Raw genomic sequence first — 144,179 nt, 5'->3', positions numbered from 1 at the left:
TCTGTTTGTGCTAATACACTACACAGGGGGTTCTTGTCAGGTGTTGGGCTGCTGATATTGTACTGAGTTGCCTTGAATTGAGCCTTCAGATATGTCAGCTACAAGGGGCGATGGAGCTGGGGCTGATCCCACAGTTCTTGGTAGTGACGCTGCAGACACGTTTTAGGGGAATATAGCAGCAGAGGGTTCAGGTTCTGGGTGTTCATTGCCCCCCAGTTGGACCGTAGCAACGGGGGTCCAAAAAGACCCACCTTGGACCTCCTGTGCCGCTACAACCGCTTATGGTTCCTGCGGTTAATCCGCCATGGGCAGATCAACTGTCCACTCAGTTACAGCAACTGAACCAATCACTGACTAAACAGAAATCTCACCCTCGCCTGCCTAAGACCAAGGGGTCCTCTAAGCAGGCTATTACTCCTCACAATCCACCAATGTCCCAGACACCTCGTCTGATGAGGATGGCGTATATACTGACCCCACAGACACCGATACTGATAATTCTGATGGGGTCACAGGTGGATGTTCCTGACTTGTTGTAGGCTATCAGGATAATTCTTCAAATTACTGATGACCCAGAGCCTGATACTGCCCCTAAGAAACCGGACAGATTTAAATGTCAGAAAGTGGTTAAACAAGTTTTACCTCACTCTGACCATTTAGTTGACATACGTCAGGAATCCTGGGAAAATCCAGGAAAGAAATTCACGCCTCACAAGAAGATGCTGGCTCACTATCCCCTCGCGGCGGAGCTAAGTAAAAACTGGGAGACACCCCCGCCAGTGGATTCGCAAGTGGCGCGGTTGGTGGTATCCTCAGCTCTGCCTGTTACTACCATTGCGTCTCTAAAAGAACCGACGGATAAGCGTCTGGAGGGTTGTTTAAAGGCGATGGGCTGCAGAGGCTAATGAAGCGTGGGCTCAGGAGTTGGAAGCTGAGCTGCCTTCCAACGTTTCTGATCATGCTAGACAATGTCTATCGTATATTGTCACAGCTTCTCATTACATTAAGGAGGCGGCTTCTGATGTCGCTATTCTGATGGCCAAGGCTTCTACTACGTCCATTTTGACTCGCCGGATTCTCTGGTTGCGGTCCGGGTCTGTGGATCTGGACTAAAAAACCCTGGAGGTGCTCCCTTTTAAGGGAGACATTCTTTTCGGAGAAGACTTCAACAAGATTGTAGCTGACTTAGCGTCTGCTAAAACAGCTGGTCTACCTAGTACTGCTTCTTCGGTACCGAAGGCTAAGAGTACTTCCTTTCGCTCCTTTCAGGGAAAGCAAAGGGTCAGGCATACCCGAAACAGACTCGCACTTCCAAACCCACTAAGCCCAAACTTAAACGGGCCTGGGCTGCCCGTCAACCTGCTTCCAAAACTGACAAGCCTGCTGCATGATGGGGCGGGCCTCCCTCTGGGGGATCCCAGGGTGGGGGGTCGACTTCTAGGGTTTACCCAGGAATGGTTGAAGACCACATCAGATGCCTGGGTACGGGAAGTCGTCACTCGAGGTTACGCCATATCCTTCAAGAATCGCCCCCCTCATCGATTTTGCCTGACAGACGTCCCTTCGGATCAGGTGAAGGCAAAAACTCTTCATTTGGTGGTACAGTCCCTCCTGGACACAGGAGTGGTAGTACAGGTGCCTTTGGCTCAGAGAAGCAAGGGGTACTATTCACCGCTGTTCCTAGTCCCGAAACCGAATGGGTCCTCTTGGCCCATTCTCAACCTCAAGTCCTTGAACAAATTTGTGAGGGTCTCCAAGTTTTGTATTGAAACTCTTCGCTCTATTGTTCTGGCCTTTGAACCTTGGGATTATATGGTCTCCCTGGACATACAGGATGCTTACCTGCATATTCCCATTGCAATAGGACATCAGCAGTACCCAATTTGCGGGTGGCAATCTCCATTACTAGTTTTGGGCGTTACCTTTTGGTTTGTTCACGGCTCCACAAGTCTTCACCAAGGTCATGGCGGTAATGACAGCTATACTCCGCCATCAAGGGGTCAGGATCCTGCTGTATCTGGACGACTTGTTGATACTGCCAAATTCCCCAGAAATTCTCCTACTCATCTGGATCTGACATTCCGGTTTCTGAATGCCCACGGGTGGCTCATTAACTGGAAGAAATCTTCCCTGGTCCCTGCTCAGAGCATGATGCACCTGGGGGTGTTGGCGGACACTCACAACCAGCAGTTGTTCTTGTCTCAGGAGAAAGTCCTGAAGCTTCAGGACAGGATTCGATGCTTCCTATCTCATCGGCAAGTGTCGATACATTCGGCAATGCAAGTGCTAGGTCTCGTGGTGTCTGCTTTCGACATGGTGAAGTATGCTCAATTCCATTCTCGCCCTCTGCAGAAGTTAATTCTTGCCAAGTGGGACGGCCTGCCTCACCGGATCAGATCTCAAATGATTTCCTTGTCTCCGGAGGTCCGCCTGTCACTGAGCTGGTGGCTTCAGGACCATCGATTGATCAGTGGTCGTCCCTTCTGGATACCCAACTGGGTCCTGCTGACGTTGGATGCCAGTATGAGAGGTTGGGGGGCGGTGTTGGAACAACACTCCTTTCAGGGTTGGTGGACCAAGGAGGAGTCTCTACTCCCGATAAACATTCTGGAATTGCGGGCAGTGTTCAATGCACTGAACCTGGCCCAGCATTTGATACAGAACAGACCTGTGCAAGTACAATCGGACACCGCCACCACGGTGGCGTACATCAATCATCAAGTGAGCAGAACGCCATCTGCTGGCCATATCCGCAGTGTTCATTCCAGGGGTCCTAAACTGGGAAGCGGACTTTCTCAGTCATCGGGACGTACACGCCGGAGAGTGGAGCCTCCATCCAGAGGTTTTTCAACTTCGCTTGGACAAGTGGGGCCTTCCAGATGTGGACCTGGTGGCGTCTCGACACAAGGTTCCGGTCTTCGGAGCAAGGACAGGTGATCCTCAAGTAGCGTTCGTGGACGCTCCGGCAATTCCATGGAACTTTCGGCTGCCGTACGTGTTCTCTCCGGTGTCACTCCTGCCCAGAGTAATAAGGAAGTTCAAGCAAGAAGTAGGAATCCTACTTCTGATCGCTCCAGCGTGGCCCAGACGGCACTGGTTCTCTGATCTACAGGGCCTCTCGCTAGATCGTCCCCTTCTACTTCCACAACGACCAGACCTCCTCGTTCAGGGCCCTTGTGTTTACCAGGATTTGCCCGTCTGGCTTTGACGGCGTGGCTCTTGAAGCTTCCGTCTTGAGGGCCAAGGGTTTTTCTGAGGCAGTCATTCAAACTATGTTGAAGGCCCGTAAGCTGGCTTCTGCTCGGATTTAACATAGGGTCTGGAATTTGTTGGTTTGGTTTCAGAGAAAGATTGCTACCCTACCGGATGTTCATACTTTCACTCAGGGTGTGTTGCGGATTCAGCCTCCTTATGTACCACCCGTGCCCCTTGGGATCTGTCGGTGGTTCTGGAGGCCTTGCAAGAGTCTCCGTTTGAACCTCTTGTGTCTGTAGACCTTAAGTGGATTTCCCTTAAGGTTTTGTTTTTGCTGGCTATCGCGTCAGCTAGAAGGGTCTCAGACTTGGGTGCCTTATCCTGTAAGTCCTCCTATCTGATTTTTCACCGTGACCGGGCGGTTCTTAGAACGCGTCCGGGTTATCTACCCAAGGTGGTGTCTTCCTTCCACCTTAATCAGGAGATAGTGGGTTCAGGCCTTTAGTTTTCCTGAGTTGTCTTCCAAAGAGCGGTCTTTGGATGTGATACGGGCTCTCTGTATCTATGTGAAGAGAACTGCCTCCATTAGGAAGTCTGATTCTCTCTTTGTGCTGTTTGGATTTTACAAATGTGGCTGGCCTGCTAACAAGCAATCCTTGGCCAGATGGATTAGAATGGTGATTGCACATGCTTATGTACAGGCTGGTTTGTCAGCTCCTACTACCATCAAAGCCCATTCTACTCGGTCTGTTGGACCTTCTTGGGCGGCCCACCGTGGTGCGACCCTTGAACAATTGTGCAGGGTGGTTACGTGATCCTCAGTGAACACGTTCATAAGGTTCTATGCCTTCAATACTTCGGCCTCTTAGTTTGCTTCCTTTGGACGCCGGGTTCTTGTGCCTGCTGCAGTGCGTCCCCTTCCATAAGGAACTGCTTTAGGACATCCCCGATGTTAATCCTTGTGGAGCCCAGTGTACCCCGCAGCAGAAAGCGAGATTTATGGTAAGAACTTACCTTTGTTAAATCTCTTTCTGCGAGGTACACTGGGCTCCACAAGGCGCCCACCCTGACGCACTTGGCTTCTTTGGGTTGGTATGGCATTAGCCGCTGACACCCTCTCCTGTAGTGAGTGTGTGGTGTTTGGGGTTACTAATGATTGTCGTCTCTGGTACCTGCTACTGCATTGGACTGGTTAACGAAACTGAACTCCTGTGCACGGAGGCAGGGTTATAGAGGAGGCGACGCTGTGCATCTTGGGAACAGTCAAAGCTTTGAGCCCGTTGGTGCCTCGGATCAAGATCCTACTCTACACCCCAATGTTAATCCTTGTGGATCCCAGTGTACCGCGCAGAAAGAGATTTAACCATGGTAAGTTCTTACCATAAAACTATATATATAATTATGTATATGTATCCGTATAGGCCTAAAGCTGCCGAATGGTAGAACCGGCCCTGCCGATGACGACTACATTGTGGGGGTGAGTATGACCTTTTATAAATGAAATATATATCCTATAAATTGCTGTATTTAATTGTTAAAGCCTATTTTCACTTTTGCAAAATCCATATATGCCTCCACGTAGTTGAGTATGATCAGGCTGCTGCAAGTCCATATCCATGCTATGGAATGATATTTGTCCTGAATTGCTTTAACTTGTTATAGGTGCCGTATCTGAACATTAAGAGAGTTAAACACTGAGTTATATTCAGTAAAGTTCTTTAATTGTCAGCTCTATATAAAGAATACTTCAATTGTGGGACTGACACATCGGCCCTCATTCCGAGTTGTTCGCTCGCTAGCAGATTTTAGCAGGATTGCACACGCTAGGCCGCCGCCCTCTGGGAGTGTATCTTAGCATAGCAGAATTGCGAATGAAAGATTAGCAGAATTGTGAATAGAAAATTCTTAGCAGTTTCTGAGTAGCTCGAGACTTACTCCTACACTGCGATCAGCTCAGCCCATTTCGTTCCTGGTTTGTCGTCACAAACACGCCCTACGTTCGGCCAGCCACTCCCCTGTTTCTCCAGACACTCCCGCGTTTTATCCTGGCACGCCTGCGTTTTTCCGCACACTCCCTGAAAATGGTCAGTTTCCGCCCAGAAACACCCACCTCCTGTCAATCACACTCCGATCACTTCAACGATGAAAATTCTTCGTTCGGACGTGAGTAAATCTATTAAGTTTTGTGCTAAAATACTTAGCGCATGCGCACTGCGTACCATGCGCATGCGCATTTTTGCCTTAATCGCTCTGTTACGAAAATCGGCAACGAGCGAACAACTCGGAATGATCCCCATCACTCACATTTCCTGTACACATGGCTGTATGATATTTGGAGCACTGTAACAAAATCTTACTTTTCACAATTCAACTTCCCTTTTTATTCTTATATTCTTCACACAGCATTCTAACTATGGTGGTCATTCCGAGTTGTTCGCTTGCTGCCGATTTTCGCAGTGCAGCGATCAAGTGAAAAAACTGCAAAAATGCGCATGCGCATGGTACGCAGCGCGCATGCGCTAAGTACTTTCACACAAAACTTTGTAGATTTATTTTACACAAGCTCGAGCAACGTTTTTTCATCGCTCGAGTGTTCGTAGTGTGAATGACAGGAAGTGGGTGTTTCTGTGCGGAAACTGTCCGTTTTCAGGGAGTGTGCTAAAAAACGCAGGCGTGCCAGGTAAAAACGCAGGAGTGGCTGGCCGAACGCAGGTCGTGTTTGTGACGTCAAACCAGGAACTAAACGGACTGAGCTGATCGCAATCTAGGAGTAGGTCTGGAGCTACTCAGAAACTGCAGGCAATTATTTAGTAGCAGTTCTGCTAATCTTTCATTCGCTATTCTGCTAAGCTAAGATACACTCCCAGAGGGCGGCGGCCTAGCGTTCGCTATGCTGCTAAAAGCAGCTAGCGAGCGAACAACTCGGAATGAGGGTCCATATCTTGTTTTTAACTCGGAATGAGGGTCCATATCTTGTTTTTCTCCCCTATCCTATATAATAAAAGACTAACGCTACTCCTCAACTCTATGGGGGGAATTGAAGTGTTTTGCATGCCAGCAGGCACTAGATAGCACCCAACATAACAATTAAAGTGTTGCTCCGTTGGGCCACGCACTGCCGCTGGCGCTGACATTGTTATTATGTTTTTCCGTCATTTTCATGGACTGGTAACTAGTGATGAGCACCGGAAATTTTTCGGGTTTTGTGTTTTGGTTTTGGGTTCGTTTCCGCAGCCGTGTTTTGGGTTCGAACGCGTTTTGGCAAAACCTCACCGAATTTTTTTTGTCGGATTCGGGTGTGTTTTGGATTTGGGTGTTTTTTTCAAAAAACCCTAAAAAACAGCTTAAATCATAGAATTTGGGGGTCATTTTGATCCCAAAGTATTATTAACCTCAATAACCATAATTTCCACTCATTTTCAGTCTATTCTGAACACCTCACACCTCACAATATTATTTTTAGTCCTAAAATTTGCACCGAGGTCGCTGGATGACTAAGCTCAGCGACCCAAGTGGCCGACACAAACACCTGGCCCATCTAGGAGTGGCACTGCAGTGTCACGCAGAATGGCCCTTCAAAAAACTACTCCCCAAACAGCACATGACGCAAAGAAGAAAAAAAAGAGGCGCAATGAGGTAGCTGTGTGACTAAGATAAGCGACCCTAGTGGCCGACACAAACACCTGGCCCATCTAGGAGTGGTCACGCAGGATGGCCCTTCCAAAAACACCCCCCAAAAAACAAGCCCCAAAAAGAGGCACATGAGCGCGCTGAGAATAAGATAGCGACCAAGTGGCTTGCAACACTAAGCATCTAGGCGAGCCCAAGTGGCAAGACACAAACACCCTTCCAAAAAACACCCCCCAAACAGCACATGACGCAAAGAAAAAAAGAGGCGCAATGAGGTAGCTGTGTGACTAAGATAAGCGATCCAAGTGGCCGACACAAACACCTGGCCCATCTAGGAGTGGCACTGCAGTGTCACGCAGGATGGCCCTTCCAAAAAACACCCCCCAAACAGCACATGACGCAAAGAAAAAAAGAGGCGCAATGAGGTAGCTGTGTGACTAAGATAAGCGACCCAAGTGGCCGACACAAACACCTGGCCCATCTAGGAGTGGCACTGCAGTGTCACGCAGGATGGCCCTTCCAAAAAACACCCCCCAAACAGCACATGACGCAAAGAAAAAAAGAGGCGCAATGAGGTAGCTGTGTGACTAAGATAAGCGACCCAAGTGGCCGACACAAACACCTGGCCCATCTAGGAGTGGCACTGCAGTGTCACGCAGGATGGCCCTTCCAAAAACTACTCCCCAAACAGCACATGACGCAAAGAAAAATGAAAGAAAAAAGAGGTGCAAGATGGAATTGTCCTTGGGCCCTCCCACCCACCCTTATGTTGTATAAACAGGACATGCACACTTTAACCAACCCATCATTTCAGTGACAGGGTCTGCCACACGACTGTGACTGAAATGACGGGTTGGTTTGGACCCCCACCAAAAAAGAAGCAATTAATCTCTCCTTGCACAAACTGGCTCTACAGAGGCAAGATGTCCACCTCATCATCATCCTCCGATATATCACCGTATACATCCCCCTCCTCACAGATTATCAATTCGTCCCCACTGGAATCCACCATCTCAGCTCCCTGTGTACTTTGTGGAGGCAATTGCTGCTGGTCAATGTCTCCACAGAGGAATTGATTATAATTCATTTTAATGAACATCATCTTCTCCACATTTTCTGGATGTAACCTCGTACGCCGATTGCTGACAAGGTGAGCGGCGGCACTAAACACTCTTTCGGAGTACACACTTGTGGGAGGGCAACTTAGGTAGAATAAAGCCAGTTTGTGCAAGGGCCTCCAAATTGCCTCTTTTTCCTGCCAGTATAAGTACGGACTGTCTGACGTGCCTACTTGAATGCGGTCACTCATATAATCCTCCACCATTCTTTCAATGGGGAGAGAATCATATGCAGTGACAGTAGACGACATGTCCGTAATCGTTGTCAGGTCCTTCAGTCCGGACCAGATGTCAGCATCAGCAGTCGCTCCAGACTGCCCTGCATCACCGCCAGCGGGTGGGCTCGGAATTCTGAGCCTTTTCCTCTCACCCCCAGTTGCGGGAGAATGTGAAGGAGGAGATGTTGACTTGACAATTTTGTCACCAGCAGTTCTTTGAACCCCAGCAGACTTGTGTCTGCCGGAAAGAGAGATCCAAGGTAGGTTTTAAATCTAGGATCGAGCACGGTGGCCAAAATGTAGTGCTCTGATTTTAACAGATTGACCACCCGTGAATCCTTGTTAAGCGAATTAAGGGCTCCATCCACAAGTCCCACATGCCTAGCGGAATCGCTCTGTGTTAGCTCCTCCTTCAATGTCTCCAGCTTCTTCTGCAAAAGCCTGATGAGGGGAATGACCTGACTCAGGCTGGCAGTGTCTGAACTGACTTCACGTGTGGCAAGTTCAAAAGGTTGCAGAACCTTGCACAACGTTGAAATCATTCTCCACTGCGCTTGAGACAGGTGCATTCCACCTCCTATATCGTGCTCAGTTGTCAGTGGCGGATCTTGCCACGGGCAAGCAGTACTTTTGCCCGGGGCGCCGCCTTCCGGAGGGCGCTGGCGCCATCCGGAGGGCGCCGCACCGTGGCAAGATCCGCCACTGCTGCCCGCTGTGTCCCCGTCCGCCTCCACTGCCCGCTGCCGTCCCCGTCCCCGTCCGCCTCCTGAAGGTAACTAGACGCTATGCGTCTAGTTTCCCATCCTGGAGAGTAACTTTGCTGAGCGGTGCGCGATGACGTCATCGCGCACCGCACAGCAAAGGTCCTCTCTACGAAGGGAACTAGACGCATAGCGTCTAGTTTCCCTTCGTGGAGAGGACCTTTTGCTGTGCGGTGCGCGATGACGTCATCGTGCACCGCTCAGCATTCAAGCGGCGCTTTAAATGTACAGGGGGCGTAATTGACCACGCCCCCTGTATTAGGCCACGCCCCATTTCCTGCCCGGGGCGCAGAGCGCCCTTGAACCGGCCCTGTCAGTTGTATAGGCTTGAATGGCCTTTTGCTGCTCCTCCAACCTCTGAAGCATATAGAGGGTTGAATTCCACCTGGTTACCACTTCTTGCTTCAGATGATGGCAGGGCAGGTTCAGGCGTTTTTGGTGGTGCTCCAGTCTTCTGTACGTGGTGCCTGTACGCCGAAAGTGTCCCGCAATTCTTCTGGCCACCGACAGCATCTCTTGCACGCCCCTCTCGTTTTTTAAATAATTCTGCACCACCAAATTCAAGGTATGTGCAAAACATGGGACGTGCTGGAATTTGCCCAGATTTAATGCACACACAATATTGCTGGCGTTGTCCGATGCCACAAATCCACAGGAGAGTCCAATTGGGGTAAGCCATTCTGCGATGATCTTCCTCAGTTGCCGTAAGAGGTTTTTAGCTGTGTGCGTATTCTGGAAAGCGGTGATACAAAGCGTAGCCTGCCTAGGAAAGAGTTGGCGTTTGCGAGATGCTGCTACTGGTGCCGCCGCTGCTGTTCTTGCGGCGGGAGTCCATACATCTACCCAGTGGGCTGTCACAGTCATATAGTCCTGAGCCTGCCCTGCTCCACTTGTCCACATGTCCGTGGTTAAGTGGACATTGGGTACAACTGCATTTTTTAGGACACTGGTGAGTCTTTTTCTGAGGTCTGTGTACATTTTCGGTATCGCCTGCCTAGAGAAATGGAACCTAGATGGTATTTGGTACCGGGGACACAGTACCTCCAACAAGTCTCTAGTTGGCTCTGCAGTAATGATGGATACCGGAACCACGTTTCTCACCGCCCAGGATGCCAAGGCCTCAGTTATCCGCTTTGCAGCAGGATGACTGCTGTGATATTTCATCTTCCTCGCAAAGGACTGTTGGACAGTCAATTGCTTGGTGGAAGTAGTAAAAGTGGTCTTACGAGTACGACTTCCCCTCTGGGATGACCATGCATCGGAGGAATCCCAGGCAGGAGAGGACTCGTCAGAATTGCCAGTGACATGGCCTGCAGGACTATTGGCATTCCTGGGGAAGGAGGAAATTGACACTGAGGGAGTTGGTGGGGTGGTTTGCGTGAGCTTGGTTACAAGAGGAAGGGATTTACTGGTCAGTGGACTGCTTCCACTGTCGCCCAAAGTTTTTGAACTTGTCACTGACTTATGATGAATGCGCTGCAGGTGACGTATAAGGGAGGATGTTCCGAGGTGGTTAACGTCCTTACCCCTACTTATTACAGCTTGACAAAGGCAACACACGGCTTGACAAATGTTGTCCGCATTTCTGTTGAAATACTTCCACACCGAAGAGCTGATTTTTTTGGTATTTTCACCAGGCATGTCAATGGCCCTATTCCTCCCACGGACAACAGGTGTCTCCCCGGGTGCCTGACTTAAACAAACCACCTCACCATCAGAATCCTCCTGGTCAATTTCCTCCCCAGCGCCAGCAACACCCATATCCTCCTCATCCTGGTGTACTTCAACACTGACATCTTCAATCTGACTATCAGGAACTGGACTGCGGGTGCTCCTTCCAGCACTTGCAGGGGGAGTGCAAATGGTGGAAGGCGCATGCTCTTCACGTCCAGTGTTGGGAAGGTCAGGCATCGCAAACGACACAATTGGACTCTCCTTGTGGATTTGTGATTTCGAAGAACGCACAGTTCTTTGCTGTGCTTTTGCCAGCTTGAGTCTTTTCATTTTTCTAGCGAGAGGCTGAGTGCTTCCATCCTCATGTGAAGCTGAACCACTAGCCATGAACATAGGCCAGGGCCTCAGCCGTTCCTTGCCACTCCGTGTGGTAAATGGCATATTGGCAAGTTTACGCTTCTCCTCCGACAATTTTATTTTAGATTTTTGAGTCCTTTTTTTACTGATATTTGGTGTTTTGGATTTTACATGTACTGTACTATGACATTGGGCATCGGCCTTGGCAGACGACGTTGCTGGCATTTCATCGTCTCGGCCATGACTAGTGGCAGCAGCTTCAGCACGAGGTGGAAGTGGATCTTGATCTTTCCCTATTTTTGGAACCTCAACATTTTTGTTCTCCATATTTTAATAGGCACAACTAAAAGGCACCTCAGGTAAACAATGGAGATGGATGGATACTAGTATACTTATGGATGGACGAGCGACTGCCGACACAGAGGTAGATACAGCCGTGGACTACCGTACTGCGTCTGCTGCTAATATAGACTGGATGATAATGATATAAAAAATATATATATATCACTACTGCAGCCGGACAGGTATATATTATATAATGACGGACCTGCTGGACACTGTCAGCACTGCAGACTCCTAAAGTAAGCTACTAGTATCAAGAAGATAGAAAAAAAAAAAAAAACACCACAGGTAGGTGGTATACAATTATGGATGGACGAGCGACTGCCGACACAGAGGTAGCTACAGCCGTGGACTACCGTACTGCGTCTGCTGCTAATATAGACTGGATGATAATGATATAAAATATATATATATATCACTACTGCAGCCGGACAGGTATATATTATATAATGACGGACCTGCTGGACACTGTCAGCACTGCAGACTCCTAAAGTAAGCTACTAGTATCAAGAAGATAGAAAAAAAAAACACAACAGGTAGGTGGTATACAATTATGGATGGACGAGCGACTGCCGACACAGAGGTAGCTACAGCCGTGGACTACCGTACTGCGTCTGCTGCTAATATAGACTGGATGATAATGATATAAAAAATATATATATATCACTACTGCAGCCGGACAGGTATATATTATATAATGACGGACCTGCTGGACACTGTCAGCACTGCAGACTCCTAAAGTTAACTACTAGTATGAAGAAGATAGAAAAAAAAAAAAACACCACAGGTAGGTATACAATTATGGACGAGCGACTGCCGACACAGAGGTAGCTACAGCCGTGGACTACCGTACTGCGTCTGCTGCTAGTAAAGACTGGATGATAATGATATAAAAAATATATATATATCACTACTGCAGGACAGGTATATATTATATAATGACGGACCTGCTGGACACTGTCAGCAGAATGCGTTTATAGAATAAAAACACCACACGACGAGTGTTTAACTTTTTCAGGCAGACAATCACAATATACTGGTGGTCACTGGTCACTGGTCAGTCACACTGGCAGTGGCACTCTGGCAGCAAAAGTGTGCACTGTTAAATATATGTACTCCTGCTATAACTGCTCCCCAGTCTCCCCCACAATTAAGCTGTGTGAGCAGTGAGCACTCAGCACAGTCAGATATACATAGATGATGCAGCACACTGAGGCTGAGCACAGATATGGTATACTGTGTCACTGTGTATCGTTTTTTTTCAGGCAGAGAACGGATTATATTAAATAATAATAAAACTGCACTGGTGGTCACTGGTCAGTCACTAGTAAACTCTGCACTCTCTGAGTACTCCTAAGCTCCAGTAAATCAAGTGTCTCACTCTCACTATCTATTTCTATTCTAAACGGAGAGGACGCCAGCCACGTCCTCTCCCTATCAATCTCAATGCACGTGTGAAAATGGCGGCGACGCGCGGCTCCTTATATAGAATCCGAGTCTCGCGATAGAATCCGAGCCTCGCGAGAATCCGACAGCGGGATGATGACGTTCGGGCGCGCTCGGGTTAACCGAGCAAGGCGGGAAGATCCGAGTCTGCCTCGGACCCGTGTAAAAAGCGTGAAGTTCGGGGGGGGTTCGGTTTCCGAGAAACCGAACCCGCTCATCACTACTGGTAACTAGTTTTTAAAAACTTCTGATTGGCTCATGTCGCCTTTGACTGATTTATATCTGGTCCCATTCAAGTTGCAATAGTTAAAGAGCCTTCCTCATATGGGTATTTCTCTTACGACCTAGAGGATGCTGGGGTCCACGTTAGTACCATGGGGTATAGACGGGTCCACTAGAAGCCATGGGCACTTTAAGACTGATAGTGTGGGCTGGCTCCTCCCTCCATGCCCCTCCTACCAGACTCAGTTTAGAAAATGTGTCCGGTGGAGCCGGTCACAGCTAGGGGAGCTCCTAGAGCTTTTCTAGTTTTATTATTTTATTAAGATGTTAGGCACAGGGAGGCTGCTGGCAACAGCCTCCCTGCTTCGTGGGACTTGGGGGGAGTAGTGTCCAACCCTCTGAGGTCAGGGCCGGATTAATAATGGGGCTGATGGAGCTGCAGCTCCAAGCCCATGCTCCAAACAGGCCCACAGCTTCTGCCGAGCTATGTGCTGCAGTACTTAGGAAAAATTATTTCCTTCTACTGAAGCGTTCTTGGCCCTGCCTCCTCCGACCTCATTTCTCCTCCCTCCGCTCCTACCCCACTGTGGTGCCAGTGAGTGACTCACATGCCGCTGCCAGCAATGATATTTGAATATGATGGATGCCCGGCGCAGCGAAAGGCTCTCCTTGCCCTCCCTGCGCCGCAGTCACTCGCTGCCTACCCGCGCGCATGACATTGCGCCATGACGTCACGACCACTGCACACAGGCTCGTCTCATTATCAACACAGCAGCACAGGGCAGTCAAAGCACTAAGCAGTGACACCCGTTTGTGCTGCTCAATGAAAGCGGCCAGGCATCTCTTCCTCCTGATTGCAGTGAGCCAGTGACTGAGGTGAGCCGTCAGATGATATGCCTGTAAGTAATATGGTATGCTTGGCATTGGCAGCAGGGCAGACTGGGGCACTGTTTATTAAAGATGCAGTGTATATGTATATATATATATATATATATATATATATATATACACACATACCAGTGTGTATATTATAGTGTATATATATTATATATATATATGTATATAGTATAGTCATACTTGCCTACCTGACCCTCTCCATGAGGGAGAAATGCTCTGTTCCTGGACTTTCCTGGTAATGTATGATTGCCATCACCTGTGGTGAAACACCTTTCTTATCAATTAACTAGCTCACCACAGGTGATGGCAATCATACATTACCAGGAAAGTCCAGGAACAGAGCATTTTCTCCCTCATGGAGGGGGTCAGGTAGGCAAGAATGAGTATAGTCTATATTATACATGTGTGTGTGTGTGTGTGTGTGTGTGTGTGTGTGTGTGTGTGTGTGTGTATAAATATATATATATATATATATATATATATAATATGTGTGTGTGTGTGTTGAAGTGGGGCAGTGTGCATATATACAGTGACCGAAGTGAGGGAAGCAGGGGGAGTGAGCATGCTGGGGGTGAAAGAACCCCGGGTTGAGCAAGGGAGGGAGGAGAGTGGGAGAGATGCAGAAGCGGGGTGAGGGTAGCAGGGAATTAGAAATCCGGGTAGTGAGAGGGTAGAAGGGAGTGAGAGGGCCAGGGGTTGAACAAGGTATAGAGAGTGTGAGAGATGCAGAGGCTGAAGGGTCTATTCATGAAGCAGTGATAAGAGTGGAGAAGTGAGCCGATGGAGAAGTTGCCCATGGCAACCAATCAGCTGCTCTGTCTGATTTTATAGTATGCAAATTATAAATGTTACTTCAATGCTGATTGGTTCTTCTCCACTGGCTCCCTTCTCCACAGTTTTCACTGCTTCATGAATAGACCCTTAGGGTGGAATTCAAATGTTTGAAAAGTCTGTTGGGTGTCTGTTTTTTTCAGATGAGTAAAAACAGACTCCCAACTGACTTTTCAAACATTTGAATCTTCCCCTTAGAGTGAGGGAAGCAGGGAGTGAGAAATGCTGGGGGTGAGAGGTACTACACAGGTCATGAGAGGGTAGGGAGTGAGAGGATCAGGGGTTGAGCAAGGAATGGAGAGTGTGAGAGGTGCAGGGACTGAGTGAGGGAAGAATTGAGTGAGAGGGTAGCAGGTGGTGAGAGGGATGGAAGAAGTGAGAGGTGTAGGGACGGGTTGGGTATGTGTGACCGGCGTTTAGGAGGGGAACGGGCTGCATTCGCCACGCAGCGGCCACACAGCGGGTTCGCCACAGGTTCTGTTCCCAATATATGGGTGTTGTAGACACCCACGAGTGGGAATAGTCCCTGTTGGTCTGCATAGTGACCTGCAGGATTTTGAGCGGGCGGGATGTAGTGGTCGGTATTGTGACCGGCGGTCTCCTGACCACTGGTCACATAAGTACATCCCATAGGAACACAAGGAGAGCATGTGGGGATAGATAGTTACCTGGGATGAAGATACTGGCACATAAGGTGATTGACAGACAAAATAAATAGGTAAGGGAAAGAGGAAGAGACATATGGAAAACAGAGAGAGCGGTGAACAAAGGGTAGATATTAGTGATACTGTAGGAACATTTTGGAAAGATGAAAACAGCGAACAGCCTTACATCATATAATATATTTTATATATACACTACATAGTGCTAAAAAAGCATCTAAAATGAATATCGTATTTTTAAAATACCTAAGCCCCCCGCCGTTTTATTAAAATTTCCATAGCCCCACCTATATATATATATATATATATATATATATATATATATGTGTATATATGCTCTGTGATCCCGAAGGGGGGGGGGGGGGGGGGGGGGAGATTGAAATTGGTTGAAGGTAGGTGGGTAGCTATGCAATCCATGGTGCTAGCCACACCCCACAGCACATACCACACCTAGGGTTGCCACCTCGTCCCTTTAATTCTGGACACATATTAATTACACAGGTTCACCCCCACCATGCTGGTCATGCCCCTTGCGGCGGCGCACAATAGGTCCATCATAAATTTCAGCTCCAGGCCCATGAGGACCTTAATCTTTCACTGCCTGAGTTTAATGGCCACTATCTCCGCTGACAGGATATTACGCTCCTGAGGGTGATGATCGTTAGCCCCCGGGGCGGCCGCTCACTCCGCTAGCATGCCGCCACCCCGTAACAGAGCCAGAAGGTTGCGGTGGTGAGTGTGTCACCGGCGACCCGACAAGCGGGGAACTGAAGAAAATGCCGGCGCTCTGGAAGGCTCAGCGGTACACATGGTGCGTCGATGTGAGTGGCGCCCTGAGCCAGCGCAGGTAGCCTTGAAAACTGGTCATAATTGCTATCAGGGACGTTAGTTCTGCTGTTAGACACTATACCACAGGCCAGTATAATCCTACAAAGTGCGGGAAGATGCGCCATGTTTGGGGGCGGAGCTTCTCAGAGCGGACCCTGCAGCTCACCGGCGCCATATCCCTCCCTGCAGATCATCACTGAGAGACGCTGACAGGGAGCGCTGACCCTCCACACGACTCCAGCTATCCTGTGCGGTACCAAGGGGTTGTAGAAGGGGGGGGGGGGGGGGGGGGGAGTGTTCAGTCACAACTGTGTAATCTATTAAGGTTACACAGTCAGTGCCAGGCACAGATTTTGTATCTGTCTTCTGGGGCGCTGTGTGGGTGCTGGCTCCATTACTCTGTGTCTCAGATGTATCTTCTCCAGAGGAATCCATTCCATGTACACAGGAATGTAATATTTTGTCTCAGCCTTCTGAATCCGAGCCCCAGTGGGTAGCTTCTATTAAGGGAATGGTATCCCAGTTTTCTCTAACGTCCTAAGTGGATGCTGGGGACTCCGTAAGGACCATGGGGAATAGCGGCTCCGCAGGAGACTGGGCACATCTAAAGAAAGCTTTAGGACTATCTGGTGTGCACTGGCTCCTCCCCCTATGACCCTCCTCCAAGCCTCAGTTAGATCTCTGTGCCCGAACGAGAAGGGTGCACACTAGGGGCTCTCCTGAGCTTCTTAGTGAAAGTTTTAGTTTAGGTTTTTTATTTTCAGTGAGACCTGCTGGCAACAGGCTCACTGCATCGAGGGACTAAGGGGAGAAGAAGCGAACTCACCTGCGTGCAGAGTGGATTGGGCTTCTTAGGCTACTGGACATTAGCTCCAGAGGGACAATCACAGGCCCAGCTTGGATGGGTCCCAGAGCCGCGCCGCCGGCCCCCTTACAGAGCCAGAAGGTCCGGAAAATCGGCGGCAGAAGACGTCCTGTCTTCAACAAGGTAGCGCACAGCACTGCAGCTGTGCGCCATTGCTCTCAGCACACTTCACACTCCGGTCACTGAGGGTGCAGGGCGCTGGGGGGGGGGGGGCGCCCTGAGACGCAATAAAAACACCTTGGATGGCAAAAAAATGCATCACATATAGCTCCTGGGCTATATGGATGCATTTAACCCCTGCCAGAATACATAGAAAAACGGGAGATAAGGCCGCCGATAAGGGGGCGGAGCCTATCTCCTCAGCACACTGGCGCCATTTTCCCTCACAGCTCCGTTGGAGGGAAGCTCCCTGTCTCTCCCCTGCAGTCACTACACTACAGAAAGGGTTAAAAAAGAGAGGGGGGCACAAATTAGGCGCAGTATTAACTATACAGCAGCTATAAGGGGAAAAACACTTATATAAGGTTATCCCTGTATATATATAGCGCTCTGGTGTGTGCTGGCAAACTCTCCCTCTGTCTCCCCAAAGGGCTAGTGGGGTCCTGTCCTCTATCAGAGCATTCCCTGTGTGTGTGCTGTATGTCGGTACTTTTGTGTCGACATGTATGAGGAGAAAAATGATGTGGAGACGGAGCAGATTGCCTGTAATAGTGATGTCACCCCCTAGGGGGTCGACACCTGAGCGGATGAACTGTTGGAAGAAATTACGTGACAGTGTCAGCTCTGTATAAAAGACAGTGGTTGACATGAGACAGCCGGCTACTCAGCTTGTGCCTGTCCAGACGTCTCATAGGCCGTCAGGGGCTCTAAAGCGCCCGTTACCTCAGATGGCAGATATAGACGCCGACACGGATACTTACTCCAGTGTCGACGGTGAAGAGACAAATGTGACTTCCAGTAGGGCCACACGTTACATGATTGAGGCAATGAAAAATGTTTTACACATTTCTGATAATACGAGTACCACCAAAAAGGGGTATTATGTTCGGTGAGGAAAAACTACCTGTAGTTTTCCTGAATCTGAGAAATTAAATGAGGTGTGTGATGATGCGTGGGTTTCCCCCGATAACAACTGATAATTTCGAAAATGTTATTGGCATTATATCCTTTCCCGCCAGAGGTTAGGGTGCGTTGGGAAACACCCCCTAGGGTGGATAAAGCGCTCACACGCTTGTAAGGGCTCTATCCTCTCCTGAGATGGCCGCCCTTAAGGATCCTGCTGATAGAAAGCAGGAGGGTATCCTAAAATGTATTTACACACATACTGGTGTTATATTGCGACCAGCAATCGCCTCAGCCTGGATGTGCAGTGCTGGGTTGGCGTGGTCGGATTCCCTGACTGAAAATATTGATACCCTAGATAGGGACAGTATATTTTTGCCTATAGAGCATTTAAAAGATGCATTTCTATATATGCGTGATGCACAGCGGAATATTTGCCGACTGGCATCAAGTCTAAGTGCGTTGTCCATTTCTACCAGTAGAGGGTTATGGACACGTCAGTGGTCAGGTGATGCGTATTCCAAACGGCATTTGGAAGTATTGCCTTATTAAGGGGAGGAGTTATTTGGGGTCGGTCTTTCAGACCTGGTGGCCACGGCAACAGCTGGGAAATCCACGTTTGTACCCCAGGTCGCCTCTCAACATGAGAAGACGCCGTATTATCAGGCGCAGTCTTTTCGTGGATAAGCGGGCAAAAGGTTCCTCATTCTGCCCCGTGACAGAGGGAGAGGAAAAAGGCTGCAGAAATCAGCCAGTTCCCAGGAACAGAAACCCTCTCCCGCCTCTGCCAAGCCCTCAGTATACGCTGGGGCTTTACAAGCAGAATCAGGCACGGTGGGGGGCCCGTCTCAATGAATTTCAGCGCGCAGTGGGCTCACTCGCAAGTAGACCCCTGGATCCTTCAGGTGATATCTCAGGGGTACAAATTAGAATTCGAGACGTCTCCCCCTCGCCGTTTCCTAAAGTCGGCTTTACCGATGTCTCCTTCTGACAGGGAGACAGTTTTGGAAGCCATTCACAAACTGTATTCCCAGCAGGTGATAATCAAGATACCCCTCCTGCAACAGGGAACGGGGTATTATTCCACACTGTTGTGGTACCGAAGACGGACGGCTCGGTGAGACCGATTCTAAATCTAAAATCTTTGAACACTTACATACAGAGGTTCAAATTCAAGATTGAGTCACTCAGAGCAGTGATTGCGAACCTGGAAGAAGGGGACTACATGATGTCTCGGGACATCAAGGATGCTTACCTTCATGTCAAAATTTACCCTTCTCACCAAGGGTACCTCAGGTTTATGGTACAGAACTGTCACTATCAGTTCAGACGCTGCCGTATGGATGGTCCACGGCACCCCGGGTCTTTACCAAGGTAATGGCCGAAATGATGATATTCCTTCGAAGGAAGGGAATTTTAGTTATCCCTTACTTGGACAATTCCCTGATAAGGGTAAGATCCAGGGAACAGTTGGAGGTCGGTGTAGCACTATCTCAGGTAGTGTTGCTGCAGCACGGTTGGATTCTCAATATTCCAAAATCGCAGCTGGTTCCGACGACTTGTCTTCTATTCCTAGGGATGATCCTGGACACAGTCCAGAAAAAGGTGTTTCTCCCGGAGGAGAAAGCCAGGGAGTTATCCGAGCTAGTCAGGAACCTCCTAAAACCGAGCCAAGTCTCAGTGCATCAATGCACAAGGGTTCTGGGTAAAATGGTGGCTTCCTACGAAGCAATCCCATTCGGCAGTTCCACGCAAGAACTTTCCAGTGGGACCTGCTGGACAAATGGTCCGGGTCGCATCTTCAGATGCATCAGCGGATAACCCTGTCACCAAGGACAAGGGTGTCCCTCCTGTGGTGGTTGCAGAGTGCTCATCTTCTAGAGGGCCGCAGATTCGGCATTCAGGACTGGGTCCTGGTAACCACGGATGCCAGCCTGCGAGGCTGGGGAGCAGTCACACAGGGAAGGAATATCCAGGACTTATGGTCAAGCCTGGAGACATCACTTCACATAAATATCCTGAAGCTAAGGGACATTTACAATGCTCTAAGCTTAGCAAGACCTCTGCTTCAAGGTCAGCCGGTGTTGATCCAGTCGGACAACATCACGGCAGTCACCCACGTAAACAGACAGGGTGGCACAAGAAGCAGGAGGGCAATGGCAGAAGCTGCAAGGATTCTTCGCTGGGCGGAAAATCATGTGATAGCACTGTCAGCAGTATTCATTCCGGGAGTGGACAACTGGGAAGCAGACTTCCTCAGCACAACCTCCACCCGGGAGAGTGGGGACTTCACCCAGAAGTCTTCCACATGATTATAAACCGTTGGGAAAAACTCGACTGGTATTGCGCCAGGTCCAGGGACCCTCAGGCAATAGCTGTAGACGCTCTGGTAACACCGTGGGTGTACCAGTCAGGGTATGTGTTCCCTCCTCTGCCTCTCATACCCAAGGTACTGAGATTGATAAGATGGAGAGGAGTAAGCACTATATTCGTGGCTCCGGATTGGCCAAGAAGGACTTGGTAACCGGAACTTCAAGAGATGCTCACGGAGGATCCGTGGCCTCTACCTCTAAGAAGGGACCTGCTCCAGCAAGGACCCTGTCTGTTCCAAGACTTACCGCGGCTGCGTTTGACGGCATGGCGGTTGAACGCCGGATCCTGAAGGAAAAAAGGCATTCCGGATGAAGTCATCCCTATCCTGATCAAAGCCAGGAAGGATGTAACCGCAAAAACATTATCACCGCAATTGGCGAAAATATGTTGCGTGGTGCGAGGCCAGTAAGGCCCGACGGAGGAAATTCAACTGGGTCGATTCCTACATTTCCTGCAAACAGGAGTGTCTATGGGCCTGAAATTGGGGTCCATTAAGGTTCAAATTTCGGCCCTGTCAATTTTCTTCCAAAAAGAACTAGCTTCAGTCCCTGAAGTTCAGACGTTTGTAAAAGGGGTACTGCATATACAGCCTCCTTTTGTGCCTCCAGTGGCACTTTGGGATCTCAATGTAGTTTTGGGTTCCAAAAGTCACATTGGTTTGAACCACTTAAATCTGTGGAGTTAAAATATCTCACATGGAAAGTGGTCATGCTGTTGGCCCTGGCCTGGGCCAGGAGCGTGTCAGAATTGGCGGCTTTATCCTGAAAAAGCCCTTATCTGATGTTCCATTCGGACAGGGCGGAATTGAGGACTCGTCCTCAGTTTCTCCCTAAGGTGGTTTCAGCGTTTCACCTGAACCAACCTATTTGTGGTGCCTGCGGCTACTAGGGACTTGGAGGACTCCAAGTTGCTAGACGTTGTCAGGGCCCTGAAAATATATGTTTCCAGGAGGGCTGGAGTCAGGAAATCTGACTCGCTGTTTATCCTGTATGCACCCAACAAGCTGGGTGCTCCTGCTTCTAAGCAGACTATTGCTCGTTGGATTTGTAGTACAATTCAGCTTGCACATTCTGTGGCAGGCCTGCCACAGCCAAAAATCTGTAAATGCCCACTCCACAAGGAAGGTGGGCTCATCTTGGGCGGCTGCCCGAGGGGTCTCGGCTTTACAACTTTGCCGAGCAGCTACTTGGTCAGGAGCAAATACGTTTGTAAAATTCTACAAAATTGATATCCTGGCTGAGGAGGACCTGGAGTTCTCTCATTTGGTGCTACAGAGTCATCCGCACTCTCCCGCCCGTTTGGGAGCTTTGGTATAATCCCCATGGTCCTTACGGAGTCCCCAGCATCCACTTAGGACGTTAGAGAAAATAAGAATTTACTTACCGATAATTCTATTTCTCGTAGTCCGTAGTGGATGCTGGGCGCCCATCCCAAGTGCGGATTGTCTGCAATACTGGTACATAGTTATTGTTACCAAAAAATCGGGTTATTGCTGTAGTGAGCCATCTTTTCTAGAGGCTCCTCTGTTATCATGCTGTTAACTGGGTTCAGATCACAAGTTGTACGGTGTGATTGGTGTGGCTGGTATGAGTCTTACCCGGGATTCAAAATCCTTCCTTATTGTGTACGCTCGTCCGGGCACAGTATCCTAACTGAGGCTTGGAGGAGGGTCATAGGGGGAGGAGCCAGTGCACACCAGATAGTCCTAAAGCTTTCTTTAGATGTGCCCAGTCTCCTGCGGAGCCGCTATTCCCCATGGTCCTTACGGAGTCCCCAGCATCCACTACGGACTACGAGAAATAGAATTATCGGTAAGTAAATTCTTATTTTCTACTAGGATTGCGCATTATGAGTCTGAATCACAGATTTTAAAACAATCTGTGTCGTTTTTGTCTGGTTCTGTTCCCCCTACCTCAAAACCCCCTTGTATATACCCAAAGAAACGTGCGCTTGCTCAGATTATGCAAGTCGACTCTGACACGGCAGACGGTGATGCGGATATGCGGGAGGTTGAGGCTTCCCTGGCAAGAGGGGTGCAACTCATGATAGAGGCTATTAGGGATGTGTTACACATTACTGACAAAGAGGGTTCTTGTGGCTTTTCCTTTCCCTGAATTTAAGAGGAAAAAGTGGGAAACCCACCTATAGAAGACTCTTCTGTATCTAGAGTGACTGTCTAAAAAGGTGGTTTTACCGCTAAATTATGACTACGCTCAAATCCATATACACTGCTTCAGGCGTGGCGTTAAGGCCCACTATTGCCTGTGCATGGATTTCTAAAGCCATAGTGAAGGGATCCTGCACATTACTAGAGGACTTAGATTCTATGGATAGAAGTGACATTGAATTGTTTTTACGTAACATACAGGATTCTGCGGGTTTCATGGTGGAGGCCATGAAGGACCTGGGTCATCTGAATGCAAGGACATCTTCCATGGCTTTCTCAGCACGCAGGGGACTCTGGCTGCGCCAATGGTCGGCAGACGTGGAATCCAGGAGAAGTGTGGAGAACCTAACCCTCACAGGTCAGGCTCTCTTTGGGGAAGCATTGGATGCGTGGATCTCCACCTCACAGCCTGGAGATCGTGCAGGTGGGAGCGAGACTCAGACGTTTCAGTCACGTCTAGGTGTCATCCGGTCTGGATCCCTGGGTACAGAATATTGTGTCCCAGGGGTACAGACTGGAGTTTCAAGAGCTCCCACATCACAGATTCTTCATATCAGGCTTGCCGACTTTGCTGACTGAAAGGGCTATCCTTCAGGACGCCATTCAAAAATTGGAAAGGTCAGATGTCATTGTTCCAGTTCCACCTCATCTGGAACACAAGGGTTACTATTCAAACCTATGGTTCGGTCAGACAGATTTTGAACCTGAAATCGTTATACCCTTATCTGAGTGAATTCAAGTTCAAAATGGAATCTCTGAGAACGGTGATCTCAGGTCTGGAGGAGGGATAGTTTCTGCTATCCCGGGATATCAAGTATGCGTACCTCCACATTCCGATTTGGCTGCCTCACCAGGCTTATCTCAGATTTGCGCTGTTGGACTGTCACTATCAGTTCCAGGCACTACCATTCGGCCTCTCCACGGCACCGAGGATGTTCACAAGGTCATGGCAGAGATGATGGTTCTCCGCATGCATGGAGTGACTATAATTCCATACGTGGACGATCTGCTGATAAAAGTGTCCTCCAGGGAGAAGTTGTTGCAGAGCATTGCTCTCACAACTCGACTGCTCAGGGATCACAGATGGATCCTGGATCTTCCAAAGTCACATTTGGAGCCTACAAGGAGATTGTCTTTCCTAGGGATGATCCTCGACACTCAGGTGTAGAGAGTGTTTCTATCGGTGGAGAAAGCATTGGGGATACAATCGATGGTCCGGCATGTCTTGAAGCCTGCCCGGGTATCGGTCCATCAGTGCATTCGCCTTCTGGGGAAGATGGTTGCCTCCTTCGAGGCGCTACAGTACGGAAGATTTCATGCATGGCCCTTCCAACTGGACCTCCTAGACAAGTGAACAGGTTCTCACCTACACATGCACCAGAAGATACGTCTGTAGCCGAAAGCCAGGATCTCACTCCTATGGTGGCTACAACTGCCTCACCTTCTAGAGGGCCACAGGTTCTTCTGGATCCTTCTAACCATGGATGCAAGTCTCAGAGGTTGGGACACGGTCACCCAAGGGGAAACCTTCCAAGGAAGGTGGTCAAGTCTGGAATCCATTCTTCCAATAAACATCCTGGAACTAAGAGCCGTGTACAACGGTCTTCTACAGGCGGCACACCTTCTGCAAGATCAGGCCATTCAGGTGCAGTCGAACAATGTAACGACAGGGCGGAATGAAGAGCAGTGCTGTGATGTCAGAGGTGTCAAGAATTCTCCTCTGGGCAGAAAAGCACGCTTTGGTGCTGTCGGCAATCTTCATTCCGAGAGTGGACAACTGGGAAGCGGACTTCCTCAGCAGGCACGATCTCCATCCAGGAGAGCTTGGGCCTCCATCCGGAGGTGTTCACGGAGGTGACAAGTTTTTAGGGTGTACCTCAAATAGACATGATGGCTTCTCGTTTCAACAAGAAGCTTCGGAGGTACTGTTCCAGGTCACGAGACCCACAAGCAGCGGCGGTGGATGCCCTGGTAACTCCATGGGTGTTCAAGTCAGTGTAAGTGTTCCCTCCACTTCCACTCATCCCAAGGATTCTAAAACTCATAAAGAGAACAAGAGTTCAAGCAATCCCCATTGCTCCGGACAGGCCAAGAAGGGCTTGGTACGCGGATCTTCTGGAGTTACTGCTGGAAGATCTGAGGCCTCTCCCTATTCGATAGGGACCTTCTGCAACAGGGGCCATTCAAATATCAAGACTTACCACGGCTACGTTTGACGGCATGGAGGTTGAACGCCAGGTTCAGAAATGCCCTTCTGAGGTTAGCTCAGAAGGGCATTTCGAACAAGGTTATTCCTACCCTGATACAGGCTAGGAAAGGAGTAACATCTAAACATTACCATCGCATTTGGAAAAAGTATGTGTCTTGGTGTGAATCCAAGAAGCTTCCTAAGGTGGAGTTTCAACTTGGACGGTTTCTCCTCTTCCTTCCATTTTCTTCCAGAAACAACTGGCTTCCCTCCCTGAGGTTCAGACTTTCTTGAAAGGGGTTCTGCACATACAGCCTCCCTTTGTGCCGCCTACGGCACCCTGGTATCTTAACGTGGTATTGCAGTTCCTGCAATCGGTTTCGTTCGAGCCTCTACAGGAGGATGAGGTCAATTTTCTCACGTGGAAAACTGTCACATTGTTGGCCTTGGCTTCTGCTAGACTTGTGTCGGAATTGGGGGCTTTGTCTTGTAAAAGCCCCTACTTAATCTTCCATGCGGATAGAGCGGAACTCCAGACGCATCAGCACTTCCTTCCGAAGGTTGTGTCGGGTTTTAATATCAACCAACCTATTGTGGTGCCAGTGGCTACTGACACTTCAATTCCATCAATGTTGTAAGGGCTCTGAAGATCTATGTAGCGAGGACTGATCGTCACAGAAATTCGGACTCTCTGTCCTGTATGATCCCAAGAAACCTGGGTGTCCTGCTTCTAAGCAGACGATTTCTCGCTGGATCAGATTCACTATCCAGCATGCGTATTCTACTGCAGGATTGCCGTGTCCTAAATCGGTTAAGGCCCACTCTACTTGTAAGGTGGGTTCTTCCTGGGCGGCTGCCGCGGGGGGGGGGGGGGTCTCGGCTTTACAACTTTGCCGAGCGGCTACTTGATCAGGGTCGGACACGTTTGCTAAGTTCTACAAGTTCGATACTTTGGCCTCTGAGGACCTAAAGTTTATCAATCAGTTCTGCAGGAGCCACTGTGCACTCCCTCCCGTTCTGGGAGCTTTGGTACATCCCCATGGTACTAATGTGGACCCCAGCATCCTCTAGGACGTAAGAGAAAATAGGATTTTAATTATCTACCAGTAAATCCTTTTCTCGTAGTCCGTAGAGGATGCTGTGTGCCCGCCCATGGCGCTTCGTTATCCTGCTGTGGTTAATTCAGTACTGCTTGGTTCTTGGTTTAGTACTGTTGTTACTTGGTTAAGTAATGTTGTTCAGCCGTTGCTGAGTTTGGAAGCTGGTTAGCTTGGTTTGCCTTGTATGGGTGAGCTGGTGTGAATCTCACCACTATATGTGTAAATTACTTCTCTCGAAGTTGTCCGTCTCCTCGGGCACAGTTTCTAGACTGAGTCTGGTAGGAAGGGCAAAGAGGGAGGAGCCAGCCCACACTATCAAAGTCTTAAAGTGCACATGGATCCTAGTGGATCCATCTATACGCCATGGTACTAATGTGGACCCCAGCATCCTCTACGGAGTACGAGAAAAGGTTTTACCAGTAGGTAATTAAAATCCTATTTTTCCACACCAATGTCTCTTCAACCAGTAAAACTTGACACTGACAATAATTATTTCTTTCAGCGACTATTACTCACTTTAGCCATGTGGTTCCCATCTTCAGTACAATAGATTGGCCGTTCTATACAGCCGTCATTCGTAATGAGGGTTGATGCTGGTTTGCAAACCATGCAGTTTATCGATGAAAACCGATCTGAAGCTGCAATGCTGGTTTGTGGCTGTGCAATGTGTTTGCAAAACTACCCGTAAAACCGTTAGTTCAAAGGAATACATTTTAGACTCCTTATAGCAGGATTGCTCATATCGTATGTTGATTTGGGAGACTGGAACTGCATGCTCCAATATAAGTCCTGTCCAGCACAATTATTCTCTACTTTACGCTTTATGGGGGTCATTCTGAGTTGATCGCTAGCTGCCGTTGTTCACAGTGCAGCAATCAGGCTAAAAATCTGCATTTCTGTATGCGTATGAGCCGCAATGTGCACGCGCGTCGTACGGGTACAAAGCCCGTTGTGGTTGTGCACAGGTTCTAGCAAAGTTTTCAGTTGCACTGACGGCTGTAAGAAGATTGACAGGAAGGGGGCGTTTCTGGATGTCAACTGACCGTTTTCAGGGAGTGTTTGCAAAAATGCAGGCGTGTCTGAAATAACGCAGGCGTGGCTGGGTGTTCGCTGGGCGGGTGTATTACGTCAAATCCAGACACGAATAGGCTGAAGTGAGTAGGTTCAGAACTACTCAGAAACTGCACAAACTTTTTTTGCAGAGCTCAGCTGCACATTCGTTTGCACTTCTGCTAAGCTAAAATACACTCCCCAGTGGGCGGCGGCATAGCGTTTGCACAGCTGCTAAAACTAGCTAGCAAGCGATCAACTGAGAGCTGCCACGTCGGCTCAGTGGAGGGGCTGTCCGGGACGATGATGAGAGGAGGGGGCGGGGAGGAGGTGGAATGGGGCGTGGTGGAGGTGGGTCGGAGGCGGTACGAGGGCGGGGTTACAGCAACAACACATTTAAGCCACGCCCCCGCTCTGTAATGCCGCTATAACCGGCATTTTCCAGTAGGGGGCGTGACTACGATGACGCGATTCTTGTTGAATCGCGTCATCGAGTGTCCGGACCGCCCACTTTACTCTCAAAGTGGGCGGCCGGGCAGGAGGGAAGTGAAAAGTCGGGAGACTTGTCTGCTCTTCCGTGGGGCCGGGAGGGTCACCCGATTTTCGGGAGCCTCCCGGCCATTCCGGGAGAGTAGGCAAGTATGAAGTATACAGTATGTATGAGTTCAGGCAGATCTTCTGAGGGAGTTAAGTGCTTGGTTCTGGCTATGTTCTTCAAACTTTGCCTTATAAATGATGGGCGCATAAAAAATATGGGCAGGCTTGCAGGAATTCCTGTACATCCTGCACCTCTCACAGGCTATTACATATTGCCCCAAATGTTTAACTGTGAAGCTACAATCCAGGATAACACCAACATTTTGCATATCTTCAGTGCTTTGCAACTCTCAAGTTAAGTCCATTTGGTTGGCTAAACCGTAGTTTTCTCTTACATCCTAGAGGACGCTAGGGTCCATATTAGTACCATGGGGTATAGACGGGTCCACCAGGAGCCATTGGCACTTTAAGAGTTTAATAGTGTGGGCTGGCTCCTCCCTCTATGCCCCTCCTACCAGACTCAGTTTAGAAAATGTGCCCGGCTGGTCACAGCTAGGGGAGCTCTACTGAGTTCTCTTGGTAAAAGAGTTTTATTTATTTCTTTCGGGATTTTTTGTTTGACACGGAGGCTGTTGGCGACAGCCTCCCTGCAGCGTGGGACTGGGGGGGGGGGGCAGCAGTGTCCGCCCTGCGGGGTCTTGAGCCACTGCTCCCGCTGGCTGGACGTTAGCTCCGGGGGACCCGATGCCACAGGGGAACACTCGCCCCAGCAGCCGGACGCCACCCCCCCCCCCTGATGCTGAACATGGCGAGTTAGTCACTATCCCCCCTTGCAAATGGGGGGACATTGTGAAGAGGGCGGCTATTAGGGCGGGAGCGCGGCCTTGACCGCGCTCCGGGGCGGCTCAGTGTACCTTGGTGCGGCGCTGGGGGGAGCGTCCTGGGCCTGCTCCAGACCCCACACTGGTCATCTCCTGACGGGGTCTGCAGATTCGGGTCAGCCACTGTTCCTCCAGGCCAGTATAATCTCTTTACAGAGCGGGAAGCCGGCGCCATTGAAGGGGGCGGTGCTTCTCCTCAGAGCAGACCCAGCAGCGTTCAGCGCCATTTTTCCTGCCTCCAGGTCCCTCCAGAGCAATCTCCAGCTATCTGTACGGTACCAAGGGTGTTGTAGAAGGGGGGGAAGCTGTATACAGACTGTGTCACCTATTAGGGGACACAGTCAGCGCTGGTTAGGGACTCCCTATACCTTTAATTGCGCTGTGTGGGTTGGCTCCAATCTCTGTGTCTCTCTGCCCTTCTTTGGGGGGGTAACTCTGCCTTCATAATACCCTGTGTGTTTGTGGGGTGTTGTGTGTGTGTGTGTGTGTGTGTGTGTGTGTGTGTGTGTGTGTGGTAACATGTCTATTGACAATGTATCATATGCTGCAGATGATTTATCCTCACTAGAGGACTCCATTCCATGTAATCAGGATTGCACAGTTTTAGCGCAGATCCCTGCTAGAGAGCCAGAATGGTTAGTCTCTCTGAGGGGGACTATTTCACAGATTTCTGATAGAGTTGCTAGGACTGAGCACGCCACTCAGGTCCCTCCAGTCCTCTATGGTTGTTTGGTCTGATACTGCCTAGTCGGGGTCCCCTGTGATTCATTCTCAGAAACGTGCACTTGCAATGTTGCAGGATGACACGGACACCGACTCTGACACTGCAGACGGTGACGGGGATGTGTTGAGGGGAACGGCATCATTTGCCAAGGGGGTACAGTTGATGATTGCGGCTGTTAGAGATGTTTTGCACATTTCGGACACTGCACCGGATCAGGTGGAGGAGGCCTTCTTTACAAAAAGCAAGAAGCCCCTCCCCCCCCCCCCCTCACCTTCCCAGCATCCGAAGAATTAAACGCTGTCTTTGAAAAGGCTTGGGAAACTCCGGAAAATTAATTTCAGATCCCTAAGAGGGTTTTGGTTGCTTTTCCCTTCCCAGAGGAAGATAGGAAAAAATGAGAGTCCCCGCCGTTGGTCGATGCCTCTGTATCTAGTCTGTCCAAACAGGTGGTGCTGCCAGTACCAGGATCTACCGCGTTGAAACACTTGGTGGATCGCAAGGGGGATGCTACGTTAAAATCCATGTACACGGCTTCTGGGGCTATATTAAGGCCTACTATAGCCTGTGCTTGGATTGCAAAAGCTGTTGCCAGGTGGTCTATCACTATGCAGGAAGAATCGGCTACGCTGGATCAAGATGACGTTGATATGTTTTTACACCATATTCTGGATTCTGCAGGGTTCCTAGTGGATTCCATAAAGGACCTGGGCTCCATGGCTGCGGGGATCTCCACCATGTCCGTCTCGGCTCGCAGTGGTCTCTGGCTGCGCCAATGGTCTGCGGATGCGGATTCCAGGAATAGCGTGGAGGGCCTACCCTACACGGGTCAGGCTCTCTTTGGGGAGGCGCTGGATGCATGGATTGCCACGGCTACCGCGGGTAAGTCTACTTTTCTCCCCTCAGCTGCACCTTCTTCAGAGGTGGTCGTGCAAAAGGAAAGAAAGCCCGCTTCTGATGCCACTAAGCCCTCCGCATGACGGTGGATGGCTGGGCCTGGAGGACGGTCAGTTGGGGGTGAGACTCCGACAGTTCAGCCATGTCTGGGTGTCATCTGGTCTGGACCCCTGGGTCCTGGATATAGTGTCCAGGGGGTTCAGACTGGAGTTTCAAGATCCCCCGCCTCACCGTTTCTTCAAGTCAGGCTTACCAGCTCTGCTGGCGGACAAAGCGATTATTCTGGAGGCCATCAGAAAATTGGTGGTGTCGGAAGTCGTCGTTCCAGTTCTGCCTCAGCAGTGGAACAAGGGTTATTATTCAAACCTTTTCGTTATACCGAAACCGGATGGTTCGGTACGGCCTATTCTGAACTTAAAGTCTTTGAACCCTTATCTCAGGGAGTTCAAATTCAAGATAGAATCTCTGAGAGCTGTCATCTCAGGGCTAACTGAGGAGAAGTTCCTGGTGTCTCTGGACATCAAGGATGCTTACCTCCACATCCCCATTTGGTCACCGCATCAGGCATACCTCAGGTTTGCGCTGTTGGACGACCACTATCAGTTCCAGGCGCTACCGTTTGGCCTCTTCACAGCACCAAGGATTTTCACCAAGGTGATGGCGGAGATGATGGTTCTTCTCCGCAAGCAGGGGGTGAACATAATTCCTTATCTGGACGATCTCCTGATCAAGGCATCATCCAGGGAGAGGTTATTGCGATCCATTGCACTCACGACACAGCTGCTCAGGAAGCACGGTTGGATCCTGAACCTTCCAAAGTCTCATCTGGAGCCGACGCGGAGGGTGTCTTTCCTGGGAATGATCCTCGACACGGAGCTGCAGAGGGTGTTTCTCCCGGTGGAGAAGGCATTGGTGATTCAAACAATGGTCCGGGAGGTCTTACGGCCTACCCAGGAGTCGGTTCATCAATGCATCCGCCTTCTGGGGAAGATGGTTGCTGCCTACGAGGCTCAGCAGTACGGCAGGTTTCACGCTCGTCCATTTCAACTGGACCTTTTGGACCAGTGGTCAGGCTCTCACCTACACATGCACAAGAGGATACGCCTGTCTCTGAAAGCCAGGATTTCACTCCTCAGGTGGCTACAACTTCCACACCTTCTGGAAGGCTGAAGGTTCGAAATTCAGAACTGGATCCTCTTAACCACAGATGCAAGTCTAAGAGGTTGGGGAGCAGTCGCTCTGGGGAAAACCTTTCAAGGAAAGTGGTCGTTTCAAGAATCCCTTCTCCCGATAAACATCCTGGAGCTAAGGGTCGTGTACAATGCCCTCCTGCAAGCAGCACATCTGCTACAAGATCGGGCTGTTCAGGTACAGTCGGACAACTTGACCACTGTGGCCTACATAAACCGACAAGGTGGAACGAAGAGCAGGTCCTGCAATGTCAGAGGTGTCAAAAATCCTTCTCTGGGCAGAAAGGCACGCTGTAGCGATGTCAGCAATCTTCATTCCGGGAGCAGACAACTGGGAAGCAGACTTCCTCAGCAGACACGATCTCCATCCAGGGGAGTGGGGCCTTCATCCGGAGGTGTTCGAGGAAGTAACCGCTTGGTGGAGGGGTCCTCACATTGATAATGTCGATATTATCTTAAACCGAAAAGCTATACCTCTAGATACACTATTACCGTGGAGCCGCTATGGCCGCTAGACTGAATACACGTGCTACGCACTTTGTACGCTATTTGCGTATAGAGTCCTGCATGTGGTACGTACTTGGCGTACACACGCCGCGCTGAGTGTACCGAGTACACACAGCGTGCGCACACACAATTGATAACCTTTAAACCTTGTTAATGATACAATGTAATGATATGATAACACTTCAACCCTTAACAGCAAAGTACTGCAACAATGTTATACCTTAAACCTTAAGTAGCGCTGACGGTATAAAGTACCCGCAGTGCGTACACCTTATCAATACTTATACACCTTATACAGATAAATACACTCTAAAACCCTTGCAGGAAAGTGAAGACACAACACTGATTTGTAGTTGAAACCACAGGGTTCTAAGGCCACAGTGGATTATTCCAAAAGGTAAAACAGTACAAATCATACACTACAGGCTAACAAGATAAATCTAAACAGAATAATGGCTACAGAGAATGTACATACGTGAGAATGTTCGCAAGCGCAACCCGGCCGGTCCTCCGCTAGTCAGATGGAAAGCGTTCAGAGTCTTCTGACCGGCCAGGCAACAATGGGCTTTTTATACACAACATGCATACACAATACAATGGTCACTGTAATCTCATTGTCCATTGGACACAGGGATGTGTCTTTACATTACAAAAGAGGTCATAGGTTGATTTGAATAGATGGGCGATGTCTTTCCCCAACTGCTCTTGTGGGTGGTATCCTCTGGATTCCCGCCGCATACATAATATACAGTAAATACAGTTAATATCTATATTCTACTTCTGCACATAACTATAGGCTGGAACATGCGATCTTTCTCTAACCAACACCGGAATGTTACCCTCAAAATACCCTACAGCTGGATACTAGACATCACCTTCCAACCTTTATCTGAACCTTCCTATCATGCAAAGGCGAATCTCCTAGTCCAGGAACTGTTTAAACTATTAATACTCGCTGATGTGGTGCAAGGGAACTATGGGTACAAAATGCACTTTCTCTTACGTCCTAGAGGATGCTGGGGACTCCGTAAGGACCATGGGGTATAGACGGCTCCGCAAGAGATAGGGCACCTAAAAAGAACTTTGACTATGGGTGTGCACTGGCTCCTCCCTCTATGCCCCTCCTCCAGACCTCAGTTAGATCTTGTGCCCAGAGGAGAATGGGTGCACTGCAGAGAGCTCTCCAGAGTTTTCTGTGGAAAAAGAATTTTGTTAGGTTTTTTATTTTCAGGGAGTCCTGTTGGCAACAAGCTCCCTGCATCGTGGGACCGAGGAGAGAGAAGCAGAGCTGGCTTGTAAAGTTGGGTACTGCTTCTAGGCTACTGGACACCATTAGCTCCAGAGGGAGTCGGAACACAGGTCTCACCTGGGGTTCGTCCCGGAGCCGCGCCGCCACCGTCCTCCTCACAGATGCCGAAGATAGAAGCCGGGTGAGTATTGAGGAAAAGACTTCAGGCGGCAGAAGACATCAGATCTTTATGAGGTAAGCGCGCAGCGGTAAGCTGCGCGCCATTGCTCCCAGTCACACACACAAAGCAGGCACTGAAGGGTGCAGGGCACAGGGGGGGGGGCGCCCTGGGCAGCAATAAACCTCGTTTTGGCCATAAATAAGGTGGATTAGGCTGGGGGACAGTAAATCCGCGGACCCCCGCCATTTTATTAATATATGATGAAGGGACCTAAGCCCGCCGTCGGGTGGGCGGGGCTTGATCCTCAGCACTAACCAGCGCCATTTTCTCCACAGAGGCTGCATGAGAAAACGCTGGCTCCCTGTTCTCTCCCCTGCTGAGCTTCACAGGTTGGAAAAAGGAGGAGGGGGGCACTTTGGCGACGCAGTGAGTGGAGATTACGATTATAAACATGTAAAAGCGCTATCTGGTTGTATATTCCAGTGTTTTTAAGCGCTGGGTGTGTGCTGGCATACTCTATCTCTCTGTCTCTCCTAAGGGCCTGGTTGGGGTTTTGTCCCCTTATAGGTAAATCCCTGTGTGTGTGCGGTGTCGGTACGTGTGTGTCGACAAGTCTGAGGCGGAAGGCTTCTCCAAGGAGGAGGTGGAGCAAATGAGTGGTGTGTCCCCGTCGGTTGTGCCGACTCCTGATTGGATGGACATGTGGCATACGTTGCATGTAAGTGTGGCATCTTTACATAAAAGGCTTGATAAGGCTGGTTTAGGGGGGACATCAGGCGGTCAATCCTCAGATTGGACCGACTCACAGGGCCCGTCGGGGTCTCAAAAGCGTCCCTTAACACAAGACACTATTACCGACACGGATTCTGATTCCAGTGTCGACTATGACGAAGTAGAATTGCACCCTAGGGTGACTAAAACTATTCAGTGTATGATTGTGGCAATAAGGGATGTGTTGCATATTGTGGATGAACCCTCAGTCCCCGACACAAGGGTACACATGTTTAAGGAAAAGAAACAGATTATTAATTTTCCCACGTCTCATGAATTAAATGAGTTCTTTGGAAAAGCTTGGGAGACTCCGGATAAGAGACCGCAGATCCCCTAAAGAATTTTTATGGCATACCCTTTCCCTAAGCAGGACAGGGAGATTTGGGAATTACCCCCCACTGTGGACAAGGCCCTGACGCGCTTATCCAAGAAAGTGGCGCTACCGTCTCCTGACACAGCGGCCCTTAAAGACCCAGCAGATCGCAGGCAAGAAACTACCTTAAAGGGTATTTATTCTCATACGGGTGCTGTGCTAAGACCGACGATTGCGTCGGCATGGGTGTGTAGCGCAATTGCAGCTTGGACAGATGAGCTGACAGATCAATTTGATACTATGGATAAGGATACTATATTCCTAACTCTAGCCCATATAAAAGACGCAGCCTTATTTATGAGGGATGCTCAAAGGGACATTGGATTGCTAGCTTCTAGGGCCAATGCCATGGCTGTCTCAGCGAGAAGATCCTTATGGACTCGCCAATGGACGGGTGATGCAGATTCCAAGAAACATATGGAAGTACTACCCTATAAGTGGGATGTATTGTTTGGGGATGGGCTGACGGACCTGGTTTCCACAGCTACAGCAGGTAAATCAAATTTTTTACCATATATTCCCCAACAGCAAAAGAAAGTAACACCCTATCAGATGCAGTCCTTTCGGTCGCACAAGTCCAAAAGAGGTCGGGGATCCTCTTTCCTCGCCAGAAGTAAGGGCAGAGGCAAGAGAGCACCTGCTGCGGCTCGTGCCCAGGAACAAAAGTCCTCCCCGGCTGCTCCAAAACCCACAGCATGACGCTGGGGCTCCCCTGAGGGAGTCCGCAGCGGTGGGGGCATGTCTTCGACTTTTCAGTCAGGCCTGGGTCAGTTCGGACCTGAATCCCTGGGTGTTGGAAATAGTTTCCCAGGGTTACAAACTGGAATTCGAGGAGGTGCCCCCGCGCCGATTTTTCAAATCGGCCCTACCAGCTTCCACATCAGAAAGGGATGTAGTGTTAGCTGCAATTCAAACGCTGTGTATACAGCAAGTGATAATCAAGGTTCCCCTGCACCAGCAGGGAAGAGGTTGCTACTCAACCCTATTTGTGGTCCCGAAACCGGACGGTTCGGTCAGACCGATTTTGAATCTGAAATCCCTAAACCTGTACATAAAAAGATTCAAATTCAAAATGGAATCACTCAGAGCGATAATAGCCAACATGGAGGAGGGGGAGTTTATGGTGTCTCTGGACATAAAGGATGCGTACCTTCATGTCCCCATATATGCCCCCCATCAGGAATACCTGAGATTCGCTGTACAGGATTGTCATTACCAATTTCAGACGTTGCCGTTTGGACTTTCCATGGCCCCGATGATTTTCACCAAAATAATGGCGGAAATGATGGTGGTCCTGCGCAAGCATGGAGTCACAATTATCCCATACTTGGACGATCTCATGATAAAAGCGAGATCAAGGGAGAAATTGCTGAGCAGTGTGGCGCTCTCTCTGAGAGTGCTCCAGCAACACGGTTGGATTCTAAATCTACCGAAGTCACAGTTGATTCCGACAACTCGACTACCGTTCCTAGGTATGATACTGGATACGGAACAAATGAAGGTCTTCCTCCCAATAGAGAAAGTCCAAGACATCCAGAACATGGTCAGAGACCTGCTAAAACCGAAAAGGGTGTCAGTTCACCAATGCACTCGAGTTCTGGGGAAAATGGTGGCGGCCTACGAGGCCATTCCCTTCGGAAGGTTCCATGCACGGACTTTTCAATGGGACCTTCTGGACAAGTGGTCAGGGTCCCATCTGCACTTACATCGGAAAATAACTCTGTCCCCAGGAACCAGAGTGTCCCTCCTGTAGTGGTTGCAAAGTGCTCACCTACTGGAGGGTCGCCGGTTCGGGATTCAGGACTGGATCCTGGTTACCACGGACGCGAGCCTCCGAGGATGGGGAGCGGTCACACAGGGAAAGACTTTTCAGGGTCTTTGGTCAGACCAGGAGTCCTGTCTACACATCAATGTGTTGGAACTCAGGGCCATTTACAACGGCCTTCGACAAGCGGAGAGTTTTCTTCGAAACCTACCGGGTCTGATTCAATCAGACAATGTCACAGCAGTGGCTCATGTGAACCGCCAAGGCGGGACAAGAAGCAGAGTCGCGATGGCGGAAGCCACAAGGATTCTTCGCTGGGCGGAAAATCATGTAAGCGCTCTGTCGGCTGTTTTCATTCCGGGAGTAGACAACTGGGAAGCAGACTTCCTCAGCAGACACGATCTCCATCTAGGAGAGTGGGGACTTCATCAAGAAGTCTTTGCAGATGTAACACATCTTTGGGGAACCCCTCAAATAGACATGATGGTGTCACGCCTCAACAAAAAACTTCGGAGGTATTGCGCAAGCTCTCGGGACCCTCAGGCAGTAGCAGTAGACGCACTGGTAACACCGTGGGTGTTCGAATCGGTCTACGTGTTTCCTCCTCTTCCTCTCATCACGAAAGTGTTGAGGATCATAAGATGAAGAAGAGTACAGATGATACTCGTTGTCCCAGACTGGCCTCGAAGGGCCCTGTACTCGGATCTACAAGAGATGCTCACAGGAGACCCCTGGCCTCTTCCTCTGAGGGAAGACCTGTTGCAGCAGGGGCCATGTGTATTTCAAGACTTACCGCGGTTACGTTTGACGGCATGGCGGTTGAACGCCGAATCCTAGCAAAAAAGGGAATTCCGGAAGAGGTCATCCCTACTTTAATAAAGGCTAGGAAGGGGGTGACGATAAAACATTATCACCGTATCTGGCGAAAGTATGTGTCTTGGTGTGAGACCAAGAATGCACTTACGGAAGATTTTCATCTGGGTCGTTTTCTCCACTTCCTACAGACAGGAGTGGATATGGGCCTGAAATTAGGCTCGGTTAAGGTACAGATTTCGGCCCTCTCGATTTTCTTTTAGAAGGAATTGGCTTCTCTTCCAGAAGTCCAGACGTTTGTAAAGGGAGTGCTGCACATCCAGCCCCCTTTTGTGCCTCCAGTGGCACCATGGGACCTGAATGTGGTGTTGCAGTTCCTAAAATCACACTGGTTTGAACAGCTTAACAAGGTTGAGTTGAAATTTCTTACTTGGAAGGTGGTCATGTTGTTGGCCTTAGCATCAGCAAGGCGAGTGTCAGAATTGGCGGCTCTCTCACACAAGAGCCCCTACTTGATTTTTCATGTGGATCGAGCTGAATTGAGGACACGTCCGCAATTTTTGCCTAAAGTGGTTTCTTCGTTCCATATGAATCAACCTATTGTGGTGCCTGTGGCTACCGGTGACCTGGAGGATTCCAGATCCCTAGACGTAGTCAGGGCCTTAAAGATTTATGTAGCCAGGACGGCTAGAATTAGGAAAACAGAGGCTCTGTTTGTCCTGTATGCGGCCAATAAGATTGGCGCTCCTGCTTCAAAGCAGATTATTGCTCGCTGGATCTGTAATACGATTCAGCAGGCTCACTCTACGGCTAGATTGCCGGTACCAAATTCGGTTAAGGCCCATTCCACTAGGAAGGTGGGCTCTTCTTGGGCGGCTGCCCGAGGCGTCTCGGCTTTACAACTTTGCCGAGCGGCGACTTGGTCGGGGTCAAATACTTTTGCTAAATTCTACAAGTTTGATACCCTGGCTGATGAGGACCTAGCGTTTGCTCAGTCGGTGCTGCAGAGTCATACGCACTCTCCCGCCCGATTGGAAGCTTTGGTATAAACCCCATGGTCCTTACGGAGTCCCCAGCATCCTCTAGGACGTAAGAGAAAATAAGATTTTAAACCTACCGGTAAATCTATTTCTCCTAGTCCGTAGAGGATGCTGGGCGCCCGTCCCAGTGCGGAAACTCTGCAAGACTTGTATATAGTTGTTGCTTACATAAGGGTTATGTTACAGTTGACATCGGTCTAGGACCGTTACTGTTGTTTTTGTTCATACTGTTAACTGGTTATGTATGTTCCAGGTTACATGGTATGATTGGTGTGGGCTGGTATGAATCTTGCCCTTGGATTGCTAAATCCTGCCTTGTATTGTCCATCTCCTCTGGGCACAGTTCTCTAACTGAGGTCTGGAGGAGGGGCATAGAGGGAGGAGCCAGTGCACACCCATAGTCAAAGTTCTTTTTAGGTGCCCTATCTCCTGCGGAGCCCATCTATACCCCATGGTCCTTACGGAGTCCCCAGCATCCTCTACGGACTAGGAGAAATAGATTTACCGGTAGGTTTAAAATCTTATTATTTGGGTTAAATATGTAATGTTCTAATAACCCTCTACGCGCTTCACAAACTCCGCCGTAAATACCCATATCACGCGCATGATCGCCGGAGCGATCCTACGCAAATTGCGGATATGTGCACGCACGGCGGACTGAGTGCACGAGCAGCGGGCATGTGCATGGGGTTAGTACAAGGCATATGCATTACAATATTTTTCGACTTTGACAACATAGACATGATGGCCTCCCACCTCAACAAGAAGCTGGGGAGGTACTGTTCCAGGTCGAGAGACCCTCAGACAGTTGCGGTGGACGCACTGGCAAGTGGCAACACCGTGGGTGTTCCTGTTGGTGTTCCCTCCACTTCCTCTGATCCCAAGGGTTCTTCAGCTGGTAAGAAGAACAGGGGTTCTGGCAATCCTCATTGCTCTGGACTGGCCGTGAAGGGCTTGGTATGCGGATCTGCTGGATCTTCTTCTGGAAGATCCAAGGCCCTTACCTCTTCGGGAGGATCTGCTGCTGCAGGGGCCGTTCGCCTATCAAGACTTACCATGGCTACGTTTGACGGCTTGTCGGTTGAACGCCAGATCTTAGCTCGGAAAGGTATCCCGAGCGAGGTTATTCCTACCCTGATTCAGGCTAGGAAGGGGGTAACGTCTAAACATTACCACCATATTTGGAAAAAATATGTTTCCTGCTGTGAATCCAGAAAATTTCCTGCGGTGGATTTTCAGCTCGGACGTTTTCTCCTTTTCCTGCAAACAGGAGTGGATATGGGCCTGAGATTGGGCTCCATCAAGGTTCAAGTCTCTGCCTTGTCCATCTTCTTTCAAAAGCATTTGGCTGTCCTTCCTGAGATTTCAGACCTTTTTGAAAGGGGTTCTGCACATCCAACCTCCTTTTGTGGCGCCAACGGCACCCTGGGAACTAGATGTGGTGTTGCAGTTCCTACAATCAGCTAGGTTTGAGCCTCTACTGGATGCTGACATCAAGTTCCTCACGTGGAAGGTGGTCACTTTGTTGGCCTTGGCTTCAGCTCGATGCGTGTCGGAATTGGGGGATTTATCTTGTAAAAGCCCTTATCTGATCTTTCATGAAGACAAGGCGGAACTTAGGACTCGTCCGCAGTTCCTGCCTAAGGTTGTATCGGCTTTTCATATCAACCAGCCTATTGTGGTGCCAGTGGCTACTGACTCCTTAATTGCTTCAAAGGCCTTGGATGTTGTGAGGGCTTTGAAGATCTATGTGCAGAGCTCGTCATAGGAAAACTGATTCTCTGTTTGTCCTCTATGATCCCAAGAAATTTATGTGAACTGCTTCGAAGCAGTCGATTTCATGCTGGATCAGGTTCACTATCCAGCATGCCTATTCTACGGCAGGATTGCCGTGTCCGAAATCGGTTAAGTCCACTCTACTCGTAAAGTGGGTTCTTCCTGGACGGCTGCCCGGGGTGTCTCGGCACTACAGCTTTGCCGTGCTGCGACTTGGTCTGGTTCGAACACGTTTGCCAGGTTTTACAAGTTCTGCACTTTGGCCTCTGATGACCTCAAGTTTGGTCAAACGGTCTTGCAGGAGCCTCCGCGCTCTCCCTCCCATTCTGGGAGCTTTGGTACATCCCCATGGTACTAATATGGACCCCAGCATCCTCTAGGACGTAAGAGAAAATAGGATTTTAATTACCTGAAATGGTAAATCCTTTTCTCGTAGTCCGCCCAGTCCTTTGTTTTCCTGCTTTGGTTTTATAGTTCAGTTCTACCTGGTTCCTAGGTAAGTTCTACGTTATTTACTGTTTCAGTACTGTTTCAGCTGTTGCTGAGCTGTTCCGGCATGTTGGCCGGATTTGCCTGTTGTGTGAGCTGGTATGAATCTCGCCACTATCTGTAATTCCTTCTCTCGAAGTATGTCGTCTCCTCGGGCACAGTTTCTAGACTGAGTCTGGTAGGAGGGGCATAGAGGGAGGAGCCAGCCCACACTATTAAACTCTTAAAGTGCCAATGGCTCCTGGTGGACCCATCTATACCCCATGGTACTAATATGGACCCCAGCATTTTCTACTGACTACGAGAAAAGGATTTACCATTTCACGTAATTAAAATCCTATTATCTTCTATAATAATAATAATAATAATAATAATAATAATAATAATAATAATTGAGCATTATTATTTATTTAATTATTTATTTTGGGCTGTGCTAAGTTAGGGAAAGTAGAACTGACAAGGATTAAGGGACAGAGTTAGGAACAAGCAAAGCATGATTTTGAAAAAACTCACTCGTGTGTTTTTTTTTTTTTTCATTTAGCATCACGTCCATCATGACACTTGAACAGAAGAATTTGCGACACAGAAGACTTGGCAAGACAGATTCATCTAAGGGTCCAGTCATTGGGCTTTGCGCTGGAGTTGCAAAGGGTAAATTGTGTAAACCTCCCCCCCCCCTTCCTTCCCCCAAGTTAGGTTTTAATGTTTTCTGTTTTTGGGGGTGTGCTAAGTTAGGGAAAGTAGAACTGAAAAGGATTAAGGGACAGAGTTAGCAAGCAAAAACATTGACATAATTGAGAAAAACATATATTTTCTGTTTATTTCTTCCCTTGCAGCACGTCCATCCAGACACTTGAGCAAAAGACTTTGCAAGACAGAAGAATTGGCAAGACAGAATAATCTAAGGGTCCAGTCTGCAAAACTAAGACAGAGGCTGGCATTGGGCTTTGCGCTGGAGTTGCAAAGGGTAAATTGTGTAAACCTTTTTTCTTTTCCCCCACGTAAAATTAGGTTTTTCTCTTTTCTTTTTTTTTGGGGTGTGCTAAATTAGGGAAAGTAGAACCGACAAGGATTAAGGGACAGAGGGGGTAATTCCAAGTTGATCGCAGCAGGAAATTTTTTAGTAGTTGGGCAAAACCATGTGCACTGCAGGGGAGGCAGATATAACATTTGCAGAGAGAGTTAGATTTGGGTGGGTTATTTTATTTCTGTGCAGGGTAAATACTGGCTGCTTTATTTTTACACTGCAAATTAGATTGCAGATTGAACACACCACACCCAAATCTCACTCTCTCTGCACATGTTATATCTGCCTCCCCTGCAGTGCACATGGTTTTGCCCAGTTGCTAACAGAATTCCTGCTGCGATCAACTTGGAATTACCCCCAGAGTTAGGAACAAGCAAAGCATGATTTTGAAAAAAACTCACTTGTGTTTTTTTTTTTCATTTAGCATCACGTCCATCATGACACTTGAACAGAAGAATTTTCTACACAGAAGACTTGGCAATACAGATTCATCTAAGGGTCCAGTATGAGAAGAGGAGAGAATGATGAGGCTGGCATAGAGCTATCTATGAATGCTGCATCGGGTAAGTGTCATTTGTCAAAAAAATGAAAGTACATTTGTTTCTTATTACTTAAGTTAGGGAAAGGTGAAATGTCAAGTATTGAGGGACAGACTTTGGACCAAGTATGCCAGGATTTGTTATGAAATTACTATTTTTAAAACTATTTCTTTACTTTTGCAGAATGTCCATTACGACACATGCAGGCAGAAGAACTGAAGACTTGATGACACAGAAGGGTGCAAGGGTACAGCCTGAAAAGAGAAGAGAATGAGGAGCCTGGCATATAGCTAGTAAGGGATACTGCATCGGTAAGTGTGGATTACCTAGAAAACAATTTTTTATATATATTTTTTTCTTACTGTAGGTCAGGAAAAGTTGTGAAGTATGGGTTAGTGAAGTATGAAGGGACATGGAAGGCATCAATATGGCAGTATTATAAAGTAACTCACCATTTACTTTTTTGATCTCCAGTTGCAGCACGTCCATGATAGCAGAAATTAAGACTTTGGAAATAAAATAACTTTGCGGAACAGTGGCGTGCTACAGTCCAACAACAAAAGCATTATGTTACATGCATCGAAAAAAAATATCCAAAATATGTCCATACCTACACAAGAACTGCAAAAACTTTCATGCTCTCATTATCTACCGCATTGATTACTGGAATAGTCTACTCACTGGTCTTCCCAAAATGAGACTCTCGCCACTACAAACCATTCTGAATGCAGTGGCGAGGCTAGTACTCATTGCTAGATGTTCATCGTCTGCAGATACACTCTGTTAGTCCCTCCATTGGTTACCTGTATTCTACCGTATTCAAGGTATTCAATGTAAAGTACTTTTACTCACACACAAACTACAGCAAAGTTCATCAATTCGCTTATCTCAAAAAATATCCAAACACAAACCCTTCGCTATTCGCAAGATCTGCGTCTCTCATACACACTCATTACTTGCTCCCACTCACGATTGCAGGGCTTTCTTCTGGCGGCACCCACTCTGTGGAATGCCCTACCATGCACAATAAGACTCTCCTCTTGTCTCCAAACCTTCAAGCGTTCCCTGAAAACTCACCTCTTCAGTCAAGCGTATAAAAATCATGAACCGCCCACATAACTTTCATAAACCTTCCTATCAAATTGCATCCACTCTGCACGGTCCACACACATCCTCACATGTCTTCTCATTCTTCACTTTCCCTTCCTCTCGACCCCGGTTCATCATTGCTGTATGACCATATCATACAGCCCACCAAGAACCTTTGCAGTCCGGTGGGCAACTATGCAATAGATAGCACTTATCCTTGTGTATCCATGATTATTTCCATATACTGTAGGTTGTGAGAGCAGGGCCTTCCTACCTCTATGACTGTTTGTTATTACCCAGTTTTGATATATCATTGTTATTTTCAATTGTAAAGCGCAACGGAATTTGCAGCGCTATATAATAAACTGTTAATAAATAAATAATAAATAAATATAGTTAGCAAATACTACGCATTATTTGATTCTATATTAATTAAATAAATATAACATCTATAATAAAGTTTTAGTTTAGATTTAATATGAATTGAATAAAGATTATTAAATGTGATAGACTATATTTGCAAAATAAATGTACATTTATAGATGGTAAATGTCAGTATAATTGGCTGTAATGTGATATATAACAAAAAAGGGATTGACGTTGACTTTCAATACATTTTTGGAAAGATTTACATTTGTGTATCTATTCTTGTCATATAATAAATGTGTAACGAAAATATTGATATTCCTCTTGACACATTTGGCACTTCAAACTATGGCAGAGGTTCCCAAATGCAGTCTTCAAGGCACAACAATGGTACAGGTATTAAGTTTATCCATGGCTCAGAACAGATGGTTATCTCAAGATGACAGAGGTAATACTAATTAAGTCAACAGTGGCAAAGCATAGATATACCTAAAAAAAGGAGACTTGTGGTGCATTGAGGACCGTGTTTGGGAACCTGAACTATGGTGAATACTCACTCGTTGTATTTAGCATATACTGCCATTAGGCCATTTTTATTCAAAATTAATTTTTACAAGCATCCCCAATTGCATTTTCAAAAATTGTCTACAGAAGAAAGTACACATTACCATCAGGGTGACAGGGGGGAGGGGGGCAAAGGGGACACCTGTACTGGGCACCATTTATTTTATAGCACATCAAATTCAATTGCGCTTTAATATATATATATATATATTAATCTGAGGGGGCCCCAGATATATCACTGTGCCGGCCCAATAAGAGTTTTGTTGACGGCCCTAATTAACATGAATTTTATGTGAAAAGTTTGGAAAGGAAAAATGCGTTGTGTTTAAAAAAAAAAATTCCAATAATAAAGAAATAGGGCCAAACATATCAAGACTTAAAAGTTAGGAAATGAAGAATGATAAATCAACATCCAGTCAGCTCAACACTACCATGTTACAGTATGTGTTTCAAAAATAGCAGCTGATTGGTTGGTGGTTTATCACTCCATTTTATCACTTTTCAAGGATTATATCTATCACTGATACACCAATAGCTACTACCACACCATTAACATTTTATACACCAATCCCATTGGAAAGTGTTCACCTATAGATGCTTTGAAAATATAATAAATTTCACTTTTATGGCTTTACATAAGAATTACATTATGGCATGTAATGATGGATAATAGTCTTCATACATTTATATTAATGTAATTTTGCTAGACCATAAAAAACAAATTTGAATATAAATAACACTAAGATACACAAATGTAGAATATTTTTTATAATGCAATTGGTTAAGAAGAATCAGTAAAATACAATATATATAGTTTTTATCTGCTCTACAGGTATAACGATTCAGTAGCCATGAGTTGTAATCCCTAAAAAATATAATACATAGAAGAGAACATTTTTATATTATCTTCTATATTGTTGTAATACATAATGGTTATATTTTTGTGGAAGATTATTTTCTGTCCTTATATGTATTGTTTGAATTTATGGGTTTAGAGTAGTGATGAGCGGGTTCCGTTTCTCGGGATCCGAACCCCCCCGAACTTCACCCATTTTACACGGTTTTGAGGCAGCCTCGGATCTTCCCGCCTTGCTCGCTTAACACGAGCGCGCCCAAACGTCATCATCCCGCTGTCGTATTCTCGCGAGATTCGTATTCTATATAAGGACCCGCGCGTCGCCGCCATTTTCACTCATGCTTTGGAGATGATAGCGAGAGGACGTGGCTGCGTTCTCTCAGGTTCTGTGTTCAGTGTGCTGCAAATATCTGTGCTCAGTGTGCTGCAAATATCTGTGCTCAGTGTGCTTGCAAATATCTGTGCTCAGTGTGCTGAAAATATCTACGTTTTCTGCCTGGAAAACACTCCATATCTGTACTGCATTGTAGTATATAGTAGGAGGACAGTGCAGAATTTTGCTGTGACCACCAGTATATATATAGCAGTACGGTACAGTAATCCACTGCTCTACCTCTGTGTCGTCAAGTATACTATCTATCCATACCTGTGCTGCATTTTAGTTGTGCGCAGTATATAGTAGGAGGACAGTGCAGAATTTTGCTGACCACCAGTATATATATAGCAGTACGGTACAGTAATCCACTGCTCTACCTCTGTGTCGTCAAGTATACTATCCATCCATACCTGTGCTGCATTTTAGTTGTGCGCAGTATATAGTAGGAGGACAGTGCAGAATTTTGCTGACCACCAGTATATATATAGCAGTATGATACAGTAGTCCACTGCTCTACCTCTGTGTCGTCAAGTATACTATGCATCCATACCTGTGCTGCATTTTAGTTGTGAGCAGTATATAGTAGGAGGACAGTGCAGAATTTTGCTGACCACCAGTATATATATAGCAGTACGGTACAGTAGTCCACTGCTCTACCTCTGTGTCGTCAAGTATACTACAATAGTTCAGTAAATTGACCCAAAAATCAAAATTAAAAGCGTCTGATGAGAAGCGTAAACTTGCCAATATGTCATTTACGACACGGAGTGGCAAGGAACGGCTGAGGCCCTGGCCTATGTTCATGGCTAGTGGTTCAGATTCACATGAGGATGGAAGCACTCATCCTCTCGCTAGAAAACTGCAGTGCCACTCCTAGATGGGCCAGGTGTTTGTGTCGGCCACTTGGGTCGCTTAGCTTAGCCATCCAGCGACCGTGATGCACCTCTTTTTTTCTTTGCATCATGTGCTGTTTGGGGACTCATTTTTAAATCTGCCATCCTGTCTGATACTGCAGTGCCACTCCTAGATGGGCCAGGTGTTTGTGTCGGCCACTTGGGTCTCTTAGCTTAGTCACACAGCTACCTCATTGCACCTCTTTTTTTCTTTGCATCATGTGCTGTTTGGGGACTATTTTTAAAATATGCCATCCTGTCTGACACTGCAGTGCCACTCCTAGATGGGCCAGGTGTTTGTGTCGGCCACTTGGGTCGCTTAGCTTAGTCACACAGCTACCTCAGTGCACCTCTTTTTTTCTTTGCATCATGTGCTGTTTGGGGACTATTTTTTAAATCTGCCATCCTGTCTGACATTGCAGTGCCACTCCTAGATGGGCCAGGTGTTTGTGTCGGACACTTGGGTCGCTTAGCTTAGTCACACTGCTACCTCATTGCACCTCTTTTTTTCTTTGCATCATGTGCTGTTTGGGGACTATTTTTTAAATCTGCCATTTTGTCTGACACTGCAGTGCCACTCCTAGATGGGCCAGGTATTTGTGTCGGCCACTTGGGTCGCTTATCTTAGTCACACAGCTACCGCATTGCACCTCTTTTTTTCTTTTCATCATGTGCTGTTTGGGGACTATTTTTTAAATTTGCCATCCTATCTGACACTGCATTGCCACTCCTAGATGGGCCGGGTGTTTGTGTCGGCCACTTGGGTCGCTTAGCTTAGCCATCCAGCGACCTTGGTGCACCTCTTTTTTTCTTTGCATCATGTGCTGTTTGGGGACTATTTTTTAAATCTGCCATCCTGTCTGACACTGCAGTGCCACTCCTAGATGGGCCAGGTGTTTGTGTCGGCCACTTGGGTCGCTTAGCTTAGCCATCCAGCGACCTTGGTGCACCTCTTTTTTTCTTTACATCATGTGCTGTTTGGGGACTATTTTTTAAATCTGCCATCCTGTCTGACACTGCAGTGCCACTCCTAGATGGGCCAGGTGTTTGTGTCGGCCACTTGGGTCGCTTAGCTTAGTCACACAGCTACCTCAGTGCACCTCTTTTTTTCTTTGCATCATGTGCTGTTTGGGGACTATTTTTTAAATCTGCCATCCTGTCTGACACTGCAGTGCCACTCCTAGATGGGCCAGGTGTTTGTGTCGGACACTTGGGTCGCTTAGCTTAGTCACACTGCTACCTCATTGCACCTCTTTCTTTCTTTGCATCATGTGCTATTTGGGGACTATTTTTAAAATCTGCCATCCTGTCTGACACTGCAGTGCCACTCCTAGATGGGCCAGGTGTTTGTGTTGGCCACTTGGGTCGCTTAGCTTAGCCATCCAGCGACCTTTGTGCACCTCTTTTTTTCTTTGCATCATGTGCTGTTTGGGGACTATTTTTTAAATCTGCCATCCTGTCTGACACTGCAGTGCCACTCCTAGATGGGCCAGGTGTTTGTGTCGGCCACTTGGGTCGCTTAGCTTAGTCATCCAGCAACCTCGGTGCAAATTTTAGGACTAAAAATAATATTGTGAGGTGTGAGGTGTTCAGAATAGACTGGAAATTAGGGATGAGCGGGTTCGGTTCCTCGGAATCCGAACCCGCCCGAACTTCATGTTTTTTTACACGGGGCCGAGCGACTCGGATCTTCCCGCCTTGCTCGGTTAACCCGAGCGCGCCCGAACGTCATCATCCCGCTGTCGGATTCTCGCGAGGCTCGGATTCTATCGCGAGACTCGGATTCTATATAAGGAGCCGCGCGTCGCCGCCATTTTCACACGTGCATTGAGATTCATAGGGAGAGGACGTGGCTGGCGTCCTCTCCGTTTATAGAGAAGAGAGTGAGACAGTAGAGAGAGACACAGTAGTAATTTTGCGGAGCATTAGGAGGAGTACTAGTTACTTGCTGAAGTGATAGATAGTGTGACTGTATATTATCTGACTTGTGGGGGAGACACTGACAGTGGGGAGCAGTTAGAGTCTGAGAGCAGGACTCAGGAGTACATATAACGTACAGTGCACACTTTTGCTGCCAGAGTGCCACACTGCCATTGTGACCACACTGACCACCAGTATAATATATATTGTGATTGTCTGCTTAGGAGTACTACTTGCAAGTTGCTGATAGTGTGACCAGTGACCTGACCACCAGTCACCACCAGTTTAATATATATATATATATATATATATATATATAATTGTATATAATATATATATAATATTGTATACCACCTACCCGTGGTTTTTTTTTTTTCTTTCTTCTTTATACATACTACTATAGTAGCTTACTGTAGCAGTCTGCGGTGCTGCTGAGCTGACTGTGTCCAGCAGGTCCGTCATCAGTCATTACATAATAAATATATATACCTGTCCGGCTGCAGTACTAGTGATATTATATATATATATATTGATTTCATCCCATTATCATCCAGTCTATATTAGCAGCAGACACAGTACGGTAGTCAACGGCTGTAGCTACCTCTGTGTCGGCAGTCGCTCGTCCATCCATAATTGTATACCACCTACCCGTGGTTTTTTTTTTCTTTCTTCTTTATACATACTACTATAGTAGCTTACTGTAGCAGTCTGCGGTGCTGCTGAGCTGACAGTGTCCAGCAGGTCCGTCATCAGTCATTACATAATAAATATATATACCTGTCCGGCTGCAGTACTAGTGATATTATATATATATATATATATATATATATATTAATTTCATCTCCTTATCATCCAGTCTATATTAGCAGCAGACACAGTACGGTAGTCCACGGCTGTAGCTACCTCTGTGTCGGCAGTCGCTCGTCCATCCATAAGTATACTAGTATCCATCCATCTCCATTGTTTACCTGAGGTGCCTTTTAGTTGTGCCTATTAAAATATGGAGAACAAAAATGTTGAGGTTCCAAAATTAGGGAAAGATCAAGATCCACTTCCACCTCGTGCTGAAGCTGCTGCCACTAGTCATGGCCGAGACGATGAAATGCCAGCAACGTCGTCTGCCAAGGCCGATGCCCAATGTCATAGTACAGAGCATGTAAAATCCAAAACACCAAATATCAGTAAAAAAAGGACTCCAAAATCTAAAATAAAATTGTCGGAGGAGAAGCGTAAACTTGCCAATATGCCATTTACCACACGGAGTGGCAAGGAACGGCTGAGGCCCTGGCCTATGTTCATGGCTAGTGGTTCAGCTTCACATGAGGATGGAAGCACTCAGCCTCTCGCTAGAAAACTGAAAAGACTCAAGCTGGCAAAAGCACCGCAAAGAACTGTGCGTTCTTCGAAATCCCAAATCCACAAGGAGAGTCCAATTGTGTCGGTTGCGATGCCTGACCTTCCCAACACTGGACGTGAAGAGCATGCGCCTTCCACCATTTGCACGCCCCCTGCAAGTGCTGGAAGGAGCACCCGCAGTCCAGTTCCTGATAGTCAGATTGAAGATGTCAGTGTTGAAGTACACCAGGATAAGGAGGATATGGGTGTTGCTGGCGCTGGGGAGGAAATTGACAAGGAGGATTCTGATGGTGAGGTGGTTTGTTTAAGTCAGGCACCCGGGGAGACACCTGTTGTCCGTGGGAGGAATAGGGCCGTTGACATGCCTGGTGAAAATACCAAAAAAATCAGCTCTTCAGTGTGGAAGTATTTCACCAGAAATGCAGACAACATTTGTCAAGCCGTGTGTTGCCTTTGTCAAGCTGTAATAAGTAGGGGTAAGGACGTTAACCACCTCGGAACATCCTCCCTTATACGTCACCTGCAGCGCATTCATAATAAGTCAGTGACAAGTTCAAAAACTTTGGGCGACAGCGGAAGCAGTCCACTGACCAGTAAATCCCTTCCTCTTGTAACCAAGCTCACGCAAACCACCCCACCAACTCCCTCAGTGTCAATTTCCTCCTTCCCCAGGAATGCCAATAGTCCTGCATGCCATGTCACTGGCAATTCTGACGAGTCCTCTCCTGTCTGGGATTCCTCCGATGCATCCTTGCGTGTAACGCCTACTGCTGCTGGCGCTGCTGTTGTTGCTGCTGGGAGTCGATGGTCATCCCAGAGGGGAAGTCGTAAGCCCACTTTTACTACTTCCACCAAGCAATTGACTGTCCAACAGTCCTTTGCGAGGAAGATGAAATATCACAGCAGTCATCCTGTTGCAAAGCGGATAACTGAGGCCTTGACAACTATGTTGGTGTTAGACGTGCGTCCGGTATCCGCCGTTAGTTCACAGGGAACTAGACAAATTCTTGAGGCAGTGTGCCCCCGTTACCAAATACCATCTAGGTTCCACTTCTCTAGGCAGGCGATACCGAGAATGTACACGGACGTCAGAAAAAGACTCACCAGTGTCCTAAAAAATGCAGTTGTACCCAATGTCCACTTAACCACGGACATGTGGACAAGTGGAGCAGGGCAGGGTCAGGACTATATGACTGTGACAGCCCACTGGGTAGATGTATGGACTCCCGCCGCAAGAACAGCAGCGGCGGCACCAGTAGCAGCATCTCGCAAACGCCAACTCTTTCCTAGGCAGGCTACGCTTTGTATCACCGGTTTCCAGAATACGCACACAGCTGAAAACCTCTTACGGCAACTGAGGAAGATCATCGCGGAATGGCTTACCCCAATTGGACTCTCCTGTGGATTTGTGGCATCGGACAACGCCAGCAATATTGTGTGTGCATTAAATATGGGCAAATTCCAGCACGTCCCATGTTTTGCACATACCTTGAATTTGGTGGTGCAGAATTTTTTAAAAAACGACAGGGGCGTGCAAGAGATGCTGTCGGTGGCCAGAAGAATTGCGGGACACTTTCGGCGTACAGGCACCACGTACAGAAGACTGGAGCACCACCAAAAACGCCTGAACCTGCCCTGCCATCATCTGAAGCAAGAAGTGGTAACGAGGTGGAATTTAACCCTCTATATGCTTCAGAGGTTGGAGGAGCAGCAAAAGGCCATTCAAGCCTATACAATTGAGCACGATATAGGAGGTGGAATGTACCTGTCTCAAGCGCAGTGGAGAATGATTTCAACGTTGTGCAAGGTTCTGCAACCTTTTGAACTTGCCACACGTGAAGTCAGTTCAGACACTGCCAGCTTGAGTCAGGTCATTCCCCTCATCAGGCTTTTGCAGAAGAAGATGGAGGCATTGAAGGAGGAGCTAAAAGGGAGCGATTCCGCTAGGCATGTGGGACTTGTGGATGGAGCCCTTAATTCGCTTAACAAGGATTCACGGGTGGTCAATCTGTTGAAATCAGAGCACTACATTTTGGCCACCGTGCTCGATCCTAGATTTAAAACCTACCTTGGATCTCTCTTTCCGGCAGACACAAGTCTGCTGGGGTTCAACGACCTGCTGGTGACAAAATTGTCAAGTCAAGCGGAACGCGACCTGTCAACATCTCCTCCTTCACATTCTCCCGCAACTGGGGGTGCGAGGAAAAGGCTCAGAATTCCGAGCCCACCCGCTGGCGGTGATGCAGGGCAGTCTGGAGCGACTGCTGATGCTGACATCTGGTCCGGACTGAAGGACCTGACAACGATTACGGACATGTCGTCTACTGTCACTGCATATGATTCTCTCACCATTGAAAGAATGGTGGAGGATTATATGAGTGACCGCATCCAAGTAGGCACGTCAGACAGTCCGTACTTATACTGGCAGGAAAAAGAGGCAATTTGGAGGCCCTTGCACAAACTGGCTTTATTCTACCTAAGTTGCCCTCCCACAAGTGTGTACTCCGAAAGAGTGTTTAGTGCCGCCGCTCACCTTGTCAGCAATCTGCGTACGAGGTTACTTCCAGAAAATGTGGAGAAGATGATGTTCATTAAAATGAATTATAATCAATTCCTCCGTGGAGACATTGACCAGCAGCAATTGCCTCCACAAAGTACACAGGGAGCTGAGATGGTGGATTCCAGTGGGGACGAATTGATAATCTGTGAGGAGCGGGATGTACACGGTGATATATCGGAGGATGATGATGAGGTGGACATCTTGCCTCTGTAGAGCCAGTTTGTGCAAGGAGAGATTAATTGCTTCTTTTTCGGTGGGGGTCCAAACCAACCCGTCATTTCAGTCACAGTCGTGTGGCAGACCCTGTCACTGAAATGATGGGTTGGTTAAAGTGTGCATGTCCTGTTTATACAACATAAGGGTGGGTGGGAGGGCCCAAGGACAATTCCATCTTGCACCTCTTTTTTCTTTCATTTTTATTTGCGTCATGTGCTGTTTGGGGAGTGTTTTTTGGAAGGGCCATCCTGCGTGACACTGCAGTGCCACTCCTAGATGGGCCAGGTGTTTGTGTCGGCCACTAGGGTCGCTTAGCTTACTCACACAGCTACCTCATTGCGCCTCTTTTTTTCTTCTTTGCGTCATGTGCTGTTTGGGGAGTGTTTTTTGGAAGGGCCATCCTGCGTGACACTGCAGTGCCACTCCTAGATGGGCCAGGTGTTTGTGTCGGCCACTAGGGTCGCTTATCTTACTCACACAGCTACCTCATTGCGCCTCTTTTTTTCTTCTTTGCGTCATGTGCTGTTTGGGGAGTGTTTTTTGGAAGGGCCATCCTGCGTGACACTGCAGTGCCACTCCTAGATGGGCCAGGTGTTTGTGTCGGCCACTAGGGTCGCTTAGCTTACTCACACAGCTACCTCATTGCGCCTCTTTTTTTCTTCTTTGCGTCATGTGCTGTTTGGGGAGTGTTTTTTGGAAGGGCCATCCTGCGTGACACTGCAGTGCCACTCCTAGATGGGCCAGGTGTTTGTGTCGGCCACTAGGGTCGCTTAGCTTACTCACACAGCTACCTCATTGCGCCTCTTTTTTTCTTCTTTGCGTCATGTGCTGTTTGGGGAGTGTTTTTTGGAAGGGCCATCCTGCGTGACACTGCAGTGCCACTCCTAGATGGGCCAGGTGTTTGTGTCGGCCACTAGGGTCGCTTAGCTTAGTCATCCAGCGACCTCGGTGCAAATTTTAGGACTAAAAATAATATTGTGAGGTGTGAGGTATTCAGAATAGACTGAAAATGAGTGGAAATTATGGTTTTTGAGGTTAATAATACTTTGGGATCAAAATGACCCCCAAATTCTATGATTTAAGCTGTTTTTTAGGGTTTTTTGAAAAAAACACCCGAATCCAAAACACACCCGAATCCGACAAAAAAAATTCGGTGAGGTTTTGCCAAAACGCGGTCGAACCCAAAACACGGCCGCGGAACCGAACCCAAAACCAAAACACAAAACCCGAAAAATTTCAAGTGCACATCCCTACTGGAAATGAGTGGAAATTATGGTTATTGAGGTTAATAATACTATGGGATCAAAATGACCTCCAAATTCTATGATTTAAGCTGTTTTTGAGGGTTTTTTGTAAAAAAACACCCAAATCCAAAACACACCCAAATCCGACAAAAAAATTTCAGGGAGGTATTGCCAAAACGCGTCCGAATCCAAAACATGGCCGCGGAACCGAATCCAAAACCAAAACACAAAACCCGAAAAATTTCCTGTGCACATCACTACTTTAGAGCACATCAAAATTAATAAATACAATAAAACTAATTCTTCCTAAAAATATAACCAGGATGTATTACAAAAATACAGAAGATAAGAGAAAAATATTTATCTTCTATGTATTTTAATTTCTCTTACATCCTAGAGGATGCTGGAGTTTGAGAGTGTGGGTTGGCTCCTCCCTCTATGCCCCTTCTACCAGACTCAGTTTAGGAAATGTGCCCGGAGGAGCCGGTCACAGCTAGGGGAGCTCTCCAGAGTATCTCTAGTAAAAGTTTATTTTTAGAGTTTATTATTTTACAGGGAGGCTGCTGGCTACAGCCTCCCTGCTTCGTGGGACTTAGGGGGGGAGTAGTGTCCTACTCTATGGGGTGAGAGCCACTATCTCCGCTGACAGGACACTGACCTCCTGAGGGGATAGATCATTAGCCGCCCCAGGTGACCTCTCACCCTAGCAGTATGCCGCCACCCCCTAACAGAGCCAGAAGATAAGGTGTTGAGATATGGCTGCACAAGAGTAGGAGCGCAGCTCTGAACGGCAGCGCTCCGGGAAGGCTCAGCGGCACATGGTGTGTCCTGAGCCAGCGTCTGAATGCCATAAACTGGTCACAGACGCTAACCGGAGACTGAATCCCCAGGCTAGCGACAGAATCCTCAGTACACAGACGCTAACCAGGGACTGAGTCCCCCGGCTAGCGACGTAATCCTCAGGCCAGTATAAAGAATTTGTGTGGGAAGACGCACCATCTTCAGGGGACGGAGCTTCTCAGAGCAGACCCAGCAGCATTCAGCACCATTTTCCTGCCTGCAGTTCCTGTACACAGACGCTGACAGGGAGAGTTGTCCCTGCAAGCAACTCCAGCTATCCTGTGCGGTACCAGGGGGTTGTAGAAGGGGGGGAGGCTGTGTAAAATCTGTGTAGTCTATTAAGGTACACAGATAGCGCTGGAAGTTTTATTTGTTCTACCTCGGTAAGCGCTGTGTGTGGTTGGCTCCAATCTCTGTGTCTCTCTCTGCTGTACTTGGGGGGGAGGGGGGGGGGGGGGGGAAGCTGTGGCTGACATTTCCCTGTGTGTGTGGGTGTTAATATCTCCCATAGCCATGTCTAGGGACTCTGTGTCATATGCTGCAGAAGATGTTTCCTCTTAGAAGGAATCCATTCCATGTACACAGGAATGTAATGCTTTGTCTCAGATCCCTATTGTTAAACCTGAGTGGTTAGCCTCTATCAAAGGTATGATCTCCCAGATCTCTACTAGGGTAGATAATACTGAGACTGAAACTCAGGTGTTGAAGAGTTCTGTCAGGTTCTGTTCCTATTCCTGCTAATTACCCTAGCATGTACCCACAGATACGTGCACTTGCCTAAATTATGCAAGATGACACGGATACCGACTCTGATATTGCAGACGGTGATGGGGATGTGCTGAGGGGGGCGGCATCCCTTGCAAAGGGGGTGCAGCTCATGATTGAGGCCATTAGAGATGTGTTAAACATTACTGACATGCCACCTGAGCAGGTTGAGGAGACTTACTTCACTGACAATAAGAAAGCCTCGCTAACCTTTCCTGCGTCTAAAGAATTAAATGCTATCTTTGAAAAGTCCTGGGAAAACCCGGAGAAAAAATTCCAGATACCAAAAAGAGTTCTGGTAGCTTTTCCCTTCCCTGAGGAAGATAGGCAAAAATTGGAAAACCCACCAATTGTTGACGCATCTGTCTCCAGACTGTCTAAAAAGGTGGTTTTACCTGTCCCTGGTTCTACCGCGTTAAAAAAATGGCTGATCGTAAGACTTACACTACGCTCAAATCCATTTACACTGCTTCAGGAGTGGCCATTACTAGAGGATTTGTATACAATGGATAGAAGTGACATTGAATTGTTTTTAAGTAACATACAGGATTCTGCGGGGTTCATGGTGGAATTCATGAAAGACATGGGTACGCTTACTGCACGGATATCTTCCATGTCAGTATCAGCTCGCAGGGGACTCTGGTTACGCCAATGGTCTGCAGACGCGGAATCCAGGAGAAGTGTGGAGAACCTACCCTACACAGGTCAGGCTCTATTTGGGGAAGTGTGGATTTCCACGGCAACCATGGGTAAGTCACCTTTCCTTCCCTCGGCTACTCCTTCTATGAAGAAACCATATTATTCAGCTGTGCCGGAGTCCTTTCGGACCGCTAAGACGAAAAAGCCCAAGCCTTCTACCACTTTCCTTAGAGGTGGTCAGGCAAAATCCAAAAGCCTGCACCCGCAGGCTCCCAGGACCAGAGACCTGCTTCTGGTCCCTCAAAATCCTCAGCATGGTGGGTGCGAGACTCAGACGTTCTAAGCATGTCTGGGTGTCGTCCGGCCTGGATCCCTGGGTACAGGCTATTGTGTCCCAGGGGTACAGACTCGGGTTTCAAGAACTCCCGCCTCTCCGATTCTTCAAATCAGGTCTGCCAGCTTTGCTGACAGACAGGGCTAAACTGCAAGAAGCCATCCTAAAATTGGAAAAGTCACAGGTCATTGTCCCAGTTCCACCTCATATGCAAAACAAGGGTTATTTTTCAAACCTTTTCGTGGTTCCGAAACCGGATGGTTCGGTCAGACCGATTTTGAACTTAAAATCGTTGAACCCTTACCTGAGGGTGTTCAAATTCAAAATGCAGTCTCACAGGGCAGTGATTTCATGTCTGGGGGAGGGAGAGTTTCTGGTATTCCTGGATATCAAGGATGCATACCTCCACATTCTGATTTGGCCGCCTCACCAGGCTTATCTCAGATTTTCACTGTTAGACAGTCACTATCAATTCCAGGCACTGCCATTCGGTCTCTCTACAGCACCGAGGGTGTTCACCAAGGTGATGGCAGAGATGATGGTTCTCCGCAGGCAGGGGGTTAACATAATCCCATATCTGGACGATCTGCTGATAAAGGCATCGTCCAGGGAGAGGTTGTTGCAGTCCATTGTTCTCACGACTCATCTGCTCAGGGAACACGGTTGGATCCTGAATCTTCCAAAATCGCATTTGGAGCCGACCAGGAGGGTGTCTTTTCTGGGAATGATCCTCGACACGGAAGTGCAGAGGGTGTTTATTCTGGAGGAGAAAGTGTTGGTGATACAAACAATGGTCCGGGATGTCCTGAAGCCAGCCCGAGTTTTGGTTCATCAGTGCATTCGCCTTCTGGGGAAAATGGTGGCCTCTTACGAGGCTCTACAGTATGGAAGGTTTCATGCTCGGTCCTTCCAACTGGATCTCCTGGACAAGTGGTCAGGATCTCATCTGCACATTCACCAGAGAATACGTCTATCGCCAAAAGCCAGGATTTCACTCCTCTGGTGGCTACAACTACCTCACCTTCTGGAGGGCCGCAGGTTCGGGATTCAGGACTGGATCCTTCTAACCACGGTTTTCGGGGCTGGGGTGCACTCACTCAGGGTGAAACCTTCTAAGGAAGGTGGTCAAGCTTGGAATCCAGCCTTCCAATGAACATTCTGGAACTAAGAGCCGTCTACAACGGTCTTCTCCAAGCGGCTCATCTTTCTTGAGATCGAGCCATTCAAGTGCAGTCTGACAATGTAACAATAGTGGCTTACATAAACCGACAGGGCGGAACGAAGAGCAGAGCTGCAATGTCAGAGGTAACAAGAATCATCCTCTGGGCAGAAGTGTTGGCGTTGTCAGCAATCTTCATTCCGGGAGTAGACAACTGGGAAGCGGACTTCCTCAGCAGACACGATCTCCATCCAGGATAGTGGTGACTCCATCTGGAGGTGTTCACGGAGGTAACAGATCTTTGGGGTGTACCTCAAATAGGCATGATGGCCTCTCGTCTCAACAAGAAGCTTCGGCTGTATTGTTCCAGGTCGAGGAACCCGCAAGCAGTGGCGGTGGATGCCCTAGTGACTCCGTGGGTGTTCCAGTCGGTGTACATGTTTCCTCCACTTCTGCTCATTCCAAGAGTTCTAAAACTCATAAGGAGAACAAGAGTTCTGGCAATCCTGCTCTGTACTGGGCAAGAAGGGCTTGGTACACGGATCTTCTGGATCTACTGCTAGAAGAGCCAAGGCCTCTCCCTCTTTGGGCGGACCTGCTGCAGCAGGGGCCGTTCGCTTATCAAGACTTACCGCGGCTACGTTTGATGGCATGGAAGTTGAACGCCAGATATTAGCATGAAAGGGTATTACGAACAAGGTTATTTCTACCCTGATACAGGCTAGGAAAGGAGTAATGTCTAAACATTACCATCGTATTTGGAAAAAATATGTATCTTGGTGTGAGTCCAAGAAGTTTCCGACAGTGGAGTTTCAACTGGGATGGTTTCTCCTCTGCTTGCATGCAAGTGTGGATATGGGCCTGAGGTTGGGGTCCGTAAAGGTCCAGATTTCGGCCTTATCCATTTTCTTCCAGAAACAATTGGCTTCCTTCCCTGAGGTTCAGACTTTCCTGAAAGGGGTTATGCATATCCAGCCTCCCTTTGTGCCACCTACGGTGTCCTGGGATCTTAACGTGGTGTTACAGTTCCTCCAATCGGATTGGTTCGAACCTCTACTAGAGGTTGAGGTCAAGTTTCTCACGTGGAAGGCTGTCACTTTGTTGGCCTTAGCTTCTGCTAGACGTGTGTCGGAGTTGGGTGCTTTGTCTTGTAAGAGCCCCTACTTGATCTTCCATGAAGATAGAGCTGAGCCCCAGACACGTCAGCAGTTCATTCCGAAGGTTGTGTCAGCATTTCATTTCAACCAATTGTGGTGCCAGTTGCTACTGACTCCTCATTTTCATCAAAGTTCTTGGATGTTGTAAGGGCTCTGAAAGTGTATGTGAAGAGGACTGCTCGTCACAGAATATTGGACTCTCTGTCCTATATGTTCCCAGGAAACTTGGGTGTCCTGCTTCTAAGCAGAAAATTTCTCGCTGGATCAGGTTCACTATCCAGCATGCGTATTCTGCGGCAGGATTGCCGTGTCCTACGTCTGTTAAGGCCCACTCTACTCGTAAGGTAGGGTCTTCCTAGGAGGCTGCCTGGGGTGTCTCGGCTTTACAGCTTTGCCGAGCAGCATCTGGGTTGAACACATTTGAAAAGTTCTACAAGTTCGATACTTAGGCTGCTGAGGACCTGAAGTTTGGTCAATCAGTTCTGCAGGAGCCTCCGCGCTCTCCCTCCCGTTCTTGGAGCTTTGGTACATCCCCATGGTACTAATGTGGACCGCAGCATCCTCTAGGACGTAAGAGAAAATAGGATAATAATTAGCTACCGGTAACTCCTTTTCTCGTAGTCCGCAGAATAAGCTGGGCGCCCGCCCAGCGCTTCGTGATCCTGCAGTGGTTACTTTGTTCAGTACTGCTTAGTTTTTGGTTTAGTACTGTTTTGTTACTTGTTTAAGTACTATTGTTCAGCCGTTGCTGAGTTTTCAAGCTGGTTAGCTTGATTTTTCTTGTGTGTGTGAGCTGGTGTGATTCTCGCCACTATCTGTGTAAAACCCTTCTCTCGAAGTTGTCTGTCTCCTCGGGGCACAGTTTCTAGACTGAGTCTGGTAGGAGGGGCATAGAGGTAGGAGCCAGCCCACACTCTCAAACTCTTAAAGTGCCAATGGCTTCTGGTGGACCTGTCTATACCCCATGGTACTAATGTGGACCCCAGCATCCTCTACGGACTATGAGAAAAGGATTTACCGGTAGGTAATTAAAATCCTATTTTTTGGGGTTCAAAACTCTGGGAGATTTAATCTTTATACATGGAGAGCACATAAAAACTACAGATAATTTAAATTGTTGATACATTTTATGGATTTAACACACATAATTATAAGGAATAAAATTTGATACCAGAAATTAGATGATGGATTATCTTTTTTTTTTTAATGGAAACTTTAAACTTCAAACGTTAACTTTTAAAATATGTAACTAATTATAACTAGAGATGAGCGGGTTCGGTTCTCTGAGAACCGAACCCCCCCGAACTCCACGTGTTTTACACGGGTCCGAGGCAGGCTCGGTTGTTCCCGCCTGACTCGGAAAACCTGGAGGAGGCAAAACGTCATCATCCCACTGTCGGATTCTCGCGAGATTCGGATTCCATTTAAAGAGGCGCGTGTCGCCGCCATTTTCACTCGTGCATTGTAGAGGGTACAGAGAGGACGTGGCTATGTTCTCTCAGTGTCAAATCTCAATATCAGTGCTCAGTATCAGTGCTTATTGCTGCTCAGTAATACTAGTACAGTGTCTCTCTTGTGCTGCATCTTGCTGCTGTAGGGTGCTGTGGTAGTAATGTCCTGTGACTGTGTATCGTTCATCATCATTCCAGTCACAGTGGTATCTGGGGGGGTGACAATTCCAGAGTGCTTTTGTGCTGCTCAGTAATACTAGTAGTGTCTTGTGCTGCTCAGTAATACTAGTAGTGTCTTGTGCTGCATCTTGCTGCTGTAGGGTGCTGTGGTAGTAGTGTCCTGTGACTGTGTATCGGTCATCATCATTCCAGTCACAGTGGTATCTGGGGGGTGACAATTCCAGAGTGCTTTTGTGCTGCTCAGTAGTACTAGTACAGTGTCTTGTGCTGCATCGTGCTGCTCAGTGTCAGTTCTCCGTAGTATCATCAGTGCTCAGTATCATCAGTGCTCAGTATCATCAGTGCTAAGTGTCATCAGTGCTCAGTATCATCAGTGCTCAGTATCAGTGCTCAATATCATCAGTGCTCTGTATCATCAGTGCTCAGTATCAGTGCTCAGTATCATCAGTGCTCAGTATCAGTGCTCAATATCATCAGTGCTCAGTATCAGTGCTCAATATCATCAGTGCTCAGTATCATCAGTGCTCAGTATAATCAGTGCTCAGTGTCTTGTGGTGCTCAGTAATACTACATTACTAATACTAGTACAGTGTCTTGTGCTGCATCTTGCTGCTGTAGGGTACTGTGGTAGTGTCCTGTCACTGTGCATAGGTCATCCTCATTCCAGTCACAGTGGTATCTGGTATCGATCTAGTGGTAGCTAATTCCAGACATTACTGCCGTCTAATTCCAGATATATTACTGGCATATAATTCCACACATTTAAAAATAGAGAACAAAAATTTGGAGGGTAAAATAGGGAAAGATCAAGATCCACTTCCACCTAGTGCTGAAGCTACTGCCATTAGTCATGGCAGAGACGATGAAATGCCATCAACATCGTCTGCCAAGGCCGATGCCCAATGTCATACTAGAGAGCATGTAAAATCCAAAAAGCAAAAGTTCAGTAAAATTACCCAAAAATCTAAATTAAAATCGTTTGAGGAGAAGCGTAAACTTGCCAATATGCCATTTATGACACGCAGTGGCAAGGAACGGCTAAGGCCCTCTCCTATGTTCCTCATGACTAGTGGTTCAGCTTCACATGACTATGGAAGCACTCATCCTCCTGCTAGAAAAATGAAAAGAGTTAAGCTGGCAAAAGCAAAGCAAAGAACTGTGCGTCCTAAATCACAAATCCCCAAGAAGAGTCCAATTGTGTCGGTTGCGATGCCTGACCTTCCCAACACTGGACGGGAAGAGGTGGCTCCTTCCACCATTTGCACGCCCCCTGCAAGTGCTGGAAGGAGCACCCACAGTCCAGTTCCTGATATTCAAATTGAAGATGTCACTGTTGAAGTACACCAGGATGAGGATATGGGTGTTGCTGGCGCTGAGGAGGAAATTGACGAGGAGGATTCTGATGGTGAGGTGGTTTGTTTAAGTCAGGCACCCGGGGAGACACCTGTTGTCCGTGGGATGAATAAGGCCATTGACATGCCTGTTCAAAATACAAAAAAAAAAATCACCTCTTCGGTGTGGAATTATTTCAACAGAAATGCAGACAACAGGTGTCAAGCTGTGTGTTGCCTTTGTCAAGCTGTAATAAGTAGGGGTAAGGATGTTAACCACCTATACGTCACCTGGAGCGCATTCATCAGAAGTCATTGACAAGTTCAAAAACTTTGGGGGACAGCGGAAGCAGTAATTCTGTAATTCTGCTTCTGCCACCTGTAAGAGCAACTATGTCAATCACGAGAGAAAATAAGAAAGCAAGTTTTAGGTAAGTAACCCATGGGGGTTTCTGTTGGACCACAGACATTACAGATCTTACAGCCCAATGGGAGGTTTGCACTTGTACATAATAATATAATATAATAGGGAAAATACAGGCACTGGAACACAATACAGAACATATGGCGGAGAGGTGGCAGCAATGAACTTACAGATGGGGGATGGAACACAATAATGAGCATACAGTATAACGGTACTCAGCAAAAATATGACATTTGCCTCAGTGTCCTATATGATTCCTAACATGCCAGCTAGATTGTATACAGTACATAGGCAGAAAGATGGTCGTCACTCAAGGTTTTGAAGTGAAAGTACATTGTGAACAAAGTAACAAAATTTTGTGACTTTGTTTACAATATACTTTTTCACTTTAATAGTCCTTAAGTGTTGTCCCTTCTCTCTGTATATGTATAATGATGCAATTCACCCCAGGCCACCTGTATCTCCCCTCAGAGAGGTGGTGGGCTTTGCAGGTTAGGAGGCATTAGGCTGAAGCTTTGCCTAGGGTGCAGAGAGACCTTGCACCGGCCCTGCTGGTACTCAATATCTGCAAATAACTCCTGCAACTAATTTTCTAGCTATTGATTTTGCTGTGGCTACCAATACATCTTTGGTTTTTAGATATAGTCAATTTGCAGTCTTTGAAATGGAAAATAACTTTTGGGGGATTGCTCCAAGAGTTGACTTGACCTTCTGTCCTGGATTGGATTGGACATTTCCAGTAGGCCTACATATCTAGTAGGCTTGTACAAACTTTGTTGCGGCAGGATAACATCCTGGAACTATCCATCTTTTATTAACTAAATTTTCCATTTGATCCTCTCCCAGGTGTGTGAGTCCATGGCTGACTTAACACATAAGTGAATATAAGCTTCTTGGTAAGTATAATTTCTCTTCTAATTTTCATAATCCAGAGTCTTCTTGTTCTTCTTTGCCATGCTGCTTTTTCTTCAGGACCTGCTTGTTCCTAAAATTTCTTCAAATCCTGTAGACCAGGCATTTGAGGCTTTGCTTCTTTCTGTTTCTTCTGTGTGGTGTAGACTGCTACCTTCACTGGTTGTTTGGTTGCTTTCTCTTTCCACAGGCTACTTTCTCACTCTCTCCTGTTTGGTTCTGAAGTTCAATCAGCGTAGCATAATCAGGCATCTGGTCTGGCACTGGAATGGTTACAGGCTTGCTGGGGCATCTTGCTGCCCTCTTGGCTTCAGCATCTTCCAGATTGTTGCCTCTTGTTTCAGGAGTGTAATTTCTTGCATGTGCCTGGATCTTCATTACTGCAACCTTTCCTGTGGCCCTTGCAGAGCTCTGAACTGGTGTCTGATCAGTGAAGCATGTTGTATGTCTTCACCACTTGCCTTCTTGAAGCCTCTGCTTTTCCATATCTGGCCCACACTCTTGTACTGGGATGGTAAGGATCCTGAATCCACAACTTCATGTGCAGGGGTTACTACATATCCTGTATGAGGAATTTCATCATCATGGTACCTTGATCCATCCACATATAGCTCATGCTGAGCATTAGGTAGTTCTTGTTCCAGTAAAGCCACACAAGGAGAAGGAAAAATTTTGATTACTATAATTATTCTCTTCCTTTTCTGGACCATCCCTCTGGTCCTGCATCCATGATGACCTGTCTGTATCTTGCTCTTCTGGACCATCTTCCTGGTCCTTATCATCAACTTCTTGCTTTCGGCTGCATCAGTAGATAATCTGTTTTTTCCCTCCAGATAATCTGTTCTTCCCTCCTTTTGAATCTTGAGATTCAACACCTTTATTGATTACTGTTGGACAAGGGTTGCTAGTATGTCTTCTGATGGTTACATTTGGTGCACTCAGCAGTGCTACTTCATACATGGTCAGCCTTGCCGCTGACAGGTGTTTGGTTGCTGAAGCTTTCTGTACCTGCATGTGGTACCTGGACGATAAGTTCATGATTCAGCACTATGCCTGTGCTCTTGTCCTCTTCTAGGACTGCTGATTCAGGAATGTGTCTGTGCTCTTGTCCTCTTCTAGGACTGTTGATGCTGCCACTGCTCTGATGCCGGTAGGTGCTTCTTGAGTACTGCTGTCAAGCTTGCTTGAGTGGTAGGCCACTGGTCTTCGCCTCAGTCCATAATTTTGCGTAAGGACTTCTATGTATGGCCTCCTTCTTCAATAGTCAGGTAGTTCTAGGGCTTGAGATGAGGCAACTGCTGTTTCCAATTGTTCAATTGCTTCATCCATCTGTTGCTGTGTGTAGGATGCGGACCGTCCTCCCTTTCAGTGTTGTCATACAATGCTTGCATGTAGACTGATGCTAGAGGTATCCATTCTCTGCAGTATCCTACTAGGCCGAGAAATGATCATCTGACTTGCTTGACACTAGTTGGCATCTTAGCTTGCAGCATGAATTTTTTCCTTCTCACTTTTGTTAGATGTCGGGTACCTTGAGTGTCCTAGGAAGATTACCTCTTGCTTGGCTAGCTGTAGTTTCTCCTTCTGAGGCTCTGCAGTTTTGTCCTTCCAGAAACTTTAATAAGGACACTGTCTCTTCTTGGTACTTCTTGGTACTTTTAGTGGTGGTGGCAATCAGCAGTTCATTCACATCCTGTATTTAGCTGTGTGTCTTGTGGCTAAATCACTTGGTGATGTAGCCCCTCCCTGGGGTACTCTGGTCCTAGTAGTATTGCTTACTTTCTTCCATAACTGGTACTGTGGAAATGAGCCAATACTAAACTTCTATTCTAACTTGCTTCTTATTGGTTCTATTCTTTCCTTTGATAAGTTGCTGGAAAGTTCAACTTCTGCTGGTGTGTACTGTATTCTCACTTGGATAAGCTTCAGTATATTGTGCTCCAGCAAAGTCACTGGACATGTACTCCGAGGTCAAGAACTGGACTGGTATTAGTGACTGTAGTTCTTGCATCTCCTGTCCCTTTAGGAGTTTCTGATGTCACCATATCTTGTGATACCTCCCTCTGCTGTCTTCTGCATCTGCTGGCTCTAGTATGCATTAGACACAACACAATTATGCACGTCCTGCTCCAGTGGGCAAGGTGACTGCAATTATACCTTCCATTTTTTCTTCTGGAGACATTATGTTCACTGGGGAGTACCTGAAGAAGCTTGTACTTCATATTGGCAGAGAAAGCATCATTCATTTGCCTTCTGGGACTTCTTCTGTCTTGTTCCTTATGAGCTGCTGGTGCTTTAAATCTTATTTTCATGGATTACCGCTGTAATCTTGCCATATAATACTGACCACTGTCAGATGTCTTTCTTTAAGCAGACTTCATGTAGTCTTTAAACTTTCATGTAACCTTCTAATTTCTTCTCAACTTTTCTTTTTCCAATCACCTCTCTTTATGATTCATCCATTATTCTTCATACTTTGTCCTTTCTTCACTTGCATATCTTTTTCTTCTGCTGCTGGTATGTTATCTCCTTAGTCCAGGTCCACTAATGCTGGTGTTCAACACAATGATGTGCATGCTGGGAGTTGTTGTTCCTCTTTGTCTTACTTTTTCTGTGAGAGGTAGACTTGTATAGCAGCTTGTATTTCAGGTTACATCCAAGCTGGAATGTTGTAGGTACATCTTACTTTTTTTGCAGGGGGTAGGGCTTGACCTCCCAATCCAGTTGCTTCGATGGCCTGATCTGTAAATAAAAGTGGAGGAATCTGGTTGTGCATAAAAAAAACAGTTCTTGAAGCCCCTGTGTTTATTAAACAGTCAAGTTCCTGTCCTGTGGGTAATGTTACAGTAATGGTACCTTTTGTTGGAATGACAGTTGTTACAGGATACACAGATGCTGCTACTGGCACAGGGGTTGTGGACCTTCATGCGTTGTCATCTTGTGTGTGCTGGTTTACATAGGGCTGGTCAGAAGCCTGTAGCTGTGCCTGGATGTGCTTAAGGTACTTCCTGCAATCCTTTTTCTGATGACCTGGAAGTCTACACCAAAAACATCTGCCAGTCATGTCATTACCTTGTGAATCAAGTTGTTTCCTTGCCTGGAATGGTTTTCTGTGCAGTTTTCCCCTAGCGGTGGGATTCCAAGTTTTATGGGGACCCTGCACCAAATTGACAGTCACTGCTGGGACTTTGGACATGTGCTTTTCCTTCTTTTCTCGTTCCACATTTTCAATGCCTTCAAGAACCTGTAGTATGGCTGCTATATCCATTGTAATGGCATCAGGTCTGATCTGGAAAAACTGAGATCTCAAGTCATTTCTTAGTAAATTTAGAAATTTTGTTTTTAACACTCTTGCTCCTGCAGCGCCATCTACTGGGTAACCTTCATCCTCTTGACTAACCACAAGCTTATCATAATACTGATGTACACTGTCCAAGTTTTGCACAATATCAGGTGCTGCCGGAGCAGTCTCTTGTATTTAAAAACATCTCCATTGCACTCTTGCTAGAAGATCTATATCACTTGCTCTGGAATATCTCCCTTCCTCATCTGGCTTGTCTGTATATACTACACACTTGTGACAGATGCTTGTAAAATGCAGCAGGATGTTTTCTCATATCTGGTAACTTGTTTACAATTCCCAACGCATTTGTCTGACACCATTGTATCTAATGTTCTCAATCAATATGTTTGGAGCTGCAATGTCCAACTCATTTTCCCCTGCATCAAAACTGCATCACAAAACTTTTAGTATTTTAAATAATAATAATAAAGCACTGTAATAATGAGCACTATGCTTACTATCCTAACCTGACAGCTGAGAATTATTCTCAAACCCAAAACTAAAATACACATTGCATATGTAAAAAAATGACTTTATGGAAATATATATAAATCTGCATAATTATGCGTAGTCACCCATTAATATACTTTGCAGTAGCACGTTCTATAAAACTTACTGCTTTCTAATTATCTTTAAAACATTCTAAGGCATTCAGGAATAAAATGACAATTATTTTTCTAATGCAATTTTTGCTTACTGTCATATTATATATATTATATTATATTATCCATATTCCGTAGTCATAAACATTTGTACATCCACATAGTCACATAGAACTAACATCCCATCCACAGCCTGTATATTTACAGAGTACATAGAACAACAGATTATATTTGATAATGTTACTATTACGATAAACCTTGATATATCAGTTATCTATTGTTCAGATTTTGTAATATTTTGGATTTACACACTAGTACTTTGGCTATATGGAATCAGCTTCTGTGGTTTCCCTGACTGATTTACAACATAGATGGGCTGTAGCTGTATGATTATTTTGCCTGTCGGTCCCTTTCTCTTTGCTTATCACATTCACATTTCCAGGAACCCTTGCTTATAGGGAGTAACCCTTAACTTTCCCTCATTACCGCTTCTAGCAGTACGTGCTGTGGGCAGTATCCCAGAATTATTAGGTCTGTATTTTTCAGACCTAGGAACATTACAATTTTGACAATCTCTATTTCCACATTTCCATCCTCATACTTTTGTATAAACCAGGGAACAATTTGGATCCACTGCTCTTGTGGATGACACAAAAACTATTCCTGAGGTTGGGTACAACCAAACCATTAAGTATTTTAACACTCAAGTATATTAAACTTAGGTAACATTTAACACTTAGGTACTTTTCCAAGTATCAATATCCAGGATCCAAAGGATCATAGGATATGCAGCTATGTGCTCGATTTCCTGAACTAGCAAGGAAACTCAGCCACTCTCTACCGATATCACTTGGTTTTGGAATAAAGTGACATCCCATCAATATATAAACACTTTCTACTGAGTCCGTAGTGTTTCTCCACACTCCTGGTTCAGCACAAAACAAAATGGCTCTCAATATAAAAGGGCCCTGCCCTTTTCTATAAATGCCACACAGAAACATTCTGAGCATACGTCTTCTGTTGACATGTGTGTATGCTTTTAACTACTTATTCATGCAGGTGATGTATTAAACCTTATGCCCCTGAAACATTTTGTCAAATTCTTGACAGTGTCAGTAAAACCTTGTTTATCAATTCAGTGTTTGTAGTTTGCTTCAAATCTCCCTCATTAGTAAACACTTCCCTTCCTTTGGGAAGTTTTGCCCCTTACACAAATTGCATCAATAAGTGCCTATTTTTCCTTCCCTAGTACTGACAATTTACTGTGCGGTCCCTTCGCGTGATTGATTTTTTTTCCTTGCAAAAGTGAAACTGAAACTTAGAACTTTAAAATAAAACCACATTTTTCCCTTGCAACAGTGAAGCTAAAACTTATAATCTTTATCAGTGCACACAGACAAATAATAAATATTTATCAAACAGACAATCAGGTCCAAATGATCGAGTATTGCTTACCTAATCAGATGAACAGACCAGAGGATCTGTATACAAGTACTGACAAAGTAATACGGTTGATACATAATGATCAAGCTTCAGACTACTTACCCGGGTATGTCAGCAGTTGCACACATATCCAGCAGTCACGTCGTCATCTGATATTGATAAGCTCATCAATCCCGGCAAGAGCCCCCATGTAACTGTCAGAGATAAACCTCCTACTATCAATCTCCTTCAATTGTCTGTTCATTACCCTTTGTTTACCAATTGATTGGGAATCCCAGGAAGCAGACAACACACGTAGTTATGTCCACCAAAATGAGACTGGCTCTACTTTATTTAGCATGACATTATATAGAGGGAAAAGAGTACTTGCATGAACACTTGATACACGTCACATTTCAAAAACAATACTGCATCTCTTCTCATAACTCCTCTCAGGCTGACACCCTCCTACGTGTCCTTCACCAGAAGTCTAAACACACAGAGACTGTCTAATAACATGTTTTCAAGACTTATAGCTATGGCCTTGCTTCGCACAGAACGTACGAACAGTGAAATGTCAGCATTATTATGATTTATCCTGCAAAGCATACTTATTCTCTACATCATGGCTGCTACTTGACAAAATGGCTGTTACTGCTTAAGCTCAATACATTTATCTTCCTCAGTAACATGACTAAAGGACATGACTGTGTTGATGTAATGTGACTAAGGGGCACTATCGGGGGTAATTCTGAGTTGATCGCAGCAGGAACTTTGTTAGCAGTTGGGCAAAACCATGTGCACTGCAGGGGGGGCAGATATAACATGTCCAGAGAGAGTTTGATTTGGGTGGGTTATTTTGTTTCTGTGCAGGGTAAATACTGGCTGCTTTATTTTTACATTGCAATTTAGATTGCAGATTGAACACACCACACCCAAATCTAACTCTCTCTGCACATGTTATACCTGCCTCCCCTGCAGTGCATATGGTTTTGCCCAACTGCTAACAAAGTTCTTGCTGCGATCAACTCAGAATTACCCCCACTATCGTGTGATATAATGTGAATAAGGTTGTACTACTGTGTGGCATAATTTGAATTGGTACAATTGTGTGGCTACGCCCCTTCCCAGCAAGAACACACCTGTTTTTTGGGACAAGCTCCTTTGCTGGCACTCTCCCTATTTAAAATATAGGGGGGCACCAATGCTGTTGCTGACACAGGACACCTTAATGAGGATTGTTATGGGTGACAGGTGATGGGTGTTGCTGGCTGCTGCTGTGATCTGTTGCGTTGGGTGATGGGTGCTGTGCTTGCAGATGGGGGCTGGGTCAGAGGTGGAACTAGCAGCAGTATTAGAGGGCACCAGCCAAAATGTTGCTTAGGGCATCAAATTGGTTAGGTCCAGTTCTGGTTTGATCAGAGATGTGCAGAAAAGACAGGCTGACCTGCCACAGACTTTTTACTCCACAGTTTTGACTATAAAAATGATTAAAATAATACAAAAAAGATATTTATAAAAATTTTTTTGTATTTTTAGAATAATTGACCTTAACACTCTCCCCGCAGCCTAACCCTACCTGGCATACTTATGTTCAGGATTCCAGCTGTCAGGATTCCTGTGTCAGCATTCTGACCGCCAGCATTCCATCCATTGGGGTGCCAACCACATCCATCAGGATTGAGCAAATGCTAACAAAAACTGGATATTTACCCTGCGCACACTAGGAGCTACAAAAGATTAATTGTGCATGCATGTTCACCTCACATACAAATGGATAAAATAAAAAAAAACAACAGATAACACAGTCACATACTTTTGCGCTCACTAATTGGTACTTTCATTAAATAAAAAATAGACAAAGTCCCTATTTTTGAGTCCTTATTGGGGTATAAGAAAACTTGTGTTCCCCTCCAAGACAGATTTTCCCGGATATTCAAGATGGAAGTTCCTCTGTCTTGTGTTCTCAAACAACAGAAAAAAACATAGAAGAGCAATATAGTGTAGTATGTCTTAAAAATGGAATGAAGTCATTTAAGTACAATGGTAGAGGTATACCAGAAGGCTTTTTCCTCCACTGCTGGGTGTAAAGATAAAATATTGTTTCGTACTCACACCAAAGTGGAGTGAAAATCACTCATAAATGTTTCTTTACGGTTCACCACCACCCGTGGTTATCTCTGCATCATGCTATTCACAGATAGGGCCCAATCCGTGGTGACACCAGACGTGAATGGGTAACTTATCAAACTTACAGCTTAATTAGCTTTAACTTGCACATAAAAGTTTATTTTTCCTTTGTCACACTTCCTTTTCATATGATTATTCAAAGCTTCAAAGCTTTATTATTATTCAAAGCTTTATTATTATTCAAAGCTTCTCACCAATAGTAAGATTTCCAGCCCTCAGTTAAGGAAGGAGGACGAGATGGCTAATGATGCACATGAAGGCCAACATATTAGGGTTGCACAAGATCCTTTACTCTCAACTCCCTGGTTCAGTGCAGCCAATATCCTGTGTCAAAGTCGAAAAATATTGCAGTACACACATCATGTACAAACTACACACAGATGGCCTCCATGCGCGTACTTGCTCTGCTGTGCGTGCGCATATTCGCAATTTGCGTATATGGTCGCTCCCGTGGTCCTGCACATTAGCGCGTGGTATGAGTATTTACGGTAGAGTTTGTGAACGCATGGCAGGCTATCAAAATACATTACATATTTAATCCAAATAGTGCACAATGTACACATAGTCTCCTTGCACCACATCAGAAATTAACATCAGTTTAAATGGTAACAGAACAAAGGGATTCACCTTTACAGGATAGGAGGGGACAGAACAAGGTTACAAGGTGGTGTTTGGTATCCAGCTGTAGGGTATTTTAATGAAACATTCCGGTGTTGGTTTGAGGAAGATCGCATGTTCCTGCGGATAGTTATGTGCAGGAGCAGAATATAGATATAAACTGTATTTACTGTACATTATGTATGCGGTGGGAATCCAGAGGAGACCACCCACAAGAGCAGTGAAAATAGACATCGCCCACCTATTCAAACAGACCTATGACCTCTCCTGTACTGTAAATGACCATCCCTGTGTCCAATGGACAAAGATATTACAGTATCCATTGTGTTATGTTTTGGATGAAGTGAATAAAGAGAGCCTGCAGCAGGCCTGGTCAGACACAAGGCTCACAACGTTATCTATCAGATGGCAGAGGACCGGACCGGGTAGCGCAAGCGAATCCACTCACGTATGTAACATTGACTGTAGCTATTTACTCTGTTATATTGTATTGTATTGTTAGTATTATAACCCCCTTTCAGCAATAATACGCTGTGGTGTCGGAACCCAGTGGTTTAACTACAGACTGGTGTTGTGTATTTCTTTCCCTGCTAAGGTTTAAAGTGTAATAGCATCACACTGCATTGCTGCATAAGGTTTAAAGTGTAATAGCATCACACTGCATTGCTGCATAAGGTTTAAAGTGTAATAGCATCACACTGCATTGCTGCATAAGGTTTAAAGTGTATTCATTGGGTGTGTACGCGCTGTGTGTACTTTGTACCGTCAGCGCGGCGTTTGTACGCAAAGTCCGTACATGATACGGGACTCTGTACGCTAACAGTGTAAAAAGTACGTAAAGTGTGTTTAAGGTATAGTTTTCATGCCTGTATATAAAACGGCATTGTCAATTGGGGGCTCCTCCGGTTTTCCACATACTTACTACCTAACAGGTTACAGCAGACTTAATCTATCAGCAAAGGGTGGACAGAAAGTTATCCTACGTATCCTTTTCTTGGTCGATGGATGCACTGAAAACCCTACTTGATTGCTGATTAGATGGAGTCTGCTCTGTATGGTTTGTAGAGATGCTGGTAGAACTCGTAAGGTAAACAGAAAAAAAGCTATTTAAAATCTGTGATTTTTTTGGGCGCCAAAAAGCGTACACGGCACCCATACTTTGCATACTCTCTCACATTGTTGCAAAACAAGGTTCAAATAAGTCATGTTGTATTTGATTCAGATTGGATTGCTTATCTGTTAAGTAGGGTTAAAAGTACATTTAAAAGTTGCTGCATAGCTTTGATATAGTTTTTATTTTTAACTCAGGCCTAAAATAACTTCAGGGGCTTGTATGATGTGTGATTTCTTTGTGACAAAGGAAGCCGCATGGTCTGTCCTCCATTTTGGACTAACCACATGGCCTGTCCACCATTTTGTGTAACCCTCATGGATGTGGAAGGGGGAGGAGCAGCGGCCATTTTGGGAAGGTCATTTTTCTAAATGGCTGATTTTCACTGCCCAGAATAATCAGCTCTCCTTGGTCACATCAATCACCATTTATGAGTTACCAATGCATTTATTTAACCCATGCCATAGTCAATAACAAATAGTTTCAGCTGGGCCTAGTGAAAGTTAATAGTAAGATGAATACCTGATGTAAGAATTACACACAGATATAAACAAAGTTATTTTTTCTTTTACCTCTAGGATTTAGTTAGAATCTGCTTGCTATAAGATAGCCATTGAAATGCAAATTAACCTGTGTAACTGCTTTTTCTTAGCAGTGAAAAACCACTTTTACAGGCAGGCAAAAGCACATAGCTTTCATATGCAAATTAGAAGCACTGAATGGGTAAAGGAGTCTCAGGAGACCAGTGAATGGTACATATATATAATTATTATAATTATGTGTAAATTTATATCAGTGTATGTTCTGCAAGATAGCTATCCAATCTGAATCATATCATTTAAATTATTGATTATTGCTAGAGTCATTATAGATCTGTGTGAAATAGGATACATTTGTTGCTATATAGGTAAATATATAGGTAAATTTGAAATAACAGTATTTTAAGGAAGCAAGCATAAAGACACAAACGCAGTTCTGCATAAAAGTTTATACAGAACAAGTTTTGTCTAGTGGGCAATAGTTAGTATTGCTCACATTTATAGAGCTGTCTGATTTATTGCGGACGCAGGGTTTTGTACATGTGTCTCGGACAAAGTAAGGGACACGCACAGTCGCGTGTTTGTGCAAAGTGCATAAGAATGCGGGCGCTGAGTACAAATTATACAATAGTGTCGTTTAGTTCAAAGGTGGGATAGTAGACATTTAATACAATAGCACATAACTATCAGATTTCAAAAGCAGGTTACTCTAAATTTAGTTTAAAAAAAACTGTATTGCCTCTGGGGTAAAGCTGCCTATCTGAATGAATTTAAATTTTCTGTACGGAAAAATAAAGTGTATTTGAGTGAGCAAATGCAGGAGTGAGTGGATACTAAACCCAAGAACTGAAGTGGTCTAGGTGGTCTAAGCTAGGTGGTCTAGTGGACACACTGGGTTAGTAGAGGCCCGGTGGCGTAGGGTTCGCAACCCTGCGTTATTAACTAGGTGGTCTTGGTGGACTGAGTGGTATCCCATACAACTCTTAGTGGTCTAGGTGGTCTAAGCTAGGTGGTCTACAGCAATCGTAGGGCATATAGATAACTAGTATCTATAGGCTGTGCTATTGCATCACATGTCCGTTTGTTCTGCACAGCACAACGTGATATTATTGTGTCATATGCGCTGTGGAAGAGCATACGCAGACGTGATTGTATAGACAAAGGGGTTTTTCTTTGATAACTTCGGGAAATCTCCCTGGTGGGCTTCACTGGAAAGGGTGAAAGATAGTTATCTAATTTCTCTGTTTTTCACCCTACAAACAATTCCAGTTGAAAGATACCAAAAAGGAAATTTTCACTGCCTCTCTCAGGAAAATATTCCAAACAGGACTTCCACCGAAAGAAATTACGGTGTAAGGTCTATAGGAGCCCTAAGTTGGGTACATTGCGATCCGCTACCAACAGTGTATCGTTGTACTGGCCAGCGTGGGCGAGAGCGGGTGGAAGGTGCTCGGGTATACTTCCACCGTCTACTTATATTGAGCATTTTGGTGTTTGTGGGAATCTTTTAAAATTATTGGAAGTGACCCACAAATATGGGAGCCAGTTGCTCAAGTAAGAGACATTTAGACAGGGTTCAGGCAGAATTGTGGCCAAAAGGCCCAGCAAGGTTTATCATGTGTGAAAAATATGGTTCACACACAGAAGTTTTATGCAATGAGTGGGTATGTATGACTAACATTGATAGGGAACCATTCACTAAGGTGAGCAGCTTTGAACCAGAGGTATTACAGAACTTAAGGTTAAAGATATGTCTGATTAAATCCAGAAAACAAAGGATTAGACATAATGATTGTTTAAAATTATGGCAGCAAGAGGGGGGTATGCAAAGGGAATTAGCTCGTGCAGCAGGTTCCAAACCTAGCGGGAAAACAATGGCGACCGCACCACCACTACCATATATTGCGGGGGAGAAGATGGCTATAGTCAATGGTATATCCGTAAAATATAGTAGTATGTAAAAACAATGTATTAACCCTAATTATTTTTTGCAAGATGTATCCTGTTTTTTTTAAGTCTTTTCAAGGTTATAGGTCACAAGAGGATGATGGACTTGCTGGCTGGCAGATCAGTTCCTGTATTTATTTACAGAGAGAGAGAGAGAGAGACATAAGATGCATTGGAGGGAATGGTAATTGTATCGCTGGCCTGTAACTGTAATTGTATGTAACTGTATGTTTTAACTGCTTACTGTATGACTTGTAACTATAGGTATACTGTACTTTGTAATATATATATATTGAATCTATATCTTTTTTTTTAATAACAAATATATCCAGCCAAATCGCAGCTCTCATTCAAGCAGTCACCTCGCTGCAGGAAACTCAGGTGGGGCCTGTCCAACCAGGTATAGCAGTAACAATATTCCCCAATGAAAGAACTGGTGAGGTCACAGCTACCGGTAAGTGTGAGACAGTTCATTGCACAGAGACAACAACACCTCACAGTAAACAGATTAGGAACGGAATGGTAGGATTACACCCTGTCTTGGAAATAGTAACCCCTAATGGGGGAACCGATAGTCAGGGAATAATCCTCACCAGGAATAATACAATGTATTGCCCGTGGCCCAGAGATGAGCTGCGATCAATCATTTCAGAATTCCCCGACCCTCGGAAGCATTTAGCCAGATGTCAGAAATTTTTAGAGATCTGGGTAATGCGTATGAACTGACAAACAAACACTGGAGGATATTTTTGAAAGCGTGCCTACCTCCTAATATTGACACCCAAAAATGTATCACTGATTGTAGATTAGAGTCGGATAGTCTTATGACTGACAAAACACAATCAGGAGAACTTAGAGCAAATTAACATGCAACTAGAGTTGTATTTCTCCACAACTGTTAAGTGGAGAAAAAAAATTCTCCATAAAACAGAGGGAAAATTAAATGACATCTGAATACTTCCATCAGGACCTGCAAATAATAGATAGATACATGGGGGTATCAGATACAGGGAACGATGCGAATTACAGGAAGGTAGCTGTTTCTGTATTAATGGACAGACTCAATCAGACAGTAAGGGACAGGGTACAAACATTTTTTTTCCTGATTGGAGAGGGGCCACAGTAGCTTGTCGTAGAGAGTGCGCAATTGAACACCATAAGAATATTGCTAGGCGTAGAGAACTGCAGGAGGAGAGGCTCGGGATTGAAAGTATACAGGCTCTTACACCAGAGTCTCATCATCCTAAACCCCAAAAATCCTGGTGGTAAGAAAAGACCGAGAAATTGTTACATTTGTAAAAAAAATAAAGGACATTTTGCTAGAGATTGCGAGAGTAGTAGAGCACATAGCCAATATAGACCCCTAGACAGAGAAAACAAGCCACGTTATTAAACACATAGACGGGATCAAGGGACATATAGTAAGGAGTCACAAGCCATATAGAAAACACAGATTCGGTTAATGGGAAGAATGGAATAAATGCAACTTTACCCTTTTGACAGAACTTACTGGGGTTAGGAGGAGGTCCCTAAACTTCTGCTTCTTTCTCTAGCAGAAGTGACCTCTAATTAATTTAACAGAAGTTTTGTTAGAGATGGTATACATATAGTGTGCTCCCGCCCAGGAAGTACGAATTATGTTGGATACCCATGAAGACTAAGGTTGCATTACGCTGTTCTAGATACATGTCCATCACAGGCAGATGAAATTATCTCAAAGATACCGGGTTCCCTATGAATTTAGAATGGACAGGACACTGGATTGATGGCTGGGATAGTCCCAGTAGAGTTATAACACACATAGGAATTTTTTTTAAGGGAGCAGACCGATTAGAGAATCATTCCCCGTAATGCCCAATCCAAATGTCAAATTTTGTAAAATCTTCTTTGCCTCTACCAACTTATCTTTTACTAAACTCTATGTGATTTGTCTTCAAAGTTTCCTCTCCATCTCTTACGTCCACCGACAGAGTTACAGTTCAGACGCCACAGGCCTACTCGGTCTTTCAGAGTTCTGCCCAAATCCAGTATATCTCACCAGCATAGGGACACCAGTATCAGTTTGCCTGGTCATGCACAAAGGGTGGAGAATGAGAATACTGGTGAAGGGAGACTGTGCATAGACACCGATATGCATGATGGTGTGACAGCCTGATGGTGAACGCAAATCTGAAAAATTTTCTTTTTATTATTTCCTTTTTCTTTTCACTTTCCACAGATGGTTTACTACACACAACTGATAATACACAACAGTTAAACACATTGAAATGCAAGATTTATGTTCCCTACAGAAAGGCCGCTGACCCGGAGAGAACTCGTGACAAAGAGCAGAGTGTAGAGAACCTCGTATCACTGGAGTGTCTGTTCCGGGAAGGTTGAGAGGCAGGACTGTTGAAGGGCATCCGAGCACAGATCTAGAACGGTAGTTCTAGTTGTAGTATCATTCTTTGTTTTCACCTCCCCCTGCAATTTCCTGTCTTTTCCCCTTCTTATTTTCCTCCTTTCCTTAAACGAAATGGATCGATCACAAGAGACTGCGTTTAGGGTTCTGTTAGTAATGCTGGTTCTGATAAGGGCAGTGTGTTTTGGTGAGGGTCCCAGAGAGGTCGAGCAGGGATCTGGAATGGGTTCTGATGGCAAGTATGAATTTGTAGGATCTCAGGATCAGCACATCACTTTAGTAAAGGCTGGCATCAGTAAGCGCTCTGGTAGTCAGGGAGCTCGGAGGCACTGTGAGGGGTTATTGTCTGATGAATATTGTATTTGTAGGAACTGTGAGAATATAGTTGAGGATGGGTGCATCCAGAGATGTCAGTCCAACCTTAATATCAAAATGGACCGTCATCCGTTGAGTGATTACCACTCACTAGTGGGTAAGGTCTTAAACCAGACAGAGTGTTGGGTGTGCTCACAGGTACCTCAAGGTCAGAGCAAGTCAGGATTAGTACCATACCCTTTAGCAATAGATGAGGTACTCGAATTACGGGGTGGGAGACCGGTGGACAAGAAATTCAATATTTCTAGGCCCCCTAGTTTGAAGCTCCACCAGTATCATGTAGACAGGTCCTTATTGTGTTTTAATATTTCCAACTACCGAAAACCCGGGAAATTGGGAAGTGACGTGGAATAACCAGACAATGACCTTTTCACACAGAGCTGATAGGATACCCATAGACTATGAATTTGTACGCCAAATAGCCAACAGTGGGAGGTATTTTCGGTATAGGTATACTCGTGGAAGCAAGACCATGTGGGTTGGAAAAGTATCGCCAGGGTATTGTGCTCATATCATCCAGCCCGATATTTGTACTGAGCAGATGGGAGAACTAGGGATAGGTTTCTTTACTTGGAAAATTTGTAATATGGTGATGTTATATTTTGTCCCCTATGTTCTCCCAGATGATGCCTATTTCATATGTGGGAGGAAGGCGTACAAGTGGCTTGCCCCGAGCTCAGAGGGATTGTGTTATATTGGGAGAGTACTGCCAGAGGTCATGACCATAACCCATGATAAGATGAAAGACGTTCACCGCAGTGCTCAGGCTCCTTATACTCATACTCACTATGAACACATCATCAAGAGACACCTCATAGATAGGACAGAGCACGCAGCCTCTGATTTGATCCACAAATCCACCGGGATTCAATTCCTTCTCGCATTAGACATCACCCATACTGCCAGAGGAATTATAAATTATAGGTATATCCATGCGCTAGCGAGCTTGATAGATAATATCACTGAGATGTATGACGACACCTTCAGGTATACGGGAAGGGAGTTACAAGCTTACAAGCAGGAACTGATACCACGCAATTGGTTCTCAGGTTTAGGAAAGTGGGCTCAAAATGTCATCATGAGTGTAGGGAAGTTTCTCCTTTGGACCCTGGGAGGCGTCATAATTATTGGTTTGATATTTAGGTGTGTTCGAATTCTGACGCAGCGCAAGCACGGCACAAAGTTGATGAGTCTCAGGAGCAAGGGTACTGTTATAGCAGCAGATTTAATTCATGACCCTTCCATAGAGACAGTGATATGATAAGGATTGCAAATGAATTTCATGGCCTGTTTCGTTCACCTGTTTTTCTTTTGTCTCCGCCTCTGCCCAGATACATCCATCCGGAAAAAGACATCAGCCCTACCCAAAATGTTTATGTGAATGTATTTTATTTATATGTCGTATCTTCATCTCTGCAACCGTCAGTTTATAGCACACATAGTCGACAAGTGATATCCACATATAATAGCACTCACTTATGTTTACCCCTCCATGTATCATCAACTAAATGTGCACCCCATTTGTTGGAACAAGAAGCCGAAAAGAGCTCGGTAGTGTTTGTTGGCCCATTTACAGACCCTTAATACGGGATGAGAAGGATTTAATGTATACTTTGCAATACCTCGAAGCTTATGTAGAACATATACGGCACAATGATACATGCCCCTCAGACATGGATTCATACATACATACTTTTACTATCCCACTAGGTCATACATTTCCCACCTACAACTCTCCTCTGACAACTCCAAGCTTCTGTAGATATTGTGTAGATATTTTTCTGTTTTTATTGATTAGATAGTGGCAGTTATTGGTGACTGCCAAAGGGTGGACTTTCAAAGTCGAAAAATATTGCAGTACACACATCATGTACAAACTACACACAGATGGCCTCCATGCGCGTACTTGCTCTGCTGTGCGTGCGCATATTCGCAATTTGCGTATGGTCGCTCCCGCGGTCCTGCGCATTAGTGCGTGGTATGAGTATTTATGGTAGAGTTTGTGAAAGCATGGAAGGCTATCAAAATACATTACATATTTAATCCAAATAGTGCACAATGTACACATAGTCTCCTTGCACCACATCAGAAATTAACATCAGTTTAAATGGTAACAGAACAAAGGGATTCACCTTTACAGGATAGGAGGGGACAGAACAAGGTTACAAGGTGGTGTTTGGTATCCAGCTGTAGGGTATTTTAAGGGAAACATTCCGGTGTTGGTTTGAGGAAGATCGCATGTTCCTGTGGATAGTTATGTGCAGGAGCAGAATATAGATATAAACTGTATTTACTGTACATTATGTATGCGGCAGGAATCCAGAGGAGACCACCCACAAGAGCAGTGAAAATAGACATCGCCCACCTATTCAAACAGACCTATGACCTCTCCTGTACTGTAAATGACTATCCCTGTGTCCAATGGACAAAGATATTACAGTATCCATTGTGTTATGTTTTGGATGAAGTGAATAAAGAGAGCCTGCAGCAGGCCTGGTCAGACACAAGGCTCACAACGTTATCTATCAGATGGCAGAGGACCGGACCGGGTAGCGCAAGTGAATCCACTCACGTATGTAACATTGACTGTAGCCATTTACTCTATTATATTGTATTGTATTGTTAGTATTGTAACCCCCTTTCAGCAATAATACGCTGTGGTGTCGGAACCCAGTGGTTTAACTACAGACTGGTGTTGTGTATTTCTTTCCCTGCTAAGGTTTAAAGTGTAATAGCATCACACTGCATTGCTGCATAAGGTTTAAAGTGTAATAGCATCACACTGCATTGCTGCATAAGGTTTAAAGTGTAATAGCATCACACTGCATTGCTGCATAAGGTTTAAAGTGTATTCATTGGGTGTGTACGCGCTGTGTGTACTTTGTACCATCAGCGCGGCGTTTGTACGCAAAGTCCGTACACGATACGGGACTCTGTACGCTAACAGCGTAAAAAGTACGTAAAGTGTGTTTAAGGTATAGTTTTCATTCCTGTATATAAAACGGCATTGTCACCTGTGAACACACTGGCAGTATCATCGGCAGTATTGGGAAGATTGCGGGCACCAGAAGCTACACTTTCCTATCCAAACATCAATCAATCATTTAACCAATATCCACGGTGCTAGAATGACACCGACCGAAAATATCGTGCCCAAGGCGATGATCCAGCAGAGAATAATGGGAGAGGAGGGGCCGGAGCTACAAAGGCGGTGTCTGCAAGGGAGTGGTTTTCCAGCGCAACGTGTGTGAACCCTGGAGAAAGAAGAAGATAATAGCACTGTTGCAGCCACTTTCAGCTCAGTACATGTCTGTCACAGAAGGAGGCGGCATTGGGCGCATGGGGCGAGCAGGCCGTGCAGGGGCCGGTGGGCGCCCCCCCCCCCCTCTGCTGGGCCTGCCACTGCACCCAGGGCACGCGCCCATGCTAGTTATGCCTCTGTATACGTTCCTGTGTTATTTAGTACTATTGCAAAGCGAATGTGGGAAAATTCTTGTCATCGCAACTGCATCTAAAATGCAGATACATAGACCCACTGGTGGCAGATTTATTAAAGCTTCCAAAGAGTAAAAGTGGAATAAATGCCCATAGCAACTTATCAAATATTAACAATTACTTTATAGATAGAATGTAATTAGACACAAACCAGCACTGTCCAATATTGAAGATAAAACCCCCATTTTTTCCAGTGTTTCAGTCAGACAAAACTTTTGTTTGTACTTGAAAAAAGTATAGAAATTTTTCCCCAATGTGAAGTAGAGAGAACAGACTTATCAGAGATGACCCAGCCTGGGGTAAGTATAGGATTGGGAGGCAGGATGAAGGAGTGAGTGTGGGGTGGTCAGTGTGGAGGGAGGAAGTGACAGAGGGGATGGGACAGGGCCACAATGGAGCAAATGGGGGTAGGGAACAGCAGAGAGGGGGTGGTACCCCAGCATATGCGACAGAGCGATGGGGGGAGGGGAGTACAGTTAGGATGGAGGGGCTGAGACTGAGCTGTGACATAGCAGGCGGGCAAGGCTTAGAGGTGGGATGAGTGGAGCGGGGAACGAAAACTGATGTGACCTGGCAGATGCCAAATTCAAAAGTGTCCCATGTCAGATTCAGAAACAAATATACTAGACATAAATTTAGAGGACACTGAGACAAGTAAAAGACCATAATGCACCTTACAACTAGAGCATATGCCTACGTTTTTGTTACATTGAAGTGATTAAATCTACCAGGTGAGTGATATTTGTATTAATTATGATTTGAATAGACAGCCTCTCTAGAGTTGCCAAATTAATCATCCATATATAAACCACTAGTTCAATTGTGGTATGGGTCACTAGGTCAACTACTATTGGTAGACATGCATAAGGTCGACATGGTCATTAGGTCGACATGAGTTTTTTTAAACTTTTTTTGGTGTCATTCTCTTCGTAAAGTGACAGAGAACCCCAATTAGTTCACCATGTCCCCTCCCATGGCTTGCGAGGGTTACCGTTCCCAATCGTAGTCCATGTGGATCGTAAAGTATGAAAAAGTAAAAAAAATGTGAAAACCTCATGTCGACCTTTTCCATGTCGACCTAATGACCGTAAGCCTTCAATTGAAAGCATAGGTGGCACGAAGACTTTATAAACTCCTTTATTTTAAGACTTAATACATATTTATCTTATGTAAAGTATAATCTGATGCTGTCACTGATACTGTATATCTTGTAGAACAATTATCATAAGTATTAAAAATAAATATAACATCAGCTGGTGTATTATTAAAATAAATACATTATTGCGTGTATTTTTATATCAAACAATTGCATTTTTGTATAACAAAAACAAGCATCTATATAGCTACAGTACATTACACTAAATCCATGCTTGCAAAAAGCAAGATACAATTAAATCATCATTAATCCATCCTGGATTCAATATATGTAATGAATAGATTGAGAAAGATTCCTCAGAATCTGTGTAATATTTTATAGTGACACAAAAAAGGGTGTACACCGACAATGAATGCGCAATAAAAAGAGACTGAGCAGCCTTGCTACTACACCAAGAGGGACAAACACATAAATCCCTAAGAATTCAAATAGTGGGAGAATGTGCAGCATGCACTGGCGCTCAAACCGTAAAATGAATCCCGTTCATCCCTTTAAAATCCAAGGGATTCATCTTACGGTTTGAGCGCCAGTGCATGCTACACATTCTCCCACTATTTTAATATTTTATAGTGTCTCAACACAAGGCTAGCATAAGTTCTACAATTTAGGTAGGAAAATAAGGGATACACCTTGACCAATAGCCCATACTTTGGAATGGATTAGTTTAAATACATAGTTTGATTTAGATTTTTTTTTTTGTATTAAATACCCATTTTAATTGACTGAGATTTGTAATTCTACAGTACATGGTTACAAAATCTGCTCTAGTGTGATATTTTTCATAGTATCCCTCCCTTAAAAGGCTTTACATCTACTTAGCTAACTGTACATTATTTGGAATGCCTTTTACATTACACAACTAGAATTAATTTTAGCACACGTATTGACAGAAAATCGCTGAGATCCTGAGGGTGTACAGTCATTCATTTTTTGTTCTAAGAACTGACCTTTATGTAAACTAATAGACTTTAGAAGCATGATAACTAGTCATACATACAGTGTATTATGGTATTGATAGCTGTGTGTATAAATTTGTTATCGCTCATTGTTGTTTTTTTTTGTAAATACTTTATTTCATTACTCTTAGGGTTCTATTCAGGTTTTTTTTCTAGTTAAAAATGTGGAAACGATTGTTTCCAAATTTTTTATGTAAATCAACTATCCAGCAAAGGGTTAACAGAGAAGATAACAGAAGTATCTTCTATGTTAATACCCATCTCACTGAATATCACACCATAGGGAGCAATTCATTGCTTTCTATTGTGGTTTAACATTTTATGCTGTTCAGCAAACATCAAAACGTTAAACTTCCCGATAATTATTTACTTTATAGAACGCCATTTCGGAATGGCGTTATATGAAAAGTACCTTACATGAAAACTGCAGTGACAGTGGGAAATTTTCCAGTCAGTCCGTGCAGAATTTTGAAACAAGCCACATGTGTACGCCCAGCTCCAGCCTCCCAAAGTGTCTACATTGATTAAAATGTGTAAATAAGCTTCATATTAGTGTATATACATTTATATTTATGTGGTTTATATATCAAATGTATATATAAAACCCACATAAATCTAGATGTATATACACTAATATAATGCCTATGCATACATTTTAATCAATTCGCAGCAATTGAATACTGTAGATTAATATAGCAATTAATTATACGTATCAGTAGATGTACACAATCATCTAACTACTCTTATAACAAACATACTTACCTCATTATATTTCAAAGGCTCAAAAAGGAAACTAAACAAAACAGAGTTTCTAATACAAAAGAAACACTGTGCATGCAACACACACACACACACACACACACACACACACACACACACACACACACACACACACACACACACACACACAATTTTATTTAAACTAGGAAACAAAAGCTTTAGAATTTTTTTCCCTCTCTGTTTTTTTTATTTTGCCAAATGCTTTCTGTTGAACAAATGTAAACATTAAGGAATAAATGGAATTTACCAATTTGATTCCATATGCATGAATGTGAAACTAGTCAAAGGAGACTCCTGAAAATACATGCACAATAAATATTTTATTACATATAGGTTCATGTCATAAAAATGTTACTGTTTACAAACTTAACGCTACATAAGGCCTATGTACGAATGATGCCACATAGACCATATACTATAACATACATAACAAAAGTGTAACAGTTAGTAGATTAGGAAGTTGAAGTTTGAACATGTCGGACATATGTCTGTTATTGTCTCTTCTCTTTTGTATCTTACGGGTTTCACGTTTGATTCCTGTTTTCGCCACAAGGGGGAGATAGAAGTTCAAATATACTGTATACAGATATTTTGGAATATCCATTTATTCATCATCTAGTATTATAAACAGAACATGTTGTTTTAGAATAGAATAACGCTGGCCAATAGTTGTTTACTTGTATTAATTAGACCAGCACTACTAATGAGTAAACTATTTGGCAACGTACATGTGTTAGGCAACATTATAAACATTACAACCAACTGGAAAAGTTTAATATACATATGTAGATTACATACACAGATCCAGATCCCTTTTATCCTTCACGATTTAATAAAGAATAAACCCTTATTAACAGCCATATACAAATATTCTACCAATGAATCATTATTTAAGTAGCCTAATATTTTTTTTCCCATGAGTACTGTATTCAGAAAGGGGGGGGGGGGGGGGATATATTAACTGAACGAGGGATGATGAAAATAACCAACGAATGATTAGGATAAATGTAACAAATGGCAACAATCTAGGAAAACAATAGAAGATTAAATCTAATTATGGATATATTAATACTTGGTTAGACAAACTGTGTCCATTTCGAGTGAAGACTTTGATAATTCATTACAGTCATTGTGAATATTTATTATTTTTCTCATTCCTTTCAATTTACTTTTCAAAACAGAATCACTACTTTTTTTATGATAAAGACATATAACAGCTTTATTATTATAATTTAAGAAAGTAAAGTTATGCCTATACAAAGTTATTCCATTTTACACATTCTTATGATCAGATTTATATTGCAAGCTTTCATAACTAAGTATAGGGTTTATGTCCTGATCACAGAAAAAACTGTGTGTGTATAATAGTATATATATATATGTCTCTGTGTGTGTGTGTGTATATATAAATGCACACACCATATACATATATAGATACATCAATATATATATGCCACACACAATATATATATATATATATATATATACACACACACACACACACACACACACACACACACACACACACACACACACACACACACACACACACACACACGTGTGTGTGTATATATATATATATATAAATATATATATACGTCTGTGTATATATATATATATATATATATATATGTATATATATATAGTATAGTGGTAGAGGCAATGATGACCCGACTGTAGTCAGGCAATTTATACAATGGGAATGGACCTGTGAGCTGGCAACACTGTTGTCTGTTGTGACCACACAGTAATACAAATGGGTATATGAAATAAAAAGCACACAATACACATTCATAGAGCTATTAAATCTCCATCGGGAATTTGTTTCATCTCCATAGTAAACGCTAAAAGCAAGTGCAAGTCATTTAAAAAGTCATTAACATTTAGCATATGCATTCATCTTATCAGTCAATAGAAAATATTAATGCAATATGGACAAATGGCATTACATTTAAGAATAGCATATCCTGCTTGATAACAGACGTCTACATGAATATAAATAAATACAGCGGCTACAAGCTAACAGGTTATCTAGTATACCTGATTTCTTACATGTGTGTTAATATATGCGTGTGTGTAAATTGATCTGAATAATACACATTATTTCAGTTGTATAAGAGTTGCAGCAACCACTGTAATACATTCATTTAGCTTGTATACGTGTTGCAATGCCATATATTTTAAAGGAAGAAGTTCCAGAATCGAAAAAAAGTTGAAGACTTTGATCTCCATCTTGATAATACAACATATATGACAGTACTATATAGCACAGTTGTATTATTTCTAGAATTAGCATTACGATTGAGCCTAGGGTCATGTCTCATAGACCAGCAGCAATTCCCTTCACATATATTTGCATCTTAAACAAGTCATCTAGTGAGACCGGCTCAATATTTGCTTTGATGTTAGAGCAGAGTCAATATTGACTCCTTATATGGAAAAATAAATAAAACTACAGATCCTATAACTACAGTATGATTTAATATTAAGCGGTATAGCTTGTGACAATCAATAAGGAAAAATATCATCGCTGTGGAATCTTCCCCTAACAATACTTGAATGCACTGTACACTTATATATCACACACACACACACACACACACACACACACACACACACACACACACACACACACACACACTCACTCACGCTAGTGTGTGTGTGTGTGTGTGTGTGTGTGTGTGTGTGTGTGTGTGTGTTACTAATTGGGGGTTACAGGCTGACCACATTCGATGATAGTAACGTTAACAAGCTATTACTCCATAACAAATCTGATTAACACGCACATTAGTAATGTCTGATTACAATCATTATAGCACTACCAGTCACAAGTGACCAAACACCACCTCATATGTGCAAATATGTAATCAGTATATTAGGGCTCAGATTCTAGATTGTCCTCCCCAGACCTACATAGAGTGTAGCAGTAGACGCAACATGATGCGATCATACATAAGGCTCCTCTATCAGACAATTACCCCTTCTCCTCTAGCTGTGTAGAAAGCCACAGACATTGACGGGTTAACAGTGCTTTCTTCTTTTGTATTTCATTTTAAAAGCTTGAGATTGATGAAAATTATTTAAAAACAATGGTTTCACTTTCTATGGAGTCACTGATTCTATGTGTGGCTTGAAATTGTAAAAATCTGTAGGAAGCCCTACTAAAAGAAATGCCACCGCTCTAACTCTTGTATATGTACTTATAGCCACTAGAGTATATACTGTATAAAGAGTCCGTGTTTACCTGATAACTATATTTGCCTATGGGAAAATAATTATCAAAATAAATAGAGCTTTACCCACAAGTGTTTAACCTTGCATACGATGTATTATCAGATCATATTAGTTTTTCAACCGAAATGTGAATATATTTCATATTCAGGTAAGTCTCTCTCTCACACACACACACACACACACACACACACACACACACACACACACACACACACACACACACACACACACACACACACACACACACACACACACACACACACACACACACACACACACACACACACACACACACTCTTGTGGTCGACCAGCCATGCATGCAAAAAACCTGTGCAATTAATAGGAGTCCCTGTCCCTGATTAATTCTGCAGTATATATATGCAGAGCAGGAGAGTCAGCGTGCACGTTTGATATTACGAAAGTGCTAGGATAATTAATTAATTAGGCCAATACGGTCTCTGGATTACTCTATCTAGATCTAACTCTCCCTATATATCTTTATACACACACACACACACACACACACACACACACACACACACACACACACACACACACACACACACACACACACACACTATATATACAGTATAAGTATAAACACAAGCCTATAGAAGCAAAGCGGTTGCATTTCTTTTAGTAGAGCACCCTATAGAGTGTGTGATTGTCAGTGATTTAAATTTTTAAAGCAAATCTATAATCAGTATCTCATTCTCCATAGAAAGTGGAATCACACAATAAATAGAATGACCCCATGAACAGTGCGGTCAGCTACTATTCTGCTTTGCTGCGGTGAATGATCGCCATCCTCTACTGCAGGCATTCCCAACCACGGTCCTCAAGGCACACCAACAGTGCAGGTTTTAGTGATAGCCAGGCTTCAGCACAGGTGACTTAATTAGTACCTCAGTTATTTTGATTTAACCATCTGTGCTGAAGCCTGGATATCACTAAAACCTGCACTGTTGGTGTGCCTTGAGGACCGTGGTTGGGAATGCCTGCTCTACTGCATAGGTCTGCAAACTCGGTCCTCAGGACCCCACACAGTGCATGTTTTGCAGGTAACCCAGCGGGTGCACAGGTGTATTAATTACTCACAGACATTTTAAAAAGTCCGCAGGTGGAGTAAATTATTTCACTTGCGATTCTGTGAGGAGAGCTGCAAAACATGCACTGTGTGGGGTAATGAGGACCGAGTTTGCAGACCTATGCTCTACTGCATAGTGCTGGTAGGGAAGCTGCTGCCGGCATCCACAGGACAGAAGTGAGCGGCGGCCCGGGAGCAGTCACCAGGTGACATGTAGGGAGCCGGCCCTGGTGATCACACACGGTACATTGGATGACGGGGCGTGGCTAATGTGCAGATGAGGGGAGAATCGGCGCCGTGTGGGGCCGATCTTTCAGCCAATCAGAAAGCTAGATGGGACCTTCGGAACGTCACTTTCCTGCATCCTCGCAGCCGGTCCTGTGCTATAGGTACGAGCAGCCACGCCCCCACTTGGTGATTGACAGCTGAAAGTTGTGTCTGTGTCCCCTTGCTGTAAGGCGGTAGGAGAGGATGGGAAGCAGTGTATTACCTCTGAGAGCATCGCCCGGGCTGTCAGACAGGAGCAGAGTGAGGAGAAGGAAGGTGAGGCGGTGGCAGTAGATGTGTAACCTGGCTGCTGCCTGTGTTTGGAAAGAGAAGAAGGACATTAAAGTGCCACTTACTCAGAGCAGGTGCCTCACCCTGTAACCGCTGCCTATTAGGAAGAGCGCACTACAGTCCGTGTTTGCTCTAGAAGTGGCTGCATGGAGCAAGTGAGGGGCTGGTAACTGAGTGAGTGCTGTCACATGGAGTGCCCGCATCCCCAGCACTGAGGGAGCCCTCACCGTGTCCCAGGGCACTCTCTACTGAAGAAGGAGAATACTCATCATCACCTTCCCCTCTGCAGTGACCAAGCTCATATCTGCGAGAAGGTGGCCGCTCTGGGACTGTCCTCCCAGCAGATCCTCTGTGCTCCCGGCCCTGGCTGTTGGATAAGAGACTGTTCGTCACTCTGTAGTTGGGAGTCGGGACACGACTGCGATGTGCACTTTTGTCTGAGCTCCCAGCCTCACTGACACAGAGACTTTCTGCCCGCTCCCCAGCAGGAGCAGCTACACATACTTACCCTGTGATATCTCTCTGCTCAGCGCCTGCCTGTACGGCCCGGTGATGTTAGCCTTAGGGCAGATGGATGGCACCAGGCAGAGCGCTTTCCTCCTCAGCAGCCCTCCCCTGGCAGCGCTCCACAACATGGCAGAGATGAAGACTCCCCTATACCCAGCTTATGCTCTCTCCAGCCAGCCCTGTTCCTCCTCCACATCCTCCTCTGCTTCCTCCTCGCCATCTCCCCCCCTGGGGTCTCCCAGTCAGGTGTCCCTGAAGCACTCCTCCTCCTTATCCCCTTCTTCTGGGGGACTTTCCTCTTTGGGGACTCCTCCACCCCAGATCTCAGCAGCCACCCCTCATGGCATCAATGACATCCTGAGCCGGCCTGTGATGCACTGTATACCCTCCTTAGCGGGGGCAGCCCTGTCTCCTGCCACCTCTGTGTCCCCGACACCTGCAGCCTCTACCTCCTCTCCTGCCAGCCTCCTGGCGGGCTTTACCCGCTTCGGTAGTCTTAGTCCACCCCCACCTCCTCACCCTGGTCTCTACTTCAGCCCCAGCGCCGCAGTGGCCGTGGCCCGGTACCCAAAGCCCCTGACAGAGCTGCCAGGCAGGACCCCAATCTTCTGGCCAGGGATGATGCAGAGCCCCCCCTGGAGGGATGCCAGACTGGCTTGTGGCCCCCGTAAGTATCTCAGGAGCTTCTGGTCTACAGAATGTTGGTTACAAAGTTCTTACAACTACTAAGGAGAAACGTAAAAGCCTATCTTTTAGCTTTACGTGGTTGGGTGGAAGTTTCTGTATATAAAGTAACGGGAACACTTATTATATAGATGTAGAATTGTCACACTGATCAGTTTTGTTTAGCTAAGATTATTTCAAAGTATAAGAACAAATAAGGTCGTTTTTTTTTTTTATAAAATCGAGAATGTATATTATAAGAGCATCACAAGCTTTATCTTGGTCATTCTTTATAGATTAAAAAAGAAATATTTGCATATGGTATTATGCCTATTAAACCGAGTATAAATTATAAATTTAATAGATTGGGAAATACTTTTCACTTATCCTATGTTCATACGAACATGCATATATTAGTACTGTAGGTGGGATGTGAGTAAATATTTTCTGGAAACAAATATGTTAAATATTGTTTCTAAAACTAGATTTTAACTACACAGTATATACTCGTGGATTAATTTGGTGCATACATACTGTATAATCTAGTGTGGCCCTATTCCATGCTAGTTAAGAATGTGAATTTCTGTAGCTTTCATGAATAAACGGGCATGAATTTAATGCAGTAGACAGTTTTTATTATATGTATATTTCTATATTTATGTAACTTGAATACATCCACAATTCGATTGATAAATAAGGGCTAGAGAAAATACATGATAATATAATACTCAACTAATACGGACATATTTTTTTTATCATGTATTTAAAAAAGCCAGTGTATTAAATATTCAGTCATTACTATGTACCGTACTTTTGGAAAAAGTAAAATAAATTACAAGCTATTGTTTGCGACTTCTAATGCATATAATAGTAACAGTCTTATAACTGTATATTAATATTTTAAAAATAATTACAACGGTGCTACTACTGTTACTAGTAATATTAACAGTAGTAGCAGTAGTAGTAGTAATAGTAGTAATAATAATAATAATAATAATAATAATAATAATAATAATAATATCCATGGATAAATAGTATACATTTTAACCCTGAAGTGATGCGTAATTACATCAATTGTATCAATGAAAATGCTGTTTTAATGTAGAAATAATGTGTATTATTTTAGAATGATGATGTTTTAAAAGCTTTCTAAAGATAAATGAAGTTTTGCAGTTCTGCCTACGTGTTCTATATTTGGCAAAGTACATGTGTAACAGAAGTGTACTAATTCCATTAGACTGCATCATAGATTATTTGCTAAAATTTATTTATTTATTTATTTATTTATTAACAGTTTCTTATATAGCGCAGCATATTCCGTTGCGCTTTACAATTAGAACAGTAATAGAACAAAACTGGGTAAAAACAGACAGACAGACAGAGGTAGGAAGGCCCTGCTCGCAAGCTTACAATCTATAGGGAAATGACATGTTGTATGTCTTGCTCCTAGACCACGGCTCGGTGTTGCTGGACAAGGACGGTAAGAGGAAGCACACACGGCCCACCTTCTCCGGCCAGCAGATTTTCGCCCTGGAAAAGACCTTCGAGCAAACGAAATATTTAGCTGGACCAGAGCGAGCAAGGCTGGCTTATTCCCTGGGTATGACAGAAAGCCAGGTCAAGGTGAGTGCTGGCCATACACAAGAAGGATAATTGCATATTATAGATAAAAGTAGATGGAGTGTGCGAGAGTGAAGGAGGAAGAGATAGAGATATATGTAACACAACGCCCTGATACAGAAGTTATCAGCAACGGTAAATTTCCAACTTTAAACATATGTATTACAAACAAGATTACATTAATTTATAAGATTTATGTTTATTATAACATATGTTTTGTCTGTTTATTTTTATTCAATTATCTAATTGCAAATTACTATGGTTATTTCGTTTTATATTTGAACCTATACACCGTACACAGAATGTAAAAAATAAGATATAAAAACGTAAATTCAAATTTAAGAGATATATTTATATAAAAAAACACCGAAAAAAACAAACAAACTGATGCAACAAATCTGGTTGTCCCAGGTAACTACACTGATCATTGAAACTTGTGCAGCTTTTGTGTCTCTGTAAAGAACTGCACAAAGAAAAACAACTTTTTTTTTCTCTTTTTCTTTTTCTTTTTTTTTTTATCGGCGAACACAAATGCCACTGTATCACCTGTTACTATTGTGTCTTGTGCTGTGTCCCTGCGTTATCTAGGGGCACTCATTTGTCATGGTAAATGTCTGATAGTGAATACACTACAACCTATTCACTAATCCCACCCAGGATTCTATTCTCCCCCCTAAATTCCCAGGCTCCCACCAGCTAGTACACACACCTGCTGTATGTCACGGTGTAAACCGCTAACACCGAAATGTTTCTAAAACCTGGAAATATATAAATATATGGGATGTTGTCAATACTTATCAGAATGCTAACAAGGAAAACAGGTTATTTATATCGGATTTTATTTCTTGTCATACATCAACTGACCTACAGTATGTATTTACTGAGAATGTTAGATAGATCGTTTATTATTATTAGCTGCATTTTTTTAAAATAAGCGTTTACATAATTCTGCTCAATCACAGAAATTTGTCCCAGGCGTCTATAGCTTCGAGGGAATATGTTCAGATGATGCTGTCTAATTCACAATGACAAAACGAATTATTATATTTGTCGCAATGGATTGTACATTACTTAACTGTATAAAATTACTTTAGCCTATTCATATTATAACATAACACATATACTGTAGCAATAAACAATTAGCGTTATTCAAAGTAGAATCAGTGGTATTCTACAAATAAGCAATAGTACATAGAGACCGAGAAAATCTTGAGTATTGCCACCTTATTACCAGAGAAGTGTGTTGCGAATTGATGCTAGGATTATAACAGGGAGAGCTTCTCATTGGTTGTTGTTACTCCGATCATTGTCACTATATACGCAGGAGGCGTTTGGATGTCTGCTCGTGCTAATCTGTACATGGGAGTCATGTTTTATCATACGTTCACGTAGTACGTGCGTGGGGGCAGCTTGCAAACACCTTTCTGCTTATTGTATCTAAGGGAGTAATTATTAAAGCAATAAACTGAATATTTTTATTAATTTCTTTTAAATGGAAATAACTAAATTAACTTTAAAGAGAGGGATTTATGTATGCAAATAAATGCATTTTCAATTAATAAATATGTAAATGTTACCTAAATTATCAATGAACCCCCCAAAAGATTAATGTACTCTATTCATGTTGAATATGTCCAATTCATTATGTTATGTGGTCTCTATTGCAGGTGTGGTTCCAAAACAGGAGGACCAAATGGCGTAAGAAGCATGCTGCAGAGATGGCTACTGCCAAGAAAAAGCAGGACACTGAGACTGAGAGGCTGAAAGGGGCTTCAGACAACGAGGATGAGGATGATGACTACAATAAGCCCCTGGACCCTAACTCTGACGATGAGAAGATTACCCAGCTGTTGAAGAAACACAAATCAAACAACTCCCTTCTCCTCCCACAGTCTGAAAATGACAGTTCTTCTTAGATGGACAATTCTGGGACTGTAGTGATGGAATACAGTATGGACGGGACATCTTATTCACCTGGTCAATTGGTCCTGGACACTCTCACTTCCCATCATCTACACTGACAGCACTGCACCTGTAGCCAGGGCGAAATAAGACTTTTTATTTTATGAGATGTATATATATTTTTATATGCCAATGAAAGAACACAAGAGTTAAATAATTACAGACGCCCAACACATACATACATATTATAAATACTAACTGCACATAGTGAAAATGGCAAGTGATGGCTGTGACATTTCTGCCCAGTTATTTTCCACTGGGGTGAGACGTTGTCACGTGGAAAAAAAAAAAAATCCTACCCCTGAATCTACACCCAGACTGCTTAGGAATTGGCAGTCCTATGGAAGGATTCATTAAATCAACTCGTTTGAAGGCTCTTGTAAATAAATCGTGAGTCACAGTGACCGGAGGTTACTCCAATGCGAATGTTTAAATGTAAAGTAACCTTCTTTTGTGCTAAAAATGCAGAGGATAAAGGTAGGGGGAAATCACATGGCCCATCTGCAACATCTGTTCTTTTTCCAGCCCTCCTAGCATTCTACCGAGTCGTGGTCCAAACGTAGCACCTCTAAACCCTCATTCTTCTAATGAATCAATTACTTTCTATTCGGCGTTAAGGTTAGACAAGCCTTGCTATTTATTATTAATTTAAACATACATAGGAGAGTGAGGTGGAACTAAGCAGTGACATTAGCTCACACTGCAATCGATGTTTGCACCCACTTGAAGGAGATATTACCCTGACTAGAGACTGTATTGCGATATAAAAGTTTTATTCCCGTTATGACACGATTTGTTATAGGATATGTAAATTACATAATTTTTACGCTAAAATTGCAGCGATATCTTGGCATCTTAACGGTTATTTATATATGTATAAAAAGTGTTTCAGTTTTGGAAAGCAGAGAAAGGACTTTGCAAAATCGTGAGGAATATAATGCACTTTTTACTTTAAACAATAACAACAATACAACTATTCAAGGTGACTAGATCGTAAACGCAGCCACTTGAAATAAAGAACTCTTAATAATCTGATTTTATGAGAGATCTAATAAAACTGATAACAATAGTAATTGTTTGTACATTCTGTTTGCATTTTTTTAATATTATTTTAGCACTTTGTTGTATGTCTATACGTGTCCATTACTCAAGTAAACCAGGCGAACTTTTCGTTTCAATGTAGAGTTGTGAGTGATGTCACCTACTGTATGTTTTTGTACACAAGCCCCTTATGTTTTATTTTAATATCCAAAACCATATGGAAAACGAAAATAAACGATCGACTTAATTAAATTCTCCATGTAATATATCTTAACTATACTTTTAACTGCTAGATATTCCTTTATACTAGTTTATTTCTATGGGAGACCAAATGTGTGTGTGTGTGTGTGACTGTGTGTGTGAGTGTCTGTGTTAACACATGCATACTAATTGGGCGATGCTACTGTGTACAGTATATGTGTATTGCTCGAGCAACTGACATACTTTTGTACTTTTTCATGCTTGTTATCAAAATTACAATATACATATAATAAAAAATATATGAATTAGACGTATAATAGCAAATTATATCTTTACCTGTCTATTTTAGGCCGATTTCTACCCTAAAAAGTGTGTAAGTATTTAAGTTGCAACAGGACATACTTTTTTTTATCAGATAACGCTTCTCTTAACAATATACTTCTATGATTTGCACGGTGATCATAGCACAGTCATCCTGTGCAGTTGTCTTGTTTAAAAAAAGAAAGTGTGTATGGAAAGAAACAATATATATTAATTGATAAAATACATATTGGGGAGCTAATTTTCTTTAGTATAGTAGGAGTACAATATATTTCATGTTGGATTTGTAAAACAACAACACAACAATAGCAAGTACAAGAAGCATAAACACAAAAACTTTTAAAACTACTTTCCTGTACTCTTTGTGGATTTTCTTTTCTTGTGATTTATATTTACTATATATATCCTGTGTTGCTGAAATGGTTTTCGTCCGATAACTGGCTTTAGGACAGTAAACTATTCAAAGCAAATTGTATTGCATGCAGTATATAACTACATTTCCAATAATTCAGCTGCCTAGATATGCCCATCATAAGTCTCGAGCAAGTAGCCAAAAGGTGGGAAACAGTATCTTTACTGTACCCGCAAAAGTGCGTGAATGAAAGCTCTTCATTTTCCTCCTCTCCATACGAAGACTGCCATAAAGCCTGCTTAGCTATTAGATCAACCCTACTGTCTCTTTATCTTATCACAGAGAGCAATGATAAATGTTTATTTTTGTAGCCTGAAATATATCCTTTTTTTTTTTTTTTTTTTTTTTTGCATCATAAGACATCATAGAAGGTTAAGGACCTGTATAAAAATATATACTAATATGCAAACATAAACCCGCCCCATTTGGAAGAGTGTACTAACTGGGGGCGATTTTAATTTTGCATGAACTTCTTAGTACGTACAAGTATTTATTATACACGTGCCATATGAGAACACTATAACCACCCACTACATTCTCATCGCAGAATTTATGCTGTAGTGTTTTATCTATTTAAAAAAAAAAAATCCATTAAAAAAGTTTTGTACTAGTTTAACTTTTGCCATGCTCCTGATATGACCGATATATAAACCCTGTTTATAATTAGGACTTATTTTCACGTTACTTTTCTATACATTTTCTGTAAACCATATGCAAATCTTGTACATAATATTATGGGATGGGATGTTAGAGAAAATAGCTGCAAATGACCCAATAGATTGCAGTGGATTTCAGCCTAACTGGACAAACTACCCTTTAAAAAGTTACTTTTCATTTATGCAAGAAGGCAGGAATTGGATTTTATTTTATTTTTAACCAAGTCAAAATCCTTTTATTTTGTATCTGTATAATGTCCTTTTATACAGTCTAAATTTGGTAATGTGCTGACTCCTCATTTTTTCATGTTTTACTATTGCTAATAGTAATATATGGTTTATTTAGAAATATGCAGTTTAATTAATTGTCATCAATCAGTTAAGGGTAATTAATGCATAATTATTAGACTACTCAAAGGAACAGGAAAGTATTCTGATATCACATTATCATCAAGCACAAAAACAAAATCAGTAGCAATCACCAACTGGCTAAAAAGTAAATGCCCAGAGTACCAACCGTACCAATACACATAGGTTTATATGAAACGTGAAACAGTCACGTGTTTCAGTGATTGTAAGGGAACAATTAGAAACACTATTTAAAAGCATGGTTAGTGTAATGGTTAGTATTACTGCCTCACAGCACTGGGGCACGGATTTGATTCCCACCATGCCTAACTATGTGGAGTTTGTATATTCTCCCTGTGCTTGTGTGGGTTTAAAATATACTTTGTAATGTGCTGCGACATATGTGCGTGCTATATAAGAAACTGGTAATAAAAGGAAAACAAATTGTTGCCCATAGCAACCAATAAGATGTTTGTTTTCATTTCTAATCTTCACTTGGAAAATGAGCTAGAATCATTGGTTGCTATGGACACCCATGCTCTGCAGACTGATTTTGCGATTTTTTGCAACTGCACATTCTATAGTCTGCGCACATTCTATAGTCTGCATGCGCATTTCAGAGAACATGTGAGTGATTCTTATGTATCTCAGCCGCATCTTCACTTGTAGCTTAGAGGGTGTAATTGGGAATTTGCAGGGAGGATTATTGTGCTATTCAGAGGTGAGCGTATACAGAGATCTTTCAGGTAGATATCTTGCACCAAATATAGGGCAGGTGCAAATGTGGATTTATAATATTGACGGCAACTGTAACAAGTGAATAGGTTAGGGAGGTGTGGTCGCATATATACAGCCAAACTGAGTACAGGCTAATATCTCCATTTATTTCTGTGACTGCAATGCTGAATCAGGCCCACAATTTCTCTCACCAGCCCTGAGATGTCGACAGCATGTCCCTCCCTGGGATTGGACTGAAATTCAATGCTGCTTACATGTGTCATTGAACTTCCATCTCTCTCTGAATTAGGCCCTTAGGAGGTCTTCATCTCCTTGCACATTCATAATGTTCCAGCTTATGAGTCAAAATTATTATTATTTTATGATTATCATCATCATCATCATCATCATCATCATCATCATCATCATCATCATCATCATCATCAATTATACTGTGCTAGAGGGTTCAGTAGTAAAGTACATAGGGGTGTATCAAACAGTTACAGACAAGTTCACAAATGTCTATATATGCCATATAAAATACCGGCGTTCAGGAGACCGACACTGAAATCCCGACCATCGGTGAAATGCCGGCAGGATGAAATGCCGACCACCACAGATTATTCCTGCTCGGTTGGTGGGTCCACGTCACCAACCGAGTGGGAATAAGCGTGGCGAGTGCAGTGAGCCAGGGAAGGGACTTGCTGCCTTGCTGCCGGGATTCCGACAGTCGGGATGCCGCTGTAGGTATATTGACAGCCGGTATTCCATCTGCCGGTAAAACATATTTATTCTATAAATACAAACCACAAATTACATAAAGACATAGTGATGGCAAAAGGCCAGAGGGCCCTGTTTGTGAAAGACTACATTCTAGAGAGACTGTGGGCGAACAGGAAAAGAAAGATCAGTGGCAGAAGCTGGCCAGGGGGGTTTAACTCCTGTAGAGAGAAGGTCTTCACATTGCAGCAGCTGATTGGACAGAACCCACAGCCATCCATGTGCCAGGTGCCATATTCACTGGATACCTCTCATGCAAGCTGTTAGAATCAATAAGGCTAGTGATGTCTCCAAGTGCTAAAGGGTCTCTGCTTCTTTTCTAGCTCTTAGATATCCACCTATATTCTGTAATAACAATTATGCATGTATGGAGTACTGTATATAAAATAATCTCTATATGAGACAAGATAAGAATATAAGAATATAGACAAGATAATAATATAATCACAGTTGTGTTCTCATCATAACCTCCCTCCCAGTACTTGTCCTCAGTTATAACTTACTTACTGTACACTAATAGCAAAATGCTTCCCTCTGCGGCCAGTGTATGAAGCGCACCAGAAGTACTTCCCCCACCCCTTCTGTACATACGTTTTTCTGTTCCACTGTCCATAACAGCATCTCTCGAATGACAGCAGGAGTAGGTGCTTGTTGCTGATTTCAAGGGTTTGGAGGTTGGAAGTGGACCAGATGGGTGCATTTGGTCTGGACTGGGGCTTGAAGAGTGGAAGTAGAGAAGTGTTGCTGGAGGTTGAAGTAACAGGGTAGTCCTCAGGGATGGCGGTCCTTAGGTCGACATGGTCATTAGGTCAACAGAGTCATTAGGTCGACATGTACTAGGTCGACATGGAAAAAGGTCGACATGAGTTTTTCACAATTTGTATAAAAATGTTGACCTTTTTCATACTTACCGATCCACGTGGACTACAATTGGGAAGGGCAACCTTGCCCGAAGCATGGCGAGCGAAGCGAGCTATGCGAGAGGACACGGTGCACTAATTGGGGCTCTCAGTCACTTTATGAAGAAAACAACACCCAAAAAAGTAAAAAAACCTCATGTCGACCCTTTTCCATGTTGACCTAATGATCATGTCGACCTAGTGTTCATGTTGACCTAATGCATGTCGACCAAACATGGTCGACCCAATGTATGTCGACCTAATTCATGTCGACCTAATGAACCACACCCAGTACTCAGGTGCCATAGGGCCACAGGACCCCTTACTGTACAGTACCCGCAGTGCACATATTTATTTATCTAAATCGACTATTAAACAAAAATAATTCTCTAGGTTTATATTTCTGAATTCTCTGCAACTTTTTGCCAAATGGCTGAACAGCATAATTTTTCTAATACAATTTGCATTTTATAGAATTACGGTTTTTAATAAGAACAATCCTTCTATTGTTTAAGGCATTGTAATTTATTTTTTCTAGACTTGGTTCTTTTGTATATATCATTTTATTGACGTAAAATCAAGGAATACAATAAAATGATTAAAAATTAAGGAAATAGTATGCTTAGAAAAAAAAGATCTACTTCTGCTGAAGGTTTGGTGGTCATGGCCAGACTAGAAGTTTTTTTTTTTTAGCAACTTATTTATTCCCTTTTATATAGGCAAGAATATATTGAAACTGGTTTGGGTTTTACTGTGTCTTGAGAGTGGGACAATTGTTAATGCAAAGTCAGATAGTTTCACTAAATAAAGGTTAACTTAAAACATCTACTAAGGATACTATAAATATCAAATAATGTTTTGTTCGCTGAAAGCATATAATGTAACCATATATAATAGATACGATCCTCACTGAAGACATTATTTGCCTTCACATTTTATTACATCTCTATAGTGTATTATATGGAGCAGTGATTCTCAAACTCAACCCTTAAGTTTTCACACTAGTGGGTAAATTCACTAAGCACTGGGTGTGGATTTTCTGTGATTTTCCAGTGGATTAGCATATCGGAGATGTACTAAAGGCAAATCCAACAGAAAGTTGCAGATTGATTGGCTGAGAGTGTGGGAGCGGCGCTCTCAGCCAATCAGTGCTTCTCCAGTGATTTCAATGCACAGTGACTGGGCGTGATCTTGCCACATTTGTTGTGGCCCTACTAAGGGATAGTTCCTTGATTTGTTATTTTGCCAAGACCGTGGCTACCTACTTGGACTGAAGAGGACCTCATCCTAGGATTTTGTGAGCATTAACTTGCAGAAAGGGGGATGTGTGGGGTCTCTATTATTTAATAAATGTATACAATAGTCTGTGTGTGTGTTCTGTCTTTGTTTTAATATTTTCTTTACAGGTGGACTACAGGTGCCAGTGAGCCCTTAATGAACAGTCAAACTGGCACTTGTGGTTTGACAAGTGCCATTATGCTGGGCAGGCTTGCTGGGATTTGTAGGCTGCCTGTGAAAAATAAATAAATGAACACTTTTATTACCATTAACCCATGACCCACTGTAACCAGGACTGCGAAGCCCATGAGATGATAACCTTTTTTTGAGGGGGGGGGGGACGGGGGACGGACCCAACTTCTAGGGATTTCAGCCATGGACTAACCAGTTTGGGTCTGGTTAATGGTATGGTAGGGAAATCCCATGCTGTGTTCCCCCTGCTATAGCAGTAATCCCCCCAGCTGGTTCAGCCTGGTGTTGGTTTTCAGAAAATAGGGGGCACCCCATGCTGCCCCCCCAAAAAAAAATTCAATATCAGACCACTCTGAGAGGTCTTAAGATGGTTATTGATTTAGGGGGTGGGGTGCGGGACCGAATTCATAAAAAAGAAACCCAAAAACCCTTTTCAAACATAATCATCATACAAAGCTTGCAGGGATCCTACTGATCTGCACAGTGCTTTAAATCCAACGCAGATTGTTAAATGGGGTAATCCAACCAGATTTTAGACAGAAAATGTATATGAAGGCTATCATTATCAGACTTCTATCGATGGTCAAATTAGTAAAAACTGGATTTTTAGACAGCAATCTGACAACATTGTCCATCAGATTTCAATAAACGGCAAATCTAATATGTAGTAACTTTACCCCAAAGTCATGTTTTTAGGATTTCTGTCTGTGGAAGTCTTTGGGATTATTACTTAACCATTAACATAGATGAACTAACCTGTGCATACATAAAGAAATCTGTAAAACATGATCTGTTGGTGGTACTTGAGGACTGGAGTTATAAACCCTTGATATGGAACATAGGCTTTGTGGTTTATTGGGTGGTTGGTGGCATTGTATGGTTGATTTAGCTGATGGCTGTTCAGGGTTAATGGTTGCTTTGTATAGTTGTGCTACAAGGTCTAGAATAATTTTGTCTTCTAAAAGCATGAAAATTTATAACAATTGCTAACTGTTGAAAAAACAAAAAAATCTGAGATAATAATATATTTTAAGATAGCAAAATATGTAGATATAAAATCACAATTTTCATTAATAGGATATTGAACCTATGGTTATTAATTATTTAACACACACAAAAAAAATCCAAGCTTTAGCAACGTGCATTTTTTATACAGATACTTTTGGTAACTTCTAAAGTGTATGTTTCTGTCACACGTAACAGATTGTGGTGACCGTTGTTTCCCCCTTATACAAGGGAATGAATATTTTCTGTGTAATTCCATTATTCATCCATACTGTGCCAGGCTGGACATATGGTTCATTTGAATGTCACTTTCCATGTGTCCGAATGCTCGCTTCTTTCAGGACAACAGCCTTCAAATGAAAACTAAGGCACCAAACAAAGTACTTTTGTTCGCTATCCTGTTTATTATATTGCACTTGTTTAAGTGGGACAGGAATGCCAGCAACAGATGGATGGGATCTCTCTAGTCTATAGCACTGAGAATGAAAGCAGTGTTAACTGGTGTAATTGTTTAAGAGTCACTAAGTAACTGAAATGATCAGAAAACCTTTTATAAAATTGTATAGAATAGACAGTAGTAAGACATAATAAGCAATCTGTGTCTGTATAAATGTAACATATGTTATCTAATATGGACTGTTCATTGTGAAGCTCACCTAAGAAGACCAGCTTATCTCCCCTTATATGGGTATAATGGTGAGGGAACTAATCTCCATGTCTGCTGTTTCCATATGAATATATATTCTATAACTTCTAATGTGGTCTCAATAAAATCTGTATGTCTTATAACTGCTACTCAGTTCAGTAGTTACTAGGAATAAATATGCACATATTCCAAATAGCCTCCTATTGGCCTCATTTTGTTAAACTGCTTTGAAGTCTTTGTTTTGTGTTGACTTGTATCCTTAGATTTTGTTTAGAAATATATTTTCTTGCATTTCGGAAGTTAAGTCATGTACAACCACCAAATAACAAATAAGTGAAACAAAGTGTATAAGACATGTTTAATGGCATATCTTTTTTATATTGTGAAACTGCTGGGATCTTACTGAAACATATATAAAAACATTGCAGTGGGAAAAGTCCTTGTGGACTTTTATGCAATTAGTGTGACTGCAAACCAGTGGTGTTTCAACAGAGGAGGTGGTCCGTGTACACCTCCGAGTGGGCCCCCTACGCTGCACAGCGCAGTAGGCTCCGTCATTTGCTGGAGTCTACAGCGCATGCGTGACAGCCATTTTGGCTGCAATTTTCCCGCGATTGCAGCTCCGATGCTGGACTCTGGAAAGGTAAGTATTAAAAATGTGTGCAGTGTGGGCCCCCCTTGGACCCAGGGGATTGTGTCCACCACACACATTGCACCGATTATAGAAACGCCAATGTCACAAACCTCTTCCCCATAGGAATACAAAGTGTTTCTCTTCACTAGTACCCCTTTTCCACTAAAGTCGCAGGTCTGACCCGGGATTTGGAACACGGTTCCAAGACAGGTCAGATCCGAGACATCACCCCTTTTTCCTCTGTGGCGCCACTCGGGACCCTTGTCAGTGTTGTTTACACTGCACCCGAGTGCAGTGTCTTCTGCCTGGTGCTTGGAGTTGACATCATCTCCATGAACCAGGAAAACAGTTCACGACTACCCAGGGTGTAGCTTCAGCCCTGTAAGACCACACCCACAATTGGAAGCTGTCCACCATCACGCTGGGGGCAAACCAAGAACTCCAGAAGTTGCTGGGCTGCCGCCAGCCTCCGGAACACTGCTTTTCCAACCAGCGCTACTGTCTGCAAAGCAGGACAGATAGAAGCACTAACAGCCTACCCCATTACCCCAACCTCCGGATCACCCAGAGGACACTGCAGTCAGGGATGTATGGGCTCTAGGGGTGGTATTCAGTATGTCGGCTGTTGGGATCCTGGTGCTCAGTATATCGGCACTGGAATTCCAACACCCACCATACCGACAACTATTCTCCCTCTTGGGGGTCCACGACCTCCCTGGAGGGAGAATAAATAGCGCATTTGCACTCACCCAGCTGCCGGCATGCCGGCGGTCGGGATCCTGGTGCCAGTATGCTGGGTGCCAGGATCCCGACCACCGGCATAACATCCTACTCCTGGCTCTAGGCATGCTGTAAACACTCACCCTTATTCCCAGGTCTGATCCTGGTAGTTACCTGGGTAGGATTCTCAGGTTACTCAACTCGGGTTTTTTTTTTAGGGAGCCGTTTCCACTACCAAAAAAACCTGGGTCAATGCGCACCCCTGTGCAAAACCTCAGGTTTTTTAAGCTAGTGGAAAGGGGTATAGGTCAGTTAAAAAATACAGCACAATAACACCTATATTTCCACCATATTTAAGAAGCAAGATGGAAGTCTTTACTGTTTACAGGAGGAGCAGAAGTTTACAGTCACAGACTAGAGCATGGCGGTGTGAAGGTGTTCTTCTCAGAGTACTACGTAGGTGCATTGGTGCATCTAGTTTTGTGGAACAGTACAAAAAGAGGATTTCAAGCTAGTGAGCGAGATTATTGAAATGAGATAGAGGTGGGGAGACAGTCTTGTAACTGGGTGGCAGTGTACCATGTGCACTCCCCTGAACGCATGCTGTCATGAAGTCACGCCCAAGAGGGTGAGTGGGTCAATGTCTGGAGAGCCCTGAGAATGCTCTGAGCAGCTGTACAGACTGCAGGGCACATGCCTGGAGAGTCCACAGGATACTCCAGACAGCAGAGCAGCAGCGATACTGGCACCATTCCAGAAAACCTGTTATCCAGATGCAGAGGCTGCGGGAGAAGTAGGTTAGCGTTAGGCTGTGGGAGGGGAAGATTAGGGTTATGCTGCAGGGATGAATGGGAGGTTAGAGTTAGGCTCTAAGGGGAGGGGTAGGGTTAGCCTGCAGGAGGGGAGGGTTACTGTTAGACTGCATATGTCGGGATTATGACTGTCTGGATTCCATTGTCGGTATTTTGACCGTCAGCATCCTGTCAGAATGCCGTATTCAACCCGTACTTTTTGCTACATACTAGTAAACATAATTTCTTATTGCCACCTTAACCAGGGATAAGAAATTATAATTATAAGGTCTGAAACTCGATAATTAATAAATAGACCCCTTAATGAGGATAGTAAATGTCCCCTGACAGCATTTATAAAAACACTTGAAACTCCTCTCTATAGTATCCATAATATTATAAATAATAACATCCTTAGTATTATAAATAATAATAATAATAATATTATTATTATTATTATTATTATTATTATTATTATTACTAAGTAACATAAATGTAGATTTCTATCTATAGCTCGGAACGCACTTAATATTTATTATAAATACATTCAAATGTACTGCATACTTCTGTTGAAACTCCTAATTATTATTAAATAACATAATAATAATTACATTTGCAAAAGACTATTTTGCAATAGAATGTCACCAATGTGTTGTGGTAAGTCATTGAACATTGCACACTTTCTGCAGCTGAGCTGGGTTGTGGTGTCGCTCTCATCCAGGATAGAAACGAGTTATACCAGCAGAGGATGCTGTTTGTTATTGACTGAAAAGTAAAACTACTAATCTGTTCATAAGTTAAAACAGTTGGATATTGATTGCAAGGGTGGTTGTGCCCAGCCCCACTGTGCTGGAGTATATTCGTCCATGCTAATTGAGGTCACTGAGGACAATTACCCATTTTACCCCTTGCAGAGGAAAAGAATGCAGTAAATGGCCAGAACATACCACACTAGCAATTTGTTACAACCAGCAGGTCTGAATGACACTTGAAAAGTTTTTTGGTTTGTCCTTAAAAGAACTGTTGCAATACCTGTAAATAGATTTCAAAATTATAATAACTATTTCTTTTTTAATCTTATTTTCATTGACTGTTGAGCTCAAAACTTGTGCACTTTTGTGTAAATAAGACACATAACGTACTAAAGTACAATATAAAACAAGTAATGTTATTCTACTACTACTAATTTTTTTAAATGATGATGATGATTTGTAAAAATAGATACAATTTTCTCACACTATAAAATTATAACTTTACAACTGAAGTTTAACAATATGTAAAATTTGTTTATACAGTTTCCTCTTTTTATACCAACATTCTTGCTTTGTATTTCTTGCTCAGACAATAAGGTAAAGTTGAAGAAAACTGCACATACATGACTGTGGGCTTAATCCATGGTTGTACAGGAATGTATATGTAGCTGCATTGTTTCTAGAATATGGAACTGCTAATCACTACAAGTGAAGCTGCCGCCCAGGAATAAAATAGACACCCACCGGAGCCATCGCAAAGTCCTCTGCAGATGTGTACTCCGCAGATGTGTACTCATACGCAGCACCAATGCAATAATGAGGAACATCAACTACTGGGGTTGACCTATGGCTATGCCTGGCTGTGGTAATAGCGATACCGGCGCAATGTACATGATCACAATTGAGGGGGGCGGGGGAGGGGGTTTGGTGTTAGGGTTAGGCTGTGGGGAGGGGGGAATTTAGGTTTAGGCACCACCAGTGGTGCAAGTAGAAAAAATGTCTTACGGGTACTGTGAGCGCGCGCCGAAGGCGCGCGCGCAAAAAATGGGTGTGGCCAAATGCCACATGGGGCGTGGCCAATGGAAATGGGGGCGTGATACACATATGGGGGAGGGGCAGATACACGTATGACCCCAATAGTGCCAGATACACGTTGCCCCACAGTGCCAGATATACATTGCCCCACAGTGCCAGATACACATTGCCCCACAGTGACAGATATACATTGCCCCACAGTGCCAGATACAGAAATGCCCCCAGAGTGCCAGATATACATTGCCTCGCAGTGTCAGATACACGTTGCCCCACAGTGCCAGATATACATTGCCCCACAGTGCCAGATATACATTGCCCCACAGTGCCAGATACACATTGCCCCACAGTGCCAGATACAGAAATGCCCCCAGAGTGCCAGATATACATTGCCTTGCAGTGTCAGATACACATTGCCCCACAGTGACAGATATACATTGCCCCACAGTGCCAGATACACATTGACTAACAGTGCCAGATACACATTGCCCCACAGTGCCAGATACAGAAATGCCCCCAGAGTGCCAGATATATGTTGCCTCGCAGTGTCAGATACACGTTGCCCCACAGTGCCAGATATACATTGCCCCACAGTGCCAGATATACATTGCCCCACAGTGCCAGATACACATTGCCCCACAGTGCCAGATACAGAAATGCCCCCAGAGTGCCAGATATACATTGCCTCGCAGTGTCAGATACACATTGCCCCACAGTGCCAGATACACATTGACTAACAGTGCCAGATACACATTGCCCCACAGTGCCAGATACAGAAATGCCCCCAGAGTGCCAGATATACGTTGCCTCGCAGTGTCAGATACACGTTGCCCCACAGTGCCAGATATACATTGCCCCACAGTGCCAGATACACATTGCCCCACAGTGCCAGATACACAAATGCCCCCACTGTGTCAGATATACATTGCCCCCCGTGCCAGATACAGAAATGCCCCTACAGTGCCAGATATGCCCCCAGTGCCAGATATCCCCCAGTGCCAGGTATACATGCCCCCCCAGTGCCAGATATCCCCCAGTGCCAGGTATACATGCCCCCCTGTGCCAGATATCCCCCAGTGCCAGGTATACATGCCCCCCTGTGCCAGATATCCCCCAGTGCCAGGTATACATGCCCCCCTGTGCCAGATATCCCCCAGTGCCAGGTATATATGCCCCCCAGTGCCAGATATCCCCCAGTGCCAGGTATATATGCCCCCCAGTGCCAGGTATATATGCCCCCCAGTGCCAGATATCCCCCAGTGCCAGGCTTTATGCCTCCCAGTGCCAGATATCCCCCAGTGCCAGGTATATATGCCCCCCAGTGCCAGATATCCCCCAGTGCCAGGTATATATGCCTCCCAGTGCCAGATATCCCCCAGTGCCAGGTATATATGCCCCCCAGTGCCAGATATCCCCCAGTGCCAGGTATATATGCCCCCCAGTGCCAGATATCCCCCAGTGCCAGGTATATATGCCCCCAGTGCCAGGTATATATGCCCCCCAGTGCCAGATATCCCCCAGTGCCAGATAGAAATGCCCCCCCAGTGCCAGATATCCCCCAGTGCCAGGTATAACCCCCCCCCCTTCCCTGCTCACCGCTGCCGCTGGCCGCTGCCGTCCTGTGTGAGGGAAGGAGAGCGCAGCCTGTGCCTCTCCTTCCCCTCAGTCTCCGGCGGGTGTCTCACAGTTTAATTCAGCGCCGATCCGTGAGCCAATCAGAGCTCGCACCGCGAGCTCTGATTGGCTCACGGATCGGCGCTGAATTAAACTATGACAGCCGCCGGAGACTGAGGGGAAGGAGAGGCACAGGCTGCGCTCTCCTTCCCTCACATCAGCGGCGGTGCGAGGAGCGGCGGCCCGTCGGTGTGGGTACGGCGTACCCACGGCTAAATTCTTACGGGTACGCCGTACCCACCCGTACCCGCCCACTTGCACCACTGGGCACCACCTGGGGAAGGTTAGGGTTAGGCTGCAGGAAGGGAGGGTTAGGGGGAAGGGAGAGGGGGTAACATACTTACCTTATCCCAGTCGGGATTTCACACTTGCGGATTCGGTATTGTCCCAATGCTACCTAAAGCTCAACTCACTCAAATTGAATAAAGATTTACATAGCAAAGTCAGAGTTTCAGGTTAGGTAGGGTACTCATTGCCTTATGCAGTTTGGGAGGCTCACATTCTGTAAACCTACAAAACAACACTCAAGAATGACATGTTTACTTTATCATTTTATCGAAGATCCTTTATTTTTCTTTAAAAAAACATTTAAAAATACCTATTTTTCTGTAGGTTGTTAATCCATTATACAGATCTAGCCGCACTGGTTGTGGCTGTGACTAGCCTCAGGTGCCACTAATTTGGTGTGATGTGCACACAGGCGTATATTTGCGCCAATGATCCATAGGCATTACATTGCCTAGTCGCGGGTGCGAATATACTAAGCTCGGCGTACCAAGTTGCATCTAAGGCACTTATGCCTGGGCGTCCGTGCCGCAGGCTGAATGAGTGTGGCTACATCTGTATGATTATTTTCTATAATGTTTTTTAATCTGCAATTTTAAGGCACTATGTGGATGAGTCAGCTACAGTAAGTGCAAGTTAATTTGCAAATGTTTTTAACTCAAGTGCTATGAGAATTCAATAACAGGTCCCATGATCAGCAGCTCTCATTTTTGTTTTAACCACTAGCCGTTACGCTAATTTTGTGGCCAACTCTGAACCAGCATCTGCGTTGTCTGTATCTGATATTTTTTGCTTAATTAAGTGTGAGTGTGATGGGAGTACCCCTGGCACATATACTGTACTATTGCTGCTGACAGGAATGCATCCCCAACCTCGCATGTACACCAAAATATACTATTTTTGTGTGCATTATTTCTATAGTAATATATTCTGCTTTTGTGACCAACTGTTGGATATGTGCAACTCCAAATAAACACCTAAGTTCACCATTTGTGCAGCACTCAATTTACACATGCACATATGCATTTCGGACCTGAATAGATCCAACACTAAATGATCCCCAATATGCAGGTGGCAGCTCTGGAGCTTAGGTCCTCTAAGATCATAGAACTCCAGAATTTATCACCTGCTATCCCTATAATTATATAATTAAACTACGGGTGCATTATATATATATATATATATATATATATATATACATACAAACAACTGGCCACAAGTGTGTCTATTCTTCTTTGTATGGGCAACAGAATAATAGAATTCACTGAGGTGCGTAGCTATAAAATCATAAATCTATTTTCGTCATGTAATTTCTCTGACATAATTGTCCTTCTTATAATGCAACACATAACCATTTTTATTATAGGTGTAAGGCAATAAATAATGACTATATTGCTAAGTCAGCAAACTATTAAAGGTCACTGCTACTTGCCAAATTTATAGAGAGTCTTCTGACCCCATTAGAGGACCTGCAAACCCAAAACTGAGTTTTATTTCTCAAGACATAATTTACATTCTTACACAGCTTTGATATGGGAAATGCAGTCTTTTATATGCTTCTGTGACATTCCAGCAGAATCTTGCATATTATACATTACACTCTGCATGTTTCTGACACTGTCTCCTAGTGTCACAGGAAAGGAAGAACAGTGAGTTCAACTTCTGCCCTTCAGACACTCCGTATCACTTCATATCTCACAGTGCCACTGAATGTTAATTCTATAGACTGGCGGTAGCTTCAAACCAATGGCATACATTTTGAATTGATCATTGAGAATAAATCTATGCGGTCAGCAAACCAGACATTCCATTCATGCCTGGCCTAAAATATTAAGTACAATGCAAGTAACATAATACTTACAAAAATACTTTAGAGACAAATTAATAAATATATGTTATCTCAGTATTGTGCAAGTAAACCCAACAGCAAGTATAACTTCTCTACTTCACATCAGCAGTATCACTTTTACCTTCTTAGAACCTCCACTTTCTTTATATTAACTTTTTTTTCTTAAAATATGATTTATTTCTTTAATTAATCATCAACTAATCATCAGAGTGAGGGGACATTCGGCTCATTTAACCATATATGAAACGTCATAAGTTGTAAGCCTTTCATTTTTACATTTGGGATTGTGTGCCTGAATGTGTACTTTTACATCAAAGTGCAAATGAAAGGTGGAAATATGTCCCATAAAAAGTATAGTATGAGTCCCATCTGCCGTAGGCTTTGAGCTGGTGAGTCAAGTATTTTTGTAGAGAACTCAATGCTGTTTGGGGACTGTTCTGTAAGGAACATACCTAACAATGGACCCTGTCCACTCCTTTATCTCATTCCAAATATCTCACAACACAAAATGAATTATCAAGTCACAAAATTATGTATTAAGGGGTTGAGGGCCCTGCTCGTAAGAGCTTACATTCTTTAGGGGAGGGGCAGACAGAACAGGGGTGACACAGATGGGGTAGAGTATACAGATAGCTGTCATTTAATGGCTGTAAAACATACTGTAAGCACAAAGAGTTTGATACTACTGAAAGAAAAACATTGTTAGTAAGAGAAATAATAGTTCTCAAGTTGGGGGAAGAGAGATGCAGATGCACACTATAAGCACTAAGAACACTGATAGTAAAAAGTATTTAGATAAACCCTCACAATTAACATGGAGTAAAAGTGAAGTTCTTAGCACACATTTGCGCAAATATGTGGGTACATGTACCGCGACCAGGTGACTTCATCACATGGGTCCCTAACATTTCTAATACTATCACATTATATACATTTATCCAGGACTTACCTTTAAATAAAGCCCTTATTAATGTGTGGTCAGCAATGTAGGAACCTGCGCTAATTAAAACACCTGGAGGTAGATGGGAGGGGTGCCAATACCAAAGTGAAGGGACCTTACATTCAAGTGTAAAAAAGGGAGGGACTGGACTTATCAAGCTGTCAGTGCCGAGACACGGTCCTGGGCACAAGGACCATAGGTACCCAGATGGGTAGTGGTTGGACACACATTTCACCCCAAGAATAAGGCTTGTTCACCAAGGTAAGTGTGTGAGGGCCTAGTGCTCCTATTTATACCACATGAGGCCTATGTGCACTTAATTGGGAGGACTGTTTGGGGAGGAGCCAAAAGTTCAGCACATCTGAGAATCAAAATTCCTGAACCAGTAAGGAGAGTAGCTTGTGCATTGCCATGGTGACAGGGGGAGTGGTTAATGGACCTAAGATGGCAGCTGAGAAATGCTGATAGTATTCACACAGAAAGATAATATGGGGATCTACTGGGAGAAATGGATACTTACTCTTAGGTGTATTTATCCGATGACTGTGTATTGTTTTGTAGTGGCATGGAACTCTCCATCTTCCATATAGGACAGATATATAGGCTTATATAACAGCCTGAGATACAGACGTGGGTGCGACACTAGCACAGCTGCCCATATATAAAGTGGCAATCACTATTAGGCAGAGTGGATGTGTAGCAGGAACGTAACAGTCAGGCCTCAGACCGTATTCCTATCATTAGGTAATAGGCGCTTACCCCTGTCACTTCCAGGCTGGCACTTCCACACTCCTCTTGGCGATAGAATTCCAGAAAGTACTACTCATGCTAGAAAGTGACTCCCACCTCTCTCTTCCCCCCACCCCATCCACACAATGGGAGCAGGTGATTTTACAGAACAGGTAACAGGGAAACAACAAAAACATAAAACTACAGGTATAACATGTTATGTGACACAAGTAATAGATGCAAGAGGTCACATAAAGCCGGGATCAGGATACGATGTGTAATGAGAGGTCAGACAGAAAGCTTCCCCCATGCAAACACATTTCCTCTTTTGTATATGTAACTAGATCTGACTCTTGTCATTCTCACCAGTAATAATGTTACTTACATGGTCAAGTCACATTATTATGACCACCTCCTACATGTGGCGAGTAGCCCATGAAGTACGTCACGTGTCGGTATATAAAGTTTGCGATAGGCCGTCTGCACACATATCACTCGTTGCCGTCAGGAGTAAAAGGGGCGATTTATCTGAGCTGCAAAAAGGGATGATTATCTGCTTTTTTTGGTCAAGGGTGGCAGTATTTCTGACACAGTGCAGTTTGTACCCTGTCCGCGTGCTGTGGCAGTGAAGGTGTATCGTGACTGGACAAATGGCACCATTGTGAATAACCGACGTGGAATCTGCGGAGCACCACATGCCATTGAGGTGAGAGGTGAACGTGTACAAAGGTGTGTGAGTGCCGACTGACACGCTGCAGTGTAGCAGCTCAAAGTCACCATGAACCTGGCTACCAGACGTGTCTAAAATGACAATTCAGCCCATCTAGCAAGATGTTGAGGGAGTGGGATCGGCACAATAGAAATGATGGGCGGCTCTACACACTGCAATGTGTGTGCCAAAGGATGCCCAAGCAGCATTGCAACACCTCTACTGGCCACAGGGAGTTGCTCCAGGCAACCTGATAGCCAGATGCAGGGACCACCGGGCAATAACGGTGCTGCCAAAAGGGCCCTGCATCCTGGGTGATGTCACTGCCCGCACAGCCCGCCATATGGCCCTGCTTAACAAGGAACAACACCAACTTTTTGGATTGCCTGAATCGGGAGTTAACGCAATGTGCATGTCTACAGACTATGGGGGTAATTCCGAGTTGTTCGCTCGTTGCCGATTTTCGCAATGGAGCGATTAAGTCAAAAATGCGCATGCGCATGGTACGCAGTGTGCATGCACTAAGTATTTTAGCACAAAAACTTAGTAGATTTACTCATGTCCGAACTAAGAATTTTCATCGTTGAAGTGATCGGAGTGTGATTGACAGGAAGTGGGTGTTTCTGGGCGGAAACTGACCGTTTTCAGGGAGTGTGCGGAAAAATGCAGGCGTGCCAGGATAAAACGCGGGAGTGTCTGGAGAAACGGGGGAGTGGCTGGACGAACGCAAGGCGTGTTTGTGACGTCAAACCAGGAACGAAATGGGCTGAGCTGATCGCAGTGTAGGAGTAAGTCTCGAGCTACTCAGAAACTGCTAAGAATTTTCTATTCGCAATTCTGCTAATCTTTCGTTCGCACTTCTGCTAAGCTAAGATACACTCCCAGAGGGCGGCGGCTTAGCGTGTGCAATGCTGCTAAAATCTGCTAGCGAGCGAACAACTCGGAATGACCCCCAATGTGCAGTTCTAAAAATAATTGTACAGTCGTAGAGGCTCACAATGACAGTATAAACACACTCCAGTGGAGACTGCAGTGTGCAGTGAGCAGGTGTGTACAAATTGGATCAGTGTTTCTGCTATCGTATTGTTGTTTCCCCATGCGTTGGGGAAAAATGTATTGATCACCTTGCCACCCCTTCCCCCGTACAAGAGAAGAGAAACATTGGTCAGTATCCTATTAGCCCAAATGTGATTTTGGCCAATCAAAACGGGTGGATATTGTGATTAATGACTAATGGTTATTATTGCAGTATCCAGTTAGAGGTTGTCTTGATTGGCCGAAATTGGATAAGTCCCCAATCCCATGTGTTTTATGGAGGCTTCGGCGGACTCTTATCACGGATTATGCTTTGGGTGGCAATAATTGCCAGAATTGGGGGGAAAGGATGCCAGCATTGGGGCTAGTAGGTTAGCCCCGTCGATCCCATTAGCAGCGGTAAAGTACTGTTTCCTATTAGCAGCGGTAAAGTACCGCTGCTAATAGCATACCGCCCATTGTCTGAACAGATGTGTTTTCTTTTTACCCAATACCAACAGTAACTGAATGCTGTATTAGCATTCATTTAAACAATTGTTTTGTATACTATCTTGTAAACCAGGTGTTGGAAAACTGTGGTTCACCAGTTACTGTGGAGCGACACTTCCCAGTATGCCCTGCCAGTTTTGCTCTTAGGTTATGCTAAAAGTGTGACACTGAATTCTGGGAAGTGCTGTTGTAAAATATAGAACTTTCATGATAGTCTATGATTTTGCTGACTAAATGTAACAGTTGAAAAGTTGAGAGGCGGGGTAGGAGGTAAGGGGCTGTCTTCTAATATTTGTGTGGTTCTAAGCAAACCTTTGCCACTGGGATTTGGTGGTAATCTAGGCGTATATGTGCCACTCTCAGCCATTTTGTAAAGTTTTCCTCCATTAATTGATGCTGTAAGAAAACTGCATTAAACATGGCAAAAAAGTGTAACCAAATCCTATAATGCAAATATGAGTAACTTTACAGTCCTGCACAATGCATCTAGGCTTAAAACAAGTTAAAACAAGTGTAGGCCCTAGCCAACTGGTGTACAACTGATGGTTCACATGTCGCAGGTGTGACTCTCCTGTGCTACCCCTGCAAACTGGGGCATTTTTTATATGTTTTTTACTCTGCCTTCCCTCAACCGCAGACTTCAAAGTAAAGTAATGGTAAGTAACCTAGAAGTATATTTTTGGGCCGTGGGAGGAAATTCGAGCACCCAGAAAAAAAACTAGGATGGTGTGAAAACTAAACACTTATAGCATCCCAATTGAAAGTGACCCATGGCCCCTGCACTGTGAGGAGCATACTAACTACTGTGCCACCATGCATACACAATGCAGCAATTTTATAGCCTTGTATGAACTTCAGGCCATAAATCTGTTTAAATTTAAAAGGGATTGATACTCATTCAAGAGGTCTTAGGCTATTCTGGGTGGGAAATGCACATTAAAATAGAGAACACAGGAAAGTTTAATTTAAGAATACTTAACGGAAACTGTGTACTATCACAGAAAATTGCATTGTGTTTTCTTAAGTGATTCATTTTATGAGATTTCATTGCAGAGACTGCAAATTGCCCGTGTAGCACTAGCACTAAATAATCACCTCCTCAATAAACCAGCGGCATCATTGGGTCTTTGCATAGACTACACAACATGACTGGAGAAACATGATACTTTTCTTCCATAAGAAACTCCTTCAGTTGACAGTTGATGTTTTATTGTCAGGGTGGAAGCCATTGTCTTGGGTACCTCTGTAGAATCTCTCTTCCTGACAGCTGTCCCTAGCTGATCATATATTCTTTTCCTTGGAGTTCCCTGCTAATATGATTTCAGCATTATTCAGTAAATATCCAACAGTTGGGTGGTATTTCCCGCAATACCACCTACTCCTTTATCAAAGTCAATGTGGGCTCTTCTGGAGAAGTTATTGCGGAATTGGTTCTATACAGCATTTTAGAATTTACCCAGCTGATTGTAAGATTTATTTTTACATTTGTGTAGTAAATACTCTATTAACATCCTAATATTTTAATCTGTAGCGAAGATATACAGAATTAATACTTACAAAGTTGAAAAGTTGCCCATAGCAGCTCTTGGCTATTATTTTTTTAGCACAGTCTTTAAAATGACAGTTAGGGAATTCAGTTGTTTTAAAGTGGCTATTAGTTTTGGGTGCCCGACAGAGCAATTTCAATTGTTGCTCCATTCGGGCGAGAATAGTCGCAGCTGCACACATTTCAGCCCCTGGAGGTGGTGACCTGAAATGTGTGAAAAGATGGCTGTTTTTTCTTGTCGTGCCCAATTATTTAGTCAGATTTAGCCACTTTATGTGGCTACACCCTGACTAACTTGAGGTAATAAGCGCGATAATTAAAGGGTGCCCAAAACAATTGATTGCAACATTGGGTGCCCATTAATTATTGCAACAATTCCACCTTACTGTAGAATCTGATTGGTTGCTTTTGGCAAAGTCTCCATTTTATCTCTTGAAAGTTTGATATGTCTTCCCCTGTGCCGGATCTTTGTTGTTTTCCCCTTTGTCTAGATGTTTCCGCCACATGGCAGCATTTCCCATCAGATTAATATGAAAATGCAGCAAAGATGGACAGATGCCTGGCTACTCAATTATAATTACATTTAGCCAAGTTGTAGTCAGTCAGTATTTCTATCTAAAGCTGATGTAATGTGAAAACAGTGTCATGTCAGACAGCTAAAGGTTCCTCTCAGCCAACACCCTTGTCCTTATATCAGAAACACTTTTATCACAAGATTGAAACAGCAGGTGCAAGGCTCAATACAGGTCAATCTCTTCCGCTGGCCGTGGTTTTATAAGTCTCATCTTCCAATTTCTTACTTTTACTACATGATATGGTGAAGTGTCTAACCCTGTAGTCTACACTGACATCCCTCTAAGATGCCTGGCGTTGTGATCGGTCGGTATATGACACAAAGAAGCTGTCTATTCCGCTTTCTGTAAAATTATCTATTAAATGTAGCGTGAAGTAAGTTACTTTTATGCATGTTAACCCCTTAAAAATGAGTTTACTTTTATATAACATTTTTATTAATAACTTGTAATTTTACTGACACAGTCAGCGAGATTTAAAGTGTCCAAGTTTGCTAGATGTGCAGGATTCTGGCTGAACTCGGATGTTTTTTTTAAAAGTGGCAATTATTTACAATTCATGCTATTACATAGCACTGCTCAAATATGACAGTGTAAACTAAAACTATAGTAACCAATATGCAATTATCTTTTATCTCTCTAGTGAAAATATATCTACTAAGATACTAATTCTTTTTAATATGTTGACAGCTACATTCAACTCATTGATAACTTAATAACTGGAAAATTTAAACCCTAGCAACACTGGGTAATTCAGCTAATATATATATATATATATATATATATATATAAGCACAATGAAGCCGCTTCATTGTGCTTATATCTTCAACCTGCAAAGTTGATTTAGAGGGCACCGGGCAAGCTGACTGTGATGTTTATTTCATGAGTGCCGAATACAGATACTATTTATATATATATATATATATATATATACACACACACTGCTCAAAAAAATAAAGGGAACACTTAAACAACACAATGTAACTCCAAGTCAATCACACTTCTGTGAAATCAAACTGTCCACTTAGGTAGCAACACTGATTGACAATCAATTTCACATGCTGTTGTGCAAATGGAATAGACAACAGATGGAAATTATAGGCAATTAGCAAGACACCCCAATAAAGGAGTTGTTCTGCAGGTGGTGACCACATACCACTTCTCAGCTCCTATGCTTTCTGGCTGATGTTTTGGTCACTTTTGAAAGCTGGCAGTGCTTTCACTCTAGTGGTAGCATGAGACGGAGTCTACAACCCACACAAGTGGCTCAGGTAGTGCAGCTCATCAAGGATGGCACATCAGTGCGAGCTGTGGCAAGAAGGTTTGCTGTGTCTGTCAGCGTAGTGTCCAGAGCATGGAGGCGCTACCAGGAGGCAGGCCAGTACATCAAGAGACGTGGAGGAGGCCGTTGGAGGGCAACAACCCAGCAGCAGGACCGCTACCTCCGCCTTTGTGCAAGGAGGAACAGGAGGAGCACTGCCAGAGCCCTGCAAAATGACCTCCAGCAAGCCACAAATGTGCATGTGTCTACTCAAACGATCAGAAACAGACTCCATGAGGGTGGTATGAGGGCCCGACGTCCACAGGTGGGGGTTGTGCTTACAGCCCAACACCGTGCAGGACATTTGGCATTTGACAGAGAACACCAAGATTGGCAAATTCGCCACTGGTGCCCTGTGCTCTTCACAGATGAAAGCAGGTTTTCACTGAGCACATGTGACAGACGTGACAGAGTCTGGAGACGCCAAGGAGAATGTTCTGCTGCCTGCAACATCCTCCAGCATGACCGGTTTGGCAGTGGGTCAGTAATGGTGTGGGGTAGCATTTCTTTGGGGGGCCGCACAGCCCTCCATGTGCCGCCAGAGGTAGCCTGACTGCCATTAGGTACCGAGATGAGATCCTCAGACCCCTTGTGAGACCATATGCTGGTGCGGTTGGCCCTGGGTTCCTCCTAATGCAAGACAATGCTAGACCTCATGTGGCTGGAGTGTGTCAGCAGTTCCTGCAAGACGGATGAATTGATGCCATGGACTGGCCCGCCCGTTCCCCAGACCTGAATCCAATTGAGCACATCTGGGACATCATGTCTCGCTCCATTGCACCACAGACTGTCCAGGAGTTGGCGGATGCTTTAGTCCAGGTCGGGGAGGAGATGCCTCAGGAGACCATCCGCCACCTCATCAGGAGCATGCCAAGGCATTGTAGGGAGGTCATGCAGGCACGTGGAGGCCACACACACACTACTGAGCCTCATTTTGACTTGTATTAAGGACAATACATCAAAGTTGGATCAGCCTGTAGTGTGTTTTTCCACTTTAATTTTGAGTGTGACTCCAAATCCAGACCTCCATGGGTTAATAAATTTGATTTCCATTGATAATTTTTGTGTGATTTTGTTGTCAGCACATTCAACTATGTAAAGAACAAAGTATTTAATAAGAATATTTCATTCATTCAGATCTAGGATGTGTTATTTTAGTGTTCCCTTTATTTTTTTGAGCAGTATATATATATATATATATATAGTCTTGGAAGGTCCTGCACTCTCATCAAAAGTAATAACGACGGCGGGTGCTCCTAATGACCTGAGAGGCCACCAATATACCACAACAACCACCTAGGTGGAAGGTGCACTCACGCCCAGAAATTAGTCTCTGAAGTCACTTGTAAATTCAGTATATTTTTTATTCGGGTTCACTGTTGATGCCGTATTTCATCGACGTTTCGGTCCTTATGTGGACCTTTATCAAGATTGGCACTTAAATCACCTATACAATCAGAAACAGTTACAATTAATATGTATAAGAACCCAGATTTACTCAACACCAACACCACCAGTGCCTCCCAGGCCCTGAAGACTGTCACAAAAACCAGAAAACGTATTAAAAAGCTGTTTTTTTATATATGTAAAAAAGATACTTGGAAGTAATCCACGTGTGATGAAAGAGACACCTCCACCGTTAGGACTATCTGTTTAGATAGGCAAGTGATTACCTGGACGATATGCCAGATCACTCAGATGCGTGGAATGGCCTTTAAAGTTGGCAACATGCCTGATCACATAATGAAGTTAAAAGGTTATAACGTAGGAAGGTTGCAAGGCGTAGTCACCTATTAGATAAATAACAGAGTAACTACACCATAAGAAAATACACTAACAACGTCATTTAGGAAAAGATCATACCTAGTTACATGTAGAAATAGCTCATGGCAGCTTGTGGGCTCTGTGCATATGTAAGACACTCAGTCTATAAGGAGGCACAACAGGGAAAAAATAATCACCAACCGTAATCATGTGTCAGAAGGGAGCTGCAGGAGAACCATACTCACTGCTCAAGTGTCCAGAGCCAAATGGAAGCTGCATAAAGTTCAGCCTCAGCTGAGCACTATTTAAGGATCAACCACAGGAAGTGCCAATTGGGAAGATTAAGTCTCTCATTAACTTATCACCTCTCAGATAACTCACTCAGACCAACTGGGTAAAACGTTACAGGGTTCACAGGACATGCGGTGGCTATCGCTAACGCACGGCTACTTAAATGAGTGGATTTTAACGATTTAGAAGGGCAACTGCCGGAGACGCGTCTTTTGCGTTCCACCGACCGGAACTCCATGCGTTCCACTCCGCGGAAGTGGCGCTGGCCGGAAGTCTCTGCGTTCCACTCGCGGAGAGAACCGTAATGAGGCTTATCCACTAGCTAATGTTTAAAGGAGGTGTACAACCTAGAGGGGGGCGTTCACAGAAAATGAACACTCCCCCGGGTGGAATCTTCAATGTACAGGTCCACTCATAGCTTACAGGGACTCGGAGGTATACCGAAGGTCACCTCACGTATAATCCTGAATTAACCTATGTGTAGCCTGTCAGTCACCACAGAAAAAGAGTGCAAATGTAAATAATAATTCATAATGTGAAATGTCAAAAAATGTCAAAAAAGACAGATAGGAGGGCACCAAATCAAATGACCACAACTCACCCTATGCATACCAACTAACGTATATCTGATCAACAAAGGCATATTGAATACTGATATGAGTATAATATCTTTATAGTAATACATTGGTATAATGTAGTAAAAGATTTTAAATAATAAAAGGGAATAATGGGTGGTGTGGTCATTGGAATTGGCGAGCCCTCGTGACTAGTATAGGACCTGGGAAGGCTCCGGGAATCAACAGAAAAATATATATAAAAAACATAAGCAAGGACGTGTAAATAACTGTCCTTACTTTCTTAATCTCTATACATAAAAAGAACATACATAAATGAAAAAAATATAAAACATAGAACATGTAAAACACAAATCAAGACCCAGCCTGTATATGCTGATTGCATCACAGTGCCCTATGTCCCTGAAACGTACAAGGTGTGTTCCAAGATATCCAGTCAACGATGGCAAAATAAAATTCTAAAGAAAGATATTAAGGGGGTTGGCCTCATTGAGGCCCCTTGGTGACACTGTATTGAGTTTGTGTATCCAAAAGCTTTCCTTCTGTTTAAGTAACAAGGTGCGATCGCCTCCACTAACAGGTGGCGGCACCCAGTCAATCAGCTGACACTTCAGGGCAGCTACTTGATGTCTAACTGACAAAAAGTGCCGTGCTACCGGTTTGTCAGAAAAGCCCACATTGAGGGCAGTGTGTATGGATGACCGATGGTTTGCCATCCTGTCGCGAAAGGGACGCGCAGTTAATCCGACATAACATAACCCACATGGGCACTTCAGAAGGTAGACGACATGATCCAGTCGACAGTGGAGATGATATCTGATGTAGATTTTTTTCCCTGTGTGTGGGTGATACAAAAAAGGACCAGTGATCATAGATCTGCACGTTGTGCACCCCCCGCAAGAAAAACTGCCAGGTTTGGCTTGCATAAGCTGGATTTGAGATGTGTTCTGTTCAGGGAAAATCGTGGGTCTCATTAGTAATTGCTTTAGGTTGGCCCCTCGTTTGTATGCAACCATAGGAGCAGGTGTTTTAAGAAAAGGCAAACTATTGTCGGTGGCTATTATTGGCCAATGTTTCCGTAGGGCCTTTCTGGTTGCACTTGTGGAACCATCATACTGAGTGGAACAAATCATCCGATTATTACGAATGGGGTTTTTAACCTGTTGTCCATGAAAAATGCTGTTTGCTTTATTAAGACAGCGAGTAAGTACACTACTGGTGTACCCTCGCTCCAGAAAGCGAGAAGTGATCTCGTTACATTGTTGATCTTTGAGTGCTGCGTTGGAATTGATCCTCATGGCTCTGAGGTACTGGGATATGGGCAATCCTTCCTTGAGGGCTGGGGGGTGGTGGCTGCTTGCATGCAAGGTCAGATTGCGATCCGTGGGTTTACGGTACAGCGAGGTGTCCAGTCGGTCACCATTTCTGGTGATACTGACATCCAGGAAAGTAATGTTGGTAGCCGATACTGTGTATGTGAACTTGATAGGATTATCCAAAGCATTCAATTGGTTCACCATGTCAAGAAACTCAGACTCGGTACCCTCCCACAGCAAGAAGACGTCATCAATGTACCGTTTAAAGAAGGCAATCTTATGCCCATACCTAGGTAACAGGTACGTATGTTCATAGTGCGCCATGAACAGATTAGCGTAGGCGGGGGCCAAATTGGACCCCATCGCGGTTCCGGCGATTTGAAGAAAATAATCGTTTTTATACATAAAGTGGTTGCACGTAAGAACCAATGAGGTCAGTTCCAACACAAACTCAGTAGGGTAGTCTTTGCAGGGACTGTTGGAAAGAAATTGACGAATAACATCCAAACCTAAGTGGTGTGGTATGACGGTATAAAGAGACCCCACATCCATAGTAGCCAGAAGAGTGCCTTCACTAAGACGGGTAAATGTCCGTAGGTGTGTGAGGAAATCCCCAGTGTCCTTTAAATAGCTATCAGTTTTTAATACCAAAGGCTGTAGGATACTGTCAATAAAGACAGCAATTGGCTGTAACAGAGAGCCTTCCGCGGCAATAATGGGTCTGCCGGGAGGGTGAACTAATGTCTTATGAATTTTGGGCAGAGTGTATAGGATAGGACACCTGGGTGAATTGATGGTCAAATATTTTAATGTGTCTTCACTTATGTAACCCTGCTCAAAACCTAACTTCAGAAATTGATCGATTTTAGATTTAATTTTAGGAACCGGATTGGTGGTTAATTTCTGATAGGTCATGTCATCTGCTAATTGTCGGTTGATCTCCATGTCATAGTCTGTCCAATCTTGGACGACTATTGCTCCTCCCTTATCCGCCGGGCGGATAACTATATGGGGAGAATCCTTTAAAGTTTTTAATGCTTTCCTCTCGGCTATGGACAGGTTATCAAACATCCTTTTGGGATATAATCACATACATATATATCAAACAAAAAAGTTCATAAACACTATAGACGGGATGTACTATATTTTGCATCCATGATGTGGCACATCCCACCTCTTATTATGTGCATAACAGCGTTAATTAAGTGTGCCAAGGTGGATGTTTGCAGGGATCTCACAGGGAATTGAATTTGGGTAACTCCATATAAACATGGCATTATGCACCCGCTCCAAGTGAGCTTGGTACACATGGGAAATTCTGTCAAATTATGTAAACAGCAGTATTCAGATTTTTGTCCACATTTTCCCTTTGGTGTATCTGTAACACCCCTGGGGTTGGCATGGTATGTCTAAGTGGTTGAGAGAGGTATCACAGGTGTTGAGTGGCTATGTGATGGGTCTCGTAGCAACATGATCAGATAAGTAGGAAAGATTGATACAAATCAGGAGTGAGTCAGCAATTCCAACAGGAAGTCTTTTTATTGATCTGCAATAAACTCTGGATTAGGGATGATTGGTTTGCTTGTAAATCACAAAAAAAGAAGACATTGACCTACAGGAGTAACTGAAATATATAATTGTCTACAATTCACACCATAAAAGATCATCCAATATGCAGGAGATAGGCAATTAGTATCACAGAAGAAGAAGAATTGGAATCCGGATGAGAAACAATTGGAATCACAAAATCAACATAAAATCATTGGAATCATGAAATCATATCAGACACTGTGCATTCCATTCTACAATTTGATAATAAGAAAAATAATGACAATGTGTTCAGTAATTTTTTTTATTTTTTTATTGAAGCATGGATAAAAAATACAGAGTTCACAGAGCATTATGGTACACTGTGGAAATAGTAAAGCTGTGGCCTGACATCAATTAAGGTTACTAGTGATAGTCATTATGTATCAGCCATTAAGAAAAATAAAAAGGTAACAGAATAAAAGAGATCTCTTAGCAATCATAATGTATAGATACAAATATACAGTTCAAACCCTCAATAGAATGTGTGGCTTTCACCTCCCATCTCAAAAAATAAATAAAAAAAATTGAACAAAAAATGATAAGAAAAAACAAAAATTAGGACGATGGATCATCCAAGGCAACAGGGGGTCCCCATCAAGGACACGTAGCCCATACCACGAGGTCAAACGCAGACTTTTATAGATTCCCTCCCGTACTGATAAAGATTGTGTTGCTATGTAACTTTCCCATACATCGAAAAAAGGACCCACCCGTCTTTCCTTATCAAACATGGTTTCCACCCAGTCCATCCTAAAAATGTTATGAAACTTTTCCTTGTATAAGGAGAATGAAGGGGGGCTGGGATGAATCCAGTTTTGCAAAATCTTTTTTTTTGCTGCTGAGCTTATGGCTAGAAGCAGCTTTCTCCCTCCCTTGGTAACACGCTGGGACCTTGGGGGAAATCCAAAAATGGCCCACTCGGGGATAAAAGGGATAAAATTTATTAACTTGAGTTCCGCGTCTCGCTTAATCCTCATCCAAAAACCTCTGATTATTGGACATTCCCAGAAGCAATGAAATTAATCTGCAGAGCCCCTGGAGCATTTGGGACACCTATCAGAAGGGATTAAGCCCATAAGGAACTGTCTATTAGGAGAAAGATATGTTCTATGTATGACATTGTAAAACAGTTCCTGATACGTGTTTGAAGAGAGGAGCTTACATGAATTGTTGAGAAATTTCAAAAGATCATCGGTAGAAAAGGTCGGAAAATGAACCAACCATTGACTCATTCCAGTTCGTATTTTTGTATGATCAATAGGATCATTAAGAAAGGTATAGTGATAGGAAATTGCACTTTTTTTTGAGGGACCCTTCCGTATTAAAATATCCAAAGGGTTATCCCAGTCCAAGCTTTTAAATTCTCTCAACACATGGGCAATATAATGTTGGGCCTGTAAAAACGCTACTGGATAGTATTGAAGTATGTCAAACCTAGCCATTGCTTCCGAAAAGGTGAGAGGCCTTTTATCCTTGAAATGGATCAAGTTCCCTATTGAAGAGATTCCCCCAACCCGCCACAAGGTGAAGGGGTGAGCCGCCATGCCGCCCTGAAAGTCTGGATTTTTGCAAAAAGGGAGGTGAACCGATAAATGAGCATTAAAACCGCACTTATGTCTCAAAATATGCCAGACCTTCCTCGTGTTCCACAAAAGGAGATTATCTCGAAGAGCAATCGGCATATTTTGGTCCTGGATGTGAAGAAAACTAACTATATCAAAGTCTCCCAGGAATTGAGATTCTAGTGTCATTTTCACATAAGTATTGGTACCATGAATCCAATCAATTATATACCGTAGGTGGGCTGCATGAGTATAACGCACCACGTCTGGGAAATTAATGCCTCCACGTTCCCTTGTCTGGCATAGTTTAACAAAACTGATACGAGGCCATTTACTTTGCCAAACAAAGGAGCGGAATAGACTGTTAATGAGTTTTGCATCTCTATGGGTGAGTAGCAGAGGGAGAACCTATAACAAGTAGAGCAGTCTAGGGAAGGTGACCATTTTGATCAAATTCGCTCTTCCTAAATAGGAGAGAGTTAAATTTTTCCAACCGCTCAGTTCGTTGGAAATATTGGATATAGCTTTACTAATGTTGTGTTTGTATAATTGAGAAGGATTTCTAGACAAAGTTATGCCTAAGTAGTTTATAGAGGAGGAGGACCATTGGATGGGAAGCAGGCCACTCCAATGCGTAATAGATCTACCAGGACCTAAAAGCATTCCCACTGACTTGTCTACGTTGATAACCAGTCCAGAGACCCTGCCATAGGAATTAATTTTGTCCAACATGAGAGGGGCCGTAATACTAGGATTATTAATATATAGCAAAAGATTGTCCGCAAAAGCCGAGATTTTTACCTCACTCGACCCAATGCGTACTCCTTTAAATTGTGGCCAGCGCTGAAGGATCCGTAAAACAGGGTCCAAGGATAAATTAAAGAGCAGGGGGGAAAGAGGACATCCCTGACGGGTGCCTCTCTGCAAGGCCAATGTGCTACTTCTTAAACCATTAATCAGAATTGAGGTAGAGGGAGATTGATAAAAAAAAGGAAATAAGTTTTATAAAATTTTCATCAAAGTCCCTACGTTCTAAAACAGAAAACATGTGTCGCCAGAGTACTGTGTCGAATGCTTTATGAGTGTCTACACTGAGTACCATATTGTCTGAGTTAGAAGATTGCATAGAGGAAATGGTCGCTGTGATCGCAGATCGTAAAGCCCGAACCGAATGTCTACCTGCTACAAAACCCAGTTGATGGTCAGTGAGTAAATTCGGTAAAATTTGTTGCAAGCGATTAGCCATAATTTTAGACAAAATTTTAAAATCGGTATTTAATAACGTAATGGGCCTATAAGACCCCAATAATTGGGGATCCTTGTCTGGTTTTGGTAATAAAATTGTGTGTGATTCGTTAAACGACGGGTAAAGTGGAGAGTCTCTATATATAGTTTGATAGAGCTCATGCAAGGCCGGAATAATATTGTCATGAAGAATTTTGTAATAGTCTCCGGACAGGCCATCCGGTCCCGGGGCTTTTCGTGGTGGAAGCTTTTTGATAACTTGAGAAATCTCCTCTAAGGTAACCACCCCACTAAGTTGTTCGTTTTGGGCCTGTGACATTCTAGGGAGGTGTGCTTCCTGGAGAATTCTATTTTGTAATTCCATGTCTATTTCCTGATCAGCATACAGGTTGCTGTAGTATTCATGAAATAGAAGCAGAATTTGTTTTGAGTCTGTGACGACAGTACGGTAATGCAGGTTTTTAATTGCCACAATATGAGTCTTAGACCTCCAGGGGCGTGACATATTAGCAAAAAGTCTACCCGCCTTGTTCCCCCATCTATAATATTTGTGTTTAGCTATTTCCAGTGAATGTTTAGCCTGAGTGAGAAGAAAAGATTCCAACAGTTGCCTGGCTTTTCTGTATGTGTCTAAATTGCTGTCACTCGGATTTAAAGAATATGCGGCAAAGCTGGAAGAAACTTCCTCTCTCAGGGCATTGTACATTGCTGTAGATTCTCTCTTTTTTCTAGCTACATAACTTATTATGTGTCCCCGTAATACCGCCTTCGAGGATTCCCAGAATAGAAGGGGAGAGTCCCAATGCTCAATATTATCATCTGTGAATTCTGCCCATCGAGCGTTAAGAAAAAGTTCGAAGTCTTCAGAGTCAATTAAGTCAATCTATCCGGAGATGGAGCGGACCCCACAGTCAATGCAACGGAAATCGGGGCATGGTCCGAGACCAGAATGTCATGTAGATTTGTGTTGGAAAGATTAGACATAAGAATATCCGAATTCATAAGGTAATCTATTCTAGATAAAGACCTATGTACGCCCGAATGGAACGTGAACGATCTATCTGAGGGGTTAAGCAAGCGCCATGGATCCGACAAGTGCCGAAATGTTGCGAATGTTGAGACAATTCCCCATTGGGAAGAATGTGGGTTAGTAGCCGGTGGGGATTTGTCTAAAGTAGGATCCGCAACCGTATTGAAATCCCCTCCAATTATTAGTGGGAAGTTATCTCTCTGATTAAGGATCTGTAATATATTATTAAAAAAAGTGTGTGTATCCATGTTTGGAGCATAAATATTGACTAAAGTGTAATTGCAGTTATGAATTTGAATGTCCATTATAATAAATCTTCCCTCCGGATCAGTAAGCTGATTCAATATAGTAAAAGGTAATAATCTACGTAGCAATATGGCAACACCTCTGGACTTGGTACGATAGGGTGCATCGACACACAGACCTATCCAAGGGGCTCGAAGAGAAGCTCCCTCCCCAGTCTTCCAATGGGTTTCCTGAAGAAACATTATGTCAGCAGTAAATTTACGTAAGTGGTTTACGCTTCACTGGGCTATTAGCACCACTCACATTCCAGGACAAAATTTTTAGTCGGGAAGGGGCATTGGGACTCGTGCTCTCTCCGGGCGGCATGACTAACCCACCCACCCCCGGGGCAAACGAGGGCATGCAGACATTAGACATTTTTGAAGAGACCGAGACAATGTGAAAAAAAATGGGTCGGGGAAGGTTTACACCCCAATTCCGTTGCAATAAGAGTGACAGCCACACATCCTGTACCAGAAATTAACAACATATATGAACATCCATGCTTCAAATCAACACTTTTTCCAATTTTCCTATAGCAGTAACAAGTATCATTAGGGCCCCGCAGCATAATAGCTACTTGGGACCACAAATCTCCCAAAAATAAAAAAATGGAAACGGGTAGGCCGAAGGAAGAAGAACAATAAAATACCACACACAAAGAAACAAAACCAGTAAAAAAAAAGAAGAAAAAAAAGGGGGGGGGGGGGCGGGGGACATAATTGGAAGTGAAAATCATTTTGAAGTGACTCTAGCCACATGCAATAATACAAATGTTATGAATCTACTAACCCAATCCATCGCCCCAGGAGGCCCTCTGAATTATAAACCTCTCTGGGCAATACTAGTAAACAGAAAGACCAAGGAGCTCTCCGGGTCCAACCAGATCCCTCCAACCAATTTGAGCAAATAATAAAGTGTTACTTCCTCATAGTGCGTTAATGAAGAAGAAAAAAAAAGGGGGGAGGGGGAACAAGAGTGTTAAGCTAATTGTGACTAAGTACTCTTAAGCTACTGATGTTTCGGGGATCGAGACGGTGAACGGTTAGGCATAAGTTGGCGTTTCGCCAATTGAGGGTCATCAAAATATACGGGTTGGCCATCTATCATCACCCTGAGCTTGGCTGGATATAGCAAAGCAAATCGACGTTCGTGATCATGTAGATAGCGACAAATCTCCGAGAATGCTTTACGCTTTTGGGATACACTAGCGGAGAAATCCTGGAAAATTAAGATTTTATGAGTTTTAACAGTTAATGGTTGTGAGGTACGATATTGGGCCAAGATTTTTTCTTTGACTCTGTAGTCTAAACATTTGGCCACAACCGGTCTAGATCTACCCTGGATATTTCTTTGAATAGGGCCAACTCTATGGGCCCTTTCAATTTGGGGTACCAGGAAATCTCCACCCAAACCCAAAGCCGGAGGGAGGTCAACACTGAGGAATTCTATCAGTTGAGCATCATGAATCGACTCCGGGATCCCTATAAATCGAAGATTGCTTCGCATGTTGCGATTTTCTAAATCATCGATTTTATCTTGGAGGGTCTGCAAGACATTGGAGTGCGAGTGTCCCTGTTGTTGAACTACCAGCAAGGAATCCTCTACATCACTAGTCCTCTGCTCTAGGGTATCCAGGCGGGAAGAATGGGAGTCAAGCCTAGCCAATGCTGTATCCAATTTAGTATTTAAGTCCTCAAGAGGCTTATTCAAGAGGGGCAAGATAATTTTGGACATTTCTTTCGCCATTTCAGCTAGTGGAAGAGATTCCACGGGGATAACCTGTAAGGTAGTGGGTGTATGAGAATCTTGTGAGTCATCCGACACACACGCAGAGGGAGGGGGAGCCTTTTTGTCCCCTTTATTTTTGTTCCTAACCATGTCTGAGGTGGAGGGAGAATGGTGTGTAACCGATAATTTGTCCACAAACTTATCCATGCCCCACCTAGGGCCCACCGAATAGAACAGAGTACCTCAATCACACGATACCAGAAAAGTAAATAGAAATAAAATTAACACCTGTAAATTGTGCTGTGGTCACATATGAGCAATAATAAGTATCCTTCAGCCTGCCTACTCATCGATCCTCCCACATCACATATCTGTGTGGTGGACAGGTGAGAAACCTCTACAGTATTGGAGTATGAAAGGAAGAAAGTTACCTCCTTGAGAGAGACAACGCAATTCTGAATTAAACTGGCAAAAAGAACAAAACATAAAATGAAAACAGAAAATGGCGCTAATGAATGCACTGCCAGTTGAGAGAATAATAGAAAACATGTTACGGTGGTACCATAATGATAACAAAATAAGCCTATACACTGTATTAAATGTAAAAAATAATGAATAAGTGTGGAAAATAAACAGTGTTGCAATGCCAAAACTAGACACTAGGTGGTGTCAGCGCCTCAGCTATGTATCTGTTTAGTACATCAATTGCATAACCAAAAATAAAGGGCATAGGAACTAAACAAAATTTACTCCCAGTAGTGCGCCACTCAAGTATTACCTGATTACGAGGGAGAGGTATAAATCGAACCAGTAGTAAGGATAATCGTTGTGGCAAAGCTACGGAGCACTACTTGAGGATAATGAGTATAAGGTCTATACAAAAAGTAATATACTCCCTATACTCATGCCCCTCCTGGTTACATAGAAGAAGAACAGTACAGGTTGTACTAAGAACAGCGTCCCTTCCTCCCCAGCACAAATGCAGCCGTGGTAGAAGTATAGGGCTGTATACCCAGTGCAGTTATTATTCTTAAGGAAAAGGGGATCAGCAGAAAGAAAAGGAGGATAAGGAAAATAGCTTAGGAAGAGCTGAAGGGAGAATGCTTATAGAGAGGGAGCAGACCGGTATATGAAAGAAGGAACTAGAATAGGAAGAGGGAAGAACTAGAGTGGTAGCAAAGAAAGGAGGTTGTCACAGACTCAAACAATACCGAAGAGATATTACGGCAGGCAAATCTTCAGTGTTCCGCAAGGAAGTCCCAAACACCAACTGCTGCTATACTATTAGTGGGGGTTATTATCAGTCCTAACGTAGCTTGTTCCTCGGCAGCAGAGGAGAGAAAGACACCAACGCACAGAGCCAGGTAATCTAACCACAGCAAGCGGTCAAGGATCAACACTGCAGCCCAGCCCACCACGGGTATGATTTTCCACCCACAAGTCACAGTGCCGTCCACCAGCCGGGGTCCGGGAGGGTCAGTCCTCGATCAGGGCCACGGAGACGAGTCCAATGTCCAAGGCGGGACGAGATGGTATGGGTCTTCACCGCACCGCGGCCGCCGTCAATCTGCACCCCACCGCACAGCAGCAAAGAACAGGACCGAGAGCTGAAGGAATATGTGCGCCTCAGATCTACCCGAGCGGCACACAAATGAGTCGCGTCCGTGGGACCCGCGTGTGCTGAAGCACCCTCCACCAGCCGGAGTCAAGAAGGGTCAGCTCTCAACCTGGGCCACAGAGCCGCCCCAGACAGCCGATGCAGGACAGACTGGCAAGGGACCTCTTCGCGCTGTAGCCTGCTGCTGATCTGAGCTGTGTCCTCACCACCCTGCACAGCAGTAGGGACTGGGATCAGGAACCGACGTATGTGCCCTGGATCCTCCTGCGCGGCTCACAAGTAGGTCGCGCTCGTGGTTTTCTCATTCTTCGAGGCGGATCGCTGATGTCGCCGCCAGCAGAACAACCGAATGCCTATCCACCTGTAGTAAGTAGTCGTTGTCCACAGGATGTTTAAGAGGCAGGGGGAGCCACAGTAAGCCCGTTACAATACATCCACCGCTCTCCCTTTCGCGCCAAAGCTGGCGTACATGAAGGCCGTCACCTGCCGCGGCCAGACTCCGGTGTATTTGTATATTCCAGAGGGGATAGAGGGGTTGTCTGGTTCCACCACACTTCAGGAGTCTAATAAAGTAGTAAGCGCCCCCAAGATCTGCTGTAAAACGGTGGATGTAGACCGATTACAATTCTCAAGCCCGGAAGGGAAACTAAAATGCGGCCATACTTGATGCCCCACCCACCGGAAGTGTGTTCAGTAATTCTAAATACTGACTTTCTACTACTCCCTAGCCAAGGTAACAACTTCAAAGGCAAATATTGTTGGAGCTCTTGTTAAAGTCTGCTGTGCCACAGAGTGTCAATGGGGGAATGGGCACACAGTTACTGGGAGGATCCTGGGATGGAAAATATCAATGCTACTCAGTTCTTTATTGCAAAAATGATGTAACTAGTGAAGGAATAGCAATAGCTCCAGACAACGACACTTATGTCACAATATGGGGGATTTTTTGTGGAACAAACTCTACAGTTGCAGGGCTTGATTAACTCTTGAATAATTAGCTCAGTCCTTCCAGCAATACCTATCTATCTGTGCTGCACAATCTCAGTCCTTTAGCATCAACATGTCTCTTTTCCGTGTATTTAAACTCAGCCCTTGAACAATACTTCTCTTGAAATTGTAATAAACTCAGTCTTTGTTTTAGCTCTCTTTCTCTGGGTCTTAACTGGCACAATATGGTGCTACTTGCTGCTTCTTAAACACTGGTTGGTCTGTAACACAGGTGGCAGAGGCTGAAGGCACACTTGCCTGTGGCTGGCTGTCAGTCACCCAGAGAATGAAGTTTCAGGTTGGCTGTTCTTGCTGTAATGGTTCGTCACTCTCCCTCATGATGGCCTTGGCATCCACGCCTCTCAATAGACCTTACGGTGTCTAGTCCTCCGGCTGCAGCATCTCAACACCGGTGCTCTGGCAACAGTCCCTGGCAACACTCTGCTGCTCTTACTTAGCAGTGCTGCACTCAGTGCCCTGCGGCTGTCTCCAACATACAACTCAGGATTGATGACATGGGCACACGTGCTTATATTTATGTAAGCTTTTTCCATGAAAACTCAATAAAAAACAACTCAATTTAAAAAAATAAAATAAAAACTTGACATAATAGTGCAACAGAAAAATATGTAAAAATTAGTAGAGTACTGCGCAAATATAGGAATAAAAGGTCATTTAAAAATACCCTGTATCCGGCTAACACTTTTTGTAGATTATTGATAATATTGCTGAAATATATATTGCTAAGCAGTACAGATTGCAAAATGCGAGGGCTTAGAGGGACATGTATTAAGCAGTGATAAAAGTGGAGAAGTGAGCTGGTGGAGAATTTGGCCATGGCAACCAATTAGCATTGACGTAACATTTATAATTTGCATAAAAAGTATACAGAGCAGCTGCTTGGTTGCCATAGACAACTTTTCCACTGGCTCACTTCTCCACTTTTATCACTGCTTAGTACATATCCCCCTGAGTCAGACATCATATCTGCTGTAATTTATTTATTAAGTAGTGAATAATATGTATGATAAAAGGTTTTTAGATATAAAGGCTCTAAAATATCTTGGTCACGGGAACGGGCTTGTTGTTACTTTTGTTATTAGTATTGCATCCTTGTGTTTATTAGATAGTTATTGTGTGTACATGGCAACATACATTACAAATATGTGTTGAAACATTCTTATCTTAACAGAGAGATTGTTGTAGATACTTATGTGTCACAATGGTACATATACATTATATACTTTCTAGCCAAGGAAATATGATGATGTATAGCCTTTATTTGTGTTGTTACTGAAAATGAGAATCAAAATGTTATGTTCCTATACCTCTACACAATTATACTAATAACGTATGACATGTCTGTTCTGTTGGTCTTCTATTAGATGGATCTAGGATCTAGAATAATAATGATCAGTAGGCATATATATACTCAGGTAAACAAACAGGTAATTTCAACTTTAAACTTGTCATTTATTTTGTACAGTCTGGACATGGCTACTAATAACAAATGCACAGACAAAATTCTTAAAGCTATGTGTGCAAATGCTAGGAGCTTAGGAGCCAAAATTCCAGAGCTAATTGCGATAATGACAAGGGATAACCTGGATTTTGTGGCAATTACAGAGTCATGGTGCAATGAAAATCATGACTGGGACATAGGTATTTTGGAAAAAGGTTCAAAATACAGTGCGCAATGAAACAGTAGTGCAGCTACACAGTAAAACACAAGTGTGCATCCAAAAACACACTGAAGGTACAAATAAAACAAAGAAAGTGAATACTAGTGAAAGCGCTCTCCAGTAACCATGTTTTATATATCACCCATGTGTAAGTGATATAATAGGGTTTGATTCACCATATATTGCAAATAGAACCGTCCTCTGAATTCCTTAGTGTACACCCACAAAGGGTTACTCCACCGTTCTTCCTTCCCAGAGATAATTCGAGTATGTTCATATGTAATTGAACCACCATAGACCTATGGGAATAAATATAAGCCACCCCTAATCCTCTTGCAAGGATATTTGTGGGAGGTGCTTATAAATAGAACACAAATATAGTGTAGCAAGTCTTAAAAATGGGAACGTATTTAATGGGTACAAAATGCACGTACAGCAAGACAATTTTAAAACAGCATATCATGTAACTCCATGTAACATCACCATCGCTGAGATCTTGTACAGGGAATCCAATGGCGCCAGATGTCCCGTTTGGAAGGTGAATGAGCTCCGGATGCCCACCGCCACACCATGAATATTTCCCTCTTACAGCAGATTGGTCAATGTAGGAGTCCACGTGAAAATCACAACCACGCTTAACGCGTTTCGGACGAGATCCGTCCTTCGTCAGAAGCATGGTTGTGATGTATAAAACTCAGGTATTTAAACCCCCTTAATGAGAAAACAACAGCTGAAAATCATTACAACATCAGGAGTCCTCCCGCATCGAAGACCGGCGTTGCCGGAAGCGGAAGTTCGTCATGCGGGTCACAGATTCCGTCACTTCCGGTATTTGCGTTCCAGATGGCATTCTCGAAAACCGGAAGTCACTTTATTTTCATTTCCAATGACGGAATCGTTCCTGTTTATCCTTATCATAGATGCACGCTGGACGTGTTTACAAACTCCAGCTATAGCATTATCTCTGCATCATGGGCCCACATAGTATTTCTTCCAGTACCATAAACATGTGTGAAAAACAAAATAAATACAGCACATTACCATAAAACACAAAAAATAATAACATGATTCTGCTATTAGAACTAAGTGAATTAAAACCTATAAGAACACAGAAAAGTCAGTAAGTGAGACGCAGAAAGATAATTAGATAAGAAAACATTTTAACTCGAATTCACCGTTTAGGCCCCTAGGTGTCAATGTATTTAAACGGTGAATCCATCGGTTTTCAACTTGTGATAACCTTTTCTGTACGTCCCTAGTCCGCCATTTGGGTAAAATCATCTGAATCCCGCAAAATGATTTCAAATGACATTCTCTTGATCCATGTACCTTTTTAAAATGCGAGGAAACGGTATGGGTATCTAGACCCTTACGGATATTATAGATGTGTTCGGCCCATCTGACCTTAACACATCTCCCCGTTTTCCCCACATAAAAAAGTCCACACGTGCACTCCAAGATGTAAATGACATTCTTGGAGTGACACGTAATGAACTCCTTTATTGGATACGTTTGTCCATTTACTGTGAAATCTGAAACTTTTCTCAAAGGTGATTTTACAGATCTGCACATTAGACATTCCCCGCAGCGGTGGAACCCCTTAGTTCTGATACTTTGTCTGGGATTATTTTCCACACTGCTTTTAACTAACTGATTTTTCAGTGTAGGGGCTCTTCTGTAAATAAATATTGGTTTCTCAGGTAACAATGGACCAAGAACTGTATCTTGCTTAAGGATGTTCCAATTGCCACTCACCACTCGTTCTATACTTTTAAAGGATTTGTTGTACTGACTGATGAAAGCCCACCTAAAACGTTCATCTTTAGGTTTGGGATGGTTTTTGACTTCTAATAGCTTCTCCCGTTCTATTGTTCCTACTCTCGATCTTGCCTTATCTAGGAGATTATCAGAGTACCCTTTCTTCCGAAAAAGCGTGGACATTTCATTAAGTTGTTGATCACATATACTTTGATCCGTACAGTTTCTTTTTATTCTAGCAAACTGGCTGAACGGGATTCCATCCAGCCAGTTTGCATGGTGCTGGCTTGTTTTTTAGATAAAACTATTCGTGACGGCGGGCTGGTGGCGGGCCTGGTGTCCTGGCAGCGCTATATCGATGACATTTTGTTTGTCTGGCGGGGTGATGCACATTCACTCGAAAATTTTTGTCATAGTCTGAATCAGAATGACATGGCAATACAATTGGTATTTAATAAAAGCCAGAAGGAAGTTTCCTTTTTGGACTTGTGCATATACATTTCTGGGGGCCAAGTACACACCAAAACCTACAGAAAGGCCACAGATTCGAATAGTTTTATCGAAAAAACAAGCCAGCACCATGCAAACTGGCTGGATGGAATCCCGTTCAGCCAGTTTGCTAGAATAAAAAGAAACTGTACGGATCAAAGTATATGTGATCAACAACTTAATGAAATGTCCACGCTTTTTCGGAAGAAAGGGTACTCTGATAATCTCCTAGATAAGGCAAGATCGAGAGTAGGAACAATAGAACGGGAGAAGCTATTAGAAGTCAAAAACCATCCCAAACCTAAAGATGAACGTTTTAGGTGGGCTTTCATCAGTCAGTACAACAAATCCTTTAAAAGTATAGAACGAGTGGTGAGTGGCAATTGGAACATCCTTAAGCAAGATACAGTTCTTGGTCCATTGTTACCTGAGAAACCAATATTTATTTACAGAAGAGCCCCTACACTGAAAAATCAGTTAGTTAAAAGCAGTGTGGAAAATAATCCCAGACAAAGTATCAGAACTAAGGGGTTCCACCGCTGCGGGGAATGTCTAATGTGCAGATCTGTAAAATCACCTTTGAGAAAAGTTTCAGATTTCACAGTAAATGGACAAACGTATCCAATAAAGGAGTTCATTACGTGTCACTCCAAGAATGTCATTTACATCTTGGAGTGCACGTGTGGACTTTTTTATGTGGGGAAAACGGGGAGATGTGTTAAGGTCAGATGGGCCGAACACATCTATAATATCCGTAAGGGTCTAGATACCCATACCGTTTCCTCGCATTTTAAAAAGGTACATGGATCAAGAGAATGTCATTTGAAATCATTTTGCGGGATTCAGATGATTTTACCCAAATGGCGGACTAGGGACGTACAGAAAAGGTTATCACAAGTTGAAAACCGATGGATTCACCGTTTAAATACATTGACACCTAGGGGCCTAAACGGTGAATTCGAGTTAAAATGTTTTCTTATCTAATTATCTTTCTGCGTCTCACTTACTGACTTTTCTGTGTTCTTATAGGTTTTAATTCACTTAGTTCTAATAGCAGAATCATGTTATTATTTTTTGTGTTTTATGGTAATGTGCTGTATTTATTTTGTTTTTCACACATGTTTATGGTACTGGAAGAAATACTATGTGGGCCCATGATGCAGAGATAATGCTATAGCTGGAGTTTGTAAACACGTCCAGCGTGCATCTATGATAAGGATAAACAGGAACGATTCCGTCATTGGAAATGAAAATAAAGTGACTTCCGGTTTTCGAGAATGCCATCTGGAACGCAAATACCGGAAGTGACGGAATCTGTGACCCGCATGACGAACTTCCGCTTCCGGCAACGCCGGTCTTCGATGCGGGAGGACTCCTGATGTTGTAATGATTTTCAGCTGTTGTTTTCTCATTAAGGGGGTTTAAATACCTGAGTTTTATACATCACAACCATGCTTCTGACGAAGGACGGATCTCGTCCGAAACGCGTTAAGCGTGGTTGTGATTTTCACGTGGACTCCTACATTGACCAATCTGCTGTAAGAGGGAAATATTCATGGTGTGGCGGTGGGCATCCGGAGCTCATTCACCTTCCAAACGGGACATCTGGCGCCATTGGATTCCCTGTACAAGATCTCAGCGATGGTGATGTTACATGGAGTTACATGATATGCTGTTTTAAAATTGTCTTGCTGTACGTGCATTTTGTACCCATTAAATACGTTCCCATTTTTAAGACTTGCTACACTATATTTGTGTTCTATTTATAAGCACCTCCCACAAATATCCTTGCAAGAGGATTAGGGGTGGCTTATATTTATTCCAATAGGTCTATGGTGGTTCAATTACATATGAACATACTCGAATTATCTCTGGGAAGGAAGAACGGTGGAGTAACCCTTTGTGGGTGTACACTAAGGAATTCAGAGGACGGTTCTATTTGCAATATATGGTGAATCAAACCCTATTATATCACTTACACATGGGTGATATATAAAACATGGTTACTGGAGAGCGCTTTCACTAGTATTCACTTTCTTTGTTTTATTGGGACATAGGTATACCAGGATACAATTTATTTAGGAAGGATAAAATAGGAAGAATAGGAGGAGGGGTAGCAATGTATGTGAAAAAAAGCATAAATGCTACCTTAATACAAAATACTGAAGACAAAACTGATGCCCTTTGGGTCACCATAGAAACCGGGGAGAAGGACATTATTCGCATTGGGGTGATCTATAGACCACCAGGCCAGGGGCAGGATTTGGACAGGAGCCTATTGTTGGACATCACTAAAATGGCTTTAAAGGGAGAAGTCATAATCATGGGAGACTTTAATTTACCTGATGTAAATTGGGAGGGGTCTTTTGCAAGTTCAGCTACAAGTGGCAAATTTCTACATTCCTTGCAGGGAGCATCTCTCAAGCAATTGGTGAGGGAGCCCACTCGCAAAGACTCAATATTAGATTTAATTCTTACAAATGGTGATAGGATATCCGACATATATGTGGGTGAGCACCTGGGATCCAGTGATCATCAAGCAGTATTGTTTAGTATAAAGACAGGATCCAACTCCTGTCACACAAAAACAAAGGTGTTGGATTTTAGAAATGCTGACTTTGCAAAAATGGGGAGATGTTTAAGTGATTCATTGGCGGACTGGTGGAACTTGGAAGGAGTGCAGGAGAGGTGGGAAAAACTGAAAAGTTTGTTTATACCATCTGTGCACAAGCATGATTAGCCTTAAAACCTGGACTGTTAGCGCTCATTGAGGACCGAGTTTGGGAGACCTTGTCCTAGGGGAAGTGAAGATACCCCAAAATTGGATCTGCCTTCTCTAAGTCCTGGTCCTTGGATGGTCCAAAGTTTCTTCGGCCTCTTAATATGTCAATATTAATTCACAAAACACTTTCAGTTGTGTCAGATTAATCTGGTCCAAATGGGAAATAGGTTGTAAGGGGTTATATAGGAAAAAGTACTGCTGAGCGAAATCCGACTTTGGCTAGCTGTGCATTCATTGAGGATTACCCTAATTAGTACAGCTTTTCCAGCCAAAAAGATCCACATTTTGCACCTTCCTCGACTACGACACAACAATCTGCATGGTCACCCGTATAAACCAGCATAAATAGGTGCAAAGCATAACAAAAATGGATTTTGCGCTCCGGGGATGGAAATCTTGTAGGATTTTAAAATGAACATTAATGACTACTGTTTCAACTAATTTGATTATACATGAAAAAAATTAAGTTTACCACAAGTGTACATTATGGATATTTATTGTAGAATATAACCATAATCCACATTAATTTTAAACCTCCAATATTGCAAACACTCTGGAATAACGTAAAATATTTTTTTTCCTTAGAAATACCTGTGAAAAGATATGAAATTGTTCTATCACGCAATAATATCATACTCGGACACAGAAAGTAACGCATACTTTAAATTGTGCTATAAAGAAATACTATCATACTCAGACACAGTAACACATACAGTACTTTACTTTGAAAGCAAATTATTACATGCTCTGTACTTTCCGTTAGGATCAGGTCAGACCATCAGATGTTACTGAGCTGTAGGCTGATGGAACTGTATGATAAGCTCAGTCAATGAGCTGTAACCTATAGGTAGAAAAGGCACATTACTATTCAGTTTATCTTTCAATTCTCAGTGACACGTATCATTTCTGTTCATTGCAATTTGCGTTCATAAATCTGAGCATTGCTTAACAAACAGCTAAAAAAAGCAATGAGCCCACAGCTTCATTTAGTAACTCAGCAAACAGATTTATCCATCATAAAAGAGAATTTGCTATATTCCGTTGTAATTGAAGGGCTACAACTTACATCTAAAATATAATACTTGCACTGTAAATCTCAACATCAGTGATGGACATTGATAAAAATTGGTTCCAGCAAAAATTGTATTGAAGATGTATAATACTGTGTGTGCTCGGAGCGCCATATCTTGCATATGATTATTTTTTCTTATTAAGTCAATACATTTGTCATTCGGCGAGTATCAATGGAATGAGTCTTAATTTGTAAAATAGTTATAACATTGTTTTTAAAATGTTGTACATTTGCTTTATTTGAAGGTGCAAATACAACTACCAAAAATAAAACTGACTGCATATTTATTTTAGACAATAAGGGTGTTATATTTTTTGTGTGAATATGAATATATTTTTCATCTTTTTGTCTCTTTTTTCATATCCCTAGCAGTGACCCTGGTGAGATGACGTCACTGTGCATGCGGGACCTGGTTCGTGTCACTGTGTTGAGCATCACGGTGCTGCATAGCTGGGCAGTACTTAGCTCATCAGAGGTGAGACCATATATCGCTAATATTACCTGCTATGGTATACCTCTAATGTAGCTACCGCTGTGACTCTGCATTACCACTGGGTATGCCGTTGTTACTAATAAACCCGCAAGCCTTGTTAGGGATCACTGTGTGGCCTAATGTCCATTTTTTACATTCTGCTGTTACCTATTGCAAACTACAGAGGTTCAAGACCAATAAATCATATCAACAGTTTTATGTTTCACATTTTTGTTATTAATCTTTATATCATGCTTGTACATTTTTCCCCTGTTTTACAGTGTTACATATAAAAATCTGTAGCCATTCATATTGTCACAATGTTCACAGTGGCACAGATCATTCCAATAAGAGAGCATGTGGTGATTTTACTGATGACAGTGACTGCATGTGATGGGCAGTGTTATACACAGGAATAAAAGCCAGCAGGAAGCCACAGCAGCGGTGATAATGGGGGAGGCGTGGGGTGGGGTGGCGATCTCAGTTTGCTTATTCAAACTACTACAAATGACTGATAATTTTACACATTTTCCACAATGTCATTTGACTATCATGGCAACCACAGTCACATGGCACATATTTATTGAGTACAAAGGCTTTGAAATACTCATTTGAGCTCAATTTTCACTGTGAAATATAGTTCTTCCCCACATCATCATTATCACATGCTGTGTAAAAGATACATAAATGTCTGTCCCCAAGTGCGGTGCCCTCAGCACCATCTGAGAAGTATCCAAGTCTCCCAAGACTCATTAGGTAATCCTAAGAGTCTATAGAAGGCAATGTTAAGATCTTGCCACTCTGACTCATGAATGGGGAGGATAAAAATGTAAGCAACAATTTCTTGAAGGTACCTAAGACTTGGCTCAAGTGCCTTGAAAAAGTTGCCTGTGTAATACCTAACACTAGAGCTTATAGACTTGAAGAGGAGTGTGGGTATAAAGTGCAGTACACGGGTGCTGCATAGTTACTGCCAGACAAAGGTTATAGATCATATATAACATGATTATAGAAGTCAAGGAGGTTTGTACGATTCAGCCTAAACTGCTGAACCACCTGAGTGGGAGTCCAGGGCCATTTTGGAATTGTATGTGCATGCAGCCTATGTTGACCCTAGTTCTGGTGTAGATGTTATGGCCTCCTCCTTCCATGCTTCTTACTGACAGTGAAGATTATTGCAGTCTAGATGGGCAAAGTGGTTCTTATCTGTCATCAAATTCTATGTTTCTAAGATCTCACTGTAAACACTGAAAGGCATTGTCGCAAACAGCCATGACTGCAGCCACACACAAGGGAAATGGTCTGTGGGCTGTTTTATAGTAGATATAAGCAGATTCAGTTCTCTGAGAAACAAGCCCACTTGAACTTATCCTATCTCCCTGCAGATTCCGAACTTTGAGGCAAAACATAATCATCCAGTGCCAGATTCTCACAAGTTTTGGATTCTTTATAAGTTCCTGCAGGAGTGATTCAGGCATCATTTCACACCGTGATGATGCCAGTGCACACTGCTGTGCTGTGTCCAGTGGCTGATGTACTGTGTCCATCCACTCCAGTAACATAGTAACATAGTATCTAAGGTTGAAAAAAGACAATTGTCCATCGGGTTCAACCTATTTGTGATCTCCTATGCACAATTATTTTGTGTAAAATTTTGACTGAAATTGCTGACTGCCGTTCCGATTAACCCCTCTTTTTTATAATAACCATAGTGCGTGACTATGCCCCGTAACCCTGGATATCCTTATCCATTAGGAATTTATCTAACCCATTATTAAAGGTGTTGACTGAGTTGGCCATTACAACTCCCTCAGGCAGGGAATTCCAAACCCGTACGTCCTTACCGTAAAAAAGCCTTTATGCCGTATTGTGTGGAATCTCCTCTCCTCTAACCTGAGCGAGTGTCCACGAGTTCTCTGTTGATCTAACCAAAAACAGGTCCTGCGCAAGATCTGCATATTGTCCCCTTATATAATTGTAAATGTTGATCATGTCCCCTCTTAATCTCCTCTTTTCCAGTGTAAACATGCCTAGTCTTGCAAGCCTTTTCTCATATATTCCAGCGTCTCCATACCCTTAATTAGTTTGGTCACCCGCCTTTGAACCTTTTCTAGCTCCAGGATATCCTTTTTGTACTAAGGTGCCCAGAATTGTACACAATATTCAAGGTGTGACCTCACAAGTGATTTATATAATGGGAGTATTATACTCTCGTCCCTAGCATCAATTCCCCGTTTTATGCATGCTAATATCTTATTAGCCTTCTTTGCTGCAGTCCTACTTTGGGTACTGCTGCTTAGTTTGCTATCTATGATGACACCTAAGTCCTTTTCCAGTACAGAATCCCCTAATTTTACCCCATTTAGTAGGTATGTGTCATTTTTGTTCTTGTTACCACAGTGCATTACCTTACACTTGTCTGTATTGAAGCGCATACTCCATTTCACTGCCCAAGCTTCTAATTTAACTAAGTCATTCTGAAGCGACTCAGCATCCCCCTCCGCATTTATAACTTTACACAATTTGGTATCATCTGCAAAAATTGACACCATGCTCTCTAGACCTTCTGTTAGGTCGTTAATGAAAATATTGAATAATAGCGGTCCTAATACTGAGCCTTGCGGCACACCACTTAGCACTTCAGTCCAAGTTGAAAAAGATCCATTAACCACAACGCGCTGCTCCCTATTATCTAACCAGTTTTTGACCCAAGTGCATATTGTGCTTCCTAGACCTGATTCTTGTAGCTTGTAGATAAGTCTCATGTGTGGTACAGTATCGAGTGCTTTGGCAAAGTCTAAAAAGATTACATCCACCTCTTTACCCTGATCTAGGTTTGCGCTTACTGTTTCATAAAAGCCAAGTAAGTTGGTTTGACAGGATCTGTCCTTCATAAACCCATGTTGATTCCTTTTAATGACCTTATTGACTTCAAGGAACTTCTGAATACTATCTCTTAGAATACCTTCCAATACTTTCCCTACTATAGATGTAACACTAACTGGTCTATAATTACCTGGTTCAGCTTTACTTCCCTTTTTGAATATAGGCACTACTTCCGCTATACGCCAGTCTTTGGGAACCATACCTGATATTACTGAATCCTTAAAGATCAAAAATAGCGGTTTTGCAAGTTCAGAATGAAGCTCCATTAGAACCCTTGGGTGAATACCATCGGGACCTGGTGACTTATTAATCTTTAAATGTTTTAAACGGTCACAGACTACTTCCTCGCTTAAATAAGTACCTATCAGTGGGATATTCTCATTATTGAGATTACATGTTAGTCCCTGAATTGGGTCCTCTCTAGTAAATACTGTTGAAATAAACTCATTTAGTGTGTCCGCTATGCCATTATCATTTTTGCTTAAGACTCCCAACTTGTCTTTTAAAGGGCCTATACTCTCTCTTGCTATTAATGTATTTAAAGATTTTTTGGGGATTCGCTTTGCTTTCCTTTGCTACTAGTTTTTCAGTTTCTACTTTAGCCGCTCTTATTTCCTTTTTGCATATTTTGTTACATTCCTTATAGTGCTGAAATGACTCTGCTTCCCCGTCAGATTTGTATTTTTTAAATGCTCGCCTTTTCTTGCCCATAAATTCCTTAATCATTTTGTTAAGCCACATCGGTTTATGATTTTTATTCCTTTTTTTGCTGCTCGTAGGAATAAATTTGAGTGTATTTTTAGCTAGCAGGAATTTTAGTACCTCCCATTTCTCCATAGTATTTTTTCCTAAAAACAAACCTTCCCATTCAATATCCCTGAAAAATACCCTCATCTTTTCAAAATTTGCTTTGCTAAAGTTTAGAGTCCTAGTTGAGCCAGTATAGGGCTGTTGATGGAAACTGATATTGAATGTGACCATATTGTGGTCGCTGTTTCCTATGGGTTCCCCTACTATAATACCTGATACCAAATCCCCATTGTTTGTTAATACCAGGTCTAAGATTGCATTGTACCTAGTTGGTACCTCAATTAGTTGAACTAACTAGTTTTCATTAAGTGTGTTTAAAAACATATTACCCCTAGCAGTATCACATGAATCGTTTTTCCAGTTTATGTCTGGATAGTTAAAATCTCCCATCACTACTATGTCTCCTACTCCTGCTTCTCTTTCAATTTGCTTTAGTAACAATTCCTCATCAGATGCGTTGATACCAGGCGGCCTATAGCATACACCCAATACTAACTTTTTTATTCCTTTTTCCCCGCATGCAATTTCTACCCATAATGTCTCGACAGTGTCTACAGTCCCCTCCTGAATATCTTCCTGTATATCAGGTTTTAAAAACGGCTTTACGTAAAGACACACCCCTCCACCCTTTTTATTTAGTCTGTCTCTCCTAAACAGTGTATAGCCCTCTAGATTGACTGTCCAATCATGAGATTCGTCCCACCAAGTTTCAATAATGCCTATAATATCATACTGTTTGCTTGCTGCAAGTATTTCTAGTTCACCCTTTTTACCAGTAATGCTTCTGGCGTTTACATACATACAACTAAGATAAGTATTTTCCCTTGCGTTAGGGACATCTTTCACCTTATGTAGCAATGATGACCTGTAATCGTCATTGGTTAGTGCTTTGGTAAAATCTCTTTTAGTACCCATGTTAGTAACCTTACCGCCTGCTCTTACTCTCCCCCCAACTTCTCCCCCATTTCATTTACTACCGCCATCCCCACTATTCTCACTGCATGACCCGTAGTTTCTAGCTAAACCCTCCCCCCAGGCTCCTAGTTTAAAATCTCCTCCAACCTTCTAACCATCCTTCCCCCCAGCACCGCTGCCCGTTCCTCAGTCAGGTGCAATCCGTCATGACAAAAGAGATGGCGCCTGACTGAGAAGTCCGCCCAGTGTTCCAGGAACACAAACCCCTCTTTCCTGCACCAATCCCTAAGCCACACATTTACCTCCCTAATCTCCCTCTGCCTCCCTGGACTAGCGTGTGGCATGGGTAATAATTCCGAGAATATTACCTTAGATGTCCTTGCCTTCAGTTTCTTTCCTAAGTCCCTATAGTCTTTCTTAAGGACATCCCACCTTCTGCTAACTTTGTCATTGGTGCCAACGTGCACCAAGACCGCCGGGTCTTTCCCAGCCCCTCCCAACAATCTATCTACCCGGTCCGCGATGTGCCGTACCCGAGCACCCGGGAGACAACAGACTGTACGGCGATCACGGTCCCGGTAGCAGATTGCCCTATCTGCCTTCCTGATGATAGAATCCCCTACCACCACCATCTGACTAGGTACCTCACTATCTTTTATCCCAACCGCGCCTGAGGGACTGCTCCTCTGGATGCTAGAGGGAGCAGTATCCTCCGACACCGTCATTTCTTCATTATCATCCTCCGATTCCTCGTCCAGTCGGGCAAATTTGTTCGGGTTTGATAGTTCGGAGATGTCGAGCCTACCCCTCTTTTTCTTCCTTCTAA

At 43.9% G+C, this 144,179-nt stretch overlaps 1 protein-coding gene and 2 long non-coding RNA genes across 3 annotated transcripts; 1 reads left to right on the top strand and 2 right to left on the bottom strand.

The window, feature by feature from the left end:
- Positions 1-87,677: 87,677 nt before the first annotated feature.
- On the top strand, positions 87,678-94,212 carry NKX6-1 (NK6 homeobox 1). Its single transcript, XM_063919763.1, has 3 exons — positions 87,678-89,341; positions 90,788-90,960; positions 92,625-94,212. The coding sequence occupies exons 1-3, from the start codon at positions 88,720-88,722 to the stop codon at positions 92,871-92,873; spliced, it is 1,044 nt and encodes a 347-aa protein (XP_063775833.1). The 5' UTR covers positions 87,678-88,719; the 3' UTR covers positions 92,874-94,212.
- Positions 94,213-117,836: 23,624 nt separating this feature from the next.
- On the bottom strand, positions 117,837-118,238 carry LOC134950994 (uncharacterized). The gene is made up of 2 exons (XR_010183859.1): positions 118,167-118,238; positions 117,837-117,940 (listed from the first exon to the last, which is right to left on the bottom strand). It is a non-coding gene; the product is annotated as an uncharacterized LOC134950994 (long non-coding RNA).
- Positions 118,239-118,252: 14 nt separating this feature from the next.
- Positions 118,253-118,524, bottom strand: LOC134950883 (uncharacterized). The gene is made up of 3 exons (XR_010183768.1): positions 118,503-118,524; positions 118,357-118,420; positions 118,253-118,283 (listed from the first exon to the last, which is right to left on the bottom strand). It is a non-coding gene; the product is annotated as an uncharacterized LOC134950883 (long non-coding RNA).
- Between the last annotated feature and the right edge of the window lie 25,655 nt (positions 118,525-144,179).

The sequence above is a fragment of the Pseudophryne corroboree genome, chromosome 1, assembly GCF_028390025.1.
Source record: "Pseudophryne corroboree isolate aPseCor3 chromosome 1, aPseCor3.hap2, whole genome shotgun sequence".
Lineage (NCBI taxonomy): Eukaryota > Metazoa > Chordata > Amphibia > Anura > Myobatrachidae > Pseudophryne > Pseudophryne corroboree.
Note: the sequence above shows the minus strand (reverse complement) of the source record. Positions and strands in the feature narration are given on the sequence as shown.

What these genes read in the sequence shown, in the direction of transcription:
- NKX6-1 (XM_063919763.1), top strand. Translation starts at nt 88,720, where the DNA reads ATGTTAGCCTTAGGGCAGATGGATGGCACCAGGCAGAGCGCTTTCCTC. An exon ending in CAGACTGGCTTGTGGCCCCC is followed by an intron (nt 89,342 to 90,787) that starts GTAAGTATCTCA and finishes TCTTGCTCCTAG; the next exon opens with ACCACGGCTCGGTGTTGCTG. An exon ending in TGACAGAAAGCCAGGTCAAG is followed by an intron (nt 90,961 to 92,624) that starts GTGAGTGCTGGC and finishes TCTCTATTGCAG; the next exon opens with GTGTGGTTCCAAAACAGGAG.